Source organism: Telmatherina bonti (genome assembly GCF_933228915.1).
Source record: "Telmatherina bonti genome assembly, chromosome: 11".
Lineage (NCBI taxonomy): Eukaryota > Metazoa > Chordata > Actinopteri > Atheriniformes > Telmatherinidae > Telmatherina > Telmatherina bonti.
Window position 1 is genome coordinate 35,452,882 of NC_136629.1, and position 138,116 is coordinate 35,590,997.

The 138,116-nt window shown below is 42.1% G+C and overlaps 1 protein-coding gene across 3 annotated transcripts; it reads right to left on the reverse strand.

Moving 5' to 3' along the window:
* Nucleotides 1-43,646: 43,646 nt before the first annotated feature.
* meis1b (Meis homeobox 1 b) lies at nucleotides 43,647-121,333 on the reverse strand. 3 transcript variants are annotated; one of them, XM_079249433.1, is made up of 13 exons: nucleotides 120,655-121,333; nucleotides 118,743-118,963; nucleotides 117,479-117,620; nucleotides 117,128-117,178; nucleotides 116,534-116,584; nucleotides 115,317-115,460; nucleotides 106,435-106,546; nucleotides 85,470-85,615; nucleotides 67,710-67,786; nucleotides 52,343-52,401; nucleotides 50,648-50,737; nucleotides 49,794-49,891; nucleotides 43,647-45,333 (listed from the first exon to the last, which is right to left on the reverse strand). In XM_079249433.1, exons 1-12 carry the CDS (start codon nucleotides 120,664-120,666, stop codon nucleotides 49,833-49,835), a joined length of 1,164 nt encoding a protein of 387 aa, XP_079105559.1. In that variant the 5' UTR covers nucleotides 120,667-121,333; the 3' UTR covers nucleotides 43,647-45,333; nucleotides 49,794-49,832. The 3 variants fall into 3 exon arrangements, with proteins under 3 accessions (XP_079105559.1, XP_079105557.1, XP_079105558.1); XM_079249431.1 differs by having other exon boundaries at nucleotides 52,262-52,401; XM_079249432.1 differs by lacking the exon at nucleotides 43,647-45,333 and adding an exon at nucleotides 49,448-49,592 and having other exon boundaries at nucleotides 52,262-52,401.
* Between the last annotated feature and the right edge of the window lie 16,783 nt (nucleotides 121,334-138,116).

Sequence of the window (138,116 nt, forward strand, 5' to 3'; positions counted from 1 at the left end):
CCTTATGGAGTTCTAGTTAATATAACCTATTACTTTACTTATTAGCGCTCCAATATTCCTAAACCAGTTACCACAAATTAAAATCTGACACAAGGGGTTTTTGACCAATCAGCAGAATGTGACAAAATGAGACTGAGAGGACGTCGGCTGGCCAGGCGCTGTCTTAATACAATTTAAAACACAGTAATTTGTGATATTACAAAGAGTTCAGTGCTGATACTGCTTCTTGGTGAACAGTGGATATCGTTAGACTGAATGTGAAGGATGGAAATATTCACTCTGTGTCGCAGTCGAGCCAAAAGACTGATAAGCACGTGTGTAATACTACTGATGGCTGCTGCAAAGCATCTTTCTCATTCCAGTCTCCCAAACACCAAGTCCAGAAAGCTTTCCCACAAATTCTTAGTCTCATTAACGACTGGACTCGGTCATTCTGACGATTTTAGATCTCTCTCTTTCCTCTTTTAAAGAAAACAAATCAATGTCGAACCATAAAGAGGGAATCTTTGTCCAACCACAGCTGGAGTTCTGCACTTAGCTCCACCCATTTTTAACCAAATAAGGACATTGCCTTCTCCAAAAGGGCAAAATTGACAACATTTTCCAGCAGTTAATGAGATCATTTATTGCATCCACTTTATTTTTTTGCACAGTAATCTGACATCTTGATTTATGTCGTTTCTGTAAATAATACAGGTCAGGCTAACGAACCATAACGCATGTAACGCGCTGATATGAGAACTTATTATGTTAAATAAAGCAAATGCTTCAACATGCTGAATTATCCCTTTAACCCTAATCTCTCCCCCGTCTTCCTCTGTGTGTTTGGAACAATCGCATCGGTCCACCCGGCAGGAATAAACGCTGTGGAGCTGAGCTCAGAGAAGGGCTTGCTGTGTTTTATGAGCCATTAAAGTTTTATTCATCCCTGCACCGAGGCAGCCTTCGGCCATGGGGTCACCATGCTTTAAATAAACTCCCATCATCCCTCTCCCCCCATCTCCCCAATATCTGTCTTCTCACCCCCCCCCTCACTCCCACAAACCCTTCCACCCAGAGACTTAATGGACTGTTTATTGTTTGATGTTCAAGTCCGACTTCATCATTTTTTCCCTCCCTGGCTCGCTCTCTCTGTTTTTCGGCCTCAGCTTATGTTTAGCGGTGTGGAGATGCGACTGATGTGGTTTGGCTGTGTATTTTCGCTGTACGTGCTGCTTCACTTTGCGTGTGAATGTGAATCCAGGCGTGTTTGAGTCCTACATACGTGCAGAATGTCTATAAATTCTTCTGCTCCGTCATGTTTTTGCCTTTAACAACTCTCTGTCCTCTACTGTGCACACAGAACACACTTTTAAAGGATATGAGTAGTAGACACACACCACTGAGCCACACATTACATGGCTACTGTATGTTGAGTCAGAAGGCATTTCCATCCGTTAGATGGCTGAAGTGCCACAAAAAGGATGACTATAAACCGCACGTTACCCCGATTTAGAGGGAATAAATTCATCAGCAGTGTCTTTAAGCGATGGCAGTTTAAGGTTTGTGAGACTGAAGAGTGGTCATTGTCATTTCTCTCACATCACATGGTTTTCGTCACGTTTCTCCTGCAAAATCAGACACAACTCCTCCGTCATTTGACCTACATTCATGGAGTGAATGAAGATATATAAAAACTTCAATGCCTGCTTTGATAAGAAACATTTTCTGACGGCAAAGATAAAAAATTTGTTGCATAATTAAGAAGTTTGTCCTCAAGTGGAACCTTTAGGTTTAGTTGTAAGGGAATACAGGGACAGCTGAGGGAGATACAGTCATGCTCACACTTACATTATCCCTGTATGAGCACCCAGTCATCATTGTGTGGGAGCAGTGGGGGTGTGAAAGCAGAAGCATCCCACAAAGACAGGAAATAAAGTTTGGCTGAACTTCTTTCGGCACGGCGGTGCTGCATCATCTGGCAGCAGCAGCCTGTTGGTTTCATGTCAGACATATTTCTCTGAGCTTATACCTTTTAAGGAGATGAATGAAACGAGTCAAATTCTATCAGCTGATGTGGAAAATCTTTCAGCGTTTCCTGCTGTTTGACAATTATTTTTTCTACAAGTTTCTGGATATTTTGGTTAAATATGCATCTAAACTTCCACTTCTATCCCTTTAACAGTCGGCTTTACTGTTCGGTAGAGCCAGTTCTTCAGTGACTATAATGAATTTTGTGAAAGGTTTGTGGAAATAAAGTTGCTTAAGCCGTCTGGGTATGGTGTGTTATACCCAAATGAAAAGCCTTTGTTATAACGGTGATAAACATGACATTTTTGACCATTTACAGTTCCATTAAATCCAATGGGAAAGTGGGTGCAAACTTTGGACTGTATGTTATTAACAGTCACCTAAATCATTTCTATAAAAAAAAAAACCAAAATCATTGAATTGTATTAATTTAGTTTATAAAGTGAATTAAAAGCGAAGAAACAATTTTCTCTGGCTTTTTCTTTGAGAAAACATGAAAGGGACGTACTTAATTTTCCAGCACAGTAGTCATATTAATGTTTTTAAAAGCTATTCAGATTTACACATGTAGAATTTATTTTTATTGCAACATTAAAACCAAAATGCATTTAACACCAATAAAATGTTTTTAAGGATAAAAACCTTTGCAACGTAAAATAAGAGATAAAATTGTGTGAAAAGAAGTAACTGATATGTGATTAAATATCTTGTAAAGAAAAAACATTTAAAGACATTTTATCAGATTGATCAGAAAATTCCTCTGGATTGTTGATTAAAAAAAAAAAAGAAACACGTAGTCACAAAAAACTTTAGACAACTTTAAGTGTCACTGCAGAATCTTTACATTTGGACGTATTTGTCCATTTAGTCAGAAGTTTTCTCTGCTGTCATGAAGCAGCTGTTAACGGACGCAGTTTGGCTTGGAGTTCAACCGCCGTGAATTTCTTCTGTTTACCTCCGAGTCACCGAAGGAATCATCACTGTCGTAACTTTCAACGGCTAGAAAATCCTTTCCCAACGGTTTCTGCATCAGTGTTTGTTGTTTCAGCAGCAGATAAGCATCTAAGTGGACTTCCTGCGCCGTTGCAACACTCCCGGTTCATGCAGCCGTGTTTTTTTCCTGACTCATATTTTTCCAGTGATTTGTTGACAATAAGCTGATCCTGATATGTTGGAGATGAAATAGTTTGTCGGTGCTCTCTGGCCGAAGGGGACAGCCTGATAGGAGATATTTGTGGGGGGGGGGGGGGGGGGGAGCAGCAGTTTGCAGAGTTCTCTTACAAGTTGTGTTACAGCTGACCCTACCCTCAACTTTCACCCCTGACCCTAACAGAGATCTGTCACGAGAGCGAGCTGCTTAACACAAAATGGGGCCTGGTTCCAGAGTCAGAAAGAGAGAGAGAAGCATGGAGCGGGGCAGAGAGAGCTTTACCGCACACAGAGGACTCATTTATCCTCTCCCTCACTTGCCTGCAGTTTTTTTTCCTCCTTTCCTTTGCTTTCTCTTTTGTTTTCACTGCATGGACACTGTTGCCCTTTCTCCCTATACATCCCTTCTCTTTCACTCTGCTTGTCCCCCCCCTTCATCTTCGCACCTCGGTCTGGTTGATTTTGGACAACAGCATGCTGTCACCAGCCGCCACCGCCGCCGCCACAGGTACGGATTCATGGCGGCGAGAACCAGCAGGATTCTGGGAGAGAATTTTTGAGACGAGGCTTTAATGAAGGCGAGGCCTCATCAGCAGGGAGAAATGTATGCTAATGATATGCACACACACCAAAAGGACCCTGGGTAGGCGAGGCAAGCGCTGGCTGGGCTCCTGCTGAGCCCTGAGGAAGATGAGCGGCTCAGGTCAGAAGAAAGGCAACAAAAACACCTCCTCCTCCTTTTTCTTCTTCTTTCTTTCCCTTCGCCCTTCCGCCCACGAGGGCGCCTAAAGAGGCAAACTGGTTAACATTTAATCTGAAAAATGAGGTTGCAGAGTAGCTGCATTATGCTGGTGTTGATGTTGTAGTTCCTGTACGGATGTTCCCGTTGCATTAAGAGTCTGAGATCAGGTTTCTGTGTTTTACTGCCAAACATGCCAGACGTTTAACCGTTACAAATGATCACAGTTAAGCAGAGAAGAAAATGAAGTTGAGCTGAGATCCACGCGGGGCCCGCTAACTGAGCCCAAAGTTCTGCTTGTTAATACCAAATCTTCCCATCAGTTGGCTCTGACACTTCGTTTGGAAATTTAAATTCCCGTCACAGCTAGTTAATCACAGGAGTGTAGACAATATGTAGGATTAATAACCAACTTTAAGTCGGTAAGAAAACCCATCTGTCAACATTTAGGAGAGACAGCTGAAACTGGAAACTTTATTTACACATTTTATTCCAAATATGGTTTATTAGCTTGCAACTGAACAAATATAGTTTGTCCTTTATATATATATTTACTGATAAATTATTAATTTTTATTTAATTTGTTTGATTTTATCTGTTAAAAAAACAGTAATTAGAATGGATTAATTTATTTTATAAAGTTAAATGAAATTGTATATAAATATTCATATTTAAAAACTTACAATTTTATTGTTTGTGTATATATATATATATATATATATATATATATAATTCTATATATATATATATATATATATATATAATTCTATATATTCTATATAATATAAATTTGTTTAAATTTATTTAACCACGTTTTAACTTTAACTGATTTTTAAAAAGAGAAAAACGGGGGGAAAATCGCAGAAATATTTTTTATTGATTCATTATAAAGCTACCCGAGTTCTAAGTCTTATTTTTTTTTTTAAATATGTTTTTATTTAGTTATTTTTCCAAACAACGGTCCTCCACATCAGCACCAGACTGTCGCCGCGGCTCGAGCGCGTGCTCCTCCTCCTCCTCCTCCTCCTCCGCGCGGAGCATCGCTCCTGCAGGGATTGTGCTCCGTTAACCGGCCTGTCTCTCCTGCCTGCATGCTGCAAAAAGGAAAAGAAAAAAAAAAGGAAATAATGGGTCTGAAAACAAGAGAACGAATAAAGGCTGAAACAGACGTGTGTGGATGGATGGCGTTAACTAGTGATGCCCCCCCCCCCCCTCCCCGCGCCTTCCTCCCCCCGCCGCCTTCGGGAGGGAATAAACAAGAGGAAACGGGAGGAGAAGAAGGGAAAAAAAAGTCTATTGAGTCTTGGGAAGAAAATGAGAGTGGCACCTGATGATGTCGACGTTGACACGTGTTAATTGCTGCTCAGCTCTCCTCATCAGGGAGTCTCAGATTATTTTAACGCTGCGGGCCACGACGCCTTGTTGGCTTTACTGGGAGTCGGAGCAAGCTGGCCCAAACTTCACTGGTAAGGAACAAACCCCTGCAGGCATAATTATGCAGAACATTCACATAAATAAATACTTTTAACGGCGAATTTCTATTTCCTTATTTCTATGTTTTTTCCCCCTCTGGAAGAAAATACTGCAATAATAAAAACTAGAAATAATAGTCAGTTAAATCAATCTATGTCCGTTTAATTCCTTTAAAAAATGAAAAAAAAAAAAAAAAAAAAAAACAATTTTACTGTCTTAAATTTAATGTATTAATATTATAGTATATTATTAGTTGTTTTTTTTAAATAGATAAATCTTATGCTATATATTTGATCATCACCATTTTTCTTTTTATCAGAAATTTACAGAGGAGTATCACCTCTGTTGGAAAATCAATAAAATGGTTCAAATCAATAACATTGGAAGATAAAAGTGACTCCATCATTATAGAGACATCTGAGCAAACGGCTTCGCTCCTCGTCAAGCAGAAATGACTCCATCCAGTCACATTAATACGCTGAAATCTGCTTCTGTCCAGAAGCCACTTTAATCCTCCCAGCAAAGCCACATTTTGGCTTGCGAGGTTGGAATCCCTGCAGGTTACCTGGTACCTGTTAGCTCCTCTTATATGGTGAATTATAAAAGCTCTGTTGTGCTCCTGACTCGGGGTTGGCCACTTGTTTATGACACCAGTAATGGTGGTAATTGTTATTGTTGAGATTACCTGTCAGGAGGACGGGGACAGCGGGCTCGGAGGAGGCGTCGCTCCCTTGACAAGGGGTGACAGGGGGACGGGGTGGAGGACAGGGTGGGGGGGGGGGGGGGGCAGAGAGATTGGGGATGGGGGGTGGGAGGCGAGGCTGTGACGCCCTGATGACTTCTCTGCTGATAATCAGCCGCGGCGGCCTGTGGGATAATTCAGCTGTCAATGCCACCTAGCAGGGCCCAGCATCAGCCAGAAGACCCCAGCTGGCGTCTTTCATTTGGACCCAAGATGGGGATGGAGGGGAGAGGAGGGTTGAGGCGAAGATGGAGTGAGGATGGTGTCTACAGCTTGTGTCTGAGTCGGCCCCTTAAATTCTGTAAATGAAAGTCATCATGAAGTGTTTGGAGGTTTTAGGAAAAGGAAAATAATTAGTTTGAACAGAAAATGTAGAAAATATGTCAACTTTTAAAATCACAAAAGAAATTTGGTTTTGATTTTCTTTTATCCACCTGAAATGACTAAAATCAACTTTCCACCTCGAGTCTCAACATTTCTACAGTTCTTTAAGGTGTTAATGTCCTATTTAATAATAAAATGAGATGAGATGACTAATATATATGTTTAAAATAAATCTAATATCACAATGTTTAGTCTTGTCACTACTTTTCTTTCTCCTGGTTTATAAATAGCAGCTCAGAGCTCTGCTGCAACTCTCAAACAGGCAACCGGGGATAAAGAGAATAAACGGTTTAATTGCATCGTAAATCTTCACATAACAATTTTAATTTAAACTTAATTAGTTTAAATCAACTCTTTTTAATAATAAAAAAAAAGGAAAAGAAAATTTAAAGGTGTGATTATGAACTGGAGTGAGTGTGTGTAAATTGTAGAATATCTCCTGTGGCCTTTTGCAGTTCTGGCTTATTTTAACATCATCGCTGATCTCGTTGTCTTCCCAAACACGTGTGCATCATAGAGGGACCGGCGGCAGCTAAAATGGCAGGCAAATCACTTTCTGAATGGTTCTGGAGCAGCTATCAGCGTCACCTCTGAAAGGCTGTCTTTATCAATGATTCTGGTTGATATGGACAGAGGAGGGGGGGGCTGTGGAGAGACGGTGTGGGGTGGAGGGGGGCTGTGAAGGTTTCCTATCTATCATTTCACAGCTGAAGAGGCAGAAAGCTGCGAAGAAACTGTCAAAGATTTGGACAGCGCCGATGCCCCCAGCACGCTGCTCTCTATCTGTATTCCACTGTGGCGACGTGCGGGTGGGAACACCCCACCACTGCTATTCCACTGGGATAATGTCACAGAGGAAATGGAGCAAGAACATTTCTGCACTGTATTCTTTTCCTCGTTGCTTTTTCCTGCAGTTGTTGCTGTTTATCTTGCAGAAATGTGTAGAAAAAAAAAAACACTTTTTCGTGCAGTTTTTGTCCGTTTATTAAATGTAATAAAAGCTTTGACATATTTTCCTGCACTGCTTCGACCTCGTTTGTCTGCTTTTCTGTTTAGCGTCGGATTTTACTGAAGCTTCGTGATCAAACGGCGTTTTCGTTCATATATTTAAACATTGCAGGTTATTATGAGCGGGTTCAGAGTGAGTGCTGCTGAGCTGCTGTCGTCCGTTTGAACATCAACTAATATGACATTTCATTCAAACTGGCATTTTATAAAACAGTCATTTTCACTGTGTTTCAGCACGACTTAATTTGACTTTACAGAAAATGCAGCGACTTTCTGGTGTAACAAGACACTCATTTTGCTGCTCATGTCAGAGCAGAAAATAAACACAGCAAAGAGCGTTGGCGCGGAGATGATGGAGGATTTCTGTTCCCGATTGAGAGAAACCTATTTTACTCTCTGAGTAAAGCTTATATTATTTTTCATGGGTTTTGTAAATTTTCCGACTCAGTTAATCTGTTTTTTACTTCACTCCTCTGCTTGAAACTACTTATGTTTATCTGTCTTATTGTCACGGGCCATGAATCAAACCAATCGCTTCATATCTTCATTTCTTTGCATCTCCCCAGTTTTATTGCCACAGTTGGATCCTTTGGCTGGTTGACAAAAACAGAGCATCACCCCTGACTGTTATCATCATGGCAACTTTACCAAGAAATTTATCCAAACGCAGCCTCTCCTCCATATTAAAATAAACCACAATCTCATTCCTTATTCAGATGATCGCATTAGGCGCGTATTCATTTATCACCTCACGGTACAGGAGCGAGGTTATAAACAATGCCATTCATTATCAGGCCCAGATGCAGCGATTGTTGATTAAAGGGCTTTGAATATAACAGCCACACACACTCACACACTTCCACACATCCACAGATGGGTGGACATTAGGAAAAGAGGAGAGGCCATCTGAATAGGCTGGAGGGACATTAACGGCAACAATGATTGATATTTGCCGCACAGGCTTTTTAATGGTATTGTTATTCCTCAGAGTTATACCCCGTCCTCCCCACGTCTCGTCTCACAGATAAATGGAGGTGTAATAATGAATAGAAATTATCCTGATTATTTTGGTGGAGGTGGTGGCAGAGCGAGCGAGGTGGGAAGAGATTCATAATCTAATGTGAAGTTTAAAGCTTAGTCAACTGTGGATCTTCTCTAAATGCATCTGGAAATAAAAAAAAAAAATCTTCATATATGAGAAATCAACATTTGTGTTTTGGGAAAATTAGCTTAATATTAAACAGCAAGTGGAAACTTGTAAAAAATATATATATATTAGTGGAATTAATAATTCTATAAGTCAAGCTGTGGCAGTAAAATGGTTAGATATTACCAGGTAAAATCTTTTAATGTAATCCATCTCACAATACAATATAAGGATAGTAAGTATTTTTTAATAACCTTCAGTGACTGATGTTAGCATTTAAGAAGAGTTTTTGTATTTTTTTATTATTTAATTGAAGAAATCATTATTAAAAATATAAGTTTTTACTGACCAGAATTTAGAAACTAGTTAACAAAAAACTAATCACGCCAGAAATCATAACTTCACACCAGAATTAGACTTTTTCTGCTCTATAAAACCCTGTTTAATGGTGACAAACGGCGATATTAATGAGTGCTGTTGTCCTCGGAGCCTGCAGAGTGTTGCTCGTGTGAACAGCTGAGGTGGACATCGCCAAAACACATCATTTGATGCGAGAGGCCAGCTTGTCCAAAGCAGTTGTGTTTATTACACACTCCTCTGGCACCTGCTGCAGAGCGCTCGGCCTGCCAGGACACACTCAAAAGAAAGCACACACAGTCCTTCAAACTGTCCTCTCCATTTAGCCTCTTTCCACCAAAATGATGGTCATTATCGCTTTTCAATTGCATTTCACGGGACTCTGCAGCAGTATGGTGTGAAACTGGGGAAAAAATGCAAGCAGTTGCTGTGAAGCCATGTTAGACTCTCATTACACTCCTGGAAAAGCTTCAGTGAAATGTTTTTCATGTTGGGATGATAAGTTTATGCAAAGTTTCATCAAAGCACTCTGACAAAGTTTTCTATGAATCTTTAAATCTTGTAATTTGGGAAACATGGACGCTGCAACCTGGACGTTCAGTTAAAGCGTTATCTTCCTGTGTGTGTGTGTGTGTGTGTTTCAGAAACTGGCATCTTTTTCTAATTTTAATCTAGAGCTTGAAGGTGTTGCCATCATTTTGTGCACTTTGTTAAAGTCTCCTTTTCACACCAGCATATCTCATTTCACCACATTTTGGGTTTTTTTTCTCCAAATTTTCTTTGTTTTTTGTTTTTTCTAAAAGCAGGAAGAAAAACAACATTAAAACACAACTGAACACATTAACTGTATTTTTTTTCCCCTTTCAGTTCCTCTGCTGCTCTTTTCCATTTTCCTCATCTTCACCCCCACCACCAAGAGCTGCCATGGCCTCCCCCTTTCCTTCCCCCTTTTACTCTCCTCTTCATCATGTTGTGCATCATCATCCTCTCCCTCCATCCCTTCCTCTTCTTTTTCTTCCCTCTCCTGGGGTGTAATGTTGTGATGCCTTCCTCCAACATCCCTCCCCTCTCCGCTCCGCCACCCTTCCACTCTTCCAGTAATCAGGGCCAGATGGAGGCAGAGATGGAGTGATGCAGGGAGGGAGGATTGGGTTTGGTCTTAGCGGTGTCTTAGAACGTGGGGAGCTGTCAGCCCTGAAGGGAGAGAAGAATTCTCCAGCAATAAAACAGGGATTTATCACCACTCTACCACAGAGAGGAGGGAGCAGAGTGTGAGGCAGAGTAACGGGCGAAAAAAATCCAAAAGTCAGAAAGCAAAGGGTGACATGGTGGAGAAAAGAGCTTTGCAAAGAGAAACCATGCCGAGGAAAGTGAGATAACTAGCAGAAGAGTCTGCAGATAGATGAAGGAGGTAGAAACAGGGAGCCAGTATGATCCCAGTTTGCTGCAGGAGAAGCCCGGATGGAAAACACAAGAAGGGAAGCAGTGTTGTGAGATGACACCTGCAGCTCGTCTGCTGCCTGACAAATTCTCTCTCGCCATCTGTATCGTCTGAAGAGACGAGCGACCCGTCCAGAAACCAGCGCCCAGTTGTGCTCAGGTGATGTGGTGTTAAGCAAAAAGAGTCGGCCTCCCCACTGGGCCAAATGAACCTGCTAAAACAACCGCTCTCCACAATCGGCTGTGTAATTGAAACCAGAATGTGCAGGATTTGATGAATTGCTTGACCCTGCAGGAATGTTAAGGTCATACATTTTTAGTGCATTTTGGCGGTGCTGAGATGTGCAGAGGTGTACGTTGAGAGCGTCGGTGTGTGCCTCAGATTCGCAGGAATAAAATCTGCTTTTGTGTGTGTGTGTGTGTGTAGTATTATTTCCAAACAGCCTCCCCCAGAGTGTGTGTGCGCCACAACCCTACACATGTCAGCACATGAGTACACAAACACACACGCCTGTAAACGATCCCACACATTCCTGCTCAGTGACCAGACAGCCAATCAACGTTGCTTGTGATCCACATCTTCAGGAGGCGTCGGAGATCTCGGGATAAAACCGCCGTTCATCAGCCGAGCTCGGATGAGGGACGAAGAACGAAACATTGCACAAGCTAAATGTTTCCAGTTTTGGTTCAGATCTGGTGAAGTGATGCCTTCATGTTTCAGAGGACATGCAAATGAGGAGACTTGATCCAACTGTTGTTTTATTTTAATAGAAAATATTTTCATGATGCTTAGCTCTGCATTAATGCATTTCCATCACTTCCAATCGTGTGCAATATGATAATGTGCTCATAAAACATCTTTTTAGATTTTTTTATCTCCAAATATTACAGCTGACTGGCTCTAAAACGATCATGATGATGACTTTCAGTGTGTGTCCAGAGCATTTGGTGCTCACATTCACATCTAAGCTGTGAATTTCATCCCTTCTCCGTTGCATTTCATCATTCACCTGAACCACTTTTTAGAAAAAGAGGATTTTTTTTTTATTATTTTAAGCATTTCTTAAGAAGCATTCATTCAGGAGACCGATGAATGTTATTATCATTAATATTCATAAAGCTGTTCTTGTAAATACACATTTTCATCAGTGTTAACTTCTCCTTCGTTCATTAGAAGCCTTGTTAGCTCAGATCACACACATTCCATCTTCATACATCGTCACTGTGAGCATAAAGTTAAATAAGCTCAGAGTTTTACTTTCTGAGACATGAAGAGCTGCATAAACATTTGCTGCTTTTAGAAGCATCAGAACCAGAATCTTCCCTTTTCATGGCCTGGATCAACAATCTACGACTAGTCCGTCTGCACTTACCTCTCTCATTTAGATGTATCTAAAAAGGGAGGTTGGAGGTTTCTTTTTATATCAATCTGTCTGTGTGTTTCCTTTATGTCTGATTTTAAACTTTAAAGTGGAACTATTATGTGCATTTCAGGTTAATTTATTTTTATTTCTGAGTCCAGAAGGGCTGGGATTGATGGAGTTATTGTCACAAATGGCTTTATTTACTTCAGACCGACCCTCTCCGTAGGCTGTCAGATCAGCCTGTGGGCAAAACGAGTGGATTGAGACTCTTCCGCATTAAGCCCCGCCTCCCACCACTGCACTACATCGGGAGCGCGCACCGCACCTGCTTTCGCCGTCATTGTAACATCTCATAAACAGAAGCATTAGGCTCATATGAACTCAATAAAAAAACAAAATACAATGTCAACACATAGCATACAGCCCTACATGTTGGAACCTGAATCAGAGCCTGAAAACGAAGTGGAAAACAGCAACCCACAGCAACGAATGCAGCAGGATGTCTCTCTTTGGTAAACTCACCAGCCATCGTTGGAAATAACTTTATCCCACGTTTTCCACCCGTCTGATGTATTTGTACATGTCCTTGTTAACCAGTAGAAGGTAACCAATCACCGAACCTTATCCCCCGGGACGTCACAAGGATTTCCAAGTAGAAAAAACTCTCTAAAATGACGCGTTTTTCCATCGCCATGGAAACCGAACGGAGAACGTGCTGAAACTCAAACTCAAACATGCATTTAGGTGATAAACAGTGCCGTTCACATGTCTGATGAGGATTCAACACTGTAACACTGTAGAAAGCTCATTTGAACATTTCCCATCATTTTTGGCAGCTGATGATGGTTTGCTGCACAACAGTTCCTTGTCATCTCTGTCAGACCAGCCGTGGCTCGGGGCAAATCATGGAAACTAAACAAAAAACTTGGTGTTCATGCAGATGTGCACCAGTTCTGTGCCACCAAGCATGTTTTCCAAAGCAACGCAGTGCATCCAGTATGCTGTGTGAGTTGTAGATGTGGCTGATCTTGTCAGCTGGTGGTCCAGAAAAGGAAATTTTGATGCAGAATTTTGTTTAAAAGTCTTATTTAATCCAAGCCAGGCCGAATCAAACCTTAACCTCATTGTTTAATGGCTAACATTAAGCACGTTGTTTGTGCTGCAGTAAAATGTCAACACAACAGAGACAGAAAGGAAAAAACTGGGAGGGAAACCCAAACATGACATTTCACAATAAATTTAAAACATGAGTTACTGGGATGAAATCAAAGTCAGTTATTTAGCTTGACAGTCGTGTTTGTAGCCCCACCAAGCAGCCATTCCTGCCTGCAACGAGTCTAAATGCAAAAGGCTCCAATACAGACAAGGACAACTTCTTCAATCACTTTGGTTTCATATTAGCCTGAAAACAATTTTCAGAATTATTTAAGAAGACAAAAATACTTGGATTAAGCATATAGGAACACTTAGCTGTGTATGGATCTCTGTGATGGCGCACAGCAGCTTTACTACACCTAACTGGTTAGTTGGTTTGGTACACCTTGCCAGGATCGGACAGAACATGGTGGAACTGCACTCTTTCTTGGTGGTTTTGATTCAACAAGGTGATGGAAAGATTCCTTAAAGATTTCGGTCCATATTGACATGAAGCATCACACATTTGCTGCAGTTTGTCACCAGCAAATCCATGATGAATGTCTCCTGTTCCGTCACATCCCAGCTCAGCTCAACTGGACGGAGAACTGGTTACTGTGGAGGCCGTTGGCGTACAACGAACTGTACTGGTTGGAGATGGTTTCAGCTTTGTGACATTGTGTGTTCTTCTGCTGGAAGTAGTCAGTAGTTGTGGTCACAAAGGAGTGGATGTGGTCAGCAACAACATGCAGGGAGGCGGTGGAGTTTGACCCAAACTAGACTAAGAAAATGTTCCCGACTCAATCAAATCATCACCATCAGCTTAGATTTAAGACTCATCAGACCAGCAACGCTTTACCCTCTTCTATTGTCCAGTTCTGGTGAGTCTGTGTGAATTGTAGCCTCAGTTTCCTGTTCTTACCTAACATGTGGGGTCTTCTGCTGCAGGAGACCATCTGCTGCAACAATGATGTGTTGTGTGTTCAGACATGATGTTCTGCATACCTTGGTTGTCTATTATCTTGAAACCAGCCTCCATTTTTTTCTCTGATTTCTAAATCAGATGTCTAAAAAAGAAAATTTCCAGTGAGTGGAAACAAACCAGGTTCCACTCACTGGAAATTTTCTTTTTTAGGCAGTTCTCCGTAATGGTTGGATGTGAAAATATAAACAGGTTAGTACATCCTGAAATACTCAAGCTTGGCACCAACATCCGTGGTATGTTCAGTCACTAAAATCCATTTTCTTCCTCATTCTCTGAACTTCAGCACTGATTAGCTGTTTGTTACAAGCCATCAAACAGGTGTAGCGGAGATTATTTACTTTATTTATTTCATTTCATTCAATACATCAAATCATATTTTAAAATCTGAACGTATCTTTAAGTTAAACTTGAATGAAAAAGGAGCCACAGATGTAAAGTCTTATCTGCCCCCTTTTCACCCAGTCTCTGCACAGTATATAAACAGACAAAAAATAACTTTGTTAAATAAATACTACAGAACTGAATCAGGTACAAGACATCACAACAACCAACCTTTTTTTTGTTATTGTATCTTTTTATTTCCCCACCATTTTCTTATGATTTCCAGTCATACAACTCATTTTAAATCCTATTTCTCTACATTAGATGAAGTTTAACTTTCACATTCTTCATTATATCTGTCTTGTAAAACTTCTTTAATTTTCCTTTTAAACAAATTTTTTATATTAATTCTTTCACTTCTTGGTCCAAATCTTTCCACAAACTGATTATCAGATATTACACGGTAAAGAAGCAAACAGTATTGCCACTCAGTTGCTGTTTTCTGTACTTTTGCTTTTAAATGTCTGATATGTCTTTGCTAAAATAGCTCTTAAACTAATATGTATCAAACCAACAAGTTCAGTATTCACTGTGTCCTGCTGCTTGTGTGCAGATGAAAAGTAACTGTGGAGCTAACCACACATTTACATCGGTGATCTAACTTTTTATTAGTGCACCCTTTCCTTTATGAATGCATAAACAGAAATATATGTTAACAGCACAAGGTGCATAACTCCCACAACAAAGAACTGGATTTGTGTACAAAGTCCATCTTCTGTAATAAGACAAAGTAAGTTAGAGCGACATCATATATTTGGAGCATTTAATAACAGGAGGAACTCATAATGCTGCACAAGAACAGTGACAGATGAAAAAATGTGTTGCCTGCATGGAAAGGAAATTAACAAAAAGAGCAACAGCAGCATCAAAACAGTGAAAATTCAGATCTGATGCTTCATAAATCATAAGTTTCTCCAAATTCAAGCAAAGAAAGTGCACGGTAGCATAAACAGTTAAACGTAATGAGAAATCATCTGATTTAAAAGCATTTAAATAATCTGACCTGAAGTTCAGCTGTGTTGCTGATCACAGGTTGGAAATGAGTCTATTTATTTATAAGTCAGAAACAAGTCTGTTCTGTTTGTAACTAAGGAACAAATATGCAAATATTTAAGTATTTAAACCATGTTTTATATCCTCTGTATGGCCCAAAAAACCTTTACTAACCTGTTTTTATTAAATGTAAATTCTTCAGTCATAACTCACTGAAGTTCAAGCTGAAGTATTTATTATGTGTAATTTTAGGAAAAGAAACATTTCAAAGAACATTTTGCATCATTGTAATTTAAACTTATATTTTATGCAGCTTTGTTCTCATTCTAAAGAGAAAACTTTAAATAAAGAATTATTTTGTTAAACAACCTCTTCTCATCTCGTAGGTACTGTGTCACCCGATCGGGAGAACTTTACATCAACTTTTATCATCCAGGATTGGTGTAAAACCCGGCTGGTGGACAAAAATCACCATCATGTAACAGTTAAAATAAAGATAACAATAAATAACAATGCCATTTAACATTTAAATAACAGTAAATTTAACCAGCATTTAAGTTTAGAGTATGCTTAAGCCTTTATTCTTCTCACTGCTGCACACTGTAGCTGCTGAACTCTTTCAGTCCAAACGGAGACACTCAGGCCTGAAGCGTCTCGAATCTGTTGCAATAAAACCTCTAGATTCATCTAATTACCCCACCCGTCTCCACTGCTCATCTAGAAACTGTGCCTTTGGATCCTGCCCCACAAGCTGCAGCTTTTACCTTCCTCTTCCTGTTCTGGTCCAACTCGGACCAAAGGGGAGGAGCAGGTCGTAACAGGAAACAAGGCCAAAACCACACATATAAACAGCAAATAAATGAACACAAATGTATTTATGGAAGTAGACATCAAGGTACAGAAGCACTTTGACAAGTAAACCTGAATTTAAATTGGGATGGAAAAATATAAATATGTATATTTGAACAAGCCTCCATATGTCAGCATGGTAACAGTGAGGACATGGAGACTCCTGCCAGGACCAGAGGGCATAGAGAGGTCACCACAATGTAAACAGAGACCGCCGCACGATTTACGATGTTTTCTGGCTGCTAAGATGAGGGGTCTGCACATTCTCACAATCATAATTGCTTTTTGCAGCTTTTCAATCAACCTGACTGGACGGACTTGTTTGTATTTTTTTTCCAACTTCTCTTTTTTTTCCCCTTTTTTTTCGCCTCCTCGCCATAAAGAGTGCTGCCCCCTGTGTTAGTAGCTTCCCTTCTGCAGCTGCGTCTTCGCTTAATTACTGTCAGTCTGAAAGTTTGACCAGAAGAGAAACTTTAAAGCTTCGGGATTCATTCTCCTGGTCATAATCAGGAGCAGACTTTGCTTCGATCTCCTGCTCTCATGTCTCTCGCCCTCCCTAAAACCTGACTTCGGACTCTCTGGCTGACTGAAAAGGGGAAACCCAGTCACACATGTGGACATCTGGTTGGACGTGGAGGTGCACGCATTTCACCACCCCCCCACTCGCTTGCCTGTTGACAGTCATTACCTGTGCCCCAGAGGGCCCTCGCTGCCCCATGATAAAACGACCTCTACACAGAGCCAGACGCATAAATATTTCTCTTTCTATTTTCCAAAATAGCTTTTAATTTTACAAGTTTTATGGCCCTAATATTAAGTGCATATGTTTTACAAGACACTGTGTCCTCTCCCTCACCCCTCAGGTTCACTATGGGAGTTTCCTCTGTAGTCTTCTAAAGAAAGAAGGGAAGAAAAGTGAAAAGCATAAATCAGTGCAGGGAGGGAGTTCAGCCAGAGAAGGATTTTTTTCTGCATAACTGTCCAAGGATCCACATGTTCTACCTGAATCCTCGCAGTGCAGTTCTTTACCGTTGCTGGTGCCAGCTTTATAGAAGCAGGAGAAGTGTTGCTTTAACTCTCACTTGCTGTGCTGACGCTGTCAAAAGTCGGTGAAAATGAAGACGAATGTGTAGATAGAGAGGATAAAGTTACAGTTTTAGGTTGCAAAAATAAAATCTCTGCGTTTTGCATCGCATCATCATCATCGCATTCTGGTCTGTAAGTAACTAAATCATGTATTTTAGTTGTCCAGTTACAGCGTTTTGATTTCATCCATGAGGAACTGGTCAGAAAAACACGGCATTTTTAAAAACCTCTCAAAGATGACTGAAAACTTTTACTCTCTCAGGAAGCGGTTTTTCAGACATGTTGATGCTCACTGCAGCAGTTCAGATTTATACATCAGATGTGACATAAAACCAATTTAGTTTGAATAAAGATGATGCATAATTTTCTGAAGTTAGTCATTCTGAGCCCAAAATTCAGTTTAGAATTCCTCAGTGACGATCCTCTTCCAGAAATCTCTTCTTCATGTCCGCTCGCGTACACACGGACAACAGCAGCAGAGACGGCTGAAGTCGCTGGATCTCCATCATCCTCAAAGTGGAATCTTGCAGGATGAGACTTTATTTATGGCTGATGTAATAAACACCATTCACCTGATATTTTATTTTAAATATCATATTTATTTAGTCTAAAACTTTCATGGAAATGCAACAAGTTTTACTCAGAGAATGACTAAAATGCAGCTTTTATGTCGTGACACATGATGAGGATGTTTTGGTTTCAGAGGTTGGACAGTGAAACGACGGATTTCGCAACACCGATAGTATAAATATTATTATTATTAATTCTAGCAGAGGTTGCAAAAATATTCATAATATTTATATTCAAGCTGATGAACATAAAAACCAAAAGGTTAGTTAAAGTAGATGTACTGTTTCAGTTACTCCAGTAAAAGTAAAAAAGTCTCGGCTCTGAAAGTATAAAAGTCAAAAGAAACATTTTGATGGACAGTTTTATCAGCTGTTGTAATGCAAAGTTAAGTTTTATGTAGATTATACATGTATGACTCCGTGGAGAGAAAATCTCTGCTGCCTCCAGGTGTTTTTATTCTAGTCATTCAGCAGACGCTTTTATCCAAAGCTTACATGTGATAAATGATAAATAAACCATAGAAATGAACCTAACATGCATGACTTGTGGGAGGAAGTCAGAGTATACAGAGTAATGTGCATACATGGAGAGAACATGCAAACTCCACACAGACCCCCCCACCCCCAACCGAGGCTGGAACCTGCAACCTTTTTGCCACTATGCCACTACACCACCATCCTGCACATTTTAGTTTGTTTTACTATGAAAACCAAATTCTTCTGAGTAGCCTTATATCTCACCCTCCCTCCCTCCCTCCCTCCCTCCTCCATTTATCTAAGATCAGATTGTTGACACAACAGGTTCAGGAGGGAACTCCAGACATTTCTCTCCCCCCAGCAACATTGATCAACTCCTCCTGGGGAATCCTGGGTGTTTCCAGGACAGAAGGGATTCAGGACCCCCACCACCAACACCACCATCATCACCACCCCCACCAACACCACCATCATCACCACCCCCACCAACACCACCATCATCACCACCACCACCAACACCACCATCATCACCACCACCACCAACACCACCATCATCACCACCCCCACCAACACCACCATCATCACCACCCCCACCAACACCACCATCACCACCACCACCAACACCACCATCATCACCACCACCACCACCATCACCATCATCACCATCATCACCACCACCAACAGCACCATCATCACCACCACCACCACCCCCACCAACACCATCATCACCACCCCCACCAACACCACCATCATCACCACCCCCACCAACACCACCATCATCACCACCCCCACCAACACCACCATCATCACCACCACCAACACCACCATCATCACCACCACCACCAACACCACCATCATCACCACCCCCACCAACACCACCATCATCACCACCCCCACCAACACCACCATCACCACCACCACCAACACCACCATCATCACCACCACCACCACCATCACCATCATCACCATCATCACCACCACCAACAGCACCATCATCACCACCACCACCACCCCCACCAACACCATCATCACCAACATCATCATCATCACCACCACCACCAACACCACCATCATCACCACCACCACCAACAGCACCATCATCACCACCACCAACACCACCATCATCACCACCACCACCAACAGCACCATCATCACCATCATCACCACCACCACCACCCCCACCAACACCACCATCATCACCACCCCCACCAACACCACCATCATCACCACCACCACCAACAGCACCATCATCACCACCACCACCACCCCCACCAACACCACCATCATCACCACCACCACCCCCACCAACACCATCATCACCACCACCACCACCCCCACCAACACCACCACCACCCCCACCAACACCACCACCACCACCACCCCCACCAACACCACCATCATCACCACCACCACCACCCCCACCAACACCACCATCATCACCACCACCACCACCCCCACCAACACCACCATCATCACCACCACCCCCACCAACACCACCATCATCACCACCAACAGCACCGTCATCACCACCAACACCACCCCCACCAACAGCACCATCATCACCACCACCCCCACCCCCACCAACAGCACCAACACCACCACCATCACCACCACCACCACCCCCACCAACACCACCATCATCACCACCACCACCACCCCCACCAACAGCACCAACACCACCACCATCACCACCACCACCACCCCCACCAACACCACCATCATCACCACCACCCCCACCAACACCACCATCATCACCACCAACAGCACCGTCATCACCACCACCACCAACACCACCATCATCACCACCCCCACCAACACCACCATCATCACCACCCCCACCAACACCACCATCACCACCACCACCAACACCACCATCATCACCACCACCACCACCATCACCATCATCACCATCATCACCACCACCAACAGCACCATCATCACCACCACCACCACCCCCACCAACACCATCATCACCAACACCATCATCATCACCACCACCACCAACACCACCATCATCACCACCACCACCAACAGCACCATCATCACCACCACCAACACCACCATCATCACCACCACCACCAACAGCACCATCATCACCATCATCACCACCACCACCACCCCCACCAACACCACCATCATCACCACCCCCACCAACACCACCATCATCACCACCACCACCAACAGCACCATCATCACCACCACCACCACCCCCACCAACACCACCATCATCACCACCACCACCCCCACCAACACCATCATCACCACCACCACCACCCCCACCAACACCACCACCACCCCCACCAACACCACCATCATCACCACCACCACCACCCCCACCAACACCACCATCATCACCACCACCACCACCCCCACCAACACCACCATCATCACCACCAACAGCACCGTCATCACCACCAACACCACCCCCACCAACAGCACCATCATCACCACCACCCCCACCAACAGCACCAACACCACCACCATCACCACCACCACCACCCCCACCAACACCACCATCATCACCACCACCACCACCCCCACCAACAGCACCAACACCACCACCATCACCACCACCACCACCCTCACCAACACCACCATCATCACCATCACCACCACCACCACCCCCACCAACACCACCATCATCACCACCACCACCACCCCCACCAACACCACCATCATCACCACCACCACCACCCCCACCAACACCACCATCATCACCACCACCACCACCACCACCACCACCACCAACAGCACCGTCATCACCACCAACACCACCCCCACCAACAGCACCATCATCACCACCACCCCCACCCCCACCAACACCACCATCATCACCACCACCACCACCATCACCATCATCACCATCATCACCACCACCAACAGCACCATCATCACCACCACCACCACCCCCACCAACACCATCATCACCAACATCATCATCATCACCACCACCACCAACACCACCATCATCACCACCACCACCAACAGCACCATCATCACCACCACCAACACCACCATCATCACCACCACCACCAACAGCACCATCATCACCATCATCACCACCACCACCACCCCCACCAACACCACCATCATCACCACCCCCACCAACACCACCATCATCACCACCACCACCAACAGCACCATCATCACCACCACCACCACCCCCACCAACACCACCATCATCACCACCACCACCCCCACCAACACCATCATCACCACCACCACCACCCCCACCAACACCACCACCACCCCCACCAACACCACCACCACCACCACCCCCACCAACACCACCATCATCACCACCACCACCACCCCCACCAACACCACCATCATCACCACCACCCCCACCAACACCACCATCATCACCACCAACAGCACCGTCATCACCACCAACACCACCCCCACCAACAGCACCATCATCACCACCACCCCCACCAACAGCACCAACACCACCACCATCACCACCACCACCACCCCCACCAACACCACCATCATCACCACCACCACCACCCCCACCAACAGCACCAACACCACCACCATCACCACCACCACCACCCTCACCAACACCACCATCATCACCATCACCACCACCACCACCCCCACCAACACCACCATCATCACCACCACCACCACCCCCACCAACACCACCATCATCACCACCACCACCACCCCCACCAACACCACCATCATCACCACCACCACCACCACCACCACCACCAACAGCACCGTCATCACCACCAACACCACCCCCACCAACAGCACCATCATCACCACCACCCCCACCAACAGCACCATCATCACCACCACCACCACCCCCCACACCAACACCACCATACCCTGGGTCTCATCTTAGCCGAACAAGCTAAAGAACCTGTAAGGCAGCGGACATCAACTGCAGACTTCAAGCGCTACGTCCTGCAGGTTTTAGTGTTTTCCTGGTACGACACACTGGATTCAGATGAAAAGGTTCTCCAACAACTTTATCGTCTGCCTGTTGATGAGCTGTCAGGTGTGTTGCAGCGGTGAAACATTGAAACCTGCACGATGGTGAATCTCGAGAACCAGAGTTGGTGAGCACTGCTCTAAGGAGAGGCATCTTAACCAGAGGCTTAAATCACTGGCAGAAAAGTCTTTTCAGCTACAATTCTCCTTTCAGTCGGGGTCCGAGTTCCTCCATCACACATGAAGAGTGAAATGAAGATGAAGAAGCAAAAGCTTCACGTTATGCATCAGCGTTCTCTTCACAACAGCAGGCTGATGCAAGACTCTCAGTACGGCTGACAAACCTCCAAACGTCCATCTGGAGGTTGCCATCCCACATGCTTTAATTCACTTGAGAGATTTGACTCAATTAACTTAATAATAATAATTTTAAAAAATGGCCATTTTCCCAGTCTGATACCCAGGTTACCAAACAGGAAATCAACCTGTTTGATTTTCCTGACTGGGAATGAGAAATGAAGTTCCTGTAACAGAATGCAGTCTGACTCATGCAACTTCAGTTCATCATTTACAAATAAGAACACAAAGGGGGTGCCGGTTGAAGGAATTTGCCTATTTTTTAAGACATAACACAGAGTTTCTCACGTCCTTTTTGCATTTTTTGGTGAAAGAATCCAGCAATCATTTCCACTTCATATGGAGACGATGGAATAGCAAATGAACTAGACGGGTTCAGGGCGGCTTTTACTCCTTGTTCATTGTGTTTGTTGCATTAAACTGTTTTTATACTTGCCGAACAGATGTAAACAGTTTGTGCATTGCTTCTGATGAAATATGGCGCGTGGAGTCCCTCTGAGTATATCTCCTGCATGCTTGCATCACGACATCCGCTGTGCTCGGAATCAGCTCCGGTGGTGACATGAGTTACAGCGCTCTGTCTCAAACCACCTTGTGAGGATTTATTACTGTGGAATACAAATCTGAATGGAGGAATATTTGGATGGAGGGACAGAATTCTGAAGGAATTATGAAGAGAGGGAAAATTGATCTATTTTGCTGTTAAAACAGGAGAATTATGACTGGGGTAAGAAACTCACATCTTTGAGTTCTGATGAAGTTATCTCTTAATAAAAACAAAGTGGCTTTATTTCGGTGTAAATAAACAGCTGTCAAACATGAAACAACTAAATCTGAACAGGACCAGTTTTCTGTGTTTCCGATGCACCGAGCGATAAACTTTGCAACAGATGTGTTTAAATAATTTTGGTAAATGGGAGATATTTAGAAGAGATTGGACTGAAAAAGTCACTGGTTTTGTTTTATTGCTTCCACCTCACAGATGGTGATGGAAGAGAACGATGAGAGAGATGAGAATGAGGCAGAAAAAGTCCCTCATGCTGCATGTTATCAGCCAGCTGATAGAAACAAAAGATGCTTCGTGTGGCTTTCCAACCAGATGCTTGGTAGCCTGTTGTGGGAAAAAAAATCTGCAAATAGGACTTAAGGTATTTTCGATATCTGCATAAAGAAGTTATTTGGAGCAAACAAAAGAAAAGAAAAGCCATGAGAGACTCCAGGATTCTTCAGGCAGTGCAGAGACTGAATCATTGTTGGTTCTGTCCATCTTTCTACAGTTTGAGCTCTGTCTTGGTATTTTCAGCCCCTGTGAAGAATGCATTTGTGATTGGCTTAAATCATGTAAATCATATTTTATTTCAACTATTATAAATAATCTCAAAACCCGGCTCCTACAGTAAAGCATAATTGCAGATGTACGTAACATTAACATCACCAATGTGGAGAATTCCAGAAACATGAGTGCGAACCTTATCATCCTGCTATCAGGCCTCCAGTTTCTCATGTTTCTCTTTCTTTCAGCCCTGCAGTGTATTCCGAAAACAGTTTGGAATGAGGCACAACAGGGCTATTAAGCAACTAAACGTAATCACAGTAATGATGTTATTACAAGCAGGTGATTTCCGCTGGTGATTGCAATCAAGATTTGTTCTACAAACAGCAAAGTATTTCAGGAGCGAAGAATAACACAGGATTGCCAGACTGTCAATAGCTGAATGATCACATAATGAAACTGTTTCAAGACCATAATTCTCTAAGAAATATTGTTGAATATTTTTCATTCCATGATATCAATAAGGGATTCAAGGACTCCAGAGGAATTTTTAGTGAGTGAAGGAGAACCAGAGCAAACCTAAGCTGTCTTAAAATCCATCGTTTCTCAATCGTTGAAAACATCACATGGGGAAAGGATCAGCAGAAACCTCCGTCAAACACTTTAGTATGGAGTTCCAGTCAAAAATGCAATGCTTGAAATATCCAGACCAACGATTATAGGATCATACAGATTGTTCATAGATTAATGCAGTGGTTCCCAAACTGGAGGAGGGTTATCAGGGGGGCACGATTTGTAAAAGTACCAATGGGAATCAAGACGAAAGAAGAAAATATGATGCAGCATCTCTGCTCCTGCTTGGTAACAGTCACGTGAAGAGACCACAGTCTTTCACATCTATCATCATATAATATTATCTGATATGAAGTATGAAGCCACACAAGTTGAAACACAACTTGAAGACATTTTATCATGAATGCAAAGAAATTTGGGAGATTTTGGTTACTTTAGATATAAACAGGGTGCGATTTGTTGGGGGGATGAGGGGGATTTACCCCCCCTCTGTTTTTGATGTCCCTCCCTCTGGTCGTTCATTTTTTAATCCGGGGTGGGGGGGGGGGGGGGATGTAGACTTATGTTCCAGTCTTTGGTCGAGGCAGTCAAAAAGCTATATAAAAAGCTATATACATGGGAAAAAAGGTCAAACACAGCTGAGATTCCTCCCCATACCAGACTGTCCTGCTAAGTTTATAGGCAAGGGCATTAAAAAATAATAAGAATCTTTTAAATAGGCCAACTGACTTTCATTTTTATTTCCCAATTTTTCTTCCAGTTTGGAATGAAGAAACCCACATGAAAGATAACATGTTGCCAATTATTTTATAAATAAAAGATTTTTTTAGATGCCCCCCCCCCCCCCCCCCCCCCCCCCTGGTTTTTTTCATAAATCGCACACTGGATATAAACTACACAATTATCATTTATAGCAGATGTTTTACTAAAGCAGCATCCGTCTCGTTGACAACTCGTCTCGTCTGAAGTAGTTTGCAGAGAATTCTGGATTGAAATGTTTCACACTAAACCAAAAATATGGATAATAATACTGACACTGACCCGGTTTTAACTACAGTTAACTACGCTGCAGGTACTAACTAATGACACTTTTCTTAGTATGTTTCTGTTGTTCAGGGAACAACTGGATTGATGAGTCTAAAATGATGCCGCATGATTGTAATGAGTTGCATTTATACACCAATCAAGGTCATTTTAACTTCAGGATTATCAGTAAACATTGTAAATTTGCAAAAGATTTTTGTCCCATTTTTCTGAATTTTTAATGGAAAGTTGGGGATTTTAATATGGAAGTATATTCAGATCGACATGTTTAAAATCAGCCTGAAGTGGTTGTTTAAAGATGGATTATGTAACTTTCTGACCTTAAAGCTCCGCATCCCGGACTTGTTTGATGACACAGTGACATCATCTGTATTATTGCTAATAAATCGACACTACAACTTTTACATCCGTGATGCGACGTGATGTTTCACGTCACAGTGTAAGAAGGAACTGGCTGATCTGAACACACAATGTCTCTGATTCAGCAAGGAAATGAAAGAAGATTAAAATAGAGAAGGAGACTAAACGAGTCATTGTAAGATCGTCTTCTGCAGGTCAGGTAAGGTGCAAAATGGATGCTGAATTAGCCGTCGATGGGGGCGCATGACGGAAAAATGGCAAAAGTTCTGTAGTGTGTCTTTAAAGAACTGCAGGTTTCGGCATGAAAGGATTGGCTTAATCTTTCCGCCCTGATGTTACAACTTGCTCTGTATCAGAGTGTCATGATTGTCAATGCTTGGTTTGTCAAAAATCTGCTTGATGACCTTCTTTTAATTCTCTAAGTCTTTATTTGGACCTGAAACAAAAAAAGGAGGGGAAAAAAAGTACATTTTGTATTTATTACCATGTGACTGGTCACAATGACCGTAGTGTAATGTACGGCAGGAGGCAGGAGACCAGTATCATCACATGGTGCACAGCAGGGTTTTGAGCAAAGTTTCTACCATGAAGTGATGGGAAATGTCTCAGAAACAGTTTGTATCAATTTTTGTTTGGTTTTATAGACCTAAACAACATGAAGCTACAGTTTGTTTTTTTTAATGAATACACTTCTTTTTCTTTTTTTTTTACCCCTAATTTGTTTTTCTGTTTGCCAGTTTATTCTGTACTGTGGTGGGAATCAGACAAAGCAGCTGGAGGAAAAAAAAACTGACTCAAACAAACCAAGTTTTTAGTTTCCAACACATTTAGTCAAGTTTTCTGTCACTCAGATTATTTGTCAATAATGAATTTATGCATAACAAGATGGGAGTTCATAAACCTCACTTACCCTTTGTTCACCATAAATAAATAAATGGTGAATTGTGGAAAAATTCCCAACTCTACCTGATTATTTTACTTATTGCTGAAACACCATTGGTGCCATGCTTCTGTACACCTCATGGGTAGCTCTGGCTGAAGAGGACAGTGTGTGTTGTCAGGCCCGCCATCCAGATGTTTTGAGGGGAGTGAAAACAAACAAAAGAGGGACATTCTGGCAGTGAAACAGGCGTGAAGGTTGAGGAACTTGGCAAGTGGCCTCTCCCCTACAGGGACAAATTGATGTCAAGTCTCTGTATCCAGAAGGATTAAATGTGTTTTTTCTTCACTTGTAGAGCTCTGGATGAAGCAACATGAAGATTTCCTCGGGAGGAGATGACTAATCTTTTAACTTAATATGTGTTTATGTATATCTGTAAAGGATGCTCGTGTAAATGAACTAATGCCAGAAGTTATTTGCTCAAACTTCAGATAAACATAATTCCTCTTTTTTGACATTAGCAACAGTCAGATATAAGCAAAGTTAACCTCATTTATGTTGGCTTCAATAATGTTTCTGAAAAAGATGTTTTTCATGAGCTCCTTTTAATAACATGAACATAAAGCATGTTTAAACTTTTAAAGGTGTAAAAAATGTTTTAATAGGTCTCAGGTTTCATGTGGGTGACATCGCAGATGACCACACAAAGTCTTCCATTTGACAAGGAAACAGCTCATTTAAAAAAAAAAAAGATATATATATATATATATATATATATATATATATATATATATATATATATATATATATTTAAAGTAACTATAAATATCCAACCATCCATCTATTTTCTTAACCTCTTAGTCCAGTTCAGGGTTGCAGGAAGCTGGAGTCTATCCCAGCAATCATTGGGCGAAAGGCAGGTTCACCATGGACCGGTCGCCAGTTAACTACAAGCATTAGGAAGATAGAATGTTTCATATGTGTTTCCATGCAGGAAGAAAATCCTCATTAGATGTTGTAGTCGGATGGTACTTTTATCCTATCAGTCATTCATGCATTCATGATGCATGTTTGTTCCTGTTTTTACACTTCTGAATTATGTTCAGTTAGAAGCGGAAGAATCTTTGAGGCTTTGGAATCAAATCTACTTTCTTAGACTGAGAGAATCACCTTAGTTTGGTCTAAAATGCATCAGGAATAAACTTTAGGAGTAAGACACAAAGAAAGTTTTAATTTTAATCTTCTTCACTAGAAAAACATGAAACTAAGGCTACGTTCAGACTGCAGGGCTCGCTGCTCACGTCGGATGTTTTTGTGAAAGCCGAATTTTTTGAAAGTCCGTTCACATTTCCGATCAAATGTGACTTGTATGTGATCTCCTGTATGAACCTCATGTGCGTCCTGCATGCGTAGACGACACCGTGACGTGCAGTGAGCGTGCATGTTTGTGTTTGCAGAGGTAAATATGGATGGCAGCAGAGCATTTGCTATTTTAAAAGTTAAGTCCAACCGTAAAAGTTTAAAAGAAGTTCAAAGTTTTGTCCAACCGTAGCCACAACATTGTGAACGGGTTCGTTTTAAGGAGACGTTTACGGAAGAGGAAAGTAAGTGGAGCTGTGGCAGCAACAACTGTAGAGAGAAACGTTTGGGTTCGGAGTCGCAGTCAGGATTGGTGGGAGAGCGATGTGAGCGCATTTACCGATAAAGAGTTCATAAACAACAAACACAGAATAACGACGTTTGTCGCGTGTCAATGACACGTCGGTCGGATTAATGCGACCTGACCGTTCAGACTGAATCACATGGCAAAAGATCAGATACATATCGGATTTAGGACCACATATCCAAGCGGCCTGGGTCGCAATAGAAAATATTAATCTGTGTCGTTCAGACTGTTCAGAAAAGATCGGTTCCAGGTCGCTTCGGGGCAAAAACAGCGGGTTTAAGTCACTTCAGCCTGGAGTGTCTTCAAGTCTTCAAGACCTCTTCACATGCAGCATTTATTTCCAGCCTTCTTTCCCATTTTGCTGTTAAATAAATGGTGTCATTTGGCCTTTGCTTTGCTGAGGCCTATGAATAATTATGTGTGTGTGTGTTTGTGTGTGTGTGTGTGTGTGAAAATTGAGCCTCAGGAAAGAAAAACATTTTAAACAAAAGCACAAAATAGTCATAGATTTTTATATCTGTGGAAAATACAACCTATATGGACTCATATTTTATCTGAAGTCATGAATTAATGTTTAATGGACACCTGAGTATCCCTCTTACATGCTTTATTTTTCCCTTCATGCTTTTTATTCACAGCCTTTAGTTGTGTCCTTACTGTGAAAAGTAAACATCAAATCAAACCAGCTTCTCTCCTCCCTCCTCCAACGGATGCTTAATTTCTCTCAGATGCTCAACGGACTGTAAACCCCTCGTCCTGGGCCGCACTCTCTCTGACTCCGTGTTTTAAAGAGCCTCCTTGTCCATAATGCCATATAACATAAACACATTGCGTTTGATTGGTAGACATAAACATTGACTGTGGCTGGAGCGCAGTTTAACGCCAGGCCACAACTCACGGCCGCTGTTGACGGGCTCCACGCCATAACTGAGGGAAGCCAAGGTCTCCGGCTGCCCTGCTCACTCCGGGTCATAGAGAACAGAAGAATGCTGGGAAAATAATCTCAGGAAAAATGGCTTTTCTCTCACTGAAAGATTGACAGCTTGATGGATAGATACAACAGGAAGAGACAGAAGGCTCGGAGGTCATATAAAACTTGTGTAATAATTGCATTTTACTGTCATGCAGAAAATCTGCTGTGTGTACTTCATACAACATTCAGAAAAGGTTTCATCAAATCTGTTTACACTTTACATCCCGACCCATTCCTGACTGTAAGAAAGATAATTGTGGTTCATTTTAAACCTACCCTTTCCCAAAAATGGGACTTTTGCAGTTCTGTGGTTTGTTTGCGCTCGACATGTTTGTTCTGATTAAATCGAAACAGAAGTATTCATGCAAAACAACAGAATACACAAAATAAGACACAAAAGCAAACAGAGTTGACTTTTTCTTCATCAAATGCAGCTTTGGGACTGGAAGTACTTACCTTTACTTTCATGAGTTCATGTCTTGCACACAGCAGTGGATTCTACATCGATTGAGTTGAAACACAAAATGTTATCACCGTAGCAACCGTTAGCATGGCCTGAGCTCGAATGTTGCAGAAATAATGCATAGTTAGCTGGAAATGTAATTTTCAGTTCAGTTCAGTTCAGGGTTAATATTATAGCACCAATTCCTGACAAAGTCATCTTTAGACCCTTTACAGGAATAATCAGATCAAGACAAATATTCACGGCAAGGCAGTTCCTGAACTAGTCTGCCGAGCAGATTTCTGCTCTTTGTCATCCTCAAACAGAAGCTAAAGGGTATCTGTAGTTTCTGCACACATCTCTTGGCATGCTCAGAACTATCTGAGAAGGTTGGAAAGTTTAGATGTCTGTATAAATTTCCATTAAAAGTCGTCTTTACCAGGAAAATGTGAAAAATGCCAGAGTTGTTATTGCTGTTTGACTGCTTGAAGTCACATAAAAAGGGAATAAGTTTCATCAGTTTTGCATGAAGAAACACCGGTAAGCAGCCTGGCTGTTAGCTGTGCAAACTGGTTATGCTCATTTCATCTCTAGCTGGTCGATGATTCCAAAGACATGGACTGTTGCTTGTAATGAGGGGAAGGTTCAAAGACAGTGACCCGGGTAGGAGGCTGCAGCGAGAAAAACATAGATGTTTTGTTATTGTAATATTGAGGTTTGTGCCCTTCTTGGGGCGATGGAAACACAGCGAGTGTGTCATCAAACAAGTCAGAAGTTTTAAAGACGTACTACAGAGTTTTGGTAGATTTCCTTAGTGATGTATATTTATCTATCTTACATCCTAGCTGTACTGTGATCTCCTTCCTGCCAGTCAAAACCAGTCAGGTGTTGTCTTTTCTCTTACTCTCCACCTCTTGTCTTCCCTCTCTTCCTCTGATGATGTCCTCGTGCATCTCTCTGGCTTGTAACGCGATGCAGAAAGCAAAACTCGGCCGTGACGTCATGCAAAGTCCAGGAAGCAAAAGTTGTGTTTTTTTTTTACAAACACACAACTTTTGCATTTTTACAAACTGCACAAAAGTGCAGTTTGTAAAAATGCTGCTAGGCAGAGAAAGCTCCAGAAATGTTCATAGAAACACGCCGCCATGGCGTCAGGAATGCAGCTTTAGATCAGAAAGTTACAAACTGTGTCTTTAAGGTTGTAAACTTCTGTTGTATTGTTTTAAACTCACCTCATATGGGTTGTTTTCTATATGTTATTGATTTGGAATTAAGCGTCTTGCATCAGAAAATTAATAATTCGCTGTCCTGATTAGCTAATCAGAGACATCTTTGATCCAGTGTTCAGTCAGAATGTAAAATCTGTCAAATATACAGTTTTCTCTGAATGTCTTAGTCTAAGTATTCAAATCAGCCTCAGAAGCAAAACAAAATACTGACAAACAGGAACAATTATACAAGTTTATGTGCTTAATAAGTGCATATACATGTTTAATGTCTGTAGCATCAAGCATTCATTTTACTGAGATGTTGTGAAAGAAGGCTTGCAGATGCATTTCTAAAGAAAACTATGTAAGTAGAATATTTTACTGAATCCTGTTGATATTTTTCATGTAACTGTTTTAAAGAGTCATACAACCAAAATGTTTCTTTTCTTTTTTTTTTAATCTTTTAAAGATAATAAATTTTGTGACAGTTTGTTGCGTAATTCTGTTTGTAGTTATTCTCATGATTATGCCATTAAACAAGAAACGAGAAGAAAAAGTTCACGGTTGTATATTAATATGTTATATTTTCTATATGTTTTATGAATGTTCATAACGCTGGCTGTGTGGAGTAAACTCCTTTTGGGGTGTGTTGGGGTATTTGCTTATGTGTTATTACTTATTATCAGCCAGCCACCACTCTGTGGTTATCCTAAGTTGTTATATTATTTTCTCTGTGTTGTGTATGTGGGGCGTTAATTGTGAAAACTAGGGCATGACGTTAGCCCGTCTGCGTCTGTTACGGTTGAATCTGTCTTTCTGCGCAGTTATCGTTGTTTGCTGGTGAGGCTGAGCTGGTAAGAGACGTTGTACCTAAAAACCTATTTATTTCATGTATAACGTACATGTGTTGTTCTTTACATGCACGTGCTTTAATATTCTGTTTGTTCATTTTGTTTTCCAGTTGTTTACCTGGCAACGACACGGTTACGTGTGGAGGCTAATGTAGCTAGCTTGTGTGTTGCACATTCAATAAATGTTTGCAATCCAGTGACCGGTTGTTGGAGTAAGACACTGTTTCACCAGTTAAACACACCTTGTGCGGTGGGAGTTAATGCGCTAACAGTAGTTGGCGTAGTAAAACCGTACACTGGCAGTTCTGTGTTGTGCTGAAAGCGATGCGTAAAATATTACAAAGGTTCCGGTCCAGTCAGACTTGCCAGCAGGTTCCGCTGCCATCAGATTAATGGAAAGCATCACCGCCGTAAGCTGCCAGGAAATCTGCATCCAGCTGAAGGGTTTATACCAGGTCCTTGGACTTTCCCTGAACTTCTGCTGCCTGTAAAGCAAAACTGAAAGTTGGGAATGATTGAAATGAGACTTCTGAGTTACTGTTTTTATCAGCAGTATTTTATATCAGCGAGAATAAACAAACGTGAAGCGGAGTAAAAATAATTTGGGATAAGATATGTACAGATCCAGGATGATGAGTTTTGGAATCCATACCACAGCCTTGGTGTATGAAATCCTGCAATTTCACACACCAAGATAAACAAGTTAAGCTATATATACTATAACTGCAACGTAACCAGTACAGCCAGTCTCTAATAAACAATGATGTAGCAATTTTTTTAGTTTTACAAAGCTGGTCACTAATTTCAGATTTCTTCGTCTCTTTTCTGAGAAGTTGGATGTTGCTGCAAATAAAATCTTTCGTAAATGTTATAATTTTACACATCTGACTTCTTCACCAGCGACCGTTGTAATGTCGGATCCTGGTCACCTTCAGGTGAACTCTTCATTCCATTTCCCGCTTTTTCACTTTGAAAACAGGCGCTGCCATTTCTCGCTCGCTGTTACCTTTCATACGGCGGGAGGGCGGAGGGTCCGGAGAGGAGGGAGGAGGCGGCGATTCACGTGAACGTACATGATCATAAAGTCAGAACAACTGATAAACAGGAAGCTGGACGGTGTGTGACATCACACTTTACTCCAGATCACATTCCACCTGAAGCTCTTCACGAAACAAGTCTGTTCAAGTCTTTCAGTCTAATTTCCACTTCCTGCCCATTTCCATCATTTTATAAAAAAAATTATTCCAAAAAGCAAATTTAGCTTCAAGAGTTGGTTTGGGAAATAAATGAATAGTAATTAATCACATAATTCATGTTTAAGGTACTTGCAGATCTCAAATCAAATAGTCAATAATCATCATGTAGAAGTCCGATTTCCGTGTCTGCTCTTCGTTCCGTCGTTGGTAACTGGATATACGTTAACCCTTTAAGGTCCTGGTCCACCATCTGGTAGAGGTACATTTTCAGTGATTTTGATCAATTTCTGAAAAAAAATTGTGGAAATAAACCTGTTTGAGCAACTTTACCAGTTGGTTTGGTCTGTGTAAAACCCAAACTAAGGGTTTGTTTTAACACTACTGGTTTAAATTTCAACCATTTCACTGTTGTTACTTTATTCTCATATACTCATTTGCTAAAAAACAAACACCTATCCTGTCTATTCTTGTCCAAAACAAATGGAAAAACACAGAAAAACATTGTTCTGTAAACATTTAGGGTGAAAGTTACAGGGTTTAGTTTATTTGGTAAATTTTGTGACCAGCTCAATAGAAACCCAGTAAAGTTCTCCCTCTGCTTTATTTTCTGGTTTGTATGCGCATCATACCCTGTACCCATATAAAACCTCATACTTTATGTATATTTGATGTTCTCATTTTTTTATTCTAAGATTTTAAATGATTTGATTATGACATGCATGTGGTTGTTACAGTTTTCTGCTTTAAACAGCAACACGTGATCAAAACAGGATTATTTGTGGCGTCTAAACAGAAATATTTTATCCCAAATAATACATTTAAAAATAACTTTCGAGAAGTCTCCAAAAATAATTAAACTGTAAGCAAAGGAGACAATATTAGTATGTGTTTAATATTTAAGTATTTGACAAATCTTTAACCCTTCAAGGCTCAGCCCATAAAAAAATAGATATGAAAAGTCCTTTTTTTAAATTTTAGGTTTAAAAGTGACAAAAAAAGATTTTTTTTTATGGGGATATTTATCATTAATCACTATGTGATATGTCAAAACTATGATAGTGTAAGCTTTTGCTTCCTGGTGTCTGTTAGGGGACAGAAAACGAGAATCAGATTCATTTCAACAGGATTTTTAGCTCATTTTTACTATAAAATTATGCAAAATGTCTCAGAAACAGATCCAAATATGATACGTTTTGGTCTTCATGGGGTTAAAAACGTTTCGGTTTCAGCTTTGCATGGAAACACACACATTTACATTTAGGCTGCTGCTAACGCAACCGTCTCACACAAGTGCTTTTTGTTTACCTTGAACCAGTTTTTGGCTCATTGGCATTCCATTTGGAGGTGATGACCCTTCTTATCCGTTTTGCTAATAAATTCAGCTGCGTTTTAGTCGGCGAGCACTAAACGTACCACTGCTTCATCCATCATGGAGCTTAACAAAAGACATGTCTTCAGCCGCTTCTGCACAGCTAAAAGCTTTTCATGTGAAACCTGCAGACCTGCTGTGTGTATTTGAGAGGAGGGGGGTGCATGCATGTGTTCTTGTGATGAGGCCTGAGAGTTTGTGTGCTTCTTGGGGCCTGCAGCTGTCTCTCAAACCTCTTATCAGATAGATGTTTTTGATATCTCCCCCACCGAGGATTCCCCATATATACATGTAGAGCTCGTGAACCGCGGGTCGGTCACGCCGATGGAGGCACATGATTTAACTTCGATGTTTAGGAGTTCTGTTTCACTGCTCTTATGGCCCACTTTGAAGTTCACTTTTTCCTCTAAGCTATGTTAAACATGAAACCAGTTGATGAAAAATGGCCTTACATGAGATTTGTCTCCCCCCCGACACAAGCAGTGGTTCAGTTAAAAACCACATGATAGCTGAGTGGAAGAGTGTGTGATCAACCAGCAGTTTGGCTGGTCAGTGTCTCATGGGGCTGCATCCCCCATTTGCATAACAAGCCGTCCTCATGACACCAACGCCTCGACAGATGTCAGGCTTGAGAGCAAAGTTTCTCCTCTCCATCATGTCTGAGCTTTTGTCAGCTTTTTTTTTTTGTTCCGGCTGTTCGTTCATTTTTCAAGCAGCCTTTGTTATTTTGATGCGAGTCTCATCCGAGGTTCGTCCTTCTCATCACTCTTTGAGAAGCTGCATAAGTCATAAAACTCACACTGGTGTAATTAAACTGATTCATATTTTCATTTAGTTTCATTCTAAAAAAAACCCTGATTTATCATTTAGCACACAGGGGAGGCATTATGTGCTTTATTGAGTCCATTTTTTCCTCGCAATATGATTATTATTGATATTTAGGTGGTTTACTAGAACTCAAAAAATGACCTTGTTACAGGTAACGTGTAACTATCCTTAGTAATATAATACTGACTAAATAAAACTGCAATTAAACATAATTGTAGACACAAATCTTGTCATAAGAATGAACTTATAGCTGTAAATAAATAATAAAAGAATAAATATGAAAGATTTTTACTGGAAAACTAATCGATTGGTTTCCCTCAGGCAAATGTTACTGGTCTAATAACACACACACTATGAGAATAAAAAGACATTTTTATCTGAAATCCATCTTCATGCTCAACTTTCTGCTGAAATGACACGTTTGCTGTCACATTGCCGTGCTGTACTACGTACGGTTATTTGTTTATACAGTTTATGTTCAAGTATTTGTGGCTTATAATGAGTTTATTAGACAAGTGCATTATTCTCAAACTGGATCTTTTCCTTTTAATTTTCTTTAAAAAATATGTTGAACTTTAATGGATATGTGAGTAAATTATGTCAACATGTTCAAAACATAATATCTAACAATCCACAGTTGTAAAGCTCAAATTTCTGCAATATTTACATGAGATGACGGGACGCAATGAACAGTAAAATCTGTCATTTTCCTTTTGTTGCAGTCAGATCTATGTGTTAAACTAAGCATGTACTTTTAAGGCTGTACTGTGATACTTTGTGCAGAAGAAAAGTGCATAACTGCCTAAACATCATGCAGGATGAGACTTCTGGAACAATCTGTCACATGATCTTTCACAATTCTTTCCTTCCTCTTTGCAGACTTTATGAAAACTTGCAAAAAGTGGAAAGTGGGCATCATCATATGTGATTGGAGACTTTGTGCTTTGACATGTTGATTGATCCAAACTGACATTTTACTGCTGTGAACCAGTGAGCTTATTTCTGTCATGCAACAGAGATGTAATTATACCTGTACTAGCTTGCAGTGAAAGCAGTAATAAGTCATATATAAGTGTTGCAAATTTATATCAAATGTGTTTAAGTTACAGGCAGGATTACTGGTATTTTTATGGTTAAATGAGGTTTAGATTTATTCCCACACAGTAATTACTGCATGATAAACTATCCAGATCCAGCCATTTTCAACAATAATCCCTTTCATCACGGTTTGAATTCACTAAAGATCACATTTACAAACTAAACTGAGGGATCAAGAAACCACAAGCAGCAGATTCTCAGCATCTCAGAGTTTCACACAAGTGGAAAGAAAAGAAAAAAACATGGCAGCTTAAAGCTTCTCCTTCATATCTGGTTGGAGGAGTAAGTGGCCATTGTGCTTCCCGCTGCTTTACATCACAGGGGAGACATCTTTATCATGGCGAATATTATTCCAAAACACAGCTTCCTGCATGGAAACGATCCTCCTTGTCCTCGGTTCGCATCCCCCTCTAGGTGGAGTGCATTGCTTCTTATAAACTGTCCATGCTCCATAAATTGTGCAGTGCTGAACCAAACTCTGAGTGCACAGTGTTGGGACTCGTCCATTCAGGACCCCCGCCTCCTCCCTCTCTGCCATGGAGGAGATTTGCTTTGTAAATTGTGCGATGAGGCCCCGGAGTTTAGAGAGAAGACAGAGAAAACCAGTGAGGAGAGAAGTTTTAATGATGCAGTGTGGTTTTGGTAAGTAAGCGAGTGATCAGGCAACATAACAGTTCCTGCATTTCTGTAAAAACTCGGGTAAATCTGCAGCTTTTATGTTCATTTCATTAAAATCCCTTCCAAAGTAAAATAGTTCCATACAACACTGTCTTCCCAAAGAAAGGTCGTTTTCACAAACCGCCCACTGGCTGCCGTTGATCAGAAGGAAGTTTGGCTAAAATCTGATTATTATCTGTTGCAGTTGACAACTCATATATGCGTCTTTAGAAACGTAGATTCTCGTTTGTATGGATTAATTTTAGTTCCTATGAGTAGTTACTCTGCCCATCACTGCAGGAGTCAACACAGAAGCTCAGTGACTGATCCAGAACTGGTGCAATACCAGTTACATTATCATGTCAACGCCTCCAGAAATGTTGTTTCTCCATAAAAAATGGACTCTGGACCGAAGGACTCAGAAGTTGAGGTTTTGTTGAGCCTGGAAGCAACAGGTGATTTTAACTCATCCCTCCTTCCAGGCTGTTATATTATTTGTAGGTTTCTATTAATAAAAAAACCATTAAGCTGCAGATATGGAAAACATCAAGTTTGTTGAATGACTCTTCATCTCCAATTTTATACCAGTATCATCACTTTTAACCATAATTCATGTCAGATCTTTACTGTGGATTAACTGCTTGGATCATCCTGGTCACATGACCAAAAACTGTTTTGTTTACAAACGAGTTCCTGTTCTAACAAGACATTTCTGTAGAGCTGTAGGGAAGCCGCCCCCCCCCCCCCCCGCCCCCCCCCGGACCAAGTTGCAATCAGGACACTGTAACACAAAGTCAGGAGACATGTTGTAGTAAAAGTACCGACCTTCCAAGAGTTTTCTACTTGGTTGTTCTTTTACTTTCTTTTCTTTGTGTCCACAAAAACACAACTTGATTTAATTCATCATCGTGTCAAAGTTCTGCGTCTGCATGCTTGTTCCAGCGTGATGAGGGAATCTCGGCACGTTCTGGTTGTTTTTAGTGCCGACAAACGCTGACAAGCAGGAAGGGAACAAAGGGATGGCTAGAAGTGACCAATCACGGTCCTTTATGACACTTTATCCTGGAAGTTGCTGGTTTGAATCCTGCAGTTTTTTCAGTAATTATTTTAAGTTTCTGCTTCCTTCCTTATGTTTCGTATTCAGATAGTTGATTTTAATTTTTAAATGCGTGTTGTTGCATCTACATGCTACAAACTACATGGTGAGAGTTCTTAAAAAATCCTTTTGCTTTTTCATTTTAATGTTAATGAGCTACTTTGCTGTCATGTCTTCTAAATGCTGCCTGACAGCAAACTGCAGCCTCGGGATATGTTACAGTTTACACAATTTGCAACCAAGAACGTTGACATAACTGCTTTAGGCAAGTGGTCAAATATTCCACACGAGACTGAGATCCTCAATCGGAGATCTTCATCTAATCTTCATCTAACCTGAAAACATTGTTCAGGTTGGAGAACTTTTTCATTGCAGCAGTTTGTTTTTTGATGTTTCAAATACAAAAAAAAAAGCATAAAAAGTTGTTTTATTAAGACATTTTAATATTCTCTTGATCATGTTGAATCCTGTGCAGCTGGAAAATAGCTTGCATGGAAGTGCATGTGTGGCTGCACATCTTAATGTTGAAGCATGTTGTTGAAAAGAAGATGTTTAGTTTGGAGACACATCAGATAAAAAAAAAGGTACTGCAAGACTTTAAAATTTAAGCATTTCATAAAAATCTCAGGTGTTTCAGAAATATAATTTTAGTGCAAATTACAAAAAAAATGCTGTGAATTTTCTAAAAAAAATGTCACATTAATCAGTTAAATGGCAAAGCTTCAGCATGAAGTAAATATTCCTTTAGTTCCGGTTGTGATAGAAATAATTAATCCCATTAATCAGAGGGAGGAAGCTGCTTTCTGAGGAAAAACTGGAAAAAAGATGAAAAGTTAGTTGTTAAACAAAAGCAGTGAGCTGAATGTTTGTATTGTTAATCAGAGCAAAGTGCAGAAAAACTTCGTGATGGAGTGAAATTCTCCTGTTTTACTCAGTTTATGTTGAACTTAGTCTTTTGTTAAACTCCACAAATAAGAATTGAATTAGTCTTGTGCTTAAATGAGGTCAGCTCCTTTCACAACACACACACACACACACACACACACACGAGATGCTAAAGCAGGAATGGCAGAGGGAGACAAAACAACAGCAGAGATGAAGACGCACATTTTCACGGTTGGAGGCGGAAAGCAGCTGACATTTTTCTTTCCCCATCCTGATATGAGGCTGATGAATATGTGAGATGTGCTGCGCGTTCACTGTCTCGACTCCACCAATCACTGCAGTGGGAGAGGAGGAAAACCCTGCATGGCTTCACAAGATCTGGAAATAAAAGAAAAAGCAGATTTTGAACTTATTGCGTCACAAAACTTATTCAAATCCACGTTTTATGTGTCTGAATGTCTTGCTTAATGTGGCACGAGACACGGTCTCTGTTACTGGATCTGGCCTCACCAGGTGAGCTGTGAGCAGCTGACCCCCCCACCCCGCTCTTTTTGGCTCTCCTGCCTGGTGCTGCCAAGGTGACCTTCCAGAGAGGGGGGGGGGGGGGGGGGTGAGGAGGGGAAGGTGCTGACAGAAACATCTCTGGTTATGAACCCGCCGCGGTTTGCTTCCCTCCGCTGGGAAGCTGCGCTGCCAGTCGGGTCTGCGCCCCCCCCCCCCCCCCAGCAGCTCGGCCAGAATCATCATGTTGACCTGAGAACCGGATGTCTGTGGAGAAAAGAAACACAGCGCGCGCCCACAAGACATCCCGACTTAAAAATCTGCTCTAAGTGGGTTCTTCTCTTTTCTCTCTGTGTTTACCTGATTTTCATTCCTTTCTCTCTGAGCCAGACTCTGTCACTGTCTGCGCCAAGCACACACCAGCACGTCGGTGCCCCCCCTCCAGTCTCCACACACTCCTACCTGCTGAAAGGCCCCCTGTGCACGCGATGCGCGTCCAGCTGAAGATCTCTGCAGCCCTACGACAGGATTCATGCAGCAGAACTGACTGCAGGTGTGAAGCTGGAAAATAATCCAGAAAAAAAACAAATAATGGTTGCAAATTTCTGGGATTTTCTGCAGATTTATTAGTTTTATCAGATTAAAACACGATGGGTTTTTTTTTTCGGTTTCCTTCTTTTTTATTTTCATGCCATTTTGTTTAATAATTCCATCTAAACATTGTAAGAAATTTAGCCTACATGGCCAAACCAAACAATAATAATAATAATGACTTTGCTTCAGAAAGAATTCAGGGGTAAAATCTCTTCAGATGTGCGCGATGTGCGCGAGGCTCAAGGTCTGTCAGCTTCAACTGGACTCTTACTGGATCCCAAGACTTCGTTCAGATCTAAGCTAAAGAAACAAAAAAAGCAGAAAAACAATCGTCATAATGCTTGATGTTCATCATGTCCATCCTTCAGCGCTTCTGCTCTCCTCCGTGTGGAGTAAAGAGCAGAATCACGCAGCCTGAGTGGCTTTTAGTTTCTTTTCACGCACTTCAGGTCAGTTTGGACACTCAAGTCCAAACTACCATCCATATCTAAGGAGGATATGTCTTAGATATGTTTCATCTTCACATATTACATGGCAACAGCAGCCAAGGAGCCCAAAGCTGCGCGCTCTCATCCCAAACCTCGTGTTTCAGACTTAATGGTTCCAATAAGAGAACATTTAATCACATCTCTCCTGTCTTTTACATTTCTGCTTTTTCTGCACCTTCCTGGGGGTTAAACAAATGAAACGAACAGCTCGCTCTCCTTCCACAGCTTCCTCCTCTTCCTCTCCTCGCAGCACAGGCTGTTTACCCTGAACGCAGGGAGAGGCTGCAGATAATGAGAGCCTGCTTGCATTAAATGGACAAACAGCAACCCGGCATCTCCTGACCCCTCCATGCTCCTCTCGGCTCCATTGATCATCCCCCCCTTATGAGATAATGCAATTACAAACATCAATAAGGAGCTGCGAGGGGAATCATTATGTGGTGACAGTGATAAATGATGCTGCAGAAAATAGCGGGCTCCTCTCAAACAATCCGTGCGCCCAAGGGGCTTTTGAGGGCCGGGGCCCCGTCGCCAAGGAGACAGATGATATCCAAAATGGCCCCCCGCTCAACAGTCCTCTCTCCCTTTTCCCTCTCTTGCGTTTCTTCTCTCTCCCAACAGATTTTTTGCCAGCTCTCTCTCTCCTTTTTCCTGCTTCTTTTGTTTCTAAAGCAGCTGCCACGCGACGTGTTAAGGTGGACTTTTTAAGGGGGAGGGGGGTGTTTGGAAACTTTGTCCGGGGAGGGCTTTAAAGAGCACGGTGCAATTTGTATTTTTGTCCATATTGATTTCATAAAGCAGCTGAACATTGATATGTAATGTAGCAAATGTTTCTATTTCTTTTGGAAGGATTGTTGCTATAGTAACGATGGGAATTGATTAGTTCGTAATGTTTTGTTTGGCATCAAATATTTAGTTTCCCCATATGTAGTGTTGACCACATAAAGGTAACTTAAAACTGGTAAATATTGTTTTATAGCACAATTTTTTAAAACTTATATTTTCCTCATGATTTGGGGAGAAAATAAAATAATCTCATTTATAGGCCCATTTCATTCTCTTTTCAAAGCGGATAAACTAAAATATTTTAGGTGTAGCTGCTGAACTCACGCCAGTAAAATAAAAAATAAAACATTATCAGCGTGGAAACATCGCATGAAAAAGACAATAAGGTGTTTGCAGCACGTTGCAATTTTCAAAATAAGAAACAAAAAAATCACATTGAACGAAGAGAGTGCAGTTTTCCTCCAGCAGGCCGTGGCGTTCAGACCTGTGCTTTGGGTTGTTTTTGTTTGGTTTAGATTAATAGTCAAGTCTTCACACTTTCCTGCAGTTGAAACTTGTCATAACTTGTTTCTGTAAGACGGAACAGGAGCCGCACAGTTACTTGTTTCCCGGCTTAAAGGTGCAGAAATATCAGCGCATGTGGGAGGAGGACAGGCCTGTGTGGGCACCTCCACTGCTCTGGAACACATTTCTACCTCTGACAGTTCACTCTGCGGTCAGTGTGTGTTGTAAGGAGTTGTTATTATCAGCCACTGCTTGGTTTTTTGTTTTGTTTTGTTTTTTTTTGCTGTTGAAGTTAATGTGCAGACGACTGAGGGGGGAATATAGGTCAGCTGTGACAAAAATGTTTCCGAGCAGACAGAATTGCAGTAATGTGAAAGCAGTCAAGTTTGCTGAAACGCGGATTATTTAACACAAGTTTACATCATCCAACTAAAGTTTTAAAGCAAATCGTGTTGTTGTTTGGATAAATCTCCCAGCTTTAAATTAGTTTCCAACTTTTATATTTTATTACTTTTTTTTAATTAAATGTAATTCTTGGTTTTAGTTGTCGTTTATGTTTTTAGAAATTAGTTTAACCATAATTCCCGAATCAGTGGTAATTCTTAATCCCTCTGGCGCATCGGTTTAACAACCAAAAAATCATCTTATATCACATTAAACATAAGGCTGAATGAGATGTAAAAAAAAAAAAAAAAAAAGACTTTAAATGTAATATTAAAGGTAATGTCCTCGTGACTGTCCTGCTTCCCTGCCTGACGTGCCCCATACAGCCGTGCGTAAAAGGAGACGTGGAGCTGTGCGCCATCTCCAAGCGTCCCTGTCCCGGACAGTTACCAGGCCTCCCTAAAGAGGGCAGTCAAGCATGGGCTTTCCTCTCTGTCTCCACAGCTCCCAGCGGCCACGGGCTCAGGAATTCACATTTCACAGCCTCGGATTTTCCAGCCATGGTGGAGAGGAGAAGCAATTAAAACGTCGCCTGGGTTTTTTAAGAGCGTGTCTATTTTATTTCGTCTTCTTTAGTGTAAATAGCATTCACTTCGGCAAAGGCAGTAAAGATACAATAGTTGCTTGGAGGGGAGATGGGGAGAAAGAAGGGTAGAATATTGATTTATACGCACTTCTTGTTATAGATAAAATAGACCCTCTTGTTCACTGATTTGAAGGGAAAAAAACATCAACAACGAGACAGTGACTTTTGTATTCAGAGCTGCTCTCCGAAATGTATTAATCAGGCAAAACTCGCTTGGCTCTTCCCTGGTCGGCTCAGCCTCTCCCTCCTGAAGTGCAGAGTAATCCCGGAGACAAGCTCGGCTTCAAGCGGAGCCTTTTGACTGCGGGCAACAAGGCGTGAGGGAGAACTAATCTTCCCATTTACACGTTTCTAGCAATTTTACCTAAATGAATTTTAATGCTAAATGAAGGATAGCCGGCTTTTTCGCCGAGCCCCTCTTCCCTTGCATCCCCTCAGTGTGTGAGGAAATTACAGCAGTACGCGCGCATTAGCTGCACATTTTCCGCAGCAATGGGAGGGAACTTGACTTCTGTCCATGTTCCTCAGGTAGAAACGGACCTGTGCTTGTGTCAGCATGATTCATCTTTCACACCAACACTTACAGACTTCAGGCTTGTTTTGTTGTCAAGATATGACAGAAATATGATCTGAGACTTGTTAGTTCTCTTATTTGAAGAAAAGATTTATTTACAGCACAGATGTACACGTATACCCTTCAAAGAAAAAAGAATAAGAATCATGACTTGTCCTCAAAGGAAATTTTAAAGATGTGCGTAATACATGTCTGAAGCAATGGATAATGAAGCAATAATAACACACACACACACATTCACACAGCCATATTCCCCAATCACATGCACATGGCCACACACACACACACACACACACACACACACACAGCAACTTTTACATTCTCTCCTGTCTGTTGATCAGCATTACATCATCTGGTTAAATCAAAATAAAGGGACTGTGGCATAAATGGTGTTTTCTCATAAAGTCCGCCTCTCCCTGTTAGCAGGCTACATCAAATGATGAGGGGAAGAGAATCCATTGGCCATGCAAGTGCTCAGCCATGTGACATTAAACACATCAATAAGACACTGGAATAGACTTTCAGAGGCCCCCTGATCACAAACACACGTGGAGAAAAAAGGAAACATGTTTGTGGGACACTTGGAGTTTCCTCCTTCTCCATGATCTCGCTTTCAGACTGTTAGCATGTCAGGATGTTAGCCGTCGCTGCGCCTACGTTGTGTTTGTCCTAATAAGTACAAAATGGATGAAGTAGAAAAGTGGACAATGGCAACTTTGTCCAATCTAAAAAGTCAGTTTCTACAAAGTGTGTTCAAGTTGAAGTTGTTCTGTTCGGAGTTTGTCTTTAGCGCTTCAAAAGCCCAAAAGACTTTCTTTAAACCTGGAGAGGATAACGCAGGAAACTGATATGGTTTATGAGAAAATCTGGATCGCCATCACTCTCTTTAACAATCCAAAGAAAGGCTGCAAGAAATGAAAAGAGTGATTGCATTGTTCATTTATTCACTTCTTTCTTTGCAAATGCATTGTGATTCAGCGGAGGGAGGGCAGGTTTGATGGAGACTGTGCACACGCACACACACACGCAAACACACATACAGGTTGTGGAAAGAAACCAGAAAAAAAGAGAAAAGTTCACATCCTTTTTTAAAAAATCTATTAGAAACAACATAATATGCAGAACAATACAATAGCATTTACAATACTTAAATTCCCAGTTCTTGTGAGAGTCCAGCGTAATTTTACAACTGTATACAGTATATTTTCTTTCTCCACTCGCTTCCCAAAAGTTGGGGTTGATATAGTTAAACTTTTTAATTTCTTTTCTTTCGCTTTCCTTCTTTCCAGGTTTCAATCCACTATATTTTTAAAGGGCACCTCCTTTTCTTTGCTAGTGTCCTGTCAGATACAGACGTTGGCTTCTCTTTGGTCCAATTCCATCGTCCCAAAGAGTGGAGTGCTCCGCGCAGGAAGTCTCTAGTTTTTGCCAGAGTCAAGAAGAAATCATCAGGCGCCACATTCACCAAAGGTACAGGCAAGTGATCCAAAGAGTCAATCACAATCACTTTAATGGAGGAATCCATGTGGGCCTTGTGGGCAGTGGCAAGAAGGGGGTGAAGTCTTGTGCCCACCAGAGACTGAGAAGATTCTCAGGAGAGAGAGAGAGGGGTGGGGGGGGGGGGGGGGGGGGGGGGCTCATCTGACTTGGGTGAGGTTTGATATTCTGTGCATCACCTTTGCTAAATACATAGACAAAGATTGCAGGCAGCCATGGAAGACTTCCATGCTGTAGACAGCAGCCGAATAAAATATTATCGGTTCTTCAAGGTGAGCAAAGGAGTTTCTGTTGCCATCAGGAAGTCCGGCATCCCCTTCTTAAGCGCCATAGACCTCGGTGAGACAGATGATCCCCCAGTTTGCCCTGCAGCTCTGAGAAAAGAAAAGATTAAACTGATTAATGATCAGTTCAGCTCTAATAACATGGTATCATCATTCTCAAAACTGTTCAGGAGCATTTTATTGGTTGAAACCTCTCAGAACACTGAAGTTGCATAGATGAAACACTGAAATGCACATGTGCACAATGCATGATGTTGGGGGAAAAAAAAGTTAAACTTTAACATGCAAGTATATCTAGGTCAAGTCAAATGAGCATCCCAAGCTCTGAACAGGTTGGCCTTTTTCCACCAGAGACTGTAAGCTTGTAACTACAAAAGAAAACTATTAAATGAGTTAGACATCATTAATCATTCATTAAACACAACAATAGATCACACTGGACTTCAGAGAGTAGAGTCTGAGGTTACATTTTCAGGCTGACAGCACTCTAACATTATAGGACCTGCTGATGAGAGCTTGTTGGAGCAGTTTGGCATGTGGCAGCTGGAAAACTAACATTAATCTGGGTCAGAATCCAGACCAGAGTCTGCACTTCACATACTGCTTGGATACAGGAGACACGGAGAGAACACCAAGGGTTTAGCGAGTTAATCCTACACCCACAATAATGCTACTTTAACCGTAGGAAAGGACTTAAAGACCAAACACGACTGACTTGAGATGATACTGAGGTCGAGTGCAAAACATTTCCAGGATAATCTGTTTAACCAGACTGCAAGGAAATTTAAAATTAGCTTTATATCTTTCTTTCAATCGCTCGCTGTCAGTATTTGTTTTCAAAAGTTGCACTGATTTAAAAAAAAAAAAGAAAAAAAGGCTCAAGTTACTTAGTGTCACTCTGCCAAAACAGCTTCAACTGGTGCAACCTGCTGCATGCCTTCAAACCTGCTCAGACAATGACAAATGTAAAGAAATCCCTCTGCACCCTCTTCTCTCCCTGCATTCCTCTCTGCAGCACCAACAATAGCAGTCATCTGTCTCTGCAGGTGGAAAGTCACCACCGAGGACCCAACGCCATTGTCAAAACCAAAGAGAGAGAGGTGAGGCCCACAGTCACCTTGTCCACGACTTCACCACGAGGATCATAACAGAGAACACAAAAGGGAGCAAGGAAAGCGACAAGGAGGTGCTGCAAAATGACAATGACTTATCACCCTCATCTCTTAGTTTCTATCTCAGCTACAGGACAGAAAACATTTGTGGACTTGATGGCATGAAACCAGTTAAACACACTGAAGTTAGGATTTGACTGACAGAAGACAAACACATCAACAAAGAAGCTGCCAAACAATCAATTCATCTGTTGCTTTGCTGCATCAAGTTGTTTGAATTTCCTGCATTTCCTCCCCTGGTTAACAAGACTGTCCTGATTACTGCAGTAAACCCGTGTCAAGGGTCTAATAAATGCTATGCGTGCTTGAGAGAGCACACATTACTAATAAGGTTTTTCACTTACTAAGCCAATCAATACATCGAGCTGTAAGCCTCATTTCTTAGACTCCAACGGGGGATTCCAGAGGGGCCAAATCAACAGGGATACACATTCACAATACAAGGAGCCACAAGATCCCCATTGGGACCTGTTTTTTCAGCTTTTTTCTTTTTTTCCTCCTAGTGTTCGTTAATAGTAAAAGTTCATCCAGCAGAAAAATAGTTTAGGGTTTGGGGGGGGTGACAGTGGGAGGGTTTGTAGTAGTTGGAATTTGAGGGAAGGGATCTTGACCCCTTAGCAAGAAGGTTAACAAATTTGTGCTTAATGATTGCAGCAATGAATTCTGGGACAAAGGGTCTCCAGCCGAGACTGGAAGCAAAGGGGTTACGAGCAGCGTTCATTCAAGCGTTCCACCCGACATTTTGGGGAAAAAGCTCCTAGTGGGTAGGAGCAGGAAAAATTCCAAACACTCTGCGTCATAATTAATTCTTCCACTCTGTGATAGCTTTTGTCCTGAAAATGAAAATTACCGTTTTTCAGAGGCTGCCCCTGGCTAATATCGTGGAGGAGGGAAAGCAGGGGCGAGGAAGAGGAGAAAGAGGGTAAGGGTCACCGCAGAGTCACTCTGGTCGCTATCAAAGGCTCAGCTCGCTTCTGCTTCACTTGCTGGGCTTCATCTCCGCTGACAGGTGTATTGTTTCGCAAGGGGATATGAGCTCTGTAATCATCATTGGGTGGAAAGCATAACGCTCTTCACTAAGCACGACTAATTGGCTTTAGTTTTAACTAATGTTGCCGTGTGACTGCTAGGCACACCTTCTGTATGGAGGCTCCACACCGCTCAATTCAGCCCCGCGGAAACCAAATCTCAACTCTCCTAATGAAAACTGCTTATAAAATATAATGAACCTGTGCTCGCTTAATCAAATAAGATAGCAGCCCCCCCCCCTCCTCTGTAATAACCTATTAATTTAATTGGTCATGAAAGAATATAAGACATCACTTACATTTAATTGACCTAAAAAAGGAAAGTAGCCATGTTTGACTCAGGCTAGCTTTAGTAGCAGCGGCTAGCTGATGAAGCTATAAAAAAAAGGTTCATCAGGAAGAACAGTAGACATTTTTCTATCACATCATTCTCCTGACTTCTTCCCCCTTCCCTCCCTCTTTTTCACTCCACCCCCCCCCCCCCTTGTCATTTCCTCTTCTCTTGCTCGCCATCTCTTCATCCGCCCCTCCCTCTTTCTGTCTACCTCTACCTCGGTCTTCTGTTTTTCCTCCGTCTACCGCCTTCTCTGCGCTTTGCTAGACTCGCTGAGGATTCCTCTGGTGGCCCAATTACGAGATTCAGCAGGCAAATTGAGGCTGTTTAAAGCAAGGTCTGCTGGGAAGGCTAGCAGCTGCTGGAAGGAGGCTGCTTGGACACGGCGAACCAGCCCTCATGTTTACACACTCGCACATAAACACAGACACACACGCCTCATTCTGAAGCACAGCGCTCTCTGTTTCTACCTCCTACATTTCAAACCTGAAAGATGTCATTCCATACGAGACTCTCCTGTTGTAGTTGTGGACATTCATGTTTGAGACAAGGGCTGCATATTTTCACTATGGTGCACACACCATAGTGTGCTTGGGTATTATGTGGAGGGTTAATGGTCTCTATTTTTGTAAACTGAATAAGTCAAATCCATTGGTCACACCTCTGGTGATGGCATATTTAATTTGGATCTAGTCAATTAGGCCCAGCTAAGCTCCATACCCTGCTGGCTACCTCCTCCATTTTGCACTAGTTTATGTCCTTTCCCTGTGCCAGGAGTAATCCTATTACCATACACACATATGCACATACACATATACAGTTATGCAGACCCACATGGTTGTTTGCATGTATAGTATAAATGTGTGGTTGGCTATATAACACACACACACACACACACACATGCTGGACGTATCCGTGTTAGAAAACAAAACAATGATATTTAAGTAAGTCTGGACTCAAAGACACTTTTCACTGTGACAGAACCAAGCCTGTATACATCCAGAATTATGTGGGAGTCTGTTTTGCCCTGGGGCAGGAGTGAGGGAAGGGAAGAGAAGGGAATTGTGGGGAGGGGGGGTGAGGTGAGAGAAAGAGGAAGAGGAAGAAAAAAACAGAAATAGGTGTTGTGTGAAAGAGATGGAGGAGGAAAATTGACAGTGAGAAAAACCACAAAGAGGGAGCAAGCATTAGAAACACGGAGAGAAGGTGGGTGGTGCTCCTGTAGCTGGTTAGCTTGTGTGTATTAATGTGTCTCATGCATCAACAGCAACTCGGCAGATTTATGACACTTAAGGGGCGCTCACTTCTCTCCCTCTCCTTGCACCGGCAACGACTGCTTACATTTTTGCCAATCAGTCTGTTGCTATAGCAACATCCCCCCCCCCCCCCCCCCCCCCCACACACACACACACACACACAGACACACACACACACACATATTCCCTTCTGAGTCCCCCACCCATCCCTTGTCCCAACCCTTCCATCTCCTCATTTCACTTTTCCATGTTAATGAAAACACGCAGTGTATAAAATGCATTTAATTAATTCATATTTACACATTTTGTCACCAATAATCACTAGTTGTCTATTCAGCTGCTTTTATTAGCCTCTTTTTCATGTTTTGTGTTTCTTACCTCCCCTGTCTGATATGGAAAATGTTCAGTTCTGAAGCTCCTGGATGTGTGTGACAGCGAAGCAGCAACATGCAGACTACATCCACAAAGAGTTCCAAGGCTGTGATCAAAGGCTCTTATCACCACACCGAGGGTGGGAGAGTTAGACAGAGAGGTACAGCCTGGGAAGAGCCTGTTGTATCTAAAACCCATTTAAGCACATGAATGAACCGTTTCCAGATATGTGAGTTTGCCAAAAGAAGCAGCTCCAACATGTAAAACCCTCATAATCTTTACATTTTTAGTACTGCACAGGAGTGTGTGTGTTACTATGTCTGAATCTAACATTCTGAGGAACATCTTGCAGAAATAATCACTCAGTTGTGTATTGGTGTGTACTTACATTCCCCTTTGTGTTGTGATTGGTCGGACTCTGGTAGGGCTACATGTAGTGCCACTGACCTTCCATACCCATGTTCATGCCCATTCCACCCATTGGTCCTGGGAGACACAAAGACAAGAAACTTCAATAAAAATCTTCCATTTCCGCAGCATCTGTTTAAGCAGGAGAGCGTTTACACCGTGCCCAACAGCACTACGGTTTGACTGGGAAGCTAATTTGACAGACAGCGTAGCAACAGAGCCCTCTGGATCTGGCAGAGGGAGGTGCGTGAAAATGTTGAGGAGGGCTGCAGAGTGGTTAAGTAGCCTGGCAGTTCATCCAAACCTGCTGACTTTGTGTGGAGGGTAAGATGGGGTGAGAGACTTGAGAGAATTCCAGAAAAACAGGGGATATAGGAGGAGGAGAGGAGCTTAAGGACAAACTCTGGGATTAGACCTGATGGCGTGAGAGAAGGACCGACTCTGAGGCGACGGGAATGGGGAAGAGGATGGTGGTGGAATATGATTGACCACACCTGTTCTGGTTTTTGCATTTCATGGAGGAGAGCGACAGTGTGTGTGTGTGTGTTTGTTTCTTCTACGTTGCTGCACGGTTTACACCCAAACCACCATGCAGCACACATATAACTCCCACTAAGAGCTTTTGTATGAAAATAAGACAAGCATCATGATGGTACAATAAACCAGCAACATGGCAGATGCTGAGTGAAGCAAACATCTAAAACCAAAAGAGACGGAGAGGAGGACAAGACAAACAGAGGAAGGACTCACAAAGACAAAAGAATGAAAATGAGAAAACAACAGCAAAGAATGATGGGATGAAAGAAAGGGACAGACACGCAGAGAAAGCCTTACCAGGTGGTCTGATTCCCATGTGCTGCTGACCGTCCATGACGAAGCCCCCCATCGGCTGGCCATCTGGATTGTAGGGAGCTCCTTGACTTACTGTGGATGGAGGAGAAGACGGGGAGGGAGGGATAGAGGGAGGTAGCAGAGTGGTCAATTAGTGCTTTTAATTAAGGCTCAGTGGCCAGAGCGGGATCATCTGTTGGCTGGTGCACGCACAGGAAGCCGCCATTGTCTGTCAACGTCATTCTGCTCCATGTCTGTGCAGCCGGCCACTGTAAGTCCCTGGAAGACTTTAATGCAGCTAAATGCTCTAATAGGGATCAGGCTGGGAGTTTAATATACTGTACACTATGGTACATTTAAGACACACAAGGACTTTGGTTTTAATGTAATTATTTAATTAGTGGCAAAAGCAAACCGATGTTTGTAATACTGGAGTCTGTTTGATTTCAGATTAATTCCTTTTGTTTTAATATGAGGAGCAAAGATTAATGACTGAGTTCAGTGCACTAACGTTACCATATCTGTTGATTTTCTACTTCTTTAAATTCTACGTTCAGATTGCTGCTTGAGCAAACAAATGCTAACAGTTAAGTTGTAATTTATACAATTTAGTGATACTGAATAATGAGGTTCAAATGTACAGCCACTAACATAAACATAAGCAGTGTGATAGAGCTACATAACTGCTGCTCTTTTCAACGTCAAATAACACATATGATTAAAGAAAGAAGCTGAACTGGAGGCTGGCCCTCTCCCCAGTCGCCGTTTGTGACAACAAAACTTCATTCTTGCTAAATAGCCCCAGAGATCTTCTCCTACCTCAAAGCTTTATCTTATAAATCCTGCCTAAAGCTGAGCAGCCAAGATAAGTGAAACCTGAGCGGGTTCCAATTTTTTGCTCTCCTCCATTGTTCTGCTCTCATAGAAAACCACTTACCTTCGATTTAGGCTGTTTGGGGGTCAGTCAAGCAAAAGCAAGACCTCGGCCCCACTGAATGCCTTTGAACTTTACTGCGCCCCTAATGCCACCCTGACCTCTGACCCCTATTACAGGTAATAAACTTTACGGCAGTCCAAACCAAGCCATGCACCAGGGGGACCGCTCACTCACTCCCCTCGCTCCCTGAAACAGCCGCAAATAGGGTAGAGGGATGGTGTTTAAAGGAGTGGTTGGGGAGAGGGGGGGGAGGTAAAAACAGGTCTGGAGCCAAAAAGCCAATCAGCGGTCACCCAAAAAAAGAAACGGGCGTAGTTGTCTTTATGTTATGGTTTGAGCCAGAGGGGCAATTTTTCTTTTTTTTTTCTTTCCTTTGCCTGGTTGCTAAAGAAGAAGGAAGAAGTTAAGAGCAAACTTTTTTTTTTTTTTTTGACAACCAAGCTAGTTTTGTTTACAGGATGAGAAGAAAATAAATCCACTCTCCATAAACTCGTTTTCAGCCAAATTATTCTATTATTAATAGTTTTTCCACCCCAAATGGCATGTCAAAGTTGATTAATGGTTGCTGTTAATGTTGCATTGTTTTGGTTTTTCATTTTAGTGGTAAGTAATGGCAGCGGAGGAGAAAGTCCCCAAAGGATTTGGGCATTCCAAGAAGGGAGCATCAGTCCTGTATTTACCGGCTGAGGGGCCTCCGGGTGCATGGAGGGTGGACGGCTTTCGCCTGCGTGACTTGAAAACAGTAACTATAGGAGACTTGCCTGCACGGTTTGACTGGTCGATCATGGGCTGCACTATTCTCCTCCTCGCGTTAATGAACCTGAGGAAGGTGAAGAGAAGGAGGAAGAGGATGGTAAAAAGGAGGAGGGGCATGAAAGGAAGGAGAGGAGACAAAAACACAGAAATATGGTCAGGGCTTTACTGAAAACATGATTAAGCGAAAAAATGCTGACTAATGCTTTGAAGATCTTGGCATCCAGCATAAAAACAACCACACTGCCAAATCAACATCTTTCTTTTAGCTAACCATAACAGCGATATGGAGTAATTATTCTCCCATAAGCAACGTTGAGCCCCTGCAAAGCCCCCGGTTAGGCCACAGAGAAAGTCACATCTTAACAACTTAGTAACCAAGGCAGTCATGTTTGAAAATGCAAAACTCCACAACTTGTGCAAACTTGCCTCGACATACACACAGCCAACACTGAACAGTGGGGTCTTTGTGGGGCGAGGCTTAGCCGGGATTTTTCTCTCTGCCTGTCTGAAACATTTCAACCCATCTCGCTTTGTTGGAGATGTTCCACCTCGCAACGAGCCGAGATTGCTGACTGTTTAACACGCTTGGCTTCGAACGTGGCAGTGTGGGAAGTGTTGCTGACAGAAACATGTCACGTTGCCACTGGTGAGAGGCATTGTTTTGGGTGACACTCCTGCTACGACAGGTGACCATGTGTTTCCTTTTTTAGTGTCAGTGTGTTTTCACAAGGGGCAAGATTTTGCTCACATATCCTTGGATTAACCTCTTTACTCCATGACCTCCTATAAAAATGCATCGTCAAACCATTTATACACACACACACACACACAATCCCATTCCTGCATGCATTCACACATTCACCCCCTTGTGCGCGCTCACATAGGCAGCGATCTGGCCTTGCTCAGTCTAAACCCTTTTGAAATGACCCTTTGGCCTGTAATGACCCTGAGGAGAGAGGGCTCTTGGGGTTTCTGACTTGATTTATGTGTTCCTGCTGTTGCCCCACCGGACACTTCTATTTCATTTTTGAAAGGGGAGCGTTAGCTCAACTTAAAGGGAACAATAGTACTTTTTTCTACTTTTAAAGCTGGAAAATGGAGCGTTTAGGAGCTCAAGGGAAGGTGAGAAGGTTGCACAAGAAACAAAAGGGCACAAACATGGTGCATCTGTTTGAACCCCAGTAAGCGACCAGAAGTTTCTTGCTTTGTATCTGTTTAATATTCCCTCATCAGAACTGCTTTATATGGCTCCTCCTTTTTCTTTTTTTTAGCCTGGTGTCGATCCTGTTTTATGTCCTGAAGACAGTGCTGCAGGGAAACGATGAGACAAAGAGTGGCAAAAGAAACACAGAATGATTTACAGCCTAATTGTGTTTTGGTGTTTTAGGTCTCATAAGATGCTTCAGGGGAAAAAGGAAAAGAAAAAAAGTCAGCGGCGCAAGTGCAGTTCTCAGGTGGGAACTGAAGAGATGGGGATCTTATCATTTGGACTTGGGCTTTTCGCTGTTTTGTTCTGCATTTGTTACAATAAAAAAGTTTGCTGAATTGGAATTTTAGAGGAGGGAGATAGAAACAGAAAAAGCTAGGGAGGAATGCAAGAATGCACTGACATGGCAGAGCACCATTAAATGAGGGAACGTCTGGAGTTTTATCACCAATGCTCCTTCTCCCTCCCTTCCTCCCCAGCTACCCTGTTTTGCTGGGGAGATATGGGAGGAGGAGCAAAGTAGTGAGGGCAAAGAGGGTTGAGGAGGCCTGAGCATTCCTTTAACTCTCCTCTCCTCTGCTGTCCAAACCCTTTACAGAAGGACGAGGTCAACTGGAGGCCAGTGCTGGCTAACTGTTGACCTCTCCTTCTCTTCACCTCCTTCCTCCTGTCGCTCCTTGCTTTCTCCTTGCTTGTTCTTCTTCTGTTGTGCTTGATGTCTCTGGTGAAACATGTTTTTTCCTTCTACCTTCCTTCATAGAACAAAGGAAGTCGTTTTGGCAGGAGGTGAACTCTTCTTAGAAAGTTCTGCATATATTCTTGGTACAGTGCTACTCGGGGAGGAATGTAACTGACCTGGAACTTGCTGTGAACTATGACATCAATACCGAGTTACAGAGAGAATTTAACAGGATTAGCATGACTGCTACAGCTGATACTAAAGTTCTAAGTTTGTTGCCATCACGACTTCTAAAAGAACAACAGTGACTCTGCCTCTCTGTATCTGTTTCCTTCTCCTGCTCATTCCCTCCTTATCATTCCTTCCCTGTATGGTGGAAACTGGCAGCCCACCTCCCAGCAGTGATTCTACAGTCTGACCCACCAAACTCCCTCCTCCTCTCAAACTCTTGCTGGTTTCCTGTCCCTGTCGTCCCTATATCTGAGGCCAGATGCACCATGGGGCCTGGAACAAAGGATAAAATGCCTCTCATAATAGCAGCCAGGGGAATGGAGCGATGGAGAGCTGGAGAATAGGAGGGAAGGAGGAGTGAGAGAGTGGGGCTCTGGTCTGCAAACCAGACACTCTTGCTGTGACGGTTAATAAGCTGACAGAAAGATGGAGAGAAAAGAAAAAGAAAGGTAGAGGACTCAGAGAGATAAAGAGTGATGGAGGAACACAAAGGAACAAGAGAGGGGCAGAATGGAAAGCAATAGTGAGGCTTCACCTTTTGGCGACCCCTGGGTGCTATAGGGCCGGTGTTTATGGCCTGTTCACTCCCCTGCCTCCCTTCACAACACAATGAGCTACACTATTCAGCTTCACTAGGAGCAACAATAGCTGGGTTATTTTGGTGTGACACCACTGGTGGTACGCATAAGTTGGGCAAAAAACCCCAAAACAAGCCGGAGGTAGGATGACTTGTACAGCTCAGGGAACCCAACATGGTATGAACACTGTCAGGAGTGCGAGTTGGATCCCCACCGGGGACACACATGTTTGACATATGCATGCGAGCCATGATGCAGCGGATCAGAAAACATGTCTGCCATATGTTACGCCAGAGCTGAAGGCACTGAAGTCATATAAGGAGACTGGGGGAGTTTTATTCTCTTTTGTCTCCAATCTATTTCTCCTTCTGAGATTCCCAATGTTGGGATTAATTCTCCAACCTCTCTCCCTCCTTCTCTGGGAAGAGTGGAACTGATTGCGACGGCGTCTGCCAAGCCCCTGCTAATGTCCTATTCTCATTACACCCGAGACACACACACACACACACACACACAGGCACACTGAGCCGAGTCAGCCGCACACAGGTGTACACGAAGCGCACGTGAAATGCCCAATTAAAAGCAAGAAATTGTCTTTTTCATCAGCTGCCTTTGTTGCGTGACCAATTAGGGGATAATTTAATAACGAGCAGTGGAAAGATGCAGATTGGATATACAAAAGGTTACCCTGCAAGCTCACTGATTTAAATTCATGTGGAGTTCTCAATATCTGTGGCACACATACTCACACATGCACATCTCCTGAGCCTACGACCAATATATTATATTAGTAATACGAGACACACTGAAACACGCAAACGTGCACACGTCCTCGGCACCAATATTACATTAGTAATCTGAGAGTTTTTGCACGTGCACGGCCTGTACAAACCTCAAAGTTATACACAGCTGGATATTTCAGCATCACATACATTTATCAGGACCTGGCGGTGTATTTCAGCGCACGTCGACAGAGGTTTACATGCATATTCAAATCTGAGAGCCGCTTAAAATAACTGTGTAACCACACACTCCTCTTGGCTGCCAATCAATGTGATTTAAAACACTTAAGAGAAAGCAAGCTCTGACGGGTAGAGTCGTGTAGTTATCATCAGGTTGTCACTGCGTGGCTACCATCAATTGTATGCTGCTCAACCACAATTAACGCCCGCTCCATATATCCTTCCTACACACTGCTGACACACCCAGATGCACACACAAGTGATTATGAAATGAAATACTTAATTTATGTCCTTCCCTTCTTTGGGTGTAACTTTTAAATAAACCCTCCTTCATTACTGCGATGAGGGTTTAGGCATCAGTCATGTTTAACACCAGCAGCAAGTCGACTAAGCATGTTGAGATTAAGTCCATTCATGTCCTACATGTATCATTTCAGAACTTTATCCTGTGTCCAAGCACCTTATCACTTCCTTACATAATTATTAGTTATTATTCTTACAGAAGTTACACACATCTGGAGGTGGCAGTGTGCTCATATCTGCATGTGTGTGTATGTTTGCAAGCAAGCATGTGGGTGTGTGAGGGAAGTACAGTTATGAGTTTCTCCCCTTGTTATCCTCAGTTGACGAGTTAACTCATAAATCACCTCCTTCTCGTTTCCCTTCTACATCTCCCTCCCTCCCTCTCTCTCCTCCTCGGTGTCATTTACAGGTCAGATGTTTGGATTAGATGATTCAGATTAGTTTAAATTTTCACAAGTCTATTTGTAACATATTCACAGTTTAGTGATAAAAATATAAACAGTATATTAAAAAAAAAAAACATGATTTTCTGTTCAATAAACTTTGTAATCTTTTCCACTTCAGATCCAGACTCCTCGTTATTGGCAGACTTTTTCCACAACAGTCACCAATGGAAAAAAAATCATAAAAAGAAATTAATTTTAATGATTGCAAAGTCGATGTTTGGACTAATGTCATTCAAATAAAATAAATCCTTCAAAAGTAGGAAATGTATTCATATGTCTGTTTCTAAATCTTTACTATTAGAGGTATTTGCCTTAATCTGTACATATGTGGAAAAAAATCTAATGTTCCATTTAGTCTTTAGGTTCCTGAATCATTCTGTGACAAATCAGCTGCATCTTTAGATGTGGGAATCTTATATGCAGGATAGGAGCCACTCATTCTGCAGAGTTCTAAGCTCCAAGCTTGCAACTATATGAGTCAGCCAAACTTAATGCTGAGCAAAGACACTTGCATTGTCTTTAATTTGTCCATGCAGTTTTCAACAAGTACAAATTCCTGCGAGCACCTACACGGTTACAGAAATAGGCCTCAGCTCCGTCGGCTTCGTGCTCGCACTTGTCAGTGCTGCATTGTTCTCAATGTTTTCCCAAGACTTTTTTTTTTTTTTTTTTTTTTTTTTTAAAAAACCAATTAACAGACCACAGATAGCTGAACTCACCCATATTTCCTCACCAAATCCTGCAACACATCATCATCATGATTCCTTGAGATTTCCAACCTCGTCGTACAGAAAACGCCAATGCACATCACGCCTGTGGTAAAAGCGTTGAAATGTACTTATCGCATCAAGGTTAGCAGCCACAAGAAAAAAACAATCACTCATGCATGGACGTACATAAACAGTATGGACACGCACTTGATAAGTACGGTTGAGGTGAGGTCATGCAGGAGTCACATGACCAAGTCTGAGAGCTGTTTGGCTGCAGCTTGGTTGGTATGGGACAAGAGGCCTGTGTTTTGAGTCAGCACAACATGCAAAGTCTTTATTGGCACGCAAATAGGTCCTGAACCATCTCCAAATGAATGCATAGCTATGTACACACACCCACTGACACACAGGCATTCAGTGCATCCAAGGCTGCTGATCCAGCTTCTAATAACATGAGGAGGATTAGCAGGATCCAGTGCCACATATGGAGGGAAACTTAAGAAAACAGTGTGAAATTTAAAAGGAGCTTTAGACTGAGAACAGACATGGGGTCACTTAATCCCCATTACTGCACACACATAAAATGCAAGTATGTATGGGCGTGCACACACACACACACACACACACACACACACACACACACACACACACACACACACACACACACACACACACACACAAACAGTCCCTGTTGCTCTACTACCTAAGAGCCCAGTGTCCATTAAGACAGCCATGAATCTACCACTAAAGCTGGTTTTACAGAGTGGAGCAACAGGCTGGGTAACTGCTCTCACACACACACACACAAACACACACACACACACTAGAGAGGAGCTCAGTGTGTATGCATGTGTCCATGACAACCAGGTGCCTCACAGAGTTATAGAGAGGAACTGTTGGCCACTTGAAAAACATACATGAACCCATTGGCTCTGACTGAGCTGGCTTTGCAACACCCAGCGACTTCTAAATGGGACTCGCCAAAAAGACAAAATATAAACAAAAGGGGGGGGGGTAAAGGGGTCAAGGCAGAGGTACAATCACAGAAAAGACATAGAAACAGCGATTAAGACGGTAGAGGAGAGCCTGTAGCTGTCACATGCGACCCCAGACACTCTCTTTATCTCTGTTCCCGCTTCCCTTCAGACGCATTCAGCCAGTCCTGGACTCAGCCAGTCAGTCATCCATCAATGCCAAAAAAAAAGAGGGGGAGGGCTTGAAGCCTGGCTTTGCCCAGGAACAACATGGCAGTGCCTTCCTGCCTTCTCTACAAACATAACCCTGGACGGAGCCTCTGTCCTTTAGGCTTGGATCGAAATGAGTGTGTGGCTCCGAGTATACACACGAGTCTGTTCTGCTTGAGTGCTTTTTTTTTTTTTTTTTTTAAATCCATTTGCTTATATACATTGTCTGTTTTTATTCACCCCACTCACCAAAAAAAGGGTAGAACCCCCCCCCCCCCCCCCCCCCCCCACTTCCCTCTCCAAAAAAAGGCTCTGTTCAGACAGGGATGAACAATGGTGTCACACAGAGCCAGTACTGCTGACAGGGCTTGCGGTGTGGACTGATTCAAACAAAGTGGTTGACCTAAATCCCCCCCCCATACTGCCTGTGTCATATCCTGTCTTTGGAGTGTCACTTCCCCCGCCGGCTCACAGCAGCTTTCACTATGGGAGATCCCTACGACTGCCCAGAAACAAGTAAAAGCAGTTTTAGGCTTCCAAAGTAATCCTAAATGAAAAAAAAATACAATTTTTTATGAAAAAAAAAATAATTAAAGCTTATTTTAATTGAACAAATCAATGTCAGCCCCTCTTTAGTTGTAAAAGTAGCTGTCCCATGTTTCCTGGCAGAAAAACACTTGCTTTGCATCCCGCTGATTTCCCTCCTCAACTGTTTTTTCTTTTTTTCATCAACATGAGAAATCATCAGCGTGAGAGCATCAACTGACTGATGGCGGCAAGTACGACAGGAACCATGTGTGCTTCCACACAGACCCTGGCATTCACATTGTGCTGCCTTTCATGTTTTGGAGCCCCCCCCCCTTTACCCTCCCCGCCCCGCTACAAAAGGAGGTTGAAAAGCAAGGGAGAGGAGTGGGAAGAAAAGAAGAGGGAATAAAAAAGACAGAGAGAGGGGCGAATGAAGAGAAATGCAGGTTTGGCCTCGGGCGGCGTGCTGTGATGTAAGAGAAACAGAGAGAGAGGGGGGATAAAGAGGGAGGAAAGGGGGAGGAGAGATGGCATTCGGTGCACTGTGTCTTTGCACATTGACACCTATGCACTTGCACACAAACACAAACACACACACACACACAGATTTCTGTTGACATAATACAGTAACGAGCAGCTTGTGTCTGCACAGGCTGAAGATTCCTGTAAAAGGCTATTGTTAGCAACAGACTCCAAACCAGGGAAGGAAAACAACACTTTTTACAGTTTTCTTGCATTTTAAGTTGATGTTGAAATCTGAGGGTGAGGTCATACGTGTGTGTGTGTGTGTGTGTGTGTGTGTGTGCGTGTGTGTGTGTGTGTGTGTGTGTGTGTGTGTGTGTGGTATCTCCTGTAATGTCAGGAAGTTTCAGGCTGAAGGAACTTGACAGAGGTGCAGTGTATGAAAGCAGCTTAAGGGCATGGGCTGTAACTCGCTGTTAATTCCAAAACACACACACACACACACACACACACACACACACACACACACACACACACACCTTGGAGGACTTTCTGTGAACAAGTTCCAGCATTTCTCTTTCTAACCTGTCAACATACTAAACCACACAACTTATCACCTGTTTGTCTCTAACTTCCTAATAATTAACCATTTAAGTCCTGCTCAACTGGGGCCAAACTTCCTGTTTGGGCTTTTATTTATAGTAGATAAGAATATTTTTCAGATATGATAAAAATAAACCAGTTATTTAGCCAACAAAACACTGGAAAGGGCCTCATGAACAAACATCCATAGATAAAGAGACGAACAAGGATATTAAGCCAGGTGTGAGAGTTATATCTCGTTTTGTTTATAGATTGTCTTCACTTTTCTCTCTAATATGTCTTGTTTCATAGACGTAGCCATATTTACATCAATACTTTATGTACAGTTTGATGTTGTACATTCACAAAAAGAATTGAATAAATATCTTAGTGTTTATGTTTGGATGAGGTGGGTTACTTTCTGAACTATAAAGTGTTTTAACCACATCACTGATCATTTGAAATGATTCCTGTTTCTGCATCTGCAGAACAAACCTGGAATATTTTCTCTACTCATTGAAATGAAACAACAGTTTCAACTGATGGAAAAAATAAAATCGAAGGGAATTAGTTTTGTTTCTTTTGGCCTTTTCAATGGTTTGGTTCCAAAAAGCAACCACTACTCAGAGTAGTTTATTCACTCCAAACCAGTTCATGTAAAGCAGGAGTCACTAACTCTGGTCCTTGAGAGCTAGCATCCTGCCAGTTTTAGTATTTCCCTGATACAACACACTTGATTGATATGAAAAGGTTCTTCACCTGCTTGAAAATGAGCCATTGACTTGGATCAGGTGTGTTGCAGCAGGGAAACATGAAAACCTGCAGGATGGCAGGTCTCAAGGATCAGAGCTGGTGACGTTAAGTTACTATTTTTTTAATGTACTATTTGAACACAATTTGAATTATATTGTGACACAGCTTGTGTCTTTCTTGCTTTATATTACAATATTTTTATCTGTTCCACAGATTTGCTAGAAGAGTGAAGGATTGGAAGCAATCTTTAGAAAAAGGAAAAGCCTGACATTTCCAGGTGGTAGAGGTGTCAATTATAGGTTAGAATTCAGTAGAAGATGCAGTTGTCCTCACCAGAAACAAACGTTCACTAAAGGAAAATGGTTAACTTTTTTTTCCCTTTAGAATATCAGGATACCGTCTGGGAAGATGTCTGCCAACCATGTCGCTGTTCAGGGTGGAAGTTTTTGGTTTTGTTTTTTTTTAACTATTTGTAATTCATATCTTCTAAATGTGCATCCATAATGGGAGATGAGCATGCCGCTAATATTAATGCAACTTGTAAGAAACAAACACAAAAACAATGCAGTTTAATGAACGTTGTCCGTGCAACCAACATTTAGGATGAACATTGGTGCACCAACGTTTGGGATGAACATTGGTGCACCAACGTTTAGGATGAACATTGGTGCACCAACGTTTAGGATGAACATTGGTGCACCAACGTTTAGGATGAACATTGGTGCACAGAAATGTGCTACTTTAGGTTAAAAACATCTAGAAACTTTGGTTTTCATGTCTTTTATCTCACCTGTCACTTCCTCTTTCACTGCCTAACCTCCATCTGTCTGCTGCTTTTCAACTTGCTTGCAGAAACCCGATAAGCAGCGTACATATATGTGTCATACCTAAAAAGCTTCAACGTCTGTCCACTCTGCCCTTTTAAATACTCCCTCTCTTTCTCTCCCCCAACTCTCGCTCTGTCCAGGCTTTTAAGACGTTCGTAAAAGGAGGTCTTATTGACAAAACAATTGCTCGGCGGGGCTTAAACACTGCCTTTAAAGGGGTATTATTAAATTGCAGGCAGGAAGGGGAGGGGCAGCCAACAAGGGAAACCTGATGACCTCGCTATCGATTTTTACATCACCGGAGCGTTAGGAAAACTTAGCGCAGAGATACTGACTGCATCCAGAGAGAGACATTTTATATGTTGCACATTGAGCTTTTAGCCGCTGCCTGTTTGCAGAATGGTGTAATTGTGTAAGCAGGTAAAAGGTTGTGTTGTTCAAGAACACTTTGATACTGTGGCTGCAGACAGATCTACACCTGAGTCTATCAGCAAACCTAAATCTAATCACTGTGTGCATTCTTTCCTTGGTGATTTATATTCCATCTATATCACAAAACGATTTTTATTGCATGCTGATAGGTCGATTTTAGTTTTATTTGCTTAAAGATAAAAGATTTTAGGTAAAAAATGATGATAAATGATGTTTTTTTTGTTTTTATTCAAAGGTCTGGTGGTAAATGTGGCTTTGTCATGTACTAATGAAAATAGATGTTAGAAACAAACACATGAAGATTTTTGTTAGTTACGATGCCTAATTTGCTTCTCCAGCTTTTCATTATCTTATTTCGAGGACATATAAATATGTCTATCAAGTGAAAAGCAGAGAATGTTCCTTGTGTTTCCACAGTGTGGACAGCGTAATCACTTGCCCGGACAGATTCCTGCGTTTTAGAGCGTGAAAAGTTAAATCGGTTGTTGCTGGAGAAATTCCTTACATTTAAAAGCACCATAACTGTACATATGAATTCCTGAGATTTACTGCAAAGATGACACCTTTTGCAAGAAGATATGTTACTTTTGACACTTGATGCCACTCCTGCAGAAACTTCAGATTGCATTTAAATTGATAAGAAGTGTTTTAGAACATGACTGTAGACATAAAATACTGTAGATCATAAACACATGAATGTCTCATAGCTTTAAAATCACAAATAAAACATTTATTTGTTTTTATCTATAGAATTACAAGTTTTGGCGTCATTGTGAGAAAGACCTGAGTGTGTGTTAGCTTGTACATCACACACACGTGCACTTGTGTGTGAAGCCCAGACTTCCCTCTCCCCAGCCACATTTGCCAACTCTGCGGGGGGGATCCCGAGGCGTTCCCAGGCCAGCCGAGAGATGTAATCCCTCCAGCGTGTCCTGGGTCTTCCCTGGGGTCTCCTCCCCGAGGGACGTGCCTGGAACACCTCACCAGGGAGGCGTCCAGGAGGCATCCTGACCAGATGCCCGAGCCACCTCAACTGGTTCCTCTCGATGCGAAGGAGCAGCGGCTCTACTCTGATCTCCTCCCGGATGACCGAGCTCCTCACCCTATCTCTAAGGGAGAGCCCGGCCACCCTGCGGAGGAAACTTATTTCAGCCGCCTGTATACGAGATCTCGTTCTTTCGGTCACGACCCACAGCTCATGACCATAGGTGAGGGTAGGAACGTAGATCGACTGATAAATCGAGAGCTTCGCCTTCTGGCTCAGCTCCTTCTTCACCACGACAGACCGGCGCAGAGTCTGCATTACTGCAGACGCCGCACCGATCCGTCTGTCGATCTCGCGCTCCATCCTTCCCTCACTCGTGAACAAGACCCCGAGATATTTAAACTCCTCCACTTGAGGCAGGACCTGACTCCCGACCCGGAGAGGGCAATGCACCCTATTCCAGCTGAGGACCATGGTCTCAGATTTGGAGGTGCTGATTCTCATTCCAGCCGCTTCACACTCGGCCGCGAATCGCTCAAGCGAGAGCTGGAGATCACGACCAGATGAAGCCAACAGGACCACGTCATCCGCAAAAAGCAGGGACCCAATCCTGAGGCCACCAAGTCGGATCCCCTCAACCCCTCGGCTGCGCCTAGAAATTCTGTCCATATAAGTTATGAACAGAATCGGTGATAAAGGGCAGCCTTGGCGGAGTCCAACCCTCACCGGAAACGAATCCGACTTACTACCAGCAATGCGGACCAAGCTCTGACACCTGTCGTACAGGGACCGGACAGCTCGTACAAGGGGGTCTGGTACCCCATACTCCCGGAGTACCCCCCACAGGAGCCCCCGGGGGACACGGTCGAATGCCTTCTCCAGGTCCACAAAGCACATGTAGACTGGTTGGGCAAACTCCCATGCCCCCCCCAGGACCCCAGAGAGGGTATAGAGCTGGTCCACTGTTCCGCGACCAGGACGAAAACCACACTGCTCCTCCTCAATCCGGGATTCAACTATCCGGCGGACCCTCCTCTCCAGGACCCCTGAATAGACCTTACCAGGGAGGCTGAGGAGTGTGATTCCCCTGTAATTGGAACACACCCTCCGGTCCCCCTTCTTAAAAAGGGGGACCACCACCCCAGTCTGCCAATCCAGCGGTACTGCCCCTGATGTCCACGCGATGCTGCAGAGGCGTGTCAGCCAGGACAGCCGCACAGCATCCAGAGCCTTAAGGAACTCCGGGCGGATCTCATCCACCCCCGGGGCCTTGCCGCCAAGGAGCTTTTTGACCACCTCAGCGACTTCAGCCCCAGAGATAGGAGAGTCCACCCATTGTGAGATGCATTTAGGCGTATGTTTACATTCTCTATACAAGATTCTGTATGTATGAATGTTAACACACATGCTCATACAAACAGCATAACACACACACACACACACACACACACACACACACACACACACACACACACACACACACACACACACACACACAGTTTCTTCATTCAAATTGAGATTCCCTAGTGCAGCGTATTTCTGCCAATAATTCATGAGTGATCTGCGCCCCTTGCCGGCCTTTAGCATTTTTATTTAATCTGCTGAGCCCCACTACGTGCTCGCTCATCAATAATGCACGCAGACATGTGTGTTAACACATCTACGGTGCGTGAGAGAAAGAGCAAGGGAAAGTGTGTGAGTGTCCGGCAGATAACGAATGGTTATGCGAGATAAAGCACATGATAATGAGGGGATTGTGTTTGAGGAAGAGAAAGTGTGTGTTCCTGATGTCCTGCGTTGGAACATGTGAGCGGACTGAAGTGTGTATTATTTGTTAGCTGTACACACTTTTCAGCTTTAAATCCTCCCCCTGCTGGGACTACAAACATGGATGACCCACAGTTCATCTGCATCCTTTTGACAGCCTCACTGTGTGTGTGTGTGAACACACTCCTGTGAAGTTTTTCTATGCTTTCTGAAGTCCTCTTTGCTTTTATTCACAGTTGTAGATTTTATTCAGTGCACACACACACAAAAGTAAAGAGCTGTGTACAGTATGAGTGTGTGCACATGTGTTCATGTGTGTGTTTGCGAGTGTTTTTTTCAATAGCCACTAACAAACAGAATCACATCTAGGGAAATTGACTTCACCAAATCAGTGGGTCAGGAGGTAACATCACTGGGGGTTGCTATGGAGACACCCAATGACGGGGCTTCCCATCCAGCACAACAACACACCTGTGAAATGGCAGTTCCTCTAACAGAACCGCTTTCTGTCTTTCTCTCCCACTCTCTGTGATTGTCTTGTATTCCTCTTTAACATCTTTTCATATTTGATTTCTTCCCCACATTTATTTTATTTTTTTACTTTGCATTGTTTTGTCTTTATCTCTCCGTCGCCCCATTTTCCCTTTATTGTTTTCCTACTCTATCGCCCTTCCATGCTACAGCATACAGCTCGCTTGCTCAAACAGCCAAACCATGCATGGAAATGTGCCTGTGGACAAGTGTGCACATGCACACATGTACACACACGTATATGCACACACACACTTGTATACAAGGAAATGTGAGGGGGCAGCGGGATCCCACCATGCAGGGTTTAACAACTAATACCCCTTAGATTAACCACCCCCGGTTCTTCTCTCTCTCTCATACACTCAAACACACACACATACAACATCTTCCCAAACCAAGATTAGCCACCTACGATCTACACAGTGTGTGGTGGTCTTGCACAAACACACACATGCACACCTTCAGGGTTTGTTGCCATACCCCTACCAATAAAAAATAACAAACAGAACGGGTGCATGCAGTCAGCCTTAAATGACCAAGCTACAGTTCATGTGACTGTCTGACTCACTCTATCACACACAACACACACACACACACACTCTGACACAGTTTGGCTTTATCACAGCTGTAAGAATTGATCCCTCATGGATTTCAGAGAGAGGGGTCACGTGATTTGATAACCTCTACAGGATTCCCTCTCCGGTCAGGAAGCAGTGTGTGTGTGTGTGTGTGTGTGTGTGTGTGTGTGTGTGTGTGTGTGTGTGTGTGTGTGTGTGTGTGTGTGTGTGTGTGTGTGTGTGTGTGTGTGTGTGTGTGTGCTCTGCTTTTGCCTGGTATAATATGAATTCTCCACAGACTGATACATCATACCCTAATCTAACACCCGTCTGTCTCTGAGGTCTCGGATTGAACAATGGCTGGGAATAATGTTAACATCATTACACTGCTGGTAATGGGGACTTATCATGTCTCATCTCCTCCTCTCCCTCTGCCCTTATCTTCCTCTCTTTTTCTTCATCTCTTTTGTTTTACTCTGGCTCTTTAGAGCTCTCTCGTCGTCTGCGCCTTCTTGCCTTTTCTGCACTCAACACTTTCATGCTCATACCTCACAACTCACCGATACTTTCAAGGATTATTTTAAGGGCTGTGCAGATCAAACACCCTCTGCCTGGGCCTTGCTTCAGTTACCCAGACTTCAGCCCCTTTAATTAGACATGGCTAATAACACCAAGCATGTGCTGATAGCCATCTCTCTGATAAGACAAGCTGCACAAGGACATAGGCCCCCTTTCTACCTTTTACAGTGTTACCTAAGGTTAAAATGGATAGTTAGCAACCTTATTTTATGGCCCCGGCCCGTCACACTTGTGCCCAATTAACTGCCTTGTTGGCACTTACAGAGCTGTAATTTGCAAAGGCAGGTTAGCAATCATACTCCACACTTCTAAGCAAGGCTGCTTGTTAAACAGGACAACTTGAAATGTTAGCGTGTTGTGGAAAAGCACTAAATACTCATAACACATGGTCACAGAAACCCAACGAGAAGATTTTCAACAGAATAATGGTCTGAAGATAATCTGCAGTTTATGCCCACTTTTCAAACATCATTTGAGAACAACTTCTTCTAAATAAGCAACAAAACTCAGCAGCTGACCATCTCTGTTTAGAATAGAAAAAACTTTGGGCAAATTTGACTCCCCCAGAAAAAAAAACATGATGTTCAGCCAAATAAGAACAAATATTTTAATCACAGTAACACTTCAGAAAACTGCAAAACCTCAAAATAAGTCAGTCAAACTGAAGCCCTGTGATTAGTCTCAAAACCACCACTTTTCATGTAATCATTCTTGTATAAATTGTGCATGTTTGATGGTTTATTGGATATTTTCAGATAGTAGTTAATTAACATGGATGCTCATGTTTGGCTGAGTTATGCAGCTGGTTTTGGAAAATCACTCCAGGCCATATCTTCTTAGATACATTGATCTAGGTGAGAAAGATTTGGTAAGTGTGTGTGTGTGTGTGTGTGTGTGTGTGCGCGTGTGTGTGTGTAAGTGAGAGAGAGAGAGAGAGAGAGAGAGAGAGAGAGAGATGAAAATGGGAGTAGAGTAGAGGCATTAATTCCAATCATTAAGAAGTGAGATAGCCTGGGGGGGGGGGTCCAACTCCTGAAACTGACTGCATGTAAACTCTGACAGGACTTACCAGTTGTTCACTTGTAGGATGGTGAGGCCCGTGTCTTGCGCCAGCTGTTTCTTCTGTTCTTCTGATGGGTAGGGATGCTGCAAAAGAGAATGGCAACATGTTTTTTTTTGTTTGTTTTTTAAAGATTTCCCACAAATTGTTTAATGAAGCTTCTTGTTTCTGGAAAAAAAAGGCTTGATGTGCCTTTAGCGGAGGCAGAGATGTTGCAGGGCATAGGTTGCTCATACAGTCACACACACAAAACCTCTCGCTGTAATGAGATGTGTGCACATGCTTGTTGGTGCGTAGGTGTCAGTAAGCTTGTGTGTATATCTGGATGTATACTGTAAGTATGTGTGAGTGTGTGCACATTAATATACACCCCCCCCTCCTCAATTCATTAATGGAATATGAAATCTTGTAATTAATGGCAGCCAAAAAGGCAAGCCAATTAGAAAGTTAAGTGAAGTGGAGAACCAGCTCTGGTAATTAGGCAGCCTCTTACACAAATATATTCGCGTCTGCGGCCCCCCCTTTCACCCCGCTGCATATGTAATCAGTGAGTGGGGAATATGTAGCATTAACCCGATGGAATACAGACAAGCAAATGGAAAACTCTCATCTCTATTCCCGCTGCTGCCTTTTACTTCACGCTGGCCCTTTCCAACAGTTTCACTGGACGACCCTGAGTTCTCCGTGAAGAACGGAGGGATTTTCCAAAAAGCTGCACAATGCCGCTCAGTGAGTTGATTAATCTTGTTTTTGAGTCTTTTAAACTTTGGAATATGAAACTTTTTACCAGTTCGAGGGTTAAACAGTACTACAATTCTCCTCTGTGGTCACGTAGACATACAGAAACTTGATCTAATTTTCTATAATCTCATCTTGATTTCGCTCCCAGTGTTTTGAAGGAAGCCTCATCACTTTGATTTTACTGTCACTTTTTCCAGTTTTTAATTATTTTTTTAAGTTTTTATTTATATAAGGATTAAAAATGATGCATACATGCATAACAAGAGTTAAATCACTGGAGACTGAAGCCTGAACTCACTTAAACCCATTTTTTTCCTCATATAAACCACTGTCTGAACCACCTGTTTAAATATATATAGAATGGATAAATTGGATAAATGTGAACTTGGAGAGTGTGTTGATTTATATGAGAGAGGGTGGTATCGCAGATGCACTGAGCCTTATTCATGCAGGACAATGTCCTCTTCATGACCGAGACAAGACATGAACTGTGCTGGACACCATAGGCAGTCTGTAAAAATGAAGAAGAGGAGGGAGGAAGAAGGGTAGTAAGGCAGAGAATGTATTGTTGAAGTGATAGCACTGAATGGAGATCCATATAAGGTCCAAATTGCTGTGTATACATTTACAGAAGCATGGAGATGTTTTATAATCTGATAAGGAGAAAAATTTAGATTGTTGGTACACAAACAAATACAGATTTCAGATTTTATGGTGTATAAAAATAATTTATAGCTGACGTTATGTTGACCAGCAGGAGCCGCCACACATGTGGCTGCTGCAATATGTCTAACAAGACGACACCCTTGATAGTCAATCAGACAAGCGAAATCAGTGAGGCGCCAGCTTTTTCATTTTTTCATTACACTTTTTTCAGCGCATAATGAACAGGATTGTGTTTAATGCTGGGACAACCCAGCGGAGAGAGCGTGAGAGGAGACAGATTTTTTTTCCCAGCATTCCCTCGTCCATGTGATTGGTTGCGGGGAATGGAAACACAAGGAGGCTAATTTCATGGGCTAAGATATAATTGCATTGTCGCCTCTGGCCAAATTTGTGTCCACTTCTTTCAACAACCATTTCTGTGCTCCTCTCTGTGGGTGCGTCTGTGTGGATATATGTGTGTAAACTGTCCGTCCATTCATGTGCAGTCTCGCATGAGTGTGTGCACGAGTATCTGTCATATTCTACACCGATGAGATAATGTTAGAGTTGAAATAACTGAGGAAAATACAGGACGCCACTTGCCCGCCTGTGTGTGAGCCGAAAGTGAGAAAACATTATTCTTTTGGGCCTTCTGTCATCTGATGCACCGACGCATCTACTGAGCAGCAGCGGTTGTCCGTTTCTCTGTCTGTCCATCAGCAGGATTACAGAAAAAGTTACAGGATTCATTTAAAAAACTTTGTAGAGATGCGAAGCACGAACAAACAATGAAACCATTAAATCGAGTTGCTGATGATTTTCTTCAAAAGAGCAGAGAAATGGTAGAAAAGGAAAATCTTTCACTGAATTTATGGTTTACTCATAAAACCGCATAAATTATCTGCTGACATATTAATCTTTACTAATCATGTGAAAAACAAATGTCTGTAGACCCTCCCATCTCAAGAAAGAAATATGACTGAATATTAAAAGATGAATGAGTCTATTCTACATGTCGTGGATCTGTGGAAGCAGGAGTGTCTGCCTCGTGATATCGGGGGGGTTTCAGACATGCCAGGGGCCACAGTACCGTACAAATGCATCTTGTCTCGATACTAGCTTCCAGGCACACACAGACAGATATACAAAAGTAGTCAAACACAGGCAAATCTGTGTTGGGGGGGTAAATGTACTCGGCTGCATCAGTGTGATTTCAATGATGTCAAGTAAAAGAATTAATGTAGTTGAGGTTATATTACTTACAATGTGTTATCTGAATAAACTACTGAATTCATCTTGGAATACAATGTAGTATAGGTATGTTTACTCACATATCCATAAAAACACATCAACTGCAATATGTTGAGGAAGAACTCAGGATGCAAACCTGTTGTCATGAATTTGTACTTTTTTAGGCCTAATCCTTGTTTTTATCTTTATTTTAAAACCCTAAATATGCATTTATATGTCTAGTTAACTGCAACTGACAGAAAAGTCATAAGGTACAAAGTTTTTGAGATAATATTGGATCAAATATCACCAAAATTGACCCCCTCCTATACTTCCACTGAGTAGACGCTTAAAGCCAAGCAGTTTGCATGTGATGCACATGGAGGAGAAAATGACAGTTTCAGTATTTTTCACGGGGATTTTGGGACATGCAGGTTGGAAAAGTTTGGGATCAAACCAACAATCTTTCAGATGAAAGAATGCATCTCTATGTTTTGTCTTAGCTCCGCCTCTCCTCGCTTCTTTTAGGTCTTTTCTGATATCTACGGGATACACATCTGCACAACAAAGTTTTATCATTATCACAACATCAACTTACTCAACATCACTAATACTACATATTCAAATACTTATGTTTTGTTCATACTGTGAAGATGTAGTTAATATAAGGCAAAACATAAAGATGTTTCCATTTTGTAGCCCATAACGTGGTCGTTTCTCCATTTTTGACCCTTCAGCACAACACTTTGCACTCTGGACTAATGGACTCATGTAAAACTGTTGATTTAACAGTAAAAAAGTCAGCTAAATGAAATAAACTATATTTATATAACATAACACTGATAAGTGTGAATTAGTTTTTATATGTTAATGATCAAATTATTTTTATAGCAATGCAGGGCATTTACTTGCAACTGTTTTTCCTTAGTAAATGAACTTGTTCACCAGTTCTAACATTAAAAATGAAAAAAAGGAGCAGCAGCACTATGAGGAAGAGTTGGCTGGGAACATCAGAAATGTTTTTGTCCTCCTTTCTCTAAACCTCCAAATTAGCTCCTATCTGTCAAAACACTGTGATTTAGTTTCCTGCTCAGCAACAAGTCGCACAGTTTTAATATTGTCTCTGAGTGATTCTGGTGTCTTAACAGCCTTTGGCTGTGGTTCAGCGGGTTTGGAGAGAGGGAAAGAAAAGGCCTTTAGTGAGAAAAGCAATAACATGTTCTTTAAAAGAGCAGATGGAAAGTTTCTGCGCATCCTTCCCTCCCTTCCCTCTCCACCGAGCCTATCTTAATGATATGTCTTCTCCAAATATACAACTCCTTTAATGAGAATTTCCACCCTGCTCGCAGCTCTCTACAGGAGCATGTGGGTGCCAGGAGGAGTGTGTGCGTCTTTCTCTTCTGTGTGTCTTATCAATCCTTGTATATCTGTGTGTGTGTGTGTGTGTGTGTGTGTGTGCGCATCTGTTGCACATTACGTTAAGAGTGAAAGATGCTTTGCAAGTTTAATGTGTGCACAGTCATGAGTGTTTTTGTGCATTTGCTGGGTCTCATTTGAGCTGCAGAGCTTGTCGGGCTTACATACAAGTTCAGCTGTTTGCAGTCATACAGTTTGTATCAGTGTGTGCGCACAGATGTGTGTGGGTGAGTAACAGAGTAACATCCCCTCCCTGTCTGACCGTCTTCCTCTCAGACCTTCTCAGACAAGAACAAGAAAGAGATAGAAGAGGGACAGAGATGGAGGAGGAATGAGGAGGCAGGGGAGGAGACATGGAAATGGATATCTGGAGCCCCAGGGTTTAAAGAAGAGATAAGAGCATAAATATTCTTTGAGACCTACTTCACTCCCCCTGTCCCAAGACTTACGCAGAAGAAAAATACTAGACGCATGACAGTAGAGGCATGTCTGAGTAAACATGCCACAAAAACAGCAGTAATCTCATTACTGACTCATAAATATGTTTTTCTTTTTAAAACTCATTCAGAGGCACCTTAATGTTTAGATGGTGAGAAATATTTCAATATTTTGCGAGGACTCTGACTAAAAGATGATAAAGATAATGTAAAAGTAGAAAAAAATCCTTCATCTGTCGAGGTTACCTGACTCAAGAGCCACATTTGCATTCATGTTTGAAAAGCCAGATTTTTTTTATTTGAACTGCAGTCCTGGAAATCTTTTTTATTACTTCTGTTTAAAGACGGCTGTTTCATATTTGTCTTTTATTTAACTGCTTTGTTCTTTCTCTTCATCTCACATTGTCAGCAAAACCTGCTTCCTTCCCTGTAAACTATTTCTCAACGTGCAATTTGACTTTTGGCTGCCATGAGTATCAACAATGCTACGAATATGATCTCTTTTTTTTTGTTTTTAAGGGGGTGCTTCTAAGTGATAGTTTCCTTGTGTAAATAATTTCATTTTTAAAACCTGCACACAAAATTTTAAATGAAATCTAGCCACTCCATGTTGGTGTGTGTAATTACACCCTTGTGCATTCCTGACTTAGCCATTAGGTGTTATCATTGCATATATTTCTATTTAAAGCTGCGCTTCCCAAGCCTCTGTGCATCCCATTAAAAAGGCTTGACACGCCACATTAGCTTTATAAAACTGCAACCATGAAACAGGGTGGAGGGAAGAATATGAGGGAGGAAAATCATATGTTGTCGCAGTCATGTGATGGCCCTCAAAAAGAGGCCATGACACCACACATTCTGTGGATAACAGACATGGGTCAGTGGTGTTTTGAGTTAGCTTACTTTACTAGCAGATGGTTGGGGTTAGCCACAAGGCACAAAGATGTAAGAAAATGCTATGATTTACAGTAAACAGCTTTACATTAGTGCCCACCTCTTTTTTAGAACAGGATTCGGTTTGTTTCTGGTTATAGACGAGCCAAATGACATGAAGCATCAAGCAGGTGGAAACGGCAGCAACTTTATGCATGTGTCTGTTTAACTGAACCACTTTGACATGGCAAGATCTATTCCCCTGTACCGTTCACGGGTCAAATCTCCATGGAAACCAAGCTGCCCATCAGGAATGCCTGACAGCTAATCCGGGGGCCTTTTGGCTGCATCATCCCAAACTGTCTCTTACATACATATACACTCACATTTGCACAGACACTGCTTATTGGAAGTGCAGCCTGCTCCTGCCAGACATGTATGAGATTACCTTAAATATTTGGAAAGACAACCATGTTGTTATGCTAACAACAAATTTCCCAAACCCTGAGCACGAGACAGACTTTAAAACAAGCGTTCCAAACTATAAGCCTGTAGTGTCTCATACAACAAGCCCCCAATTTTTTCTGCTCATTCAGTGTAAGTTTCACACTTGCGTGTTCATGCTGCGCTATGAGAGCAACGCCATTTCAAATTCCTTTCTGTGTAGGTGGCATCCACTGACATCCCTTTGACTTCATTAGGGAGCAGGGACCCAGCAACAAAGCTGGCTCTGAGAGAAAGAGGGGATTAAAGTAAAAAAAAAGGGAGTGAGAGTGAACAAAACAACAACAGAAAAAAAACAAAGCACCCCTAACCTAATTTCCTCTGATTCAGGCTGCTCTGATCCTAAATGACAAAACAGTGCAAAAACAGATCTTTGGAGAGACTCAAAATGAACCAGCAGGAAGAGTTTCTGACTGTCCTCTGTATAGTCTCTGCAAAATAAATGTCCCCTTCTTAATGCAACAAAAAGGGGAAAAAAGGCAGGAACGGGCTCTTTTATGGTGTTGGTCCATGGTAAACCAGCTCAAAGCCTGCATGAATAATTCACAACCCTTCTTTTTCGAGGAAAACCTCGATATATGCACCAGAAATTGCGATCTAACCCTCTTTTCAAACTGTTTTTGTCATCAAATCTCTCCATCTTTTTTGGAGAGACAGAAAAAAAGAGGGAAACAGATGTTCTTGGGTTTTTCATTCATTAATGAGCATTTTCCTTCTCAAAAAAAACCAGATTTTGTTGATTTAGGGAAATCTCACAGCGCTCTTGCCTGTGGGAATGAGATAAATCTAGTTAGCTGGTGAGGCAAAGGGTGAAAAGTATGTCATTAAAGCTCTGGTACAAAGTGGATTAGACAATGTACTGTGTTACCAGCTTCTCCAATATGATAATGGATGATTAGTATCATTCATCGCAGACTGTAAGGGTACATAGAATAACATGGGCCAGCAGCCACCACTGTTGCTGTTGCTGCGGCGCCACAGGGTGTGAACAATGATCTGCAAGCTTTACAGTTGGGTGGGTCTGAAACCTATGTATATACCGAAGCTTTCAGCGCGTATCGACATGACAATGTCTCAGGTCTCAGCAAAGTGCCATCGTGTTTAATGCAGAATGTAAGGGGTGAAGTCTGCTGATACTAAAGGAAAGCACCTTCTTTTGTGTGCTGTAAGTGAGGAGTGTGTGTGTGTGTGTGCTTTCCAGTTGCCTATACGAAGAGTGAAGGCGCGCTTCATTAGTCCTCCCTATTCCAGCTCAGGGGAGGCTAAATTTATTAAGGGGGGCCGGATGTTGCACAACACCTGCCGCTGTGCTTCCCCCTGTGCAATAAAGGGAAGGGGGTGCAGCGTGCTAGCTAGTGCTAGTGGTGAGAGCTGTTCGTTGGACTGAGGCTGATGAGCTGGGGCTAATTCAAGGGGTGATTATGTAGTTTGCTGGACCACTAAACCTCTTTAAGCCCGTAATTACCGCCTATTTGAGCAAGGGGAGGCACTCCAAAGCAATCGGTACTTGCACCAAGCGGTGCAGAGAACAGCAGCCACAGCTGGAGGTGGGCTGCCTCAGGGCTGCCTGGGAATGAGGGGGTGTGTAAATGGGAGTAAGAGGAATCCACAAAGCCTTATCCCAGTCAGGTACCACAGAAAACTGAGAGAAAACAGTGGGATGCCCCTCAGAGCACTCAGCAAGCTCCGAGCTACATGCTTGGAGCTAGTATTTTAGCAGTGATCTTTAAGCCTGAAAACAAATGTTCTCTTGTTATAACCAGCTACAATACATGGAACTCGTTACACGGGTCTGTAGAGGAACCACTTTTTCAGGTGATGAGTTCAGAGCAACAAAATAAAAATGACAGCCCAGACAGACATCCTGATCACATAAACGCCTCAGACTGAATAGTGAAGAGGGTGATGTGGGAGTTGGGTATGTCATTGCAGTGGGAAACTAAAAGGCTTTTTTTAGACTCCTGTCCATGGCATACAAGAGGGAATCAGATTCTCAGATTGCAAGTAGACCATAAGGGAATACATTTCATTTCACCTGACTTTCAAGGAAATTTGACTTTACATAATGCCAATGAAATCTGATCTCTCAGAGGAAGCAATTTGGGGACCAGAGAACATTCTAATAACCCTGGCGATATTATTATGCTATTATCATAATTACCCTTTTGCCCCCAACGTTTTAATTAGAAACTCACCGTTGGCCCCTAGAGGGGTGAAAAGAACCGGAGTTGGGGGAATGCTGAAAGTAGGTAAAGGTATTTCACAATTACTCCCTTATGCTCTTTGAAGCAGCAAGTATAAGAAGACAGAAGGACGATGCAGCTGCTGTTATTGAAAGATGAAACTTTCACACTCTACCTCCATTTCTCTGTCATTCAGAGCAAACCTGCACCCCATACTCCCTCCTCTCTGCATCCCTCTATCTTGCTTTCTTCCTCACCCATCTCTGCCCCCTCCATCCCTCTGCTCTATTTTTAACATCTCTTCTAACTATCTTTTGGGATGCCTCCCTTTTCCCTCCTGTTTTCTCCCACCTCCATTTAACTCTCCTCTTCACAATTAGCTCTGATCTTTTCAGTCTTCTCCTCTCTCTCCTCAGCCAAATGTTTCCCTCCATTTCCCTCCTCTGCTTCAACCCCCCCCCCCCATCTTCAGCAGCAGAGGGCCTTCTCCATCAGTGCACCGCTTTTACAAATCAATGACTTAATCTGTCGTAACAAACAAGTGAGCAGCACCCTCAGCCCTGTTCACTTCCCCCTGCTTTTGCTAACACTACAGAGCATCTCTGAGCGATGAAAAGAGAAACGAGAGAAGAACTCTAGCAAACATCCAGAATTAAATATGCAGCACACAGAAAGGAACATGTGTTAGAAGCTAGTAAATGCAAAAAGGTGAGTTGTAAAAATGTTTCGGGTGGAACAATGAGAAGGACAAAACAGTGAAAAGTGGAAAAAAAAAAAAAAAAAAAGAATATATGTGCACCAGTGTTGGTTTCCAGACACATCTACTCTTCCAGCCCTTAGCTCTGTCCGACTCTTCCACCATGAGTTATTGCCTGTCTGCATTCACCACCTGGTTCACTTGCTATGATTTCCCTCACTCCACTGGACACACAACTATACACACCAGAGAAAACACACAAGTCCACATGCATGCTTGTGTTTGTGTGTCTGACTATCTCCCACTACAAGGGCACCTTGGGTCACCTGGTCAAGTGTAAACACACCACCAGCCTATGGCCATACCTTATGTGCAACCTTCCCCTCTAATGCATCCTGAGCTTTATAGTGATTTATGCAGAACACTTCAATCATGAGGTTACAGGACAAGTAAAATGATGAAGATATCCTAAGATTTCATCTATAAATCACAGCTCTCTTCACAGTGCCTTTGAATGAGCACAAGTGCACCAATATGGCTATGATATCATAGTTCAAGGCCATAAAAATGTAAGGCAACACAGCTGTACATTATAAAAAAAAAAATGAAATGAGAGTCATGGAAGAAAGGAGGAGCTGGGGAGAGAAGTCAGAGAGGCAGAAGGCATGCATAAAAGATAGGAAACCCGCAATGTCTTTCAGAAAAAAAGCGTTTTGTCTGAGAAGGAGATGAAGAGAAGGGGAAGGAGAGAGGGTTCACGCTTGGGAGAAAATACAAGTGGGAGGAACTGAATTGATAAATTAGTTCAGCCAACGTGCAAACTGATTACCACATCGGCAGAGCCAGGGCATCTATCGAGCACACGCATGGAAAGAGACACAAAAGCATGCACACACTCTGCATTAACAAAAGAGACATGAGACTGACAATTACAAATAATAGCACAACAGTAAATGCAACCACACACACACACACACACACAAACTAAATGTATCTAGGGCAAGCTGCTGCAGTGCTGTAAGTAAAAGGTATCGAGCTGCTGACTCTGGCCAGAATATATCTACCAATCCTCTGGATCACCAAAACAGCCTAATGGATAATGCTAACAGCTAATGCTTATGTGATTTCACACTTGGCAAAGTTAAAATATCGCTGGTTGAACAACTTCATGCTACAGATTAAGAGCCAATGCTAAATGCCACTTCTTTACGGTGGTGGTGAACATTCTGACTAAACTTATTTTCAGCTGTTTTAGACAAAAACGAGGCTGGTTTGAAGGTTAAGCGTTCACTTGTTGTGACAACAAAAAAGCTAGCATGGCTAATCTCCTGCTGAGCTTTAGATAGAAGCATTTTATCAAGTTAACCACACACCTTTGACAGTTTTTCCCCTGATTCTACCACATGTCTTCTTGCCACTCACTCTCCATAAATTCTACAGCAATGGTGGGGAACTCCACACCCCACCCAGCCACTGACGTCATTGCTGTGGGCCTTTGAAAAGTGTGTGTACAGCATGTTTGAATTTGCATGTGAGTGTGTGCCTGAGAGGTGAGAGTAAGCCCCCCCTCCCCTCCCTTTCTGGAATTGCAGATCATTGTAAACTGATTAGTGGGTACCAAACCAAGAAAGGTTTCACATGTTGGAGTTATTGGGCATGTAGCCATCTCAGTGCATGCACACATAGACACAGAAACACACACTCGCACATGTTACTCACATACAGATGATAATGAAAAATAGAACTAGTGTGAAACACAGCTTCACCATGAAGCCATCAATCACTTCGACGTAAAACAATGAAACCACACACTGAACTGTTTCATAGTTTCCCAACTATGAAATTATATGAGACTTCAGGTGGAGGGAAAACAGAGGAAGAGGGATCGCAAAGGGCAAAAGAGGAGATGGAAGAAACATTAATGGTGATGAGGTACAAACAGCTAAAGTAAATTCTTGCCTCAGCTTCTTTGCAAATCAAACACTAACAGCGAAGGAAACCTTAAATGTTTCTGATCAGAATTTTAAATACTTTCTTTCCCCAAGTCATTTTTAAAAATCTAAAACATTAAAAAAAAAAAAAAAAAAACTACACTTGAAACATGAACTGACCGCTTTGTATAAGCCTTGAAAGCCACTACATCTCTTGATCTCCTCCAGTGCTACTGCCCGACCTTGAAGGTCTGTAAAGTTCTCACGTTCTCAAGGAAACACACTAGCCTACCCTTTGACTAAAGCCAGAACAACACGCATACACACACATGCTCACGCTTGGTCTGGATCTATGGCAGACGTTTTGGAAAAGTTCAAAGGTGACATGAATTAAAAGTTAACTGCCCTTGAGGGCTTTTAAATGGTGGGGTAAAACGATACAAGAAGCAGAGAGGAGAAAGTAGAGAAAGGATTGAAGTAAAGCCATGTCAGAAGTATGAAGGGAGTTTATCCTCAAATGACAATAAATGTGAAAGGAAGGACAATATTTTCTAGCTGTCTAGATTTTTTCCTTTTGTCCGTTGTAGGAAATGTTCCAAACAGAAGCTATCCTCCATTTTTTTCTTTGCTTCTGTGACTGACAAACCTTTTTAAAAAATCCTCCCAAGTTTCTACCAATATCAAATCAACACAAACACAATTATGGAAGAAAATGTACAACTAATTTTAAATAAATTCATTAAGAAACTAATGTCTTTAGTGGCAATTAGATTCCAATATATCAGGAAACCATCATGCACCTTTTCAGCTGTATGTGTGAGTAGTTTGACTATCTACTGTATCGCTCCATCCATCTGCTTGTCTGCTCGACCATCCATCATTCCATCCATCAATCACGACACAGATGGCCTTTCAGGAGTCTCTGTCAGGACTGATGCCCTCCCTCTGCCCCAGCCATACCACTACCCCCCATCTCAAACCCCTCCTCTCCCTCAACACCCCCAGTGAGTACCACACATAACACACACATGCATGCACTCACACCTCCAGCCCCCCACACCTTCACCAGATGGACTGGTCTCACCATCTTCAACACCCAAGACCCACTATGCACCCAGTTGGCAAAAGCAGGTCATCGTACATTTGTGATAAAAATTAAAAAGCTGAAAGAAATTCATGTATGTCCTTTGTGAAATGGTTGTAAAGTGTGTGAGCAGCAAGTCTGTTTTTCTGTGAGGGTCAGTCCACAAAGAGAAGCCCCCAAAGAGCGCTGTCTGCTTTCGGTCCCTGTGGCCTGTCAAGAGGGATAATTGATGATGTTTTCATTACAAGGTGTGGGGTAATGTGGGGGTTGGGGCACAGTATGTGTGTGCATATGTGTGTGTGTGTGTGTGTGTGTGTGTGTGTGGTGGGGGTGGGCAGGTTGACTCAGCTGCCGCCTCTTTGACACCAACCACTCCTGTGATTGGTACGGACAAGTCATTGCTTCCAAATGCCCTTACACACACACACACACACACACACACTCTTCTTCTAAAGCTATCTCTTTCACACATGCACACACAGAAGCACACAAACACACACCCCAGAGCCAATTCCATTCCCAGAGATAAAGTATCTAAAACCGAATAAAAATGCTGAGAATAAGTCTAAATTGTTCTCTTGTTTTCTCCTGCCGCTGTGTCTCGTCACAGTGTCACGCCAGGCCTTTGGCAGATCTGTCCATCTGTCTGTCGTCTCTTAGGACCTCTTTGAAATCCTCATGCAGTGGCGCCAAAGATTCTGACTGCCACTTAGATTGAATTAAGACCTAATCTGAGACACCAGTCCACGTATTACTTTACAGTATCGAGACAGACATCATGCCTTTATTGTTGTTTATGAATAAATGAATGAAAACACAAAGAGTCAGATGATATTCTCCTTTCAAGTTTGTTTCATGAAGTCTCTTCAAAGTTATTAACAAGGCGTCCTGGTGACTTGGACGGTCAATTAAAATCATTTTTTAAGAGAAACTTAATTTGTGCAGCGGATGGATAAGACAAACATCCCTAACAATGATCACAGGACAACCCCTCTATCTATAAAAAAATACTTCTATGTCCATGACTCAGTTCAAGCATTATACAATTTGTAAAATGCCCTCTCTGTTTTTTCTTATAACAATTCTGCACCATAAGTATAAGGACAGAACCAAAAGAATAACACTCTACCTGGAATGGGTTGCCATGGTGGGTCAGGGTTACTTTGGGTGACCAGGGTGCTGACATATCCAGGCTCCAGCAATAAACAGCTGAAGAATAATGGCGTCTGAGGCAATGGCGAACTCTGACCTCAAACGTTTTTTTCCCCCTACCCTCCGTTGTTTAGAAGAGGTTTTGAGGATCTAGATTGTTTACTCTTAATTGAGAGGTTGAGGAACTGATAAGTCTTCAACTATCTCTTCCTTGTTGCTTTTTGTTCTGATCAATCCCAAAGTTATCCATCCATCCATCCATCCATCCATCCTTTTAAATGTCTTCTTCCACACACACCCGGTCTAGATTCCTCCACCAACGAGGTTCTTGGCCTCTTCTGCCGGTGCAGAAATGAATTATATCACTTTTCACACCTGTTTCTGCTCAAACCTCTGCAAACTGCTGTGTTGAATAGAAGAAAAAGAAAATCATTTTCAGTAGGGGAACGGTGCTCCCCCACCTCGGCTACATCTGCGTACGAAAGCGGTTAAATTATACTCTAATTGTATTAACGGCAGATTATGCCTTCCAGTTGGATTTTTTATACTCTCTCTTTCTGCATTTTACACATTTTAAGGGAAAAAGGGGGGTAAGCAGCTCATTGAGGGTTTGCGGGTTGGCTTCTTTTATGAGCTGCGATCACGGCTGCCCCTCGTTACACTGCATCTGTGTACAAATAGGAGGGGAGGAGAGCCAGAATGAGAGCGTGTTAGTGATAATGTGTATGAGAGTGTGCGTCCCAGTCTGTGAATATGCCAGCAGTAACACTTCAAATGCCAAACCCACTGCCCTTCTCTGCTACGCACACACACACACACACACACACACCTACACCAGTCTAGAAAGGCAAGAATCTAAATGGGAATATGGGTGGTGTGTGTAGTGAGGAGGTGGGGGTGAATTCCATCTAATTACTCTATCACATAATTTCACAAATTGCCTTTTCATAGGGGAGAGGAGAGCGGAGCACAGGGCGCGTTGGGGATTTGAGGCCTAAGCTTTCATTTACTACTCATTTCTTGTTAAATTAAACAAGAAAATACCATTTGTGTGGTGGGGAGGGTGCAGGTTAGCTGAGGTAGGGGCATTGCAACTACACAATAGGAAGGTATTGTGGAAGCAGAGATGGACAGCAACTCTTACTCTTGTTTCTTTTGCTTTTGAGCGGTTTAAAATGCCTCCAGCTACGTAGATAACTGTATTAAACACATTTTTAAGTCACTAATGCACATCATTGTATTATCTGCATGTTGCTTATGGGGAGTTTGTGTAGAAATCATTTGCAGAGAGGCAGCTTTCTCTTTAGCTTGTCAGTAAAAGCAGTATACCTTGTGAGGTCCATTACAAACAAACACACATTAGACTGTGATGAGGAAACAAGTGGAAAAGCCCTCCCCTTCTCCATTATTTTGGTTCTGTACCAAGGTTACATCTGTATGTCAAGCTGGCAGGGAGCTGCACGGTTCGGCCATTGGTGACAGGCGGTAAACGTTAATGTTTTGTAGTTGCTCCAAATCAGAGCAGCCAAATACTTGCGATGAACTTTCCCCACAAGCGTTGTCAACAACATATGAGCTCACTGGGTGTGTTGGAGAAAACTCAGTGAGCTGCAACTGTTGTAATAATTCCAAATTCAATGTCAGTGCTCTATCTGTCAGTCATAAGCTTGTTTGCTTCTCGTCACTTTGGATATACCCGAAATTCCACAGCTTGGACTGCTCTGTTGATAAAACAAGCAATCTGAGGATTTAGAAAGTTTCATTTGCTTAAAAGTTTTTACCTTTTCATGCAAGAATAAGAAGGAAAATTTGCACCCTTGATGGGTAAGTGAGCAGAGATGCAGAAACGACTTCAACAGAGTGTGAAAAGAACAGCTGTATAAATGCCACCTACCACTTACCCTGATGGTGCACTTGTAGCCCCAGTTTGCCACCCACCTTCCCCTCCCTCTACAGTATGATGGAAACTCCCAAGGGTCCAACTGCGAGGGCGACTACTAGAAAATATGAGATTGGGTTTCCAAACTTCTGTGATTTTAATCTATTTTGCCACATTCTTTCCCATTCTCTCTATCAAATAACTTCATATTTATTATATTGAAGAGAAGTCAAATTCTGACTCACTCATTCGGGTCTGTGTGGTGCCATGAAGATGATGGATTTACATGTGTGTGGGTGGGTATGCATAAATCCCTGTGTGCCTAATTGGCATTGTGTCTATCTCTAAGAGGCCAGACTCACATCCTCCATCCTTTTTGTGAAACAAAGAAGGAGCAGCTGATGAAATATGTGGATGAGCCTGGATCAGCTGTCTATGCTGATGGCAGTATCAGCAGCGATTGAGAGGTTTATACCAGTGAAGCCGATACATCATTGTAAATATTTTTTGCATCAGAGATGCTATAAGTAGGACAGATAAACACTGACATGTGGTGAATGATTGATGGCGACACTGAGGAATGATCAGAGTAAACAGATCAGACCACAGCTTGGCATCTATGTGACAAGTGGTACTGGTAACACCAAAAGTTTCTCAAAATCTCTAAATTATGACCACATTTCCAATAAACAAAGATGTTGCTCCTCTTATTTCTGTTTAGCTTTACTGGGGAGACTAAACATATTGCAAGTTATTTTCCAATCAACCTTTCATTTCAGTGAAAAAAGGCAGTTTGCACTCAAGGAGATGCAGATCTTTTCTGTTTTGTCCCATAGCAGGGTTTACCCATAAGCACCAATGTTTGCCTGGATCTGTGCACGTTTTTGTTTTTTTTTTCCTTTCACCTCATCCCCCCTTCTCTTTTCACATCCTCACCTCCTTCTTCTCCCTACTTCATCCAAGGACATACTTATGTTCCTCCAAATGTTTTAAATCTAACAGTGTAGAAGCCTCCCATAAGCACAGATTGTGGTATAGTATGACACTGGAGATGTGTTGCTCTGTGTTGTAGGTGTGTGTATGTTTTACATGGCATGAGTGTGGTGAGCTGTGTTCCCACAGAGAGGATGTGTGTATGTTTCAAACACCTTTCCTCTGTGGCCCCGAAGGTTTTGGGGGTGTAAGGGTTGAGGTCAGGAAGTTGGACTCAAGGCTAGTGTGTATATGTAATGATGTGTGTGTGCAGGGGGATGGAGAGTTGGCAGTTTATGAAGCTGGTAAGGGGGGGAAAAGGGGGGAGGGAAGAGCAGAAAGATGAAAAGTGTAAGAAGTCTTGTAAGGATCCATGTATAAATACAGAATATTCTGTATATGTTTGCAGACGAGCCACATGTCGGTGTGTGCAACAAGAAAGTTCCTGCTCTTTGCCATTAACCACTGGGAACCGAGGAAGACGCTGCACAATGCATGCCATCAACATCAAAGACTGCCTACAAATAAATAAATAAAAAGTTTAACCCATGCAATATCCATAATCCAACAAATAAATTACTTTCCTCTGCATCCTCCCTGTTGGCTTGTGCAACACCAACTCAGCCAAACTGCATCATGTTCTCCACAAATTCCTAACATAGGCAGAATATGAGTGACGTTGGGTTTGGTAAAGTATTTTTCAAACATATTTTCTGAGCATAGCTCCCATTTTAATAAACCCAGTTCAAAAGTAGAAAAGCAAATAATAATTACCATCTCTTTTTCTATTACGTCGTTCTGAACTAAAAACTCCACCTTGTGTAAGTTAAAGTTAGGTCAACATTTCATTTATATTTTAGCCCAACCTTCTTTAGAAATCACATTTGATCATTTTTAATAATTTGTTACCAAATCAGTCAGAAATCTAACCTGAAATGGCTGTTTTTGTTCAGTTTTTCTTTATATTTAAATAGATAAGTGGAGAAATCTGGAGTCTAATCAGAAACGTCTTTGTTTCTGAGACAATCTCGTTGAACAGAAGAAGCAGACGCAGCAAAGATCAACAACCTTGGCAAAGGTCATGATTTAAATAATGTAACATCAAATCCTGCACAGAACATAAAAGACTGTCATTTCAAACAGACCGACACAGTCAGCGGGGGAGTGAGTGTGATTTTTTTTTTTTTTCTCAATGACATGATGAGGATCAGTAAGCTGAATCAACACCAAGCTAAAGTATGGCATATGTGGGTCCTTAACGGAGCCACTGATATAAACCCCACATGCAAATAATAGTGAAGAAGAAGCTTTGATCTTACAAGTCCCTTTAAACTACCGTGTAATATTATTTCATTAAACATGGTTGACTTAAAACAAGTCTCTGCCCTCTTTGAGTTTGATGTCTTTGAATGTGTCTCTGTGTTTAGTAAGATTGGTGAACTGATTCTATTTTAAATTAATATAAACTGTGTTAAGCTGGCTCCATTTGAACAGTCACACTGGTATCATTCTGTCAGAATACATTTCTCCCACACTATTTCCACCAAATAATATGCGATGCTGTCAAACGGTGATTGTATTTGCTGCTGTAATTGATGAAGAAAAAAGCCAAACCACAGGCCTGTGCAGTATCCCAGGCATCCGTTAGATAATGACTTAATGATAATGAGGAAAGATTTGTTCCTAATAAGGTTCATCTATGTATCTGCAGACATGGCCAGGGGGGTCTCTCCTTAGCTTCACCCTCACTCAGTTTCACAAGATGAGGAGAGATCAGTAACAGATTACGCAGGTCTCTGTCTTTGAAGTGTTCAATGTGCAAACTAGGATACACTGTGGAGGAGGGGGGTGGGGGCTCTGGTGTGTAACTATATGTGTACGTGAGCATCAATAAGCTTGTCAGTGTCTGGTGGTGTGTGTATATGTCCCTTTGAGAACACTGGAGTGTGTTTATGATGAATAAGAGGAGAACCGTGCTGGAAAAATGTGGATAAAACTAAGGAAGTGTCACTTCACTGAACTCACCGTTAGGTGTTGGAAGAGCCACGCTCTCATGATGTTGGTAGCCACCTTAGGAAAAATACCCCTTTTCTTGTTGTGTTTCTTTTCTTTATCTGGGTCATCGTCATCCCCTGTGCTCGGTGAAGCCACACTGTTGTCCAGGCCATCACCTGTCACATGACAAGAAACAGGAAGAGACAGCGCAGATCAGACACACACTTTGTTTACTTCCTGAATTTGCTGCACCTCTGCATTCAAAGGGAATAAATATGATTTCCAAGGAATTCTGGAGGGCTTTGTATGCACAGATGAATGGGTATAGAGACACAACAATGGCAAGTAGAGAATGGCTGGAAAACAGCACCTCATAAATGCATTCATTTTTAATACATTTATAAATAACCCTGCCTTTCATTCCCCCCCACCCCCACAACCCCCACTTCACTGGAAACACAGTAAGCGCTCACATCCTTCTGTGAGAAAGGAGAAGAGGGGAGCACAAAGGACTTGTAAGGTCGCATTTCCCCACTCTCCCATCCAAGCCCGCGCAGAATTGAAAATGACAGAGAGATTTAGTCTTTATTATCCTGAGGGGAAAATAGTTATTGAAGCGTCGCCCGAGCGCATTCTGCCATTTTACCTGAGGTGGAAAGAGTAACACGGCACTACAAAAGGCAAGGTTGCAAGGAGGGGGGAAGGCAGAAAATAAAGGAAAATAAGTGGAAAAAGGGAAGTCAGAGGCACAAACAGCACTAACAAAGCTAGCTGCTTTTCATAACAATGGCGTCACGGCTGCTTACAGCAACCTGTAGGGCTTCGATAAGGCTCTATTAAGGCCAGTTAACCTCACCTAAGGGGAACACGGAGACAGCTCAGAGTATCTGAGCGCTGAGAGAAAAAGTGAAAGGGAGGAACTCCACGGGCCTTTTCATTGCGTTCTGGCTCAACAACATGAACCCATACACACACATCGCACATATTCAAAACCACCCAATTACTGTACGCATTCTATACAGCTCCAGCAGAAAGAAAGCGGCTCTTCCCATCTGTGGCTATGAAAAGCTTTATTGTTATTATCATTATTCAAAAATGCGAGCCCCTCTCAGTGAAAATGATAACCATAAAAGAAACATGAGGCGAAGTAAACAAGTGGCATCCTCACCGCTGGATATTTCAGTGGAAGATAACTGACTTTTGTCCCGCATCGTCTCTCTCAACTGGAAGCGCGGAGAAGTAGAAAGAAAGTTTAAAAAAAAAACTGCCAAAGCAGCGCACTGAATTGGAGCCAGTTATTTATTGATTACACACAAAGCACTTCTAAAGCTTCCAGGTCTATTCACTGTAGCAGGAGTAGATAACTGCACTGGAGCAGGACTGCGCTCCGCTAACTTACAGAGGGCAACGCCAAGCACCTAACTAAACCCTAAGCCCAGATTCATCTATAATTAATGGGGATGTTGGCGCTAATCCGGTTGGAGATGACTTTTTTCCAGCCTGCCACATCAATGGAATAATCAAGGGCCTAAAACCCAGGCCTTTGCTCCCCATTACCTCAGGCAAAAGAATTCCTGAAAGCATGCCTGGAGGGCACCTGAATTATATACACCATTAAGAGAGAGAGCCTCTCAGCGATCCATACGAAACTCTCGGCCAGCTCTCGCTCTTTCTTCCTGTCTGCTCTGGCAGAAGGAGATACATATGCACACATATTGAAGGCTTTTTAATGAACCTCATGTGGAAGTCGAGGTGACACTATTGAGGGTGGGGGAGGGATAAAACAAGAGCCGACTTTGCATGGAATTAGCAGCACCGATGCAAACGCCATGCGCTACACACAGATAATGTATATGTGGAGATGAAGCTGGTGGCAGGATTGGGGTACTGTAACACCGCCCAAAGGTAAAGCAACGCAACAGAATGAGTACTTCTCACCAAGAAAGCAGCCTTTTCCATCTTACTGAATGTCAATAGATAAGGGCTTAAATGCAGATGCATGTTTAGGTATGGATTAGTTCCATGTATCATTAGCCTGACAGCATAGCAAAGTCATATTTTAAGGTTTTATAGGCTGCGATGCAACATCAATCAGGACTTGGAAAGTTATGCTACAAGGGTAACAATATTTTTTATTTGTTTGTGCATTCTTCAGATTATCCAATTACAAATAGTCAGGGCAAATATCCTGTTTCACAGAGCCAAAGTAGTCACTTTCCACCTGAGAATCCCAAAAATGAAAAAAGACTAAACTCCCTGGCAAATGACATGAAGAACAGGTGAAGGTTTGTTTATGTTTAGGAATGTAGAATGACTAATCCATCAACTGATTAAATAGTACTTTTAGTGCTACCTTCACCCAGCTCCTCAGCCTCTCTCTGTCCTGAAAACATACTCACATTGCAAGCTTCAGTTACATCAGTAGCCTGGGATGAACACATCCTAACCCTAACGACTGAGTTTTTTATTTCTACTGTGTCAGGGCTAAAATACACCCACCCCTCCTGTCTTGCTTCTTCTCTGCCTGCTGGAAAAAGAGGGTTGAGCTGAGCCGAGGCCCTGTAATCTAAGACCAGATTTTCATTGGAAGCAAATGCTTTCAATCCGTTGTAAAGACCGGCTCATGTTCAGCAAAGCCTACAATAACAAACCTAGGGGCTTGTCCCATGTGAGTTGGGAAAACAGAAGCAAACGGCTGGAGCACCAGCTCAGAGTGAGTCCGTATGCAAGCTGAGGAAAAAGGTGAGATATCATGAGAAGCACCGAAAGGAAGGGGGGGGGGGGGGGGGGGGGGGGCAGCATACAGAAAAGGGGATGGAAGGAAGAAAATGGATGGAAAAGATGAAAAAAACATGCTCACAATCAGCATACTCTTGCAACCATTTTTGTTATCCGTAACCCAAACCAGGCCAGGAAACCCTAACACATCTTAATATTCCTTTCTTTCCTCTTCCGTCTCTCCTACTTAGACTAACCTTTAAACTCTTACTTTACCTAGAAGGGAAGTAGGCGGGAGGGAGCTGGGGAAGGGCTATCAATTTTATTGGCATTTCCATTTTCAGTGCAATTTGATACCAATCACCTCTACAAGGTCTGGGGCTAATTTCTGCTTTTCTTTAACCCCAGCAACCAAGGAAGGTGTGGGAGGGGGGGGGAGAAAACAGGAAGACTGGCAGTGAGGAAGACTGAAGTAAGAGAGGTGCTGAAGCTGTGTTCAGCAGCCATGTTGGGGAAATGTCAATGGTGTTACCACAGCTGGTCAGAAAAACAGAGAGCTAAAGCAGGGGAAAGAAGGAGATGGAAAGTGAAGGCGAGCGAGGGGAAGAGGGAAGCAAGGCAGAATTTTCAGAAAAAAACAACACACAAACTCAGATTCAAGCCAGTGATGGAGGCAGTGAAGGGGGAGAAAATAATGGGTAGGAAGGGGAAGAGATGCATTGGAGTTAATCAGCTGAAAAGAATGCATAAGGAAAAGTCAGTTGATGTAATGCAGATAATATTTTTCCTCATTTCAGGCCTTTGACTGTAACTTTTTCTTTTACACAAATAGCAGAACTACGCAGAAAGCTTTCTGAAAAATAGTTGAAACTGACAGAATGCAAACAGACATACCGCGTCGTGTGTGTGTGTGCATGTGTCATGTGATTTTGCACGTCTTGTTATCGAAATAACAAGACAAATTCTAAAAGGCACAACATGTTCTCCGGGTTTGCACTGCAGTCAAAAGAAATAGTTTTGAAACGGCTTAGCTTGCAACACACATTTTGGTCATACACACAGTGTTGCATCATTTTCTGCTTGTCAAATGATCCCAGCAGCCCATGCTGAATACACCTTTATAGGCTGTAGATAATAATATGAAGAGTTGGAAAATAGACTGTTTTTGCTGAATGCTGGGAAATACAGTAAACCTTTGAGAGTAGAAGCTAACAAAACATGGGTTTGTTGTCTTGATAAGCACACAGAGGTAGGTTTCAGAGTTAAAGACAAAAGCTTCTCCGGCATCCTCACGAGTTCACATTTAGAAACACTTAGCTGTGGTACCCGTATGAAATACCGTTAACAGTCTGTCATTCGGCCTGTTATCCTTTTAGGTGGTCAATCAGCCTGTTATATAGTCTGTTAGTCTGCCAGCCAGTAAGATGTCAGACCATAAAGCCACCAAATCAGTCAGCCAGTGAGCAAGTTGGTAAGTCTGCCATAGAGCAAACTTGTCAGTCCTTCAATCAGTCATTCAGTGAGTCAGTCAGAAAGCTAGCCAGGCTCCCATTAAGCCCCTTAGCCGATAAACCAGTCAGTCACTCTCCATACACAGGCTGCCAGCCTTATTAAGGGCCTCAGCAGGCTGTAACCCTGGGCTGCATGCATACAGCGTCGGGGAGCTAAGCTAGCAAACTCCAGTCCCCCCACAAGGAAAAGCCACAGGCACAACCATGGGCCTGGCTCACTGATCAGCCATGACAACATCTTTGCAACTAGTTAGAGGAGGGACTGGTAGGGGGGGGATGGGGGGGGGGATCAATGCAGGGGCGGTGGGGTGCATGTTTGTGTGTGAAGAATGTATGCATGCATAGATGTGCATTCGTCTGTATGTGTGTGCGTCTGCCTTTCCTCATGCATTTGTGTTTTCAGACAGAGTCTGTGTGTCTACATACGTACGTGTGTGTGTGTGTGTGTGTGTGTGTGTGTGTGTGTGTGTGTGTGTGTGTGTGTGTGTGTGTGTGTGTGTGTGTGTGTGTGTGTGTGTAGCAATTAGGAGCAGGCCACTGACTGGAAGGAGCCAGGGGCAGTTGAAATGCCCCGGGGCCAACCAAGGGAAGGAATATTTTATCAGTCCCCTCTCACGCTGTATACAAAAATATACACTTGCACACAAGCTCACACACACTAACACACACAGACTGTGTGCAAAAAGATAACCACACAAAAATTAGGTTAACTTTCTTCATGCATTACCAATAGGTTTGTTAGCATTAGCTAAACTGAGTCTTGCTTCTTTGCTCATTCAGCCTTGGTGGCTTTTATTTGAGTTATTTTGCCACTTCATGTTCCATTCTTGCTGTCCCTTCCTTCCTCATTTCTTTTCTCGTTCCTCTCTTTTTACTGCACTGTTGGATTTGAATAGAGGATATCCGCACAGCATTGAGAGTGTAAGTGTAAAACATAGGCTCTTCTCAGTGGAAGCATGAAATTGCTTTCTGTGAATCAAACAGCAGCTGAGGATATTTTACAGACATAATATGACTAAAATTTAATGTATATGACGCTGAAAAACGCTGGTCTACTTCTTCGTCTTGTGAGTGTAAATTAAGCTTCCCTTCCTCTATTTCATCGTCTCCCTCTTGTCTCTTTATCACTTCTATGCATCTCTCTTTCTCAAGGCATACTCTGACATTATCAAGCAGTATCTAGGCTAATCTGTTATGATCTGATTATGAACCATCTCACGGCATAAAAGCAACGCTGGTACTACCTGCCCTCTGTGCATGGGCACACGTGCCATTCTGAGGTGTCAGCCATTTTTCTGCTGCCTGGCAAATTAACAGACATGGATTCACCGGTCATTCATCTGCAAATAGCGATCTTGTCAGCCACGCTGCTTCTGGCTCAGTGTAGGAGAATTATGACATTTAGCTTTCTAATAATTTTTTTTCCCCTCAGAAAGACAGCAGCGATGAGAAATAAAGGTTATGAATATTATCTTCATGCCAGATGTAATGAATTGGATCCTGTGTGAGGAGTCACTCACAGATAGTTAAAAGTTTTCCAAGGATACTGTGAGATGTTTTTGCAAGGCTTTATAGGCTGTGGATGGCCTGAGAGCAGAGGGAGTGGAGACAAGTCTTTTGAGTTTGTAACAGTGCATTTAGTTTAAAGGCTATTTGTTGCAAGACAGTGTGTGTGAGTGTGTCTTTCAGTGTGAATGCAAGTGACCTGGAGCTGATCTTTCATAGGCCACTCCTAGAGTTTCACACCCCAGAAAGCTCACATGACCCTGGATTGGCTGCTTAGGAAAAGCCCGGGCCTCAGGAGCCTGCTATCCTGTTCCACATGGGACACACACATCTCATATGGGCAGGCGAGAAATTCATACATACAAGTGCACACACACTTGCTGGTGTACATTCACTAAAGTGCTCTCCCTCTCACTCTTTTTTCTCTCTAGCACTCACACAGAAACACACACTCTCTCCCAGAAACACACATACATAGCATTCCCAGAAATCCTCAGAGGGGTAAAGACGGGCTTGCAAGAGGGAGGGAGCAAAGAAAAAAGTGGCGTTTATTGTATTCAGGCCATTCATAAGCTCTAGACTTGCAGAGGGGGATGCACAAGGGGGTTTCAGGCTGTGGGGGGTTCCCTTTGCATGGCTCTGAAAGCCCCTCCCACCTTGAAATATTCTGAACATGCAGGAATTCCTTGCCATGCAACTTCCAAGTAGTACCACATTTTCAATAAGCATCTCCTCTTTTGGAGCACCAAAACAGATACACATTACTCACATGCACCGGTTTACTGAGCTCCTCCATGGGGCAACTTTCCAATAATTACTAGAAAAGTGTTCTGTACCAACACACACACACACACACACACACACACACTTATACTTCAGTACAAAACACCCTCTGTGACCAATGCCGTTTCGCCTCCCTTTTATTCCCAAGGAGGAGGAGAGATGGAAAGAAATCCCCACAACTACTCTGCAGATAATGACATGCACTGTCGCAAAAAACAATATGGCCAGTCTAGACTTCTCTTCCTGCCGAGTCTCTCCTGTTTTCACATATTTGCTTCAACCTTTTACCACTTTGTTGGTTAAAACATATTTGATTAATAGTTTTGGCAAGAGAAAGAGAAAAGCATCATTATTACAAATGGAAAAAATGGGTTTGCCAGGTAAACAATCAAAAGAGAGCAAAGTAATTGCTTCCTGTAATCAAAGATAATTCCATTGAAGTAATTACGGTAAATAACGTGCTTTGCAAGAACAAAGCCGGTTACTCTGAATGATGACAGGTTTGTGGAGCAACACTGACACATTCAATAATGGCAGTAACTGGTGTGTCATTCACCGGGGTTATTTGTTATTAAAGCACATCGGAGACTTCTTGTTGTAAGAATCTGAGCCAAGTTTCGAGCAATTATTTTATTTGTGGATCTGATTTAAGGAAGCTATCAAGAAATGAGATGAAAGGAAAGTGTTTAACAACAACCAAAGAGGATATAGAGTAAAAGAATAATTAAGAGTGTTTGTCAAAACCCCAAGTGTGTATAATTGATGTCACATAATGTAGATTTGGACTCATGTCAGAGACATCAATGTATCCCATATTTCACATTATCATGTGTGCTAGCAAAAGTGTAGAGATTAACATGACAGACATTTTGGTTTCCTGATTTCACTGATGAAATTAATAATTCAGTCTGCAAAAAAAAAGTCTTAATATTCTTAACTATTCTGCTTTTCTCTGTGTAATATGGTTGCAAACCAATATCTCTCAGTTTTGCACTGTGAAGACGCCAAATTGAACCCTGCATGTTTGGATGTTATAGTGTAAATCTTATAAAACGTTAAATATTGTATCTGTGTTATGGCTCATTTTCTCTGTTAGTGCTCTTGTCTTTAAGTGTCTTATGGCTGAGGTCCATCCACTGTTTGCTCTGGGGGTGGGGGAGATCAGGCCTGTTGACATAGCCATAGGTGATGGCAAAAATGTCAGTGTAAATGTGACTGCTCTCTCTGTGCCATTTTCCCGAAAAGGGTCATCACCACGGGCTGCCTGACACGCTGGAAACTGCCTCCAGCGCAGGGCGGCGACACGACATTAAACTGCAGTATGTGCCTCCATGCGCAGAAGCGCGCGCACACACACACACACACACACACACACACACACACACACACACACACACACCAACTGCCTTGTATTTCCACTTCTTCATCAGTTGAGAAAGAAAGAATGGGAGAGAGAGAGACACAGTACAAGCCAGAATAAAAGTGCAAGCCGATGAATTCACTCTTTCATGTGGAGCACTTTTGCTGTGTAACTATTGATTTTTCCCTCTTGCCTTTGTGTTGCCGTTTTCTTTTTTCTAACCTGAAGATAGAAGGCCAGACTTAGTTCAAATGGGAGCACTTGCGAGAAGGGCACAAAGCTTCTTCGCCTCTGACACAAACACACAGACGCAAAAATGGTGAGATCCCTGAAATTGTGTCTCTTTTGCTGCTTTCTCACACTTAATTCTCGCTCTCAATTGTTTCACTGCCTTTCAGATGGCTTTTGACACCTTTGACTCTCCGAGCTTTAGTCAAACTCGGCACACAGCAAACAGAAAGAGAAAGAGGGAGTCAAATGGACTATGGAAGAAGATCGGAAGGGGGGAGGGGATGGTAGCGAGGACAAGGACTATAACAAAAGCTAAGAGCACTTAACAGCACAATGACACCGCAGTCTTTTCCAAAAGTCAGTTGATGTGCTGAAGGGCGTTCCAAAGTCCTTCAATATAGATGTAGGACAAAGAGGGGGAACCTTAAGCTAATCTGAAAGAAAAACATCCTGTTTGACTTTGCTCTGGACTAAAAATCAGTAGATGTATCCATTTTCCACATGATAAACTCGTGAAATGCATGAGGCATCAAAAGGTCGTGAGGTATAAAGTTATTATGATTAACCAATCCGATTTTACTAAAAATACAGCCCTGAAAATGGCCCTTTCCAATCAAGCAACTATGTCTGGCAGCACTAACTTGCTTAACTTCACCCAATCTATCAACACCACTAGTTTAATGAACTAAAATCAAGTTCAAATGTATCATTTCAATGACAACAACCTGCCTGCCCCGTCTGTAATCATGTCTCCATGTTTAGGGGTGTACCGGCATTTACCAAGCTACAGATTACCACTTTGTTTGTTAAAGCTAGCACACAGCACTTGTCTGTGTCTTCAGTTTTCCATCATGTAAATGTATAAATGACAAAACCACTGATAAAAGAAATGTACGCAAAATTTCCCACTCCCGCTGACCTATCAGCACTGGCCAAACTGAAGCATGTAGTTAGATAAAACAGGCACGCTAACCATGCGGTGGCACAGACCAAAAATAGCACATTAGCTTCCAGAGAAGTTTTTTTTTCTCCTTTTTTCTTCTTATTCTTCAGTTTTTTTCTTTTTGGAATAACAGAGGATATAGTATTATGAGCAAGCATACCATGGACTACACCCACTAGCTCAGGTTAGTGAGGGGATGGTTAGAAAAACAAGATAAGTCATTATCTGAGCTACAACCCACTCTGTTAATATACTTTAATTGTTGAGTGGTTGTATTTAAATTTGAGGGGTTTAGCTCATTTTTCATGGGTAAACATTGCATTAATATAGTCACTGAATGTCCTCTCAAAAACTCCCTCAACAATATTCACATTTATGCCTCACAAGCTGGAGTTTTGAAGATTACCCCCTCGATGGATCTCAGTTCCCCCTCCTTGTCAGGGCCTTGATAGGTACAGGATGTGGTGTTGTGGGGATGTGGGGGACTTGTAGTGCTATCAGCTGGTCCATACGCAGCTCTGATAAGACTTTTAGGACAGAAGCAGAGGAAAAGGAAGTGAGTGGGTTTACAGCAACCCATGTCCTGTGGAGCATGAGCCCATGTGGGCAGGAATGATATGCCCCCCGTGGATGCTGGCGTTCTCGCCACAGAGTCCCACCAAGTCACTTCCTGAAAGAGGCAGCCCTCTCTGGGGGTGACTTCCTGTAAGAGTATGACCTCTCTGGTGCTTAAGACAGTGGGAGCTGGCGTGTACAATATACATATATGCAGTTTGTGTGTGTGTGTGGTTAACACCGCCATTCAGGCCTTTACTGCAAAGGTTATCACAAGTGAGAATCTTTGCCCCCAGTCCTTGCTCATCTCTTTGAGTTTCACTGGCTTGGAGCGAGAGGGGATGATCAGGTTACATCCAAATGTGTGTTCACAAGTGTGTGCACCACAAGTGGCAAGCTTTGTGTTGCTCTGCAAACACACAAAGTAAACGCCCATGTTGCCCTCCAGCCCAGCCTGCTGCTCCTGTGTTTATCTACAGGTATTTGTTATCTAGCCCTCTCTTTCCTCCTTCTCCCTCCCTGAACTCTTAGAAAAGCTTGGCAAGGTCTTTATCTTTCAGTCGAATCCCTATAGCAGGTATCCATGTCAAAGGGACCAATGGGAGGGGGCCTCTAGGGACAGCATGTTTGGTCTGGGTCAGCCTTGGGTCAAGCATTGGCCAGAAGACTCACATTAAACCACTCTACCTTCAACTTACTGCTTAGTTACCTGGACTCACAACATGACATCTCAGCTATGGTATTTCACATCTTTATGCTCCTTATCATCAGAAAAGGTTTAAGTTGTTAACTGAGCTGATGGGAATGCAGCAACACTCTCTGCTGTAAACAGAGACATGGTTCGCTCCATGGATCAAATATGGGACAAAATTTAAATGAACTGAAGCCTGCAAAGGCCAGGTTTCAATGATACCAATGAAGGGGTTGTGTTTTTAAAATGAAAGTAATAAGTACTAGAAAAAAAGTTTGTATCAACTCGTATCAATAAAAGAAAATCCACAGGGATGCAGGTTGTGACCAAAAATGGTGCAGTTGCTGGTGTTTTTCTTCACATGAAATTGGCTTTGTGTGGGTGTAGTTTGGAGAGCTGGCTGGTAAATTCTCCCTTTCTTTTGTTGGGAAAGGAGGGGGGGCTCCATGCATAATGGTCTTAGCCAGGGAGGTCTGGAACTGTGTCCATAAATTGAATTATTTCAATTTGAGGGAGAGAGTGAGAGAATAATGGAGAGTAGCTGTGAGTGTGTGTTGCATTTACATGTGAACATATGCATGTGTGCTGGTTGAGAAAGGCTCATTTTTATTCTTCTACAGGGTTCATATTTACAAGTGAGAATAAAAACCAAGTTGTATAAGATTACAGAAGAGACCAAATGTGACAATGCAGCTGGAAGCAGTGGTGATGCATAAAAAAAAGTCCAGATTTTCCCGTCTGAACATCGGTTTCAGTACATCTTCAATTCTTACCAAAGATTAACTGAATAAAATACAAACAAGTTGCTTGCTTTGTATTTGCTGTACTTCATAAACACTAAAACAACTGATAAGTCTGGGTGTTTGTGTGTATAAGGGTGGAGGTGGGGTGAAAATATTCCTGACACAATATAATCGGCAGGGGACCATATGGCAAACTGGCAGCAAGCTATTTATCCTTATCCTCTTTGGAGGCTAAAATTAGCACTTCGCTGTTTGTAGCTTTAAGTTGGACTCCAACCACTGCTATAGTGCTAATAATAAAGACAAAAAAAAGCAGTTGGCACTGCTCCACCTTTTTTATCTTCTGTTTTTCCTAATTTTATACCAACTCCATTTTTTTGTCACATTCTTCTTTAGACTTATTCTGCAATTTTCCTCTTTGGACAAAATTTCCTCATTTGAAATAGCCCAACCCTGAAATATGAGCTTTATTCACATAATATAGGCTTTGCTTTGGCCAGGTTCCCCCATTAAGCCCATGTGTCAGGAAAGCCAGGATTTCCTGAACATGGACCCCCTTGGATAGCTTAAGACCAGAGGATGATGAGGCTAATCTCTTTATCAAAAGCCTAAATAAACGTGTATGTTTACGTGTGTGTGAGTTGCTTGTTTGTGTCTTCTTATGTGTGCCAAGGTGCCAAACAATGCTTTTCCAGAAAACAATGTGCTAATACCCTCTCTCTGTGCTCTCCCACTACATTTCTTTTCTCGCCTTCCTCTCATTTTTTTGTATCCCCAATGGTATGTCTTTCATATCTGTGTAAAATGAGTAGAATACGTGTTAATTGTAACCTTTCCTGCAAAAACATAAGAAAATTGCCTATGGGGGAAAGAAAAGAAATCATCATGTCCTTCACTCCTGTAATCTGCAGACAGATGTGCTCTAGTCCTGCAGTCTGCTATCAGGGCTTTCCCTGAAAAGTTAACATCTATCTGATCATTGGACTCCTGGGCCCTGAGCTCAGCTCCTTTTCAAGTGAGGAGTAGGAGGAGAGGAGGACAGAGATACAGCCAGCACTGCAAGGAGTGCAAAGACAGGAGGAGGACGGAGAGTTTAAGGTCGTTTTTATGGGCCAGACGTAATGTGTTGTGACACATCAGTGATGAGTCGCTGTGATTTTACTGTCAGATTCACTATGAACCTGTGCCGCTATGTTTAAGAGTCAGGGCATTTTCTTTCACGAGAGCTTTGCTGTGTGTGCTTAAGACTGTGTGAACAGATCTACATGTGATTCCAGGCAATCTGTAGCCAAACTGGAAAAAGACTAAATGAAAAAGAAAATCAGGAAAACAAAAACTGCTGACAATTCCAAAGTAGTCACTATTTTGCATTTCTATGACACGAACACAATCCCTTTCACACAGACACGCATGCATACTCAAATATAATTGCATAAGAAAATGAGCATGCTGTTTTTCCTACTCATTTCCATGAGAAGTGCAACGTCACATTTCGTCTTATTTAGATTTGTAAGTCAAAACAACAGAATTTATTTCTGAAAGGAGATATCCAGTAATTTGACAAAGTGGCATCTTCTTTTAGGGCACAGTTAGAACCTAGCCATTGTGGTGCTTTGTGCAGACAGAAACTTGAATAGAGTCAATTAACAGTTTCTAAACAATTTAAATTTAGAGGGACTGTGTCAGAATAAAAGACCTCCTTAAGCTTTCATTTTTATCCCCATGCAGAAAGGAGAAAGTTGCATTTAAACATTTAGGAGGACTAGTGTTTGCCACCTTCGTGCACTCCAGATTTCTTGTCATATTCTCTCCATCCGAACACACAAGAGACATCTACAAGGGTGTGTAAATAGAATCTTTCAGCAAACACCAGTAATTAGATATCGGCATTTGGCATTCACACCAGTCACAAATTAAAGAAGAGTGCTTCCTGTAAACAGACAGTGAGAATCTGTCTACATCATTAGTGTGCCACAATTATAACATGGGAGCTAAAGATACATTTCCCTCCCGCGTGCACTCCCTCTGTGGAGCAAATGAAGCAGAACCTCACTTTCTTTTCCTCAACACATCTGATCCAACTTCATTTATGGAAAAAATAAGGGAGAAAAGAGGCAACAGAGCAACTTTAAAAGAGATAAGCGATTTTTATTTGACTGACTTGCTGAACAGAACACATACCAAGCACACACAGAGGCTAAGTGAAAGCATCCAGGAGGCAGGGAGTGCAAGAAGGAAGCTATTTCATGTGGACGCATGTCCCAAATGAATATGTATTTCATGTAAATTGTGCACACAAGGCATATTGTAATGCCTAGGCTAGACTTTGCATTTCTTTGGTCATGCAAACATGCCCACATGTAACCAACAGACAGATGGAGACAGACTGAACAAAGGCAGGGGAGATTCAAAGTAACAGAGAGCAGAGGGAACATTTCATTCACTGTCAAAATGTGCCAGTAATTCCACTGAATGGTAGTCCAGAAGTCAAATCTGAGTACACCATATGGGTAAAGACAAATAGGAAAGTGAAAGAGACAGGCGAAGGAGGAAAAGACTGAGGTAATATGCACAAATACAAGACTCCCGCTATGAAATACACTCAGGAACACAGAGTACACAAATCCCAAACCATAAGCCCTGACAACTTATCAAATGGTTTTACGATTATTTATCTTCTCACACATCAATAAAACCAAATTAGAGAAGCTGATTTACAAAGCAGAAGATCATTTCATGGAAGCGCATAGAAGAGATCACTTTGTTTACTTTTATCTCAGACCCTTTCTTCCCCAGGACTTCAGTGGCGGTGTGACACCAGCCTTTATCCTAAAAGCAAACTGACTCCTCACTGTGGGAAACTGATACAATTTCCTCTTTTTTGAGAGGGGAAAACTCAGGCCACTCGAGTTTGCTCTCTGCCCACAAGGCAATAAAAAGTCTTGAAGGGCCATTTTTCTGCAAGATGAGTCACAACGACGGCAACATATCAGCTGCAGCGATAGAGAGAGGTTGTAAAGCTCTCAATGAATCTGAGAGAGGAAGGTCGCGGCTGGACACTGAAAAGCCAACTGGTCTTTTTCCCAGGTAAGCACAGGTAATAATGTTTGAGATGCAGTAAATCCATTGGAGGCTGAGTAAACGCTGCTACCGGTAACACAGAGTTGTTAAGGGATGTTATCCAAAAGTGTTTTGGAGCCAATTAACCTTGATGGTTTGGAATTTATTGATATCCATAAATGACATGTGAACAGAGGTCTGTGGTCTTGTGATGCTGCAGATATAAGACTATAATACACACGAGTGAGTGTACAGTGTCCCGGTTACAGCTGATGTTGCAGTGATGAATGCACCTCAATAGACTCCCAAACAACACTCAGCAGCACTTAACACAGTAATCAGCAGTAACTGCTCTGTCTGGCTCTACTTCTCACACAGATGCAGACTGCTCCAGCATCAAAACGTTTCCCCAGCACGCAGCATGAGATCCTTTCCTTTACATCTCACTCTCACGTTTCTTTTTGTCTTTTTATTCCACTTTCATCCTCTTCCCTCTGTTCACACCCTGAGGAAATCAAAAGGAGAATCCTGTTTGTGTCTGCCAGCTACTGTACTTCCACCTCCAGTAATACTCATTGCAGAATAATCAAGGGAGCGCATACCTCTTATCTACCCACAAAGCCTTACATTTAAACAGATTACCGGTAACGCTGGACACCAGTAAGACAATTACCGGACCATGGATCTAGCTCGATTATGTCTAGACAATGTCTAGACAATAAACAAGCTAACTTGAATCTTGTCTTTTTTTAAGGTCCATGTTTCTATTTGCAGATTTGTGCATTTTAATATTAAATCCAAGAGAGAAACCACTAACAAAAGCAACTGTTTCCAGGTGTAACTGCATGCAAGTATGGCTTTATACCTCTAACCTAGGAGACAGTGTGCGTCTAAATGTTGTAGTTACACTGAAAAAGAAAAGTAAAACAGCATCGATGAGCTACTGAAGGAGAAAATCAAGTCAAGAAGAGAAAATATCAAAACAAAAACACACAGTTCTCTCTTCTAGTCTACTGGACAATCTGACCAATTAATCTGGGACTTTGAGGGGTCCACATGAAGCCGAATGATTGGATGAGCAGGAGCTTGCTGCTGATTGCCCAGTACTCCTGTCCATGTACATGATCGCCCACCCTAGCTCTGAAAAGTGCCCAATGAGGTGACTTAGAGCAGTAGCCACTCTGTGGCCTGACCTTGTTAGAGGGCACAGAGGTTGGACAGTGGATGCATGGATGACAGCATCAGGAATATTCCAGCTTGATCAATGAACATTCACAGCAAGCTAAGGCTATGTACAGCCACTAAACGCAAATTGTCAAAAGTTTCATCAGGATATGATCATAAAATGCACAACAGAGAAAGAAAGTCGACGGTGCAAATGTTTCTGGAGCTACTTCCTCGGTCATGTTCATCGCAGCTGTTATGTTCCCCTCTCCTTTTCACAGTGTCTCTGTTCAACAGGATTCTTTCATATTTAAGATCAGAAGTCACCATTTTTGTGTTAATAAAACAACTGTAAGGCTGACCTCATCAGGATGAAAAAGCAAGAGATGAACAACCATACTGGTTAGTGAACACCGACTGTCACTGGAATAAATCGAAACTCCCAAAATGCATCAACTAACCGACAGGACTTAGAGTTGGAAATCACAGAAAAAGCAGAAATCTCAGGCCGCTACTCAGACACTAGCAAAGCAGGCAGACACTAAAACATAGCCTTACAGGGAGCCATTTGTCTTGGCGCAGCACACTGTACTTTTTACAAACGTCTGGGTAATTGGTGATACATATCTAATATCACCAGTCATCGCCTCGTTCCCTGGATGGTTCTGACTAGCAGAGAAAGAAACCCTGTAGCTTTCAAAAACAGAGCAAACAGTCTGCTCTGCTCCTCCGCTCAGCCTGCATCCACAACGCCGCAGCTGACCGATTCACTGCCTGAATGTTATTCTGTTTCCTTCGCACGGCAGGCCCTTGGAGAAGCCAAAGGGTGTCCTTACAAATTCACACAGGCAAAGAGGAGTACTTTATACTGCGAGAAAAAGAGACGGCTCGCTCATGTGCATGAGGGACTCCCCTCCATTGCAGGCATATATGATCTGTTAGCTTTTGCTTTGCCCTTCCAGCATTTCTATTCACAGAAAAGCATGATCCAAGACTGCAGAGGGGCTTCTCCAGAGGGCTTGTGGGTATTAAACAAAGAGGCTTGTTGGTAGGAACTAGCTAACACACAGCTGGGCTAATAGAGGGGGACTAATTAACTACAGGGTAGCGCTCTGACTTTCTTGTCGATGCTTGCTGGATGTTTACAAAGATCTCCCAGAAAGAGGGAGGAGAAAAAAATATGAGTCTTTCTTCTTTGTCTGCTCTTTAGGGAGAAAGGAGACACCCAGGGCCGATTTTAATGACATGTGTGAAGCAAATGTGATCCTCCCTCTATTTTTTGTCACTGCCAATGGAATTTAGTGCTAAAAAATACCATTGGCATTGTGGTCAAAGCATAAACACCATAACTAAGGATGCAGCATGTGAGAATTGCAACCACATGCAAAAATAAAAGCCATACTTCTTCACATCGCTTCTGCGACACTGATGAAACCCTGCAAAACATCTGCAAGCTTAAGAGTCATCCTAAACCATCTTGTTAAAAAATAAATGACTTGTCACATACTTTGCAATTAGATTAATGTTTCTCCCTTTTAATAACACAAAAATGGTGACAACTACTGATCTTGCAAAATGCATGGATCTTCTCACGATTCTCCCAGCTCCTGGATTTGAGTGCGAGTACACTTCCGGGAAGAAACAGAAATCTTTACACCAGTGGGCAGTGACCCATTAAAAAAAGAGGACAGAGTGGAGCATGTGTTTGTCTCAGGAATAGCCTCAGAAAAAGGCTGGGGGAAAAATAAAGAGAAGAGTTCACTTGTTAAAGGCTACGCAGCATCCTTCCTCCTCTGAGCTCCTTCACTGTGCTGTGGGGGGGTAGCCAGGAGGAGAGATGAACACGAGGTAGTTGATAAGGAAACAAGAGAGGAGGAATCGCAGAAAGGTTGAAGGGAAGACGAGGAAGAGAAAGAGTAAGGACAGGAGTAAAAGAGATCTGTTGAAGGATGGATGAGAGGAAAAAGAAAAGCATGAGTCAAGGGCTGCAAGATGGCCATTAGCTATGTGCCTCTGCAGGTAAAGGGGGGAAAAAAGAGGCATAGAAAGAAAGGTCAGTAACAAAGCAGCCAAGACTGTTCTCTCATAAACTACACCACCACAGGCAAGCTGTTATTATGACTTATAATTCTGATTTAAAGATAAAATTTTCTGCAGCAAACAACCTTTGCTGCAGAAACATGAAGCAAATGCTGAAAAGTAAATTCTTACGGTTAACCTCAACCAGGATCTTCCCTAACGCTCACCAAATGATTTACTGCTTGAACGTAAACAATTATTTTTGGTGCCTGAACCGAACCGAACACAGAGTGAAAGTAAAACTTATCTAAAAGATGAGATTCAAACTTGGTGAAAACACTCATCAGTCTCATTTCAGTAACACTGATACTGAGCGTGTCTTGTTGTTCGGAGAACATGTTAAAGTAATATAGAAGGAATATAAAATGTGAGAGAAGAACATGAAGAAGTTGCAGGAGAGAAAAGGAAGTGTGTAAAGGTAAAAGAATATGACTGAAACGTTAATGAAAAGATGAGATGAGAAAACAAGATGAAGTGAAAAGAAGGAAAAAGTAAATGAGAAATAATAAAAATTCGACCATTTTAAAAAAAAAAAGGTTAAAGACAGTGTAAGAGGGGTTAAACATGGAAGAGAGAACGATGGGGAAGAATGAAGGTGCAAAGGAACAAAGAGAGGTGAAAGAAAGGGAAAGAAGAAGAGGGATAAACAAAAAGTGGTGTTTTGAGAGTGAGTGGGAGGCATGGAAGCAAAAAAAAAAGGGGGTGGAGGGAGAGAAATGCACAGGGATACACGAGGAGAGAGAAACGGGCTGACAGTAAAATGAAAGGAGAGATTGGAGAGTAGGTGGGAGACAAGGGAAAACTGCAAAAGACAGGGAGGATGTGAAGATGAAAGAGAAAAAGAGAGGGGGGAGAGAGACAACAGGCTGAAGCAGTCGGGGAGAGAGCGAGCAAAGTGCCAAACAGATAAATAACCAGCTTACTGGGATTACCAAGTGAATGACACAGAATTTGCCAGAGCCAATATGACGTGGCAGAGATAGCTCTTAACCCATATAAACCTGAAACCAGTCCAAGATGTCCTACGGTATTTACTGTTGTCACTGTGTCCCGATGCTGGTGGTGTGTGTATGTGTGTGTTTTGTTTATGTGGGCAAACACGCATATATCATGGTAGCTGCAGGCTCCAAAAAGGCGGGCGGCTGTTCTATGCTACCTGTGTTTACAGATCCAAATGAAGAGTACGCTTCACATCCAAACACTGTGATTGTGTCACAGTTATTACATAATAACTATTATTGCAGATAAATTTGAAAAGTTTGCATTTTGTTTCTCTTCAGAAGCAGAAATTTCACATTTATTTTCTGTAAAAGTTACTTTTCCCAGTTCTGTAATTATTTGGTTTTGCCAAAGTGGAGAATTTACATCAAGTATTTAATGAGTTTGAGTCTCCCTCAACTCGGCTTCTAATCAGTCGTCAAGGTGTCGAAATTCTTATATTTGAGCAAATACATGTTGATGAGTATCTTATCAAATCTAGTTGTCAAACACGTTGCCGCTGTGGGAAGGTTAGTTTTAACTGTACAATGTCCACAATTTATCTAGTGGTGAAGCTTCAAATTGCAACAAACTGATTTACATCCCTTTACAATATAAGACAGAAGACTTGATACAGAGAAAACAAAGGCCTTCTATATCAAGCCTTTGGTTGCTTATTGTATTGCAAAACAATATGAAACACTGTTTTCTGTAAAAATGAGGTGTTTAACCAAACTAATGCAACTAATCTATAAATACATCCAGTTGCCTCATTCAATTTGCCAAGTTTGAGATACCACAGTGGAAGGATTATTTGCCCCATGCAGTCTTCTTACAAATCTTTGCTGATAAAGTCTCAATATTAATAAATGGAACCACTTAAGTTAATTATCAATCAATCATGACAACTAAAATGTCACAGTGGTGGAAAATTATTGGAAAACCACAATAATATGATTATTTCCAAGTATTTCTGAGCAAGTTTCATCATTTTTCGGACTTTCATAATCATGATGACCCTTCCCACATAGGATTTAAAAGGCTAATTAGCCAAAATCATTATTTTCTTGTTTACTTTTAAGGAAAACCTTGTAACTGAACTTATTAACCTCAAGTAATTACAAGTTTCTAGACCTGCAGATACCCTCACAAACATACAAACACATTGTGTTCCTCTCCCAACTTGTGACACTTGGACAAATTACAGCAACTAATTCAATATTCACATACACACACACACCAACACACATTTACGATCATACAGGCACTTCTGGACATTTTACCCTTAAATGAACTCAACCAACAAACAAAAACCAACAATTAGCAGAGCAAATCTGAGAAACAGATTTGAGGAGACAGAGAGATGATGAGAGAGTCATTGGAGGGGGGCAAACATAAGGAGTGAGTCTATAATTGGAAACATCTGAAAAATGAAGTGTCAGTTTGGTCAATAGGGGGCAAAGGTCGCAGAAGCAGAAGCCCATACTCGGCACAGAGCATGCTCATTAAAGCAACCAATCAGATCTTGCCTGGCTGCCCCCAGACCATTACTCATCAAAGGTAGAGGAGTGTGCACACACACACACACACAATATTTTTCTTTGTCTTGCCCTGTTTCACTGTAATTTCTGTGCTCTTTCATCTTTCATTGTTATCTACTTATGTCCAAACTCTTAGAGTTGAGCATTACTGATGAGTTATATAAAAGGACAAACAGTTGGTAAGAGTGTGTGTAAAAAAAAAAAACAAACAAAAAAAACAAACTGAGACCGAGCTGAAGATGGAGACAAAGACAGACAGAGTGTGTTGACTACATAAGTGGCTGCTCGTTGGAGTGGAAGGCATGGCGGCGCTCTCTGCTCCCACCCAGGCTCTGCCTTCTGGCACTGGCAACCCTGCAAACTGCTCGCCTTGATATCGCCTTCAATAATACATAAAGTTGCTTTTTGCCTACAGTTTGTTTGCAGCGCCAACCCCACCACCATGTTTTCCCTCTGCTGCCTCCCTCCGACTGAGTCTCCCTTTAATACTGCCATAATCTTACAATGTGCAGACATCAACCCTCAGCAGGAGGCTGCGGCCATTAAAATTAGTTTCCTGCAGAAATGCAGAAAAAAAAGACAAATCTGCATGTTTCAGTTTGCATATTCAATCATCATTATAGTTACGATTATTTTTATTTATTACAGAATAAACTGGAGGTTTGTATTTTCCACAACCATCGCTTCTTGATCAAACACACTCTTTTAACACAACTGTGGTTTTGAAGAGATTGCCTTGTTTCAAACCGAACCCACTGAGGATCTGAGCAGCTTTTATGGGCCGGATTTTGCTTGAACAGGTGTGTGAAGCTAAAAGTTGCCCCCGCTGGCAGCAGGAAGAACAAAACCAGAGGAAAGACCCAGCTATGCTGCACAGCATGTCGACTCTGTTGCATAGCAAAGTGAGAAAAATCTCTACCGGCTCCAAGAAGTGCTCCTGTGACCCCCCGGCCTCTCTGAGTTATTAACAGCAGGTGTGATCTACTGTTAAAACAAAAGTACACTTTAAATACGTACCCTAAATATAACAGGAAGGTTTTCAACCATTTCCTCTGAACATATATTATTTGGATGATGATTAGAAAATAAAAGCCCATCTTATAATTATTCTCCTCCTAAAATCAACTCTTACCTTGTTCGCTGCTATTATCGCCACTGTGCGATGTGTGTCCGCCGCTGGATGGTCCTGGTGTGCCTCCAGAACGCGTGGACGCCGTGTCGTCATGATCTCTGTTCCAGGATGTCTGACAGGAAGAGAAAAAAAAAACCAGACAAGTCGGTAAATCTAGTCTGCTTTTGCCTTTTAAAAACTGTTACACAGAAAGACACAAACACAGAAATTAAATTAAAAATACAGCCATCACCACCAACTCCCTGGCCAGTCAACAAACTGTGTGGGAGTTCCAGCAACAGTTTTATCAGATGCGGATTATTAGGGCTTGATGAAGAGAAAGGCCGGATAGCAAACGAACATGTTGTATTAGTTCCCAGCTTTCTGAAGCATGCGATCCACGGCTGCCTCCATTTGGCTGAAACCGCGAGCAGATGAAAATACAAAACAGCTACAACTTAAGATAGGCGGTGGCGAGCGCCAGGGAGTGATGTCATCCAAACAGAGAGAGAGAGCTGGAGGTATATAACTCAAGTATTGCCACATCAATATAAATCCTCTGCTTCATCCAAAAATTCAACAGAGAAAATGGATGACCAGTCCCACTAATGCAGAATTAAATTTCATTTTGGGCAGCAAGACAAAGATGTAATCAAATAAGCTCAAGTTTTCCCACAGTCCTTTCTAAAACAACTATATGAAACAAAATATTCCATGAGCAACAAAACTGAGGCTGACTGAGAACAAATAAAAAAGTTTAAGTACAGCCAACTTGAAGAAAAATACCAAGCTTGACTGCAGCTGAGACGAGTTTTAGCCTTGTAGCAGCTGACTAGACAAGAGAGACTCAGGAGACCTGGGTTTATATATAGTGAGCTGAATGTGTCTGAGGCCCGAGAGAGTCAGCTGCACACCGGACAGTAGAGAACAAATGGCCCGGAGAGGAGTAACAACATGTGACACACACACCCAAACTAGTGTCAGACAGGTAGAGAGACTACAAACAGACACAGAGAGACGTAAACATCCCTCATTCAGATCTGATGCGTAGACACATGCACATAAGCAAGGAACCCACCCCCCCCCCGCCTCTTACAGTACAAAGCTGCTACATACTGATGAAACTAAACCAGATGTTACTTCCTATCTCCCAGTGCCTCTCCGAATCAGCATTAGCGCTCAGGACAGGGGAGAAAAGAGGCTTCAGAACAGACGGAAATGGAACCTAATGTCTTATCACACGCAGCTCACTACAACAAACAAACAAAAGATGTGCATGCAAACATTTAGCGAGCCTCCTCCGCCGCCTGCGACAGCCTATCTTTGCTCTCTGAAATCAAATGAAGCAGATATCAAGGGGGGCAATGTGGTTCTCGCATCGCGCTTTTAGGGCTTTGCGACGAAATGAGTGATAGAAACCCACACGGAGGAAGAGAAGAGGGAGAGGAGGGGGACGCGAGGGAGGGAACAACTGGTTTCAATTGGGATAGTACAATTGCTGCTGCTGTGAAAAGGGGCTTGGAGTTGAGTTTAGCTTCGTGAAAGAAAGAAGGGAGACATTAATTCATGACACAGGGTTTGTTTAAAACAAAACCTAGATGGAGTAGAATAACAGAAAAGAAAATACAAGTCAGCAAATTCAACACATTTGGGCTGTATTAGAGCTCGTTTGATGTTCCTGGGCTATGAAATTATAATCCGCTGCTTACATGAAGGATATAATCGTTGTTTTTCAAATTAGGCTTTGAGGCTTTGCAATAAAGAGGAAAGTCACTGCACAAAGGCATGACAGGGACGTTGATTGGCTAGATAAACGTTGATTTTAACAGGGATAAAATACCAAAACCATCCTTTCTTCCAGCTCTTAGACATTTCTTTTGCTGACCGTAGAACGCACATGAAAAACAGAGAAAAAAAAAAAATAAAAAAAAATGAAACACCCGTGCATGGCCGAGTGACTCCAGAGAACATCAGAAGTGAGGTAATCCAGACCACATGCTCAGAATGCAAACAGTTAACACTGGCTTTTGCCAGTTTCTACAAAAGTGCAGCTTTTAAAAATGAGCAGAACTTATTTATTCAAAGCTCTATGAAACAGACTCATGCAGTACCCCGGGGATGGCGAACAGCAAGCATTAAAAACCCAAGAGCCCCAGCGCACAAAAAGAATATGATTTCTCTTTTTTCATGTTCTTTTGTTGTAATTCTCTAACAAATTCCATTTGAAAATATAATTAGAAAGTGGAAGGGGAAATGGCAAACTACTGCATTAGCTGTAATTGAACAAAAGAGCGCTTTGCCTGCTGGGAGGTGGCCATAGAGGCCCCATGGGAAACGGGGCGGGGCTGAGACAGGGCCTGGTGGCATCTCCGTGGGGACGGGGAGTTTATTTATAATCACAGGCTGCCCTTGGATGGAACAGGCCCGGCACTGATCTAACACGCAATTAATACACACACGGCTGAGATCACACAAACCGCACAGGTCACAGAGCGTGCGCGTTCTCACACACACACACACACACACACACACACACACACACACACACAAAAGTCTGCACAAATCGTCTTTTCTTTACTTTTTTTTAGTTACTTAACTTGTGCACACACTCCCACACAGAGAAGTACTTTTTATCTGCCTTGTGCAAACACATCACACACCTGCCATCTAAACAAAAGCACACACCTTGACCACAAGACACACAGCGACAATGAAAAACACACACCCTGAACCAACAACACTTGAACACACAATAAACAGGGACACCTTCAAAATGTGCCATTTGTGCATTGACAGAATGAATAGATGAATAAACAGAAGGAAGGAGGAAATGGAGAGTAAGAGGAGTCCCTCTGCTCCCAAAGCTGCACACTTGATTTATTCTCTTCCCTTAATGAGCCACCATGGTCTCTCACTCACTGTCACCATCTCCTTAACTCTCTCTGCCGCTCGCTGTCTCCTGAGCAAGACATAGATTAATTTGATGCTTAATTGTTCAATAAATTCAATTTTCCACGTTCTATTCTGCCTAGCTTTATCTGAAGTTCTTAAATCTGCCGCGCCAAGCCGAGAGAAACCTGCTTTTTTAGCCACACATACCTTTTTTTTTTTTCTTTCCCCTTCTTTTTCATCACCATTTTTCTTCCCTACGCCGCCCTAATTCACCATGAAAAGATTTTCCTTGCTGGAAATTCTGATTCCGCTATGATCGGTGAGGCATTCCAATCCAATGCATTCTCATTGTGCGAGAAGGGCTTCCCTTTCTCGCTGTGCCAGGCCCCACATCATACAAGCGCTCATGCAAGAAATGTTGCCTTGCCAATTCATTTGCAATAATAAAGAAAATGGTTAAGGTTGTTGTGCTTTGTCCCCCCTCCCTCCTGCTCTTCCCTCTTTCTTCACTCTGAAATATCTTTTGTGATGATATGGATATTTACTTTTCACTCTGTGCCAGCGAGTGTGTGGAAATAATCGTATGTGCATACTTAACGGCACAGACATAAATATCCAAATAACCCCCCACATATACACCGCTCAGTGGTGGTACATCTGAATTGAAGGTGACAGTCGGGTTACTTCATCCCCCAGAATTCTTTGATGCATCTGTTCTCTGTGGTTGTTTTCTTTAACACCATTTTTGACCTTTTGCTACAGCGCTGCTTCCTTGAGTCGAAATCTGCGAGAATGCCATGTGTTGCAGCAGCGAGATGGCCTGCAATAACTCCGGACACATTCTCCCACTCGGCTGAATGCTGGTGGGAAAGCTGTAAGTGAAAGGGACTAAAAGGCCAGCTCTTGTTTACTTTGATTTCCACTGTGACTAGATAAAGCAGGATCTGCCTCTCTGATAACCGGCCAGGCAAGTGCTTGCCCGACTACCTCTCTTTTCTCTGCTCTCTCCACCCCACTCCTCCCCTTGCTGCAATATTAGTGCTTCCAAAATGAAAAGAAGGGCTGATAATGGTATGCGTGGTGAAAAAAAGAAAACACACACACAAAAAGGAACAGACTCCTCACTACCTCCCATTCTGTTCTGAACTCCCCTTTCTCCCTAACTCTTAACAATAGACAAAGAAAGGAGAAATAACCTTATAATTGCTGAAGGGGGTGAGGGAGAAAACTGGATTTGGTCTCTTGAGTGAGTAAAGTATGCTATGTTGAATAGCCGTCAGGTACTCTTCAATCGGCTTTTTAAAACTGGTGGGTTAACCTCATCGAGACAAGCAAAGATAATTACATGTTTAAGATAATTACCAAAGCTTTCAAAGTCCATTTAGATGGCACTCGTGGAAACGGACAAACTGATTTTCTTTCAATGCGGCCCTTTCTACTCCAGCGCTAGCTTAAAAACTCCCTGTTTACCCTGCGAGAGCAGAAATCCAAACAAAAACATTAACTCAAGTGCTCTTCCCTCCACGCTATCTAACCCCAAACAAAGCATATTTATGTTGTTGTTTTTTTTAAGGTTGTGAATGAGAAGGGAGGCGGGATTTCTTAATGACATGTTTTGCTGCGGTTTCTTTGCTAGCCTAGCTTAGCTTCAGTTGCTGCCGCCGTGCTGGGACGTTCTCGCTGGATTCCTTGGAAACGGCTTCTTGTGATGGTGGCCATTGTCACAGGCTTGCAGGGGGTTAAGGAGGAGAGGAACTTTCCATTAGCTATGTACACATGTGTTAAGCCAGGTTATTGTTTACTTAGCCAAAGAAACCACAGCAGGCCTCAGGGACAGACATGGCTGCTCATCATAAGCAACAGGAGACAAAAGCCAAGAACTTTATTTGCAACTGGGATCTTGTGGCTCCACTAAGCAATACTTTCCAGCAATATTGCAAAATTTAAAAACAAGCAATAAATCTACCAAAAAGAGAGAGAAAAGGACACAAACACAGGCATATATAAATGCATGGCGGATGTCTGAATAGAGGCTCCAAACATTCCGATTCTTTGAAGTCATGCCGGCTTTGAGTTGCATAATCATAATCGCTAACCCTACTTGCTATTCCGCCACAATAATGAAGAGGCTAAGAAACACACAAGTCACGTGGTCACCTCTTTGTATCACTTGTTGAATCCTCAACAGCCGCCCGGCATTCACTCCCCAATGGAGAAAAAAGGGAGTTCAGGGGAGGAGAGGGAGGATGGGGAGAAGAGAAGGGAGGGGGTGAGTGGAGGGTCAAAGCTCTCCTCTATTCAACTACAAAAGCTGCTATTACCAACAATTACTACAATGATTCAAAAGTTTGTATTAAGAACAGCAGTGTGCCACTGTAGGAGAGCTAGCGAGTGCGCCTGTTAAGTCGGGTGAAACTCGATCCATACCTCAACGAGAGGCAGATAGATTAGCGATAGCAGTGTACTGATTAGGAAAATAGTGGCTGACCCCGGCAGTCATGGTTTCCATTGAGTTAGGAGTCGGGGGGGGGGGGGGGGGGAGCAGGGGTCACTCTCTGACCGCCAGAGTTACCTAAACCAACACTGCTGGATCTCACTGACCTGGAAACCCGCACTTGTATTGCATAACAGTGCTGTTTGTTGGGAAAAGATACCGCGATATCGCTATCAGGAGTGAATTCTTACACGGTGACCACAACACTTAGCTCACACAAGCCGGGTTTGTTTAGGAAAGACTGAGCAGGATGTAAGAAAAACAGCAACAGACCCCAAATGTATAGATGCTATTTCAGATTGCCAGACATTTCACATGCTTCGTACGTGATTTCAGCAGCAGCGCCCCAAAACCTCGGTAATATAAAAATACCCTTGCACTAAATTAACCCAACAGATCAACACCTGGGCATTCAGAATCATTTAAGGCTCTTACATCCACAAAAAGAGTCAGGCAGTGAATATTTTTAAGGAAGTTTCAATTATTTCCAGCCCCACTTCAGCCTGCATGGCTCAATCAAGTAGAGGAGCTCTTGAGACTTGGAGTGAGTCCTCAGCACTATTAGTAGTGTTCAGCTCGACAGCGGAGAGCCTGGGCCCTCAGAGTTCATTAGCAAATTGCTGCACCCCTCCCCACGCTCTCTGTGCAATTAAAGGCAACTGCGCAAATGATGTACAGCAGCATGGAAATACCTCCCCGATTCTTCAGACTAAGGTGAACATGTGTGCCAATCAGCAGAGCAACTGCAGCCATTTTTCCCCACAACAACAAGCCATATGTGAACGCAAGGTCTCTGCAAGTGAACTTGTTTTTTTTTTTTGTCTCACATGTTTGTATACAGATGAGCTCAAAGCAGATTTAATGAGGCAGCCAGAAATTTGCAGCTGAAGTGAGGAAGTCAGATGTGGAGGGAAGCTCTCTAGAGACCAGCAGGGAAAGAGTTAAGAAAGTCCAACTGGTGCTAACCAGTCACTCCACTCACATAACACCTGAGGGGGGTGCTGCATTTATCAGGCCAGTCTGAACACACACTTGCACACACAGAGGCATGCTCACAAACAGACACGCATATATATGCATTCGCTCGCACGCTGAAAGACATGCACACAAAAAAACGAAGGGTAAGCCCAAACTAGCCGAGCTGCATTCACAAGGCAGTGCCGAGCCTCTGACTTTTTCACCTCTCAGCTATGTTCTGCTTTCTTTTCAAAGGGGCACCCAGTGTCCCTTCATACTTGCCTGCATACAAGTTAAAAAAAAAAAAAAAAAAAAAAAAAAAAAAAACCTCTAGTAAAGACATGTACAGAATATGCTAAAAAAAATTACTGTTATGACGCAATGCTGGGATGCATAATGCAGCAAGAAAGTCAGCGTTGTTGGATTGTTGAGTTTAATAAATTCAAAGTTTTTTTTTTTTTTTCCTCTGTTAGAGTCGCCTCACTGGAATAAATTGGTTTATGAATAAATGAGCCCACTTTCTCCATCTTGTTAACATTGTTCTTTTGTGCAAATTCTCAGCATTTTTTTCCAGTCCACTTCAACTTTATGCCCGAGGGCATACATTAAAAATACATATGGAAAGAGATAATGCACACACAATGCAAATTCATTAAGGATGTCACTGCCTAACAATTGCAGATAAGATGTCGCAGAAATAGCCAAAAAAAAATTATACATATGTGTGTGTATGTGTATATATATATATATATATATATATATATATATATGCATGTACATATACAGCTACAAGTAAGCCATGAAGTGCAAAGCCATTAGATTGACAATGTAAGTATTCAGCAGTAAGAGGCGTGCACCCTCTGCCTGTTTGGATATGTTCATTTACACACAGCCTGCTGCTGTAGACACTCTTATCCTACTAAAATCAGCCCCATCCCTCAACATTACACATCTGTCAAGAAGTTTTCCCAGTGTTTTCATGTAAACTGTGCCTGCAGGTCATTTATAGCATTCTGTCAGCATAAACATAACCTTATGTGAATTTGCCATGAATTGACTATATATTCATATAAATATATATAAGGACCATCATTATATTAAAATAGGCCATGTCTTCCATCTTATAGTCAATTAAAGATCAGTGCCTGAAGCACAACATCATTTTCTGGATATACCTGGAAACCCAGGGGTTTTAACATACTATTAACATATAAACTATAAGGCTTCATTCAATTTACTGACTTCTTTAAACAAAGAAAAAAGTTTTTAACAAGTGAATTTCTACAGAAAACGTGACTTTTTAAAGACACTTCAATGCACAAGTGTCTGTGTTATTTAATTCTGTTCCTGGATTAAATGAAGTATTATCTTCCGCGTGATCTTTCTCATTTCCATAATAAGACATAAGGATTGGGGATGGGGGCGTGCATGCGCGGCGGGGTGGGGATCTTCCCAGTCCGCTCCCAGTCCTGCCATTCAGCCCAGGACATAAAAGCCCGTGGCTGCTTCGTCCTCCACTCAGACCAACCACTCAACCATATGGAAGTCCGCGGATTTAAATTATTTAGCTTCTAATCGCCTCATTACTTTTTATGTCGGACTATCCAGTTAATCCCTTTAATTTGGATTCTTCATTTCCCCCCCTCTATTCTTCCTTTAGCTACTCAGTCCTTATTTAAAATTTGGCATAGTTTAACTTATTGAAACACATATTCTCATATAGCCAGGGACCCCGGTTCCTGCTCAGATGACGAGCTATTGATGACCGAAAAATCCAGATTAGTATAATTCTAATCATTTTGCGACGTTATCATTATTTAACGGCAGTGAGCGGACCATTAGGGTCATGCCTGCGCGCATGCGACGTCCCCGGAGTGCCAACAGCCAGTGGAGCACATAATGAAGGCTGTGGTTATCTGTGATATCTGCACAAAAGGAAACAGTCCCTAATCTACCTTTAATACCCGCTGCTTCTGTAGCTTTTGGAAAATAAACCTTCTTCTTTGCGCGGAATCTTTGCGCTCGGAGCGAAATAAAGGCGGAGGCGAGGAGGGGTCCCGATAAGCAATGTGCACTCATGTCTAAGGAAAAATACTGACAAGACACCTAATGAACCGTGAACCCTACAGTGGAGAAACCAAAGCATCTAAACTACAGTGTGCAGCAGAGTCCGGGGGGGGGGGGGGCTCCACGGGGGCGCCGGGAACGTTTCCGTTTATGAGTTGAAAACGAGAAAGAAAGGAAAAATGAAAAGAGGCTCTAAATTAAAATCGACATGAAACAGGTCACGTTTATGGCGATGCCTTTTCGAGGTAATCTTCCCAGGTCGGTTCCGGGTTCAGGTCTTAATGGACCAATAATGGCGAGATTATTCTGAATTTTTTTCATTCCGATGGTTGGAATGTAAAACGACTTTAATCATATGCAAATAACAGCAGAGCGGAGTAGTGACCCAGAATAGCTGAATAGCCAATAGGGAGAACACACACACACACACACACACACACACACACACACACACACACACAGAGAGAGGGAGGGAGGCAGAGAAGAAGCCTACCTGATCTAGGGCCACCGATCTCGTGATTTCCTCGCTGTCTGATTTGGACCCCCCCTCTCTGTCGTCTATGACCAGGTCGATGGGCATCTTGCCTTTCAAGCAGCTGATGTACCGGTGACAGAAATTATCACACAGCTCGTGTACCTGCAGAGAGGAAGGGGTGGGGGGGGTCATGGACAACTGAGGACATGCTCAACAACACCATGACCAAAACAGACCAACAAAATACTGAAATGTTGTCCAAGAACTCAGATCATTTAAAACATTAAAATATTTCGGCAAAAGTTTCTGTTAATATTTTCTGTAAATAAATGTTTTAAACAAGAAAACTTTGGACTTATCCCCCCCTCGCTGATCACACAGTAATGGTAACTTTATTTTTTTTCCTCTCTTCAGAATAGAGATATCGTCGAAAATTGACAGTGACAAGAGGGCTCAGAGGCTACAACACACTCAACACCCGTACAAAATTCATCACCGGTGCCCCGGGTAGTGGCCATTAGCGCGGAATGACCCGCCTGACTGACATTTAAGGTAAACTGTTTAATTTCCTCTACTTATTACATTATCACTGCCAATGTGGCGCATCCTCTGCTGCTGCAGAAAGAGCAGGCATGGCAGCTGCATGAGGAAGAGGGGAAAATAGCACTTTATTCATTTTTATTTTCTATTTGCACAAAGTAAGTTTCCTTTTGCGGGAAAGCGGCGCGCGCACAGACTTCACAAGCAAAAACTTATAATTACTGTGATCTTTTTTATTTTTATTTTCTTTTTTTTTTTTTTTTTTTTGCTGGAAGTCAAAGTGTGGGTTAAAGTTGACAGCACAGACCACAGCAGTCCATCTGATGCAGAGACAAATCACGCGTTTTCCACCCACTGCTCCATCTATCCACAGATGGCCGCCGGGGGCCTTTTGCCCTCCACAAAGAATCATTTCTAAAAAGCCCAAAAGTTCTCCTATATGTTTCACCTTGCATGCAATTGCTGCCAGAATTAAACTTCATTAAAATATTTGGGTGGGGGGTGGAGGGGTACTTTTGGGCACAGAGATATCCGTTCCAGTTGTAACAGCTTGGGTCGTGATTAAACGCGGAAGAGAAATGGCCCCATGATTGATTTTGACGCTAATTACAACCGACTAGCAAAAATACATTTATGCAAATACAGCCCATAGGTCTGTGCAAGCATGCTGGACAGACATGGCGACAGAATATTACCTTTTCCAGCTCCAGAAGATGAAATCGTAAAACTTGAATGGCTTGAATCATCTGAAAAATTAAAATAACAATAAAAAAAATTAGCTGCTCACATCTCTTGATATTAAACAGGTGCGTTTTTCTTCATACAAGTGACTGAAAACGAGGAAAATGTTCAAAGGAATGGGTTTTATGTGAAGCTGATATTAAAGTTGGAGGTTATTGCAATATGGAGAGCAGGCTGCAGTGCAAGCTGAAGCTGCAATAAGCCTCAGAATCAGAGATCTATGAGCCACCGTGAGCAAAATGTTGATCTGACATCCCGATTACAGTATCAAGCTGTACAATGTGAAAAGGATGAATAAAAATAATTTTCAAGGCAGAGTTCAAAGGTGTGTGACAGCTGTCTAACAGCGGCCCTTCATGTGCACACACAACCGGGGGCCATTCATGATATCAAACAACTCAAACGGAGCAACATGATGTGCAATCCTGCTTGAAGTTTCCAGCACCACGTGGCTCTCTGACACATCAGCCCGCCAACAAACATCCCAACAACTGCTGCAAAAAACTGCTTTTCAAAGTACACATATGCAGAATAAAATGTTTTCTTACCAGATTATCCAACTCTGGATTCGATGAAAATAAAGGTTTTTCTGCTCGAATCTAAAAGCAAAACATTTTCAGAAAAGCATGAATATGGTTTATTACACAGTTATAAATAACAAGAACTGGAAAAATGAAATGAACACACAGGTGAACTTCAGTACTTGTTTCTGCATATGTTGAGCACCATCTACTTAAATTACAAACATAAAAAAAAAAAAGTACATTTCTCTGATGAGTGAAAGTGCTTTTTGGTTAACTTCGGACACAAACAGTGAGAGCTCCAGACTTTGGACATGCAGGTAAAGAACCCATCCAGCCCCAGCATGCAGCAGCTTCCAAGAGTCAAACTTTCCTGACCTGTTTTGCAAACACTGCTATGTCTTCATTGAAAGATTCCGATGAACAGACGTCTCCTCCTGCCACCCCGGGCTCTCTGGGGGTGCAAGTCGCTAATTCACATTTCTCAAAAATCAGTGCAAGCAAAGGGAACAGGGGGTGCCTGGGAACACACACAACAGCAAATGTCACCAGAGAGAACAGCAGCCGGGGTCAAGACTACTCCAAGCTAGATTTAGCCAGCCATGCTACTCTTTGAACAAGTCGCCCGTAGGGACTGCTGCTGCTGCAGCCCCGCGCGCACTGCTGCAGCCCCGCGCGCTGCATTCTGCAGCTCGGAGAAAAGGCTGCAAACAGCGCGCAGACTTCTCCCATTAAATCTAGTCGTGTTTAAAAGCTTTACAGTCTGCTAAAGTAGTTTTTCAACAGGGTCTCCGTTTGGATCACAGGTGTGTGTGTGTGTGTGTGTGTGAGCGAGTGTGTGTGTGTGTGTGTGTGTGTGTGTGTGTGCATTGAGAGAGTAAAAAATATTTGCCTGTGGCTAAATCTGCGTACATTTGTTTATTACTTATTGTTTAGGTCCTTGGAGTGAATAAAAGTGAAGCACTGAGAACAACGCGCCTCCTGAAGTAGGAAGGTGGAATAAAATATTAAAACTGAAACTGCTTCAAGTTTAACCCTTAAAACACTATTTGTATGTTGTTGTTTTTTTTTATTATTAATTCACAAATTAATAAGCGATGCGAATTTGTGGGATTTTCTTCTATCATCATATATTCGATCCTTCTGTAGCCTGAAAATTAGTCCAAATGTTTCCATCAGAAGGTAATTATGTTTTCCTCATAATAAAAATATGAACATTTGAATGAATAAGAAGAATTATAAATTAATAAAAATAATGAAACAATTAAAGTCTCAAAATACAGAAATAAATTTTCGGTGAATATTTGTGATTTTGTCTCTCAAACAGAAGTCTTAAATAGTATTTTATTTTATTTTTCTAAACTTGTATTTAAACTAATTTTATCAGAATGATTATTGTAACCAGTTTGTACAATTTAAAAAAAAAAAAAAAAATGCATTCAGTGAAAATATGAAGGATTCAGAAAAAACTCGTAGCCCTGCTCTCCTCTCTGCAGCACTTTGAGCTCCAGACACGGTTCCGACCCGGGCACCCAGCCGGTGGATCTCCTGCGTCCCCAGTTCCCCTCCGGCTCCACAGTCCAGGCCGGGAGACATCCGGGATACATCCCACCCCCTCCACCGTCCGGGAGATTGCACCTACCCGTAAATAGCGTCTTTATCTCTCTTGAGAGCGTCGTTAACGGAGGAGCCCATACTCGGAGGCATGGTGTTGGTGTGGGCGGTGTGGGGGTACTGGTGAGAGTGCAGCTGGGGGCCGTGGTTGAGGTGCACCGCCTGCATGGACCGGGCGCCGTGCGGATCTCCGTACATGGTGGTCGGGATGCCCACCCCGTCCATCCCGTAGTGGGGCAAGTCTTCGTACTGCACACAACAAAACACGCGAGTCCACCGTTAGCAGCCACGCACAGCGAGTTTACATCAAACTTTCCTGGGAAACTACACGTCCGCCACACACACACACACACACTGACAGATTATATTTTTGTTTATTAAAAGCTAAAAAGTCAAATTCTGCCAAACGCGTAAAATAGTTTGATTCATTTTCAAAACCAGACGGCAAATCTTTTCCTTTAATAAATGTTTTTTTTTTGTTTGTTTGTTTTTTGTTTTCTGGAAACAAATGTAAAAAATCCCTTTTTACAACACTGCAGATTCAAAAGGAGGAAAATAAATTAATCTTCGTGATTTGATGTCACACAGTTTTCAGGAAAGGTTTTAAATGTTGACTCAGAACGTTGTTTACTACAGTAAAACTACTGTGTACTGCAAACTACTTTTGTTTTCAGCTTATTCAGTGAATATAAAAATCTATAAGGAAAAAATACGTCAAAATTATTTTAAAAAGTACAAAACTACCAACATACGTCTATTACACACACACACACACACATATACATATACATATATATATATATATATATATATATATATATATAATTTAGCAAGCATTTCTTAGGTTTTAAATGTACCATCCTGGTGTGTGTTTTCACTGTGCACAACATAAGTCTTAAACTTGTCAAGTGCTTTGCTTGTAATTTTAAAGGCTCATAATTGTGCGGCACATTTTTAGGCAGCAAACACACCATGCAGGCAGCAGTAAACTGTGTGTTGTGTTTTTCACACGACGTTCAGCTGAACATGAAAACTTTCTCTCGAGTCAGTTTGGAGCTGAATAATTCACATCGTCTTCATGCTCTTTAGTTTTTATTTATTTATTTATTTATTATTTTGTTTAGTTAAAAAAAAAAAGACGAAATAATCTTAGAAATGTTAATTCAGGTCTAAACCCAGAAAGGAACCCTAAACTGAGGTTTACCTCTTTAGTTGAGTGAAAATATCCTTGAATTATTGATAGTGCTCTCAAGACGTGACAAACAAGTGTCGGGGAGAGACTAAAATGCATTATCACTTAAAGCTGAGCGTTTCGACCCTAAAGGCAAAGAGGTGCAAACCCCAGCGTGGTGCAGCTGCAGAGCCAAATGCAGCAGCTAATGTGCACTGCCTCGGCCATCCCGTCCTAAAATTGCCAGTGTGAAGATCCAGTCACTGTTCTGGGGCAGCCCTGCAGGCAGACCTGCACTGCCTTTATGAATCAAAGTCTCTCTCTGACATGATGCTAATTTTACATCTTCAGCGCGGTGTTTCAGCGCGAGGAACTATTTCCTACCAGAAAAGTTTGATTCTGGAGCAAACAGTCAACAGTGAAATGTGGAGATTTGTTTTGCCTCTCTGCCCTCCCCCATTTTGCCTCCAGTAACTGGCCTGTCATAACTAATCTAAAAAACATAGCCGAGGTGAGATCTGATCACGCTTCCAGTGTCCCGCACTGGGTCGGGTCTGTGGAGTAAACCAGCGCGGCCGTGCGTAACACCGTGCCACAAGACGCCAAACACCAAACCGTGTCTCCATGTCACAGGGAAGACGACAGAAAGTTTCGCCGCGGATATGTGTCCATGTTGGGTACGTGTGTCATTCAGCCACGTTACAGTGGAGCTCTGCACCGAGGCGCAGAGGACTTAGAGAAACTTTTTCGGGAGGATTGCCCTACGTACCCGTTGCGCCATAACCCTCCTCACTCCCAGGCCGTCCTTTCACTTTAGGTAAATCTCCTCTGAGGCCAGGGTGGACACGAAATAAAGAGAGAAAATCCAAAACAAACAGGAAGATGTTTCAGCCAAAATCCCGAATGCCTTCTGTTCTGTTCTCTTCTGTCCCCGGATCGCTGAGAGCAGCTCCCGCTCCGCGGTTCAGCCCAGGCGGCGGGTATGTCCGCGGCTATCCTCGCGCCAGCAGCACCGGACTCCTTTTCCAAAAACCAGGATGGAAATAAAACAGCCCCTCAAACAAAACTGGCGACTCTCATGGCTTTTTGCCACTCCGCCTGTCAGTCAGAAAAGCGAGGGCTTGTCAAAAGTAGCGGATGAATGATGGTCCGACGCGCGCCTCCACGGGACCCGCACCACCTAAATGTTAATGCTCACAATCACAGGAAAAATGAAGCAGCTCTCCTCTCGTTTTCTTTGATCACTCTCGGCTCCCGGCTTGATTTTCTTATGCAAAAGCGTCTAGAGGAGATCAAGAGGAGGTGGGGTGATAATTCTGGCTTAGGCTTTCTTAAAGGAGCCACGATCGATGCTGTGCGTGTATGTGTGTGTGTATGTGTGTGTATGGGTGAACGTGTCTGTATGCGTGTGAGTGCGTGTGTATGCATGAGCCGCCTGGCCGTTTGTGTACAATGGATGTGTGTGTTGAGCAGAAGAGGAGCGGAGGATCTGGACCAGACTGCTGAAACCCGGAAGTAGTGGTGGCCATAACAGGTCGCGTCTTACACAACGCACCGGGCTGCAGCAAGTCGCGCGGAGTGGAGGGGTGGGAGGACCCTGTGAGCCCCAGCCAGCCGCACTGCGAGCTCCACTGGGATAAACACACAATATTCACCCATGGCTCCTCATCCTCACACACTCGCTCCATTTTTCAGAGACATTTCGGGACTGATGTGTCCAACATCTGCTTCTCTACTCCACACAACGACAAAACAGAAGCAGCTTTCCAGTGTCATGTGAGTTATTATCAGGTATGTCATGAAGAGTTGGGATTATCTGGATTGTAGAAGACCAGGTGTGTACATTTAGAACGCTTCATTTAGTTTCTCACATAAAAAAAAAGCTTAAAATACGTTTTAAACCAGTTTATTTAGACTTGCAATAGTTTTCCAGTGAGGTGAAACTTCTACAGGCTGCCTTCAACTGGTCTGCATGAAGTCCAGAGTGTAAGCCGTGGCTAAACACACACTTCTGCTGGTTGTGGGCCTCCTGCTGATAACTATCAGCTTCTGAACATTAATATTAATCCCATTGTTTGCATGAATTTGATTTAAGAATTGAAATGAAGATTCTGAAGAAGAGCTAAACTAAAGAAAAATAAATGCAGACTATTTAGAAATAATTGCTATTTTTATCTTTAAGTTATTGTTGTTAATATAGGCTGTTGTTATTTTCTAAAAAAAAAAAAAAAAAATTTAAAAAAAGGGAGGGGGGGGGGGGGTGATCAGAAAGCAAAATCTGAAACACAAATTGAAATATTGCAGGAGTTTCTTGTGAAAACATCTTGTAAATCCTAGTTAACAGGGTCTGTCCCTCTCCCCCACAGCTGTGCTGAATGGCTCGCTCCACTCTGCCCGGCCTGTCCAATGGCAGAGAGGAACAGTGATGGGAGCCCCCTATTGGCTCCCTGCGTGATCGATCCGGACTTGATTGATCGGCTTTAGGCCACATTCGCGAGCAGTCGAAAAACAAAACATCTTCTGTGGAGAGAAAACACACATTTTGCGTTTCTGACAGCTTCCCCAGTGAGCATTTTTCACCAAAACACACGCACGCACACACACACACACACACACACACACACACACACACACACACACACACACACACACACACACACACACACACACACACACACAAAATATTTGACGAAGATATCTCCCACTCTTCTGGGTTCCTGTCCCACGCACGCACACGCAAACGCGCACAAGCAGACTCGTTCAACATCTTTCAGTTTATGAACTGCAGTTTGTAAAATTGTTTGACGAAGTTTCTCCAGAAGCAAACTGGAGTGAGAGGGAAAGGTTTTGTTGTCCCAGTCAGCAGGAAGAAACTTCTGTTGTCTCTAACCTTCAGCTGCCACGGCTCTTTCTGCTCTGTTTGGATTTTTAAAAATAAGTTCTGGAGAAATATTGATGAGTTGTAATAAATGACGGGGAGCTTAAATTAATGAGATTGTCATGAAAAGCAACAACTGTTTATATTTACGGAGTTTGGTGGTTGGATAGATGCTCCCATTTCATCTCATTTTATTGATTTATTTTTATGTCAGAATAAAGTCTAACAGCCTCAGTATCTGCATGGATATTAACAAGATATAAAAGTGGAATAAAACATTAAGAATAAAATTTTAAGAATTTTAATAAATTCCAAAAGAATATGTTTATTTTGTGATTGTTTTCCAGATGATCCAGTATAACCAGCTTATCATGTGTCCCTCAGCCCAGTACACGACTAGAGAGTGTGTTAAAGTGCCTTATTATCTTGTAATTATGCTTATAAGGTGTTGCTGGTCGCCGGCAGCCTGATGGAAGTTTTCTTTTGCTGCCTCTCCTCCCAGCAGCGCGTCCAGCCATCGATCATCTGCCCCCGGTGCCACAGACGGTGTCATAACATCATCATGCGGCTTCACACATTCGTCGGTGATTCCTGAGCTACTAAATCCCGGGCGGTGGGATCCGAGGGGACAATTTTCCAGGCATGAAATGACTGTTAAAGGCTCCCGCAGTCGGGCCGGCGCAGCTCCGTCGCGCGGAACGCAGAGAAGCCACGAGGCGCGCGGACTTTTACGCACAGAAATGTCGGATAAAAAAAATAAATGGGACTGACTTATAATCATCCCGTTTGTTATTTTTGTAGTTTATTGGTAAGTAAGAAGCTCTCTTTTTCTAATTGACTTATTTCTCCTTGTATTTTTGTAGCGCAGTAAATGATTAAAAGACATCAGCATGAATTAAACATTTTATGGAAAGTTATTTGAAATTAAAAATCAAGCTGCTGTTTAAATCTGCTCACAATTAAATTAGTTGGTTTTACTGCAACACAATGAGGATGATGGAGCCTACAACAACAAGATAAAGTAAATTTTAGGGAGTAGTTAAGAAGAAGTAAACCTACATTAACATGAAAGAGTTCAAATCAACGCTAAACTATCCACGATGGCATTATAAAGCAATTAAGCTCCTTCAATTAGCATCCATAAAAGCAAAGTGGAGCAGCACTTTCTCTCCTGGAGCAGCTCTGTCGTGAGGGGTCAGCGCGTTTTGCTGTCCTGGAAGACAGCGTGGGGGCAGATTCCGTCACTTCTCCTTAATCCGCTTCGTGATGACGTTAATACTCCGAGTCGTTTCAGTGAAATCTGGAATATTACTTTTAAATGGATGTAAACTGTCTTTGCCAGAATGAGAGAAACGTTATTAGACACCGTTTGCGCCTGGAAACTGAGACATTTTGCAGCTTTTAGTTTAGTTTGCGCAAAACAGCTGTCAACATCAAAATACAGAGATGGGAAAAAATCCTCATGTCGCATTTTATTTTAAATTCCCATTTTATTTTATTTCAGCTGCAATGAAAGAAAACAATGTGATGTTAGTTTAGGAAGGATTATTTTAGTCATGCAGCAGGTCAGATCTGTGAGGACCTGCCGGACTCTGATGGGAACAACTGGCTGAGAAGTCAAACTGAGGTCAAACTTCTTGCAGCCCTGCAGCTCTGCACCCAAACATGTTGAGATATGCAGAGAAGGCCACTGAGTCTCTCTGGTTTGTGTCACAAATGCAGCGAGCAGGCAGACCAGCTGCAAAGTTTTCACAGTTTATCAAATTATATGAAACTACTAATATGTTACCGCCTGTCAGAACCTGCAATCAGGAGGCATTTATAAGCATTGACTGGGGGGAAAAAATTAAAATCACAGTGAGGTTGTGGGATTTGTCTGAGTAGATGATTTCTGCTGGTTCGGAGCCACAAGTTGATGTGTGAAAAGCTGCAATATCAGGTCGCACGCGCTCAGAATCAGCTTTCATAAAGACATCATGACATTTTCCATATTAAGCCAAAATGTTTTGGAGATGTAAACAGTAAGTCATTCTAAAGAAGAGTAGGTGTAATTATTTCTCGTTAACATTTGGTAATATATTTGGAATAAAAGATAAGAGTTGGAAGTGAAAAACTGAAGTTAAATACGTTGGTTTAGTTTTGGCATAATATTTTAAATGCATTGCTAAATTAATTTCAAACCATAAAATCAGCTTCTTTTTTATTTATCAAGAGTTTTTCCTCTGGGAGTATTCCCTCCTGCTGGATCCTGCAGTTTGGCCCAAATGTCTCTGAGCTGCTCTCACACATGAATGCTTAACCATGTGCGCCTCCTACCGGAGCTCTCGGGAACTGCGCGTCGTGCACAACAGGATTTCAACTCGGATCTTTTAGTAAAATATGCAAAAGTTAATAAATCCACAGGTAAACATCAACACAATTTCTGTTATGAAAGCTACTTTATGTAGTCTGTGTTGTATTATTGCAGTTTATGCTAAAATATTTAATAAGTGAGCTATTTCTCAGTCTTTTTTTTTTAATGTTTATTATTTAATGTGCAAAAAAATAAGAAGCTACAGAATAGGCCTTTTTGGTGTATTTGATTGCAGATGTCAAATGTGTGTTTTTCTTTTAGTTTGGAAAAAACATTCTGATATACTGGAAAAATGGGAATATTTGCTGATATAATCAGAAAAGAGCACAACTAATGCAAAAAATTGTGCTAAACTTGACTGATGTAATCATAAAATGTTCAAAAAGTTTGCTTTATGCTTAATAAAAAATAGTATTTGATAAGAAAACATTCAAAGTCTTGTTTGTGTGAACCTAAATGAAAGAAAGGTGCTGCTGCTTTACCTGTGAACACTTGTTCCGTAGGTGTTGCTTAATGTGAACATGCAGATTAATGAGAAAGAGCTGCAAATGACGGAACCTGTGTGGCTTGGATGTGACGGCAACACCGACATCGCTGCTCTGCACCGATTCATACAAACAGGATAAACAGCTGCTTTTAAATATGGTGAGAAACGTGTGAAATTAGATGCATTCATTCTTTTATAGATCTTTAAAGATATGCATTCAAGCACACACACACTGATGTGCGTGCACACACACACACACACACACACACACACATAGCAGGTTCCTGCAATAATGGCTGTGCTGAATGCTGCCAGTCAATTTTCACATTGTGCCACTGGTCACCAGGTCAGCAGCTTCGCTTTTACTCCGAACCACTGCTGCGTCTGAGTTAACCCACAGATAGAAATAGATCTCATCCCTCCATCACACACACCTCCTTACCTCTCTGCCGCTTTCCCTCTGTGTCTCTCCAACCCCTTCCAGCAGCATTTGTCACCAGCACTATTATTTCAGGTGTGCTAATGGTGTCGCAGACACTTTTGCAGGGAGCGGAAAAGACAGATGGAGTTTTTTTTTTTTTTTTAAAAAGAGAGAAAAGTGAACGAGGGATAAACAGGAAGAAAGGATTATCATTATCGTCACATGAACTCTCCCCTTAAAAAAGACAAATCCATGGGTGAAGGATTTGGGTGAGGGGGTGATACGTGCTGGGCAGCACCGCACAGGATGTGGGTGACTTTCAGTGGATGGGTGAGGATGAAGAGGGGGGGTTGGGGGGGGGGTTCCTCACACCTCCCAGGGAGACTGTGAATTGATCAGCACCTTAGAGGGAGAGGAAGGAGTGGCAGGACGGAAAGTGAGAAAAAAAGGCAAAGCAGAGAGATGAAGGATGACGATGAGGAGAGGCCGAGTGGAAAAAGCTGGGTGTTGGAGCTGAGCTATAAAACCAGAAGGGGGAGAAAAACAGAGCGATAGGAAGGGAGGAGTGAGGGGAGGCTGCAGAGGAGGTGTGAAGACTCATCTTTTCCTGGATGGGTGTGAGTTTAGGCTGGAGTGGAGAATGGCCTGGGAGCACAGCATAGCCTAGTGGTAATAAACCTGCACACCCTAGAGAAACAGCCCAACCAGCTATAAGGAAGCGATCTAGAGATCAGGATGTAGGAGCTGTTCTGTGCTGATCACGCTGCAGACGTTCACGGAGCAATATTTCCATAAAGATTACACATAAGCAACATAAAACTTTACAACAGCAGCAACTAAAGAGTTCAGATTTACTGTTTCTTGAACAAATACCTTAAAACTACGACAAATTTGAAGTTAAATTATTAAAAATATATATAAAAATGCATCCTTAATGACTAATGTCTGGAGATAAAAAACTTTTGTCCCTATAAATTATAAACATCACATCGTATTGTGTCGAATCTGCAAACCTGGAATTACATATAATTCATGTTTTCTTCATGTCAAGCTTTCCTCCAGATGATTGCCGGTTTCTTGCCGCAGTGGCTGGCAGAATAAAAACCTTATCCACAACCTGAGTTTGGTTTATGACTGATCTGTCTCTCACTAAATACACGGTCACCATGACATGCACACACGTACACCACAAAACCACTGCGTGGCTCTCATACACAGTACACAAAGGTGATAAAAGCTGGAGTTTTCTAGCTGATTGTTTGAATCAGTTATTAAATAATTAACTAATCTCTTTAAAACATGTAGAAAGTTAGCAATTATTTATAGCAGTAGATGTCCTTTATAGTTAATAATAATAATAATAAATTAAAATAATAAAGAAAAGCAGGTCAAAATATGCAGAAGTAAAGCAGAACTAAATGAAAGAGGCTTTAGTACAAACAGGTTAATGGTCACAGACTGGTCCAGTTTGGTGCAGTTTGTCCTTAGACTACCTCAGTTGGAGGATCTCGGGTTTGAGAAGGTTAAATCAGTCATCTATTCAATAACAGGGAAAGGAACACTGAAGTTAATGTGAGTTTTTTTTTCCAAAGGTGACATCAATAAAAAAGGATTCTTCCCTCATCGTAATCTTGATTTGATGAATGCAAATCCACAAACATAAGTTTGTAAAAACAACTCTAGAATCTAAATGGTTTTCAGTCGGTGTCTGCCAAACATGTTAACAGGAAAAAGTGAAACGTGCGGCGTTCTTCAGCATCCGTAGCCCATCTAAACATGGGTTTCATCAAGGCTCGCCAGCATGAAATACTTTGGCAATTCGCCCAAAACAAACGTTTGTTTTTCTCTTTGCTTTATCTGCTACTTTCGACATCAAATCAGTTTGGAAAATGTGATAAAACTGAAAGCAAGTATTTGGCATATTAAGTCAGATGTGCACAGTGCAGTTCATCAGCGGGGCACTCGTCCATCCTGCAGCAACGAATCAGATTACCAAACATACTGATTGACTGCAGCGGCCGCTCGCAAACCTACCGCCATCTCTCCTAAACAAAGTTATCTCTGCGAAGTTCATGAAGAGGTCAGCGGTCACATCATCCCGCGCAGGGTCTCATATATACTGTATGACCTTCTGGATTCTAATTGAAGCTTTTAAAGCATGAATTTCTCTACTGCAAACTACAAATATCAGAGATATGGTGAAGTGCAGAATCCGCCTTTGCCGTGAAAAATCCACCAAGGTTTTCCAAACAATGACACACAAACTTATTTCTTTCTGTGGAAAAGTTTCTTTATACCCGCATGCCAACTTTCAAATAATCAAGTTGGCGTAATTTCAGGTAAATGCATTCATTTGGCTTTTGTTAATTATCCCAAGTGTCATAACCATCAAACGACAACAGATGACTTGGCACGTGTTAATGTTTGACACGTCTATCTTTAAACCCTTTGTTCTGCCGCTCTCTCTCCTCCTTTGTTTATGAAACATCATAACACACCTACCTCTCATAATTATTCTTCCCACTCACTTTTTGTGTTTTATCCTTGAATCTCCTCAAGCAGAGCAGATTTATAAATGTGAATATTTTCATTGCAAAGAGCCAAAAACTGCATCACATGAAGGACAGAAATGAAAAGTCAATATTTTGTCATTTGAATGACCCACTTTATGGCAGATCTGCACCTAAACTCCTTCCATTGCTTTGTATTCTATAAATATAATTGTTATAAGAGTTAGACTTAGAAGAGGAAGATGAGTTTATGTGACCTGTACTCACTACTCGCATTACAGGCTCTAAGTATCCATCAGCTGTCAAACAATTAATTAAAACAATCCAGTGATAAAGACTAAAATAAGGCAAATTAAAGGTGTGAACAAAAATATAATTTTTTAATCAAATGAATACCTGAATACAGCTTCACCTTGATAAAACGTCCTACAGCTCTACAAAGTCAGAGAAATTAGAACTGTTTAATGAGGAAAATCTATTTATTGTATTCATGCATATCCAGATTTACTCATGTCTTTAACCTTATAATATATTCATTAATAAGAAATAGATGCAGATTTTTTTCACATACACAAAACTTATTTTACTTCTACAGACATGCAATGAGGCTTTTTTTTCTATTATTACTATTTTATATTTTTATTTAAATGCATTTTCTAAAATAAGCATAGTCAATACATCATAGTGTATTGATGACACTAATATCCACTAAAGTACTTCATTTACAAATATCCAAAACTAATAATGTATTAGAAAACAGCTTTTAAGCAGCTGTCCACTGCACTGACCGCTGTGTGTGAAACGGTTCATTTGGTTTTTCTTTTATGGAATAAGTTTATTTAATAAAAAAAAAAAAAAAATCTCAAATCAAAGAATCAACTAGAAAATCCCTCGAAGAGCGTAAACCTCCACCAAGCACATTAAAGAATCTTTTAAAAAATTCCTGGATCCAAAGCAGTGATCCGGATCACCATAAAATTTAATCAGTTCTTCCGTTTCACATTTCCAACAACTCCTGGAAATTCCATGAAAATCCGTCTGTAACTTTTTAAGTTATCTTGAACACGAACAGACAAACAGATAAACGCCGGTAAAAACAACCTCCTTGGCGGAGGTGAGAAAAGAGATAATTCTTGAGTTTTTCTCTCAGCAGAATTTAATACAGAATCAATTCTGGTTTCAGAATAAACAAACTGAAAAACAGATTGTGCTTTTCAACGAGGAGGGGAACGGCGCGGCTGCATCAGGCCACTTCGGCTTGGCAAACAGAAAAAAAAAAGAAAACAGTTTCCATCCAAAGCAGCGACAGAACTGATCAGTCTGGACTGATATGTTAGCAGTGATTACATTTCGCCTGGGTCGACTCCTCGCCACCAAACCACAAGAACTTCTAGTGAAACTAGAGTTTATTTTCCTCTTTCTGTCGTTTCCAGCATTTCCCAAAATATTTCTGACATATGATCAAAACCAAACATATTTTAAAGTCCTTTACAATGACAGGCATCAGCGAGACACACCTGTGGCCTCCAAAGCTTCCCAGTCAGATACCAGAGTTTAACAGACTGGGATAATTCTGGTCTCTTCATGTATTAACTTCAGCCATGCAGCAATGAAAAGCAGCACAGTTACCACATAAATATGCCTAAATTATATTTAGAGGTATTTATGCTTTAGTTGTACTTTGTGCTCCTTCATTCTCCAGTTGCAGTTTTTATTTTATTAAATTAATCTATAAAATAAAAAAGTGTTTTATTGTGCGAAACACAATAAAAAGTAAAATAGGCTGCATGTTTAGTGTTTAAATTTTATCAATTAAGTCTGAGCTCAACTTATCTACAAGAAAATGGAAATTTTTCTCATTCGCAGGCCGTGTTTTCCTGGGAGGAAATGATTAAATGATCCATTTTGCACGAAGAATACATCCGCTTCAGATTTCATTGGAATCTTTGCCTGATCAAGTCTGTACATTTCCTCCAAGGCTCCTGACTGTCACTGCACATTTGTGCCACAAAAGCAGTTTAGCGTAAGTTATAAAAATACTTACAAATGTCTTTTGACTGAAACTTCTTATTGTTCTTTCTTCTGTCTGTGGAAATGTAAATCTTGTGCTGATTTAGGAGCAGTCAGGGTTAATCTGATCCTCCCTGGGGAGTAGACATCACAAGGCCGTGCATAAACATTTTACAGATTGACCTTTCACCTATCAAGCAGTAAAAAAAAAAAAAAAAAAAAAAAAAAAAAGAATCTGGTGGGGTCCTAGCCCCCAAACCATTACGGATCATGTGCAATTTCCCTCAGACATTTAGACAGGTAAATTACATGTGTGCATGTCATATGATCACACAGAGCTGCACTGCTGAAATCTGTAGCTAAAGACTCCTTCGATAAACACGGATAAATGTTTCCTTTGATATACTGACATCTACATGTTTAATATGAAGATGCATGAGAAACACCTACAAACACGCCTGAAAGCCAGTCTCTGGCTGACGGCATCAGTGGAACCTGATACGGCTTAATAAAAGCTCTTACCTGCATTTACTGCTCCGTTAAAACGCCCTCGTGTTGTTCCACCAATTCACCACACAATAATTGCACCGAGGCTGCATATGGTCCTCATCTAGTGCCCTACGCAAGATAAAAGCAAACAGGCTGTGGGTGCACGACGCAGGAGAGAAGTTCATATGCATGACTGCTGCATGTGTGTGTGTGTGTGTGTGTGTGTGTGTGCTTCTGTGCATGTATATAAGTATTTTAGAGCAAACTGAACTCAACATAACTCAGGCTATAGTTAGGAAAACTGCATGATGTCACTGTTATTATACTGTAAATGCAGTTGATTTTGCTTTGAGGCTTTCTGCATGTGGTGATCTCTGACATGTGTACGGAGGCTGAGTCACACATCCCACCTCCACATCTCGGCTTTTAGCCGTTCACTGTGAATAAAAACGGATTATTAACACATCAAGACAAATCACTTGGTTTCCTTTCAGGTCGATTTTTTAACTTTTCCATGAATATTAGGGCCACTTTTACTCTAAAGTGAGATAAGAAACAATTACTGTGGAGTAATTAAAAGTGCAAAATTAACCATCCTTGTGTTATTTTAAAAGGATAGTAGGTCACTTACATCCTCATGAAACTGTACAAAAGCAGCAGTGAGCATCATGTAGGGTTTTGTTGTAGATTTGTGGTGGAAACTGTAGGACACTATAACCTTTCAGCTTCTTCAACCAAATCTAATATTAATATGTCAAGAAAAAAAAGAGACAACAAAATAAAAAGGTGAATCGTGTTAATAATTTACTCTGGCGAGAACATGAGACATATGTGTGTTAAGGCATTTTTCTAAAGTTTCACTGGACTCATATGTAAAACTGGGTCTGCATGAATTTAACATTTTTAACACATTTAACATAAAATATCAACATATAGAAATATCAGCCAAAAAAACTAACAACATAAAGAATAATAACTTGTATTTACTGCTGTGAAAAAAACAGAAGGGCCTTTATTGTTCCCATGGATTACAATTGGAAGATCTCATTGCAAGATCTTGGTTTGGGTTGTTTTTTTGTCTTTCATGGAATAAAAAGATGCCAAACCAAGCTAATTCTGCATCTTTTCCCCAGTGGCCACTCTGATTTTCAAATGTGTACCGCTCCTTGGGACTTGCAGAAACAAAACCCTCTATTTATTCTTCCTGATAAACTTTAGATGATGACTTTGGCAAGGAAATAAAAATACTGAATAAACAACTCAATAACTGGATTGAGACTGACAGAAGATTGGCTTGTGGACAACCTCTCAATGTGTCCTGCGTGCTAATGCCGATGCTTGTGCCTGCCCTGCTCAGTCAGGTTTATGAAAGTCAGTCGGATTAGGGCCCAGCTGGGGCTCAGTAAACCAACACTCAGCCTTCGGACTCACACCACCATACATGACTTCCCAAACAAACCTTGGCGCCGACCCCGCCCTCCTTTATTTTGGCCCTCTTCATCATCTCCCCCCACCTCGCTGTTTTCCCTGTCGCAGGCACTGGTAACACTGCCTTGTGCTGCAACACACAGGACTCTGAAAACAACACGCGCTCTGCTCCAAATTAAAATACCAAGGCTTATTGAGCAATACTCCCCTAATGGTTTCATCCACCAATGGGTTTATCTTTGCACATATCAACAGACAAGCAGCCTATGCGCTCCAACCCGAAGAAGCAGTTCTCCTCTCTTCTTACGTAAGCTGGCAGAAAATCTCCTAAATCCCTCTCTTTTGCCGTTGTTGTGTTGTGATTTGGCTGCCGCACCCTCAAAAGGAGCATCTGAGACTGAAGCAATTAGAACCTGAGCGGGGCCTCGGCGCATCAGACCATTTAGCACAGAGGCTACTAGGACTGGTGATCCAAAGTATCCAGTCCTTCTCATGGTGCAGCAGTTTTTTTTCGGTACTGACAGCGATTAGACGACATTGATTTGGATCAAAGTGTTTCAAAAGGTGTGATTTTTCCCAGCGAGAGATTTTTAGACATTTTGGTCTTTTCTTTGAGATGACTTTAAAGATTCATGTGTCAGCAGACTTCGTTGGGCACAGAGAGACTCTCCAAGAGAAGCAAGATGCGAAACCCCACGAAGAAACAAGCGCCCTGCACACATACCATATAATTTTCTCAATCAAACAATTATCGTGACCATTAATAGACTATTTAGAAACATAAAATCTGTTTGAATGCAGATTAAAAATTTAAACCCGCAGTACAGCAAAACACTACATCCCTAATCATCACAAATGTGGCAAGCTGTACTGTATTCTCAGCATAATGACAGGTGCATAAGTGCATGCATTTGCCAGATGACCAGAGGAAATAGAAGAAAGCATTAGTGTTGCAAGTCATCCAGAGACAAAGTGCATGTGAGGAACAATGAGAGGAAAGGTCATAAAGACAAAAAGAGAGGGACAGAAGAAGTGAATGAGACAGGAGAAAGGAAAAAGAGAAAGAAAGAAAGAAAGCAAGCAATGGAAGGTTGATGCTAATTCTTCCATATCTAAGCCTCTTTGCAGAACCTCCCTTTGTCTTCCAAGTCCCAGTCATTAGAGCCTAATCCTATCAACCAAGGGCTAATCTGAGGGCAGAGGGTTCAGCCCCCTCTGCATCACAGGCCAACACACACACACACACACACACACACACACACACACACACAAGCACAAAAAAAACAACAGATATCTTCAAACATGTACACATGCTAACTTGAGTCTTTTTCATGCAAGTGAATACAGATGTAAAAACGTTAACACAATAAAAACAATAACAAAAAACACATTTTGTTTAATGATTAAATAAACTCCAGAAATTACAACAAAACAAAAAAAAACAACTGATCTTTGACCTGCGAAACGTGCATTTCAAACTCAAACTTTTCAAGACTGTGTGACAGGGAGCGTAGAACTTGTGTTTGTGTGTGTGTGTGTGTGTACAGTTTGTGTATGTAGGTTTGGAGGCATCAGCTTCCCACACATTCCAGCAGAGCGTCTCCTGCTGCCATCATCATTCTCCTCTTTATTTCAGCGCTGACTATGCCCAAGATTAGTTATTGATCAGCAAGGATATAAATTATTCTAAAGTGAAAGCCCAACAACACAGTCATTATAGATCGACTATTGACCAGCTCCGATATATCACTCCATTTCCACCACGCTGCACCCCTGCCACCAGCCAGAGAAATGCTCAAATAATGAGATGGGGGATTTTTATGACTTGGGCACACTCTCTTTGACCTTATGGGGAAGCTGGATGGATAACATGAGAGTCAGGTTTCCAGATGTGATGCCATTTAGCAACTGGTAAGTTCAGAAGGAGAAAGGTTTGGATGGAGCATGGTTTAAAAGCCAGCTAAATATGGCACACAGACTGCCATTCTGTATGCTACGATGCTGGAAGGGACAGGTTAAAAATAAATACATAAAAGCCAGTTTGATTTGTGAGATTTGTTCCCATTCCTTCGCTCAATCAAGGAAAATGACGTTAAGTCAAAACATCTATACTGTACAATTATAATCAATTCCCGGGATTTCTTTTTATTATTATTATTATTATTTATCATGAAGTCCACAGAAACAGGAAGTCATTTAATTGATAGTAACCATTTTCGCCCACATAATGCAGCTTTGAACTGAATCATTCCTGTGTTTATACCCTCTACCAGACTATAGTGCCATATCTGGACAGCATGCATAGGTTCTGCACACTAAAGTGCAAATGAATCAGCTTAATTTCCAACAAACTGGATGATTAAACGTGTCAGAAATGACTGAAAAGCATCCCACAGGTATGGCACGATGCAGCCACACAGAGCTTTTGTACACTGTTACTTATAAGTATGACGTCCCACGGAGAATGTCTGAAACCCCACAAAGCTCTATCACACACGTTATGTTATACCTTTGTGTTGTCCCTGTGTTTTTATATCTTATTGGTTTGTGTAAAGCACTTTTTAGGCTTTGGTTGTATAAATATGCTATTTAAACAAAACTGACATTGACAATCTACTGTGTTGGACAACTAGACATAATTCAGACAATAACTCAACTTTTGTGTTGTGCAGACATGGTGGGACAGGAACAGTGGTCCGACTAAATGGTCTAGGACAAACCACGGCTCATTTACATATAATGCTTTATATGCTATCGAATAAAAAATGAGCTGATTTTTTTTTTCATGTCATGGTAAAACGTCTTTGTGTCAACATCTGATGTGTTGGTATGTTCTGTTGGGGATTAAACATGGCTTTAAGAACTTTGTCAACCCCTGGCTTCTGTTTTTATTTACATTTTTATCCACTGTCACAAGTTTTTTTTTTTTTTTAATTTTGGATGTAGTTTTCATGCCTTAAACAAACAAAACAGCAGGTGAACACAAATGTAAACACTGTTTGCAAACAAATATGGTAAACAAGGAAGCAGTGGTTTGGGAAATGGGCTGGTTCCCTGCTTGGAAAAAGCAGGTTTGTGATACTTTACATCTGAGTCAGAGTACAGGTTTTGGTTAAATAGTGGTAGAGACTGTTGGTTTAGTGTGAATTAAAATAAATAAAAAGATAGTGGCATCCATTCCCTGTAGCAGTTAAAGTTAAAGATGTTTTCATGACATGGTTTGATCTGAGATGTAACAGAAGGGAAGAAATAAGAGGACAGTGGACAGAAACCTAAAAGTTTAGAAAAAGGTTTACAACATATGCCCAAAATGTTTTGTTTGACAGCTAGAAGGGGACTAAAGTGACAGCAGGGTTCAGCATACCAGCCAGCTTATCTAAAGTTCAGCTAAAATTAGTTTAAACATGCATCGCTACGGGAACAGGCTATTAGAAGTCAATGCAGAAAACATCCGTATGACATCTTTCTGTTTTACGGTACTGTTGTTGCTTTCTGTGCCGGCATATGATGGGACGGATGCATTATTTCTTCCAGATACCCAATTCCAGAGCCGTGTAAGCAGTTTGTGAACCATTTCTTGCCTTCTAGTTGTGACAAGATTAGATCACGATTTGTTTTGTTGTCTCAGTGCAGAGTTGCAAAGAGGCGGAGATGGGGCTGGTATAAATAGGGGATTTTATCCCTGGAGGTGTCAGAGAGTTTAGCAAAGTGTAAAATATTTACAGCATCAGGGCGACACAATCCCCTGCTGGTCACAGTATAAATCACCATATATTCTTATTGGCCTAAGCCCTTGTTATGAGTAAATACATCCAAAGGCAAGAGAGAGTGGTAAGGTTCGCAGGAGATTCATCCAGCAATGGCAGAGGAAAAGTCACTCTGTGTGTGTGTATGTGTGTTTGTGTGTGTGAAGCATACTGCTTAGGGAGGCTAAGGAGAGGATAAGGAGATCAGCAGAGGGGGAATATCATGCCTCTTAAGCATGTATACACTTTCCAACTTTTACTTTTTTTCCACCCAAAACCTAAATAAATCCCCACTCATTTAAGCATGATAAACTCCCCTCACCCCCCTGAATTTCTCCTCTAAATAATCAAACCTTATTTACAGACTCTGGCATTGTCACAATGCCCTCAGTCAGACAGATTTCAAAGTAAACCAAATAAATTTAATGACTGTGTATAATTTCCAATCAGCAATGCTTGTTTACAACATTTCCTACTGGCTGTGTTGCGAAAGCTCGCCATATATTAACCAAAACCACACACAATCAAGTCCTTTTCCATCCTTGGCCCAAATTATTTGTTACTTTCAGTTCTTGTCTATTTAATGGATGAATTGGGTTAACAGAGGGAGGGTAGGCTGGGAGGACAGGAAAGGGAGAGGGATGGGAGGAAGGGACAGAGAGTGGGGAGAAAAAACAGTTTCATATTTCTGTAAGCCTCAAACTTTTGGCAAACATGAGAAAAGAGAACTTGGCCCTAATTCCATCTCACGCTGGCGTTTGTGCATTCTAAGTTCTCGGGGGCTGCTCTGGCGGAGGGCCTGTGCCCGTAAATTGGATATTAGGGGACGATATAAAGGAGCCTGTGTGTGCTCCCGTCCCGAGGAATTATTGCCTTCAATATCCCTGCGTATGCGTCTAGGGCTTCCGAAGCCAGGCCAGATAGATCCTCATCTCATAAGGAGGCCAAGACTATATCCATCGCTCCTTAACTTTTATGAAGCTCCCAAGCTATACAATGGGATTTGCCAGGGTGCCTTTTCCCCTTATCCAGGCAAGGAGGGGGGGGGGGGGGGGGGGTTGACAATGCAGATATTGCTGCATTCTTTGGGCTCTGAAGCTCCAGCCTCTGATTTGAATACAAGCATTTCAAATTGTAAAGTGGCATTCTTCTTTTGCTCTGAAACCAGCCTCATGGCGAGATTTCTCCTCGGTTTTAGAAATGCCTTTTCACCTCCTTTTCCCCTCTGATCCTCCGTCCTCTAACACTATTCCTTTTTCTACCTTTATATCTGGTCTTTTCTGCATCTTTGGGGGGTCACACAGACCCTCCACTTTTACTTGAGCAGATCCCGTCTTTCTTTCTTAAGTCTTGTTCTTGCTTACGAATGGCTTCAGTGACTGGCCCCCTCCCCTTCACCCCCTCCTCTACCAGCATGGCCCTGTGCCCCCACCTCTACCCCTACTTCCCTTGGGTAATCCTAAGAAGGGGCAACACCATCAGAGGGTGTGAAATTAAATACATTACAGCAGTGAGGATTAAAGTGTTTCATAGGCAGTTGCTCATCCACATCAAACTTTAGCTTTTTAAAGCCTAACATTTGATTTAGGTTGGAAACCGAGACCAGAGAGGGAGGATTGGGACGCTCGTAGACCCCAGAGAGCAGAGCTATATGTTCTCTAACACAGGATGCTGTTTAGAAGGCAGACAGTGGGGAAAGTAGACAGTGTTTTAAATCTTACACTATTCTGTTTCCAGCCAAGGAAAAGAAAAAAAAAAAAAAAACATGCAACTTACAGGGAGAAGAGTTGGACTAAAACTTTACTGCAGTTACTGGAAACACCAGCAAGTATGAAAATATAGCAGTCGTGTGTTCTCTTTAACAAGGCATGAATATATGAGGATCGCGTAATCTGGGAATTAAACCTTC

Coding starts and splice junctions, on each gene's coding strand:
- meis1b (XM_079249431.1), bottom strand. Junction 117,621..118,742: donor GATAAAGACGCTATTTACGG/GTAGGTGCAATC, acceptor GTGTGTTCCCAG/GCACCCCCTGTTCCCTTTGC. Junction 117,179..117,478: donor TAGCAGTGTTTGCAAAACAG/GTCAGGAAAGTT, acceptor TTTTGCTTTTAG/ATTCGAGCAGAAAAACCTTT.